The sequence below is a fragment of the Carex rostrata genome, chromosome 12 (assembly GCF_964058835.1).
Source record: "Carex rostrata chromosome 12, lpCarRost1.2, whole genome shotgun sequence".
Classification (NCBI taxonomy): domain Eukaryota; kingdom Viridiplantae; phylum Streptophyta; class Magnoliopsida; order Poales; family Cyperaceae; genus Carex; species Carex rostrata.
The window spans coordinates 293,280-437,458 of NC_135929.1; the positions used below are offsets into that span (position 1 = coordinate 293,280).

Genomic DNA, 144,179 nt, shown 5'->3' on the forward strand with positions numbered 1-144,179 from the left:
TAATATGGAGAATAAGATGAACGGTTCGGATCGACCGTTTGGATTTTGAAAATTCGAATATTGAGCCGTAGCATAGAGGCCACTATGCTATCCATAGCACCCCAGCCTAACTCTATATATATATATAGAGAGAGAGAGATGGGCTATGGTGCATTGCAATGCATGAACCCTTTTGTGCATTGCACTATAAATTATGGATTTAAAGTCCAAACGACCAATCCGAACCGTTCATCTTGTTCTTCATATTAATATGTGCTTGGGGACCAAATTTTACATTTTTTGGAATTTTTTTACTATTTATTAAGCAATTTTTAAAGTCGCTGATCTGATGGTCCAGAAAATTTTACTGTTTTTTTACTGTTCACAGCAAAACAGCAATTTTCAAAAATGCTTAATAAATAGTAAAAAAATTCCAAAAAATATAAAATTTTGTCTCCAAGCACATTTCAATATGGATTAAATATCTAACGGTTCGGATCGGTCGTTTGGACTTTAAATCCGTAATTATAGTGCAATGCATAAGGGGGGGTTCATGCATTGCAATGCACCATAGCCCATCTCTCTCTCTCTCTCTCTCTATATATATATATATATATATATAACTTATTATCAGAAATTAAAATTTTCATCCTATCCAAAGCATCGAATTTATATAGTATGTTTTTCTGTCATCACAATGCAGTGATGAAATTTAATCCGATGTATATGGTCACATTATATCAATGTTATCATAACTGAACCGGACGTTGATAGAAAAAGTTTCAGGTTAACGGTTCATTGTTCAGACCAATGGGTCAATTGGTTGGACCGTTGATTTTTTTAAATTTATATATTTATGAGATATGTTATCAAAATAAATATGTTTTTATCTAGTAAAAATCACACATATATATGAAATAATAACTATAAATTTACAGATAAGTTAAAATTTTATCTCCTAAAAATATATTGAAAAGTACTAATTTGATCAAGAAATGACAAAATATTTTTTTTTGGAGAGAAAATATAGCATCCCATTATTTTAAATTTTGTATGATGAATTTAGAATTTTACAGTACCAAATTTCATACATATGTAAATAATAAAATAATAACAATTATTGTTTCAAGATGTCTATATGAATATATATGAATAATTATGATGTATTATGTATATTATACTTGATTCACTTTTTTATAATATCTAAAAATAAGGGTCATTTACAAAAAATGTATGAGATAAAAAAAGTATAATTGATGTTGACATGTGACTGGAATTTACTCATTTACACCCATATAATACACTAGGATTTGTTACCTTCTCTCTCTTACTTTTTCTCGTTACGCGTGCAAAGGTACACCATGTTTATAATCGGGTTTATAACTGGGTTTTTTCTATGACTATTTCGCGGTTTTTGAAAAAAACCGGTTAATTAAGTTTGTTTTTTCGGTTCAATTGCAGAGGTGATATTTCATATCAACCGAACCGTCCAGTTGACCAGTTCCGGTTTTTTCCTGTCCAACCGACCGGTCCGGTCCGGTTCTGATAACACTGCTTCAAATAGAAGGAGAAAAAAGAATACAATTTTAACCTTAGAACATGATGAGATAGTTATTAGTGATCCTGGGGCATTAAAAAACCATGTCACTACCTTTTATAAGAATTTGTTAAGATCTCGAACTACTAGGCATATCTTTTTACAAGATAATTTATGGGCTACCAATGAACAATTAAGTGATTTGCAAAACTTTGAGCTAGAAAAGATGTTTTCTTTAGAAGAAATTAAGACTATTGTTTTTTCATGTAATGCCTCTAAGGCACCTGGACCTGATGGGTTTTCGTTTGCTTTCTATCAAGCTGGTTGGGATTTTATTAAATCTGATTTATATAAATTGTTTACTTCCTTTTATTTTCATGACTTAGACATTTCTAAATTGAACCTTGCATATGTGTGTCTGATCCCTAAAAAAGAGATAGCTCATTCTATTTCTAACTATAGACCAATAAGTCTTATTAATTGCAGTTTTAAACTTATTACTAAATTGTTGGCTGATAGGGTAGAAAAAGTTATGGATTTTTTAATTAGTGACACTCAAACTGCTTTCATAAAAGAACGTCATATTTTGGATAATGTGGTCTGCGCGATTGAGGTTTTACATCAAGTTAGGGTTTCAAAAACTAAAGGTATTTTATTCAAGCTGGATTTCGAAAAAGCTTATGATTTAATTAATTGGGAGTTTTTACAAGAAGTTTTAGGTGCTAGGGGGTTCGGTGAGAAATTTAAGAGGGGGATTTTTGATACCCTTGAAGGTAGTAGAACATGCATTAGTTTGAATGGTAGTTTGGGGACTTACTTTAAATGTAGAAGAGGGTTGAGACAGGGAGACCCATTGTCTCATTTCCTATTTGATATAGTAGCAGAAACACTTTATAAGATATTGCATAAGGCTAAGGAAGCAGGATTTCTTAAGGGCTTAGGGCATTTTGAAGGAGTTGGGGATTTGTTGAATTTACATTTCGCAGATGACACCCTTATTTTCTTAGAAGCAAATGATAAAATGAGAGAGGCTCTAAAGCTTTTATTGTCTGGTTTTGAAAATATGAAAGGTCTAAAAATTAATTTTCATAAGAGTGTCATGATTCCTTTGAATTTAGATGAAATAGAGATTACTAGACTTGCTTCTCGTTTTGGATGTATTGTGAGCCAACTTCCAATTACTTATTTAGGAGTTCCTATTCATTGGAAAACCACACCTATAGAGTGTTGGAATGTTTTAATTGAGAAAATTGAAAAAAAGGTTGCAAGGATGGAAAAGTAAATTGTTGTCTATTGGGGGACGAGTTACACTTTTGAACTCTGCTATTTTAGCAATTTCTTTATATTGGTTAGCTCTTTACAGGATGCTAGTTCAGATCAGGCATACGATAGATAAACTCAGACGTCGATTCTTGTGGTATGGAGGTAGTTCAGTTAGGAAAAAAATTTCTTTGGTTCTATGGAAAGTAGCTTGTGCAGATAAGTCTCAAGGGGGATTAGGGATTCTTAATCTTAAAACAATTAATTTTGCTTTATTAGCTAAATGGTGGTATCGATTTAATGACCCTAGCATTATAGGCAAGTGGGAAAGAAATCCTAAAAGCCAAATATGGGACACAAGGGGTTCATTATCAATTATCAGCTTTTTGGAGGGCTGTTGTCAAAATGAAACATATAGTTATGTTTTAGGAAAACTATTGGTAATGGAGCCGAGGTGTTATTTTGGACTGATAGATGGATGTGTGAGTGTCCTATAAGTGTTTTATTTCCTAATTTATTTTCAATTGCATCTGATATTGGTTTGACAGTAGCTTCAGTTTTAGGAAGTGGACAGATTAATCTATCATTTAGACGACAATTGACAGGGATGTATAGGGAAGAATGGGTCACTTTGATAAATGAATTGAAGGATGAATTACATTGGAGATTGAATGTTAATGGTAGATTTACAGTACATTATTTTTACACTTGACTTGAGTATGGTGGGTTGAAAAATAAAGAGTTTGATACTATTTGGAAAGCAAAAATTCCTTTTAAAATTAAGATATTTTTATGGTTAGTAAAACAAAAGAAAGTCTTAATGATGGTTAACTTGAGTTCAAGGGCAAGGAGACGTAGGTTGTCCTTTTTGTGGTGAACCAGAAACTGTCAATCATTTATTTTTACAATGTTCTTTTGCTACAATAATAGTTTGGAATTGGATTGTTGACTATAATAACTTTGATTTTAATATCAGCACTGTGGAGGAGCTTTGGTTTATTGATACTTTAATACCATTAAAAGATAGGCTATTAATAGAATTAGTACGAGGAGCCATTTTGTGGACTTTATGGTTGGCAAGAAATAAGTTATGTTTTCAGGGGGTTAGAGCTAAACCTCAAGTAATAGGAGCTCAAATTATTTCTCTTGTGAAATTTTGGGTGAATTCAAAAGATACTGGGTCTGTTCTTAAATTATCATTAGTACTTCCTACTGATGTGTTGCATATTTCTATTTTTTTTAATGATTTACTTCCACAGGAGGAGGCTATGGAAGGGATAGTGCAGGAGCAAAGGGTCCATCTGCTTATAGATGGATCCGACATAAGGGAGGACGGTGATATTTGATACAGGGGTGCAGCCATTTTATTTTGGTTTAGAGGCAGTTTATTGTATTAGTGCTTGATATTGGTTGGATGTTATTTTTGACTATTGGTTTGTTTTTTTGGATATATGCTTTGTTATGGTGTAGAGTTAGTTTACATACGTACTCGTGTAGTTGGTTGTTATAAGTCAGGACTGGTACCACTGGTACTAGTACTTGTCTAACAATGTATGATTTCGTTTTATGAAATCGATGGAGTACTCCACTTTTATCAAAAAAAAAAATATTGCATGAGTAGTTAATATTGTAAGATTCAAACTTGAAAGTCTTGGAAACCAGTCTTTGGTTTAGTGGCAAAGACAACGTATTCCATGTGAGAGATTATAGGTTCAAACTTCAGGTAGAGATCACTTGTGGAAGTCTTTGATTTAACTATTTTCTATGTCATATCCTTCAAAAGATCATGTCATCAAAGACATGATTGAGACTAATATAATTTATTAAAGTTTACTGTTGGAAATTTTTTTATATGGTTTGGATCCTTCACAAAAGGCTAAATGTTTGATTATAGATTAGCCGTTAGAATCTCACTCTGTGATTGTGGAGACATACGTCCATATTCCACTTCCATACATTATTTATTTTATGTTTCAGTCCCCCAAACCAATATTATTATATGTTTTAGCCTCATATTGCTCATCTCCGTCCGAGTAAATTTTAAAGTTCCAGCTTTTGTTCTGCAATTGTGCATTTCGATTATATATTTTCCACAATTTGGTAATAAGCTAAGTTAACTGCAGATTGGAGACATAATTAAATGTATAACTTATCCATGCTATTTTCTTGGATGCAATCTTAATGAATGTAAAGACATTCTCTTTTAATATACTTCCAAATGGTAAACCTTAGACAAACACTTTCTATGAATTAACTTTTACTTATTCAGAATGAAGTTGCTACAAAAATTAAGTCTTTAAATGCTCATTTTCTAACTGTTTAGTCTGAATTGATAGAATATACTTGTTTTTGTCAAGTTTGTCTAAAAGTTCAAATTTTTTCTATCAATTGTGCCCTGGAGTACCGATAGAAGAGATTTCCAACTTTCTTCTATCCATTTAAAATAACCCATAGAACTGAATTACCTTCTTCATTCAGTTCTAGAGTTGAAACCAAATAGAAGAGGCTCTGTGGGTTCTTCTATCGGTTTGATACTTAGAACCAATAGAAGAAGGACCACTTCCTATTTGTTGTTGTTTTGCGCCTCTTAATTCAATTTCCTATGTAATCAAATTATTTTTTCTCTTCTCCATCTTCTTCCATTGATTTCTTTCATCTCTTTGTTAGAGTTTCTTTGCCGATCTCTTTCCCTGTTACTCATACGCCTCTTTTATTCTATCTTCTCACAAAAAAGAAAATATAGCAATTGTCTAACACGTTCTAAAATTGTCGCTTTTCACAAAAAAATAAAATGTACCATGTGCATATTTACATTCTGTACTCAACTTGTCCAACCCTGTACCAGTATATTGGTGATCATAATTTATGTACCAGTCCATTTTTGTACCAGAGTCACCCCTAGAGAATTTCAGTGAGCTAAGTACCTTCAATTAGAGTGCTTTAGGGTTATAAATGCTCTAACACTACTGGAGTGCTCCCAACACCATCTATTGGAGTGTTGTATGAGAGTTGTAAATGCCATATTAACCTCCCATATAAAGATACTACTAGAGTACTCCAAACATCTTCAATTGGAGTTGTATTAGTGTTGTAAATACCTTATTATCTTGCCATCTAGAGACACAACAAGAGTGCTCTAAACACCTTCAAATAGAGTGTTGTATTAGAGTTATAAATGCCCTATTATCTTGCCATATAGAGACACTACAATAGTTCTCCAAACACCTTTAATTGGAGTGTTGTGTTAGGGTTGTAAATGCCCAATTATATTGCCATATAGTGACACTACTAGCGTGCTCCAAACACCTTTAACTGGAGTGTTGTATTAGGGTTGCAAATGCCCTATTATCATGCAATATGGCGACACTACTAGAGTGCTCCAAACACCTTCAATTGGAGTGTTGTATTAGTGTTGTAAATGCCATATTATCTTGCCATATAGGGACTCTACTAGCGTGCTCCAAACACCTTCAATTAGAGTTTTGTATTAGGGTTGTAAATGCCATATTATCTTGCCATATAGAGACACTACAAGGGCGCTCCAAACACCTTCAATTAGAATACTGTATTAGAGCTGTAAATGCCTTATCTTTTAATATGGAGACACTACTAGACTGCTCCAAACACCTTCAATTGGAGTGTTATATTAGTGTTGTAAATGCCCTATTATCTTGCCATTTAGGGGCTCTACTAGAGTGCTCCAAACACCTTCAATTAGAGTGTGGTATTAGGATTGTAAATGTCCTATTATTTTACCATGTAGAGATACCACTAGAGTGCTCCAAATACTTTCAATTGGAGTGTTGTATTAGGGTTGTAAATACCTCATTATCTTGTCATATAGAGACACTACAAGAGTGCTCCAAACGCCTTTAATTTGAGTATTGTATTAGAGTATTAAATGCCCTATTATCTTGCTATTTGGAGACACTATTAGAGTGCTCCAAACACCTTCAATTGGAGTTGTATGAGGGTTGCAAATGCCCTATTATCTTACCGTATAGGGACACTACTAGAGTGCTCCAAACACCATCAATTGGAATGTTGTATCAGGGTTGCAAATGCTCTATTATCTTGCCATATAGAGACACTACTAGAGTGCCCCCAAACACCTTTAATTGGAGTGTTGTATTAGGGTTGTAAATGTCCTATTATCTTGCCATATAGAGACACTAGAAGAGTGCTCAAAACACGTTCAATTGGAGTGTTGTATTAGGGTTGTAAATGACCTATTATCTTTTAATATGGGGACACTATAGTGCTTCAAAAACACCTTCAATTAGAGTGTTGTATTAGTGTTGTAAATGCCCTATTATCTTGCCATATAGAGACACTACTAGAGTGCTCCAAACACCATTAATTGGAATGTTGTATCAGGGTTGCAAATGCCAAATTTTCTTGTCATATAGAGACACAACTAGAGTGCCCCCAAACACATTCAATTGGAGTGTTGTATTAGGGTTGTAAATGTCCTATTATCTTGCCATGTAGAGACACTAGAACAGTGCTCCAAACATGTTCAATTGGAGTGTCATATTAGTATTCTAAATTCCTTATTATATATATAGATAGTTTACTATAATGTTCCAAACACTTACAATTAGAGTGTTGTATTAGGGTTGTAAATGCCCTATTATCTTACCATATAGGGACACTACTAGCGTGGTCCAAATATATTCAATTTGAGTGTTTTATTAACCTTCAATTGGAGTGTTGTATTAAAATTGTAAATGTCCTATTATCTTGCCTTACAAAGACACTACTAGAGTTGTCCAAACACCTTCAATTGGAGTGTTGTATTAGGGTTCTAATTGCCCTATTATCATGCCATCTAGAGACACTACTAAAGTGCTCCAAACACCTTGCCATATAGGGACTCTACTAGAATGCTTCAAACACCTTCAATTAGAGTTTTTTATTTGGGTTGTAAATGCCCTATTATCTTGCCATATACACACACTACAAGAGTGCTCAAAACACCTTTAATTAGGGTGTTGTATTAAGGTTGTAGATGCCCTATTATCGTGCCATATAAAGAGACTACTAGCGTGCTCCAAACACCTTCAATTCGAGTGTTGTATTAGGATTGTAAATGCCCTATTATCATGCAATCTTGAGACGCTACTGGAGTGCTCAAAGCATCTTCAATTGGAGTGTTTTATTAGGGTTGTAAATGCCCTAATATCTTGTCAAATAGAGACGCTACTAGAGCGCTGCAAACTCCTTCAATTGGAATATTATATTCGAGTTGTATTGCCCTATTGTCTTGCCATCTGGAGACACTACTAGAGTGCCCCAAACACCTTCAATTGGAGAGTTGTATTAGGGTTGTAAATGCCCTATTATCTTGCCATATAGAGACACTACTAGAGTTATCGAAACCCCTTGAATTTGAGTGTTGTATTGGGGTTTTAAATACCCTAATATCTTGCCATATATAGACACTACTAGGGTCCTCCAAACACTTTCAATTAGAGTGTTGTATGTGGGTTGTAAATGTCATATTATCTTGCCATATAAAGACACTACTAGGGTGCTCCAAACACCTTGAATTGGAGTGTTGTATTTGGGTTGCACATGCCCTATTTTCTTGCAATATAAAGGTACTAGAGTGCTCGAAACACCTTCAATTGGAGTGGTGTATTTCGCTTGTAAAGTCTTTATTATCTTGACATATAGAGACGCTACTACAGTGCTCCAAACACTTTCAATTGGTGTGTTGTATTTGGGTTGTGAATGCCCTATTATCTGGCAATATAGAGATACTACTAGAGTGCTCCGAACATTTTCAATTGGAGTGTTGTATTAGGGTTGTAAATGCCATATTATCTTGCCATATAGGGACACTACTAGAGTGCTCCAAATACCTTCAATTTGAACGTTGCACTAGAGTCGTAAATGCCCTATTATCTTGTCATCTGGAGACAGTGCTAGAATTCTCCAAACACCATCAATTGGAGTCTTGTATTTGGGTTGTAAATGTCATATTATTTTGCCAAATAGAGGAACTCCTAGAGTGCTCCAAACACCTTCAATTGGACTGTTGTATTAGGATTGTAAATGCCCTATTATCTTACCATATAGGGACTTTATGAGAGTGCTCCAAACACCTTCAATTTGAATGTTGTACTAGAATCGTAAATGCCATATTATCTTGCCATCTGGAGACAGTACTAGAATTCTCCAAACACCATCAATTGGAGTCTTGTATTTGGGTTGTAAATGTCCTATTATCTTGCCATATAGAGGAACTCCTAGAGTGCTCCAAACACCTTCAATTAGAGTGTTGTATTAGGGTTGTAAATGCCCTATTATTTTACCATATAGGGACTTTACGAGAGTGCTCCAAACACCTTCAATTAGAGTGTTGTATTAGGGTTGTAAATGCCCTATTATCTTGCCATATAGAGACACTACTAGAGTGCTCCAACCACCTTCAATTGGAATGGTGTATTAGGGTTATAAATACCCTTCAATCTCGCGTCTTTCGCTTCTCAACTCCGTCTCCAAGCTTAGCCGCCAAGTCTCTAACCCTAGAATGTCTCTCTCTCGTTCCCCCCTGCCCTCAGGTGTAAGAAATCACGTATATATGGTCCCTGGCCGACTTTCCTTCATTCAAAGCTCTTTCCAAACTTCTAGATTTCCTGCCAGATTTGTCTGACACGATCCGTATCAGAATTGACACGGACCGTACAGGATTTCCGAAAATTCCAGATTGTAGATCTTCTCGCAGGCTTTCCAAAAAGTCAAAGAACGCTGAAAACGGAGTTACGAGTCAAAAGTTATGACTGTTTTAAGTTCGGATGCTGAAATTTTAGCATTGTTCTGGTCTGAGGCTGATACGACCCGGACAAGATGTTGTAAGACCTGTGTCAGAACTTGTAAGACCCGTGTCAGAACTTCAGAAAGCATATTTTCTTCCCATTTTCGCCCGTTTTCTGCAAGATAAGAATAAAAGTGCAGCAGTACCATATTCTATAGATATTCAATGAATTACGACCGATTTAATGGTTCTAAACACAGGTTTTGGTACAAAATATGGGTCGGAAAGTAGATACGTTTGCGAGATATCAGTTCAATCGAACAATCTTTTAGGTCCAATTATCTTAACAACGGAGGGTGCACACGATAATGTCAAAGAGGGGGAACTTTCTTTTTTGCGTGGAAAAGTTGAAAGAAATTTTTTGTCATGCTCAACCCAATTTCCCCTCTAGTAATAAAAATTTAGTACCCTTGGTAGAAATTTTGCAAGTGGATAAGAGTCCTTCACATGGAAAGTCGGTGGCAACATCTGATACCGATAAGACACGAGAATCTCACAAGACGAACCAAGCCTGGTACTCGAAGGACATATACATCAATGCAATAAGAAATTACAAGAGAAGGAGAAAGAAGAAGAAGTTCGAGGCCAAATCCAAAAGAAGCAAGCAGCGGAGAAATCCCCTCCGTTCAATCCTCTACTAAATTTGAAACAGGAATCGAGCCGGGACCTAAAACCAAGCGCTTCTTGGGAGGCAACCCAGGGAAAATACTATGTTAAGACAATATTACAATCAAAATATATACTAATTACATAATGTAATACAAGCATTACAAATAAAACACACTTTTTAAACATGGTTACGTGTATTTAAACATATTATCTTTGTTATTAATTATGTAACATTTTTTTTGTGCAGTTAGTTCATGATTTATGTAGTCAATTCATAGTTATAAATAGATACAATGAATTATCTATCGGCGAAAAGGTCCATCAATTTCTTTTCTTTCAGTCGCTTTTTTTTTCAATACACTAATCAACCACTAGAATTTAGAACGTATAGTAATTCGCTGGTAGTTTTTGGTTTCACTCATTATCTATTGGATATTATTCTCATTTTATTTAGTAAGCATTTAAAAATAATTGAAAAAATTGTTGACTCGACCTGAAAATCGAATGACTCGGCCAAGTCAAACATTGTTCAACCGAGTTTTGCTGTAAAAATCGCATGGACTCAAGACTCGGGTGAAACTTGGACTGGACACGACTGATACCGAGTTGACTCGGAATCGGCCGAGTTTCCAAACCATGGCTGAAACCACTTAATCCATTTTTAAATATATCATAACAATGTCCAAATCCTTTCTTTATATATTTGATACGATTCTTAATTCGCTCCTTGTCAAACCTTTTTTCAGGAAATTTCTCCGACAACTCCCTAACAATATACTCATAAGTCTTGCTTGTAAATGTACTGCCTACTCGATTCCCAATCTCATTTTGGTGAACAAATGCATCAATAAGAATGTTGTCCATGATGTTGTTCCAAATAAAGTTTTCTTCCTTGCCAACTCCATTAGAGTTGAACAGATCCTCCCTTTTTCCCATTCCTTTACAAGTATAATAATTTAGTCATGCTCCATATATGATTACCATTTGAGAATCTAAAATTAAAATAAAGCACTAAGAATATATGGTATGTTATCATGTTAGTTCATCAAATTACCTCATAATTAATGAGATATTGCAAATTATTATTTTTGTGAAAGCATTGTTGCCATGATGCTCAACAATGCTCATGCCCATTAAGATATAATCTTTGGATTGAACTCGCTACAGTAAACAATTACTAACATTGCTAACTTAATAGATAGTAGTTTTCTTTATTTACCTTCTAATCAATGGAACCTGCACATTAAGATATAATGTATCTTTGGATTGAACTCGCTACAGTAAACAATTTCATCCCCAAAACGGGATCTTTCTTTCAATACAAGCATCGGGTTCAAATCTGTAAGTTTTAACGAATGAGACAGATAGAGAAAGAAAGATCCTTTAAGAATATAGCTCGGCAAGGATATGTCAATGAAGAATTTCAAGAATACAACGGGAGACAGTATTCTTTGGAGTGTGTTGCTTTATTTGGCGAGGCCGAAACAAGAAGATTTTTGAAGGAATTGAAACAGATCCAAAGTGGATTGCACATCACTCCATCAAAGAAGCGAATCTATGGAGGAAGTTACTGGGGGAGGGGGGGATGGATTAAACAGGGTTGCGGTGGGTGTGGTTTTGATGCATAATGCTGTACATGTGCCTTCTAAGGCATATTTGTAATGTTGTAACTCTTCTGATAGCTACTATCAGCTTTATCAAAAAAAAAAAAAAGATCCTTTAACCTCAAAAAGAGGAGACTGGATAAAGAAAATCTGTAATTTCTAACAAGAATCAAGTTCAAATCGTGGATAAAGCTTACCTAGAAAGTGCAGATCACACACACCTTTTGACCCCAGCAGTGTTGATCATTCCTTTACCTTCCCTCCGATATTATTTTCTAAAGCAGGTGAAATTTTGATTTTTTTTTTCCCTCCCCACCCCTCTACACCTGTCTGGAGCTGAGTCTGAAGGAAAAACTATTTGCATCCAATTTACTGGTTGTCTTTCATTCGAAAAATAGATTCTTTTCCCAGAAATGTCCATCCTTTTTATCCGAGAGAAATGAAAAAATAAATAATAAAAACACTTCATGTATTGTCCATTTAGTTTACAATAGGGTTTGTTAAAGAGATATCAACACACCAGAACAAGTTTTGATCTCCACAACAAATTGAGACGACACATAACCCATAACAATAATAGTATAATACTTCTTCTTCCTTACACCAACACTGCCTGCACACCGGTTCTCATTTCATCCCAACACACCTTCACACTTTCACATTCAACAATTTTAAGAAAAACTAACCATAAATTTTAATAGATTTGACCTTCTCCTTGGGCACAGTGACCGTCAACACTCCGTTATCCATGGCAGCCTTCATCTGGTCCATCTTTACATTCTCAGGAAGCCTGAACCTCCTCAAGAACTTCTCGTTGCTGTGCTCGACACGGTACCACGTGTCAGTCTTCTCCTCGTTTTCTCTGGTGTGCTCACCGCTGATTTGGAGTATGTTACTGTAACGCCACGCTATTTTAGGTATGATATTTAATAAAAACCTTATTTATAAAAAATTTCATGAACTAATTCTTTTGACAATCTTCTGAAATTAACTTCAATTGAAATTAATTTCAGAAGAACAACCGTTAGTGTTATAATCACAGATCACTCATAATTATTAGGATTTGAATGAAATTTAATACCTAAAAAGATAACTTCATGATCTCCAACTTTCATGTAGAAGTCTACCAAAAATTCCGAACATAGGATTCTCAATAAAATTGTAAAGTCAGTAAACATTTCTGTCCAGAAACTGCAGACCTTCATCGACCATTTTTATCTTTTCTCATCACTGGAAATTCCGATTAAGGTGAAACTAATTGCGTTAGAACCATAACAAAAAAATCTACAACTCTTATGTGGAAACTAATTCCATATTCCGAATCCATAATTCCAGTATTGTCAATCTGTGAAGATGCAAATTTAAAGCAGCAGAAACAGATTTATATTTTAGTTCAAATTGACAAAATTAAATTGACTATGGCCCATAAAGGCCCTTTTCAGCCCAACCCAAAAGTGGAAGGCAGCCCCAATCTCACATGTATATAAACCCCCCCTCAAACCCTCAAACCCTAGCCTCCCCTGCCCCCTCCCCTCTCCCCCAAATCAGATCCGGATTCCTTGGTGGATCCAAACCGTCCAGTCAGCTTCCGTGAAGAACCACCATCCGTACGTTCAGAATATGAACTAGACTTCAACACAGGAATTGTAGTGATCGAAGATACGGACGATTCAGCGCTAGATTCATCTCGATCCGAGCTTCCACCACCGAGATATGGCCAAAACCGTGGCTGCTGTTCATACTCGAACCAGAAAACCGAGCTGAACCAGTCAGCCGAGTTCCGCAGGGACCTGCACTCCATACGTCCGGAATCTCAAGGATCCTGCAAGACGGAAGTTGTAGTGCTCGCAGATTCGGATCCGTTAGCGCTGGCCTCACCCCGATCGGAGTTTCCAACACCGAGAACCATCCAAAACAGTCACTGCTGCGCGTATCTTTTCTAAACTGCAAACTCCAAGTAACAAAGTTTCGATTAAAAATCTGAATTTCTTTCTTATGGATAAATACATAATTATTAAGTTGTTATCTTTCTATAATAGGCTAAAAAGATTATAGATACTCATTATCCTCTTAATAAATATTAGTAGGTGTCGGATCCATGATACATTAAGAAAATAAAATATTGTGTATATTTCTTTGATAAAGGATTTTGGATTTCTAACTAAACAAGTTTCGGATTCTCATTTAGTTTATTTATTTCTAATTATATTTATATATATATATATATAATAAGTGAATCAAATAATATGTGACTTGATAGTACCATGATATCAAGGATTAAATAGTTAAAGTTTAGAAATTAGAATTAATAAACTAGGGTTATAATGATAAATAGAAAACTTAGAAAATAAGAACACGTGAACTCAAACCTTATTAATTAGAGGTATGTTCATTTCTTAGGTTCGATTCTTGAGGAACTAAGAGACGTAGATAACGGTCAAGAAATTTCTACGCAAACAGGTGCGGGCTTCCTAGACTTTATAAAACTATCTTACTTGCCTGTTGTCATTCAATTGTTTATTATTATGGCATTAGTTGGATTTATGCATGTTGTTTTCGAACATTCGTATGATATGAGTAGAATATAAATTGCATGAAAGGATATGATTCATACATTGATCATAGCATAAGTAGGATGTGTTGAGCATACATTGAACTGCGTAAGTAGGATGTGTTGAGCATAGCATGAATTGTATAAGTAGGATGTGTTGAGCATAGCATGAATTGTATAAGTAGGATGTGTTGAGCATAGCATGAATTGTGTGATTAAATGATTGCGTGTGAAATGAACGGATAATGAAAGTGAACAGGGGCCAATATGCTTGCATATTGGGATGTATACATTGGGTCTGGTATTCGACTGGACCCCTCGTTAACGTGGCGTTGGATGGATTTCCCGTCACGGGTCAAGACCTAGCGTAGGGTGGATTCCCCGTCTAGTGAGACAACCCCCCACTGTTGGTTGGATTTCCCAGTGGATTGGCGTTCCCGTCACAGGTCAAGACCTAGCGTAGGGTGGATTCCCCGTCTAGTGAGACAACCTCCCACTGTTGGTTGGATTTCCCAGTGGATTGGCGACCTCCCACTGTTGGTTGGATTTCCCAGTGGTTTGGCGGCCTTCCAATGTTGGATGGATTTCCCATTGGTTTGGCGGCCTTCCAATGTTGGATGGATTTCCCATTGGATAGGCAAGTTTGAATGTGAAAATATACGAAAGTAAAAGTAATGATAAATGATGCATTGCATTTAGAAAAGACATACGCATTATATTTCTTTTCATGTTTGTGGGAATAAAGTAAAAGTTTTATAAACTCTGGGCTGGAACTAAATCCCGCACTGAGAGAAAGTTCGATCTCTCACCCGTTCCATTTTATATGGGTTCCAGGTAATGAAGAGGAGGCCTACAGACAAGTTCGTGAGTAAAAGAAAGCGGAAGGATCCATGTTTATGATAAATGCCACTTAAATTTATCTTGTTTTCGTTTGTTTATTTTCCAGTAAATTGGTACACTTCAACATGCATGGTTGTTATCGTATTTGTAACCATGTATGTCGTGACCACCGTTGAACTATCTTAACTATTGTTGTAAGACTTTTATTTGTGAGATTGATGTGGCATTTATGAATTTTATTGATAATGTATGTGATGTGTATACGCCTTACGTATAAATACGTGGCGGGTTGTCTCGGGGTGTGACAGTTACCTTCCTCCACCTCCACCTCCACCTCTTCTTTCTTCATTCCTGGAAGATCGGCTGTGAAAACATGGGCTTTGGGGGTTTCTTTCCAGTCGATGCGAGCTGCAGCTAAGGTGGAGGTGTCAGACGGAAAGGAGAGGGAGGTAGAGGGGCGAGTGAAGGAGAAGAGGCTGTGGTTGAAAGGGGAGGCATCGAATGGGTCGCACAGGTCAGGGGAGAAGGGGTCGAAGGTGTTGCTCCTCCTGGTGAATCGGTGATTGACATCTCTGTGATCGCGTCTAATTTGAAATTCACAAGGAACACAGATACTTTCAATTGGGAAAGTGAGAGATGGTTTTGACTTCTGATTCCGAAATTTTTAAATTTACTATTTGTTCAAAAAAAAAAGTAAAGTAAAAAACTACATTTTGTGTACAATTATAAATCACTGCCGCATTTATAAAATGCAGACCTATTTAATGGAAACCACATCTAGAGAATACTGCTTTAAAATAGAGTTCGTATTCGCTAGATGCGGCTCTACTTTTTTTTTTTCAAAATCTAAGAGAATCTCATATTCGTGAATTGATTTTAATATATAATATATTCTTTATTTTATAATTATTTTTCACCGAATACTCTAGAAATTTATTCATTTATAGTTTTAAATTAATTTTTATTACAAAGAAGACTAATTATATATATATTATTTTATTTTATAGTTATTTTTCACCGAAGACCCTAGAAGTTTATTCGCCGATATCTCTAAATTTATTTTTACTACAAAGAAGTTCAATAACATATATATTATTTTATTTTATTTTATTTTTGGATTATTTTTCACCGAAGACTCTAAAAGTTTAATCGCCGATATCTCCAAATTTATTTTTATTACAAAGAAGTCTAATTAGATATATATTATTTTATTTTATTATTATTTTTCACCGAAAATTCTAAAAGTTTATTAGCCATCCCTAAATTAATTCTTATTACATAGTAGTCCAGTAACATATATATTATTTTATTTTTATGGTTATTTTTCACCAAAGACCCGAGATGCTTATTCGTCGACATCCCTAGAAATTTAATTTAGGACTATCAACGATTAAACTTCTAGGATATTCGGTGAAAAATAATTACAAAATAAAATAATATATATGTAATTAGACTTATTTCTAATAAAAAAAATTTAGGACTATCGGCGATTAAACTTTTAGGGTCTTTGGTGAAAAATAATCACAAAATAAAGTAAAATAATATATATGTTATTGGACTTCTTTGTAATAAAATTAAATTTAGGAATATCGGCGAATAAACTTTTAGGGTTTTCGGTGAAAAATAACCACAAAATAAAATAATATATATCTAATTAGACTTCTTTGTAATAAAAATTAATTTAGAGTTATCAGCGAATAAATTTTTAGAGTCTTCGGTGAAAAATAACCATAAAATAAAATAATATATTATATATGAGGAAGGTTCAAATGCCTCCATTTTTTGTGCCTCCACTATGCCTCCATTTTTTTAAACTTTAATAATTCAAAATTTAAAACTTAAAAATCAAAATAAAACCGTTGGATATGATCTACATCATTTTATCTATGCACATGTAAAAAATTATGACATTTTAATTTTATTTTAATTGTCATCAAGAACTTGTAAAAAATGCACTAAATTGTAATGTGATAATTTTTTATGAGCACATAGAGAAAATAACATAGATCACATCTAACGGTTTTATTTTGACTTTTAAGTTTTAAATCTTGAGTTATTAAAGTTTTAAAAAATGAAGACATGATGGAAGCACAAAAAATGGAGGCATTTGAACCCTCCTCATTATATATTATAATAAATTCGTATCTTAGTTTTTGGTTTTTGACTCTTCCTTCAACGTATCGGATTTGAGTAAGTTTTTTCACTATCTCAATTAATAAAATTTGACAAACGAAGTATACTATTTTATTGGACCAGTGAGATTTTTATAAAAGTGTGTGCCCATCAGATCGAGTGATTTCACAAACTACAAAACAAGTATTTCGGGCAGAGATTCTATCAGACTTTGAAAAAAAAAAAAAAAGCCACATCCAGTGGATGCGGACTCTATTATGGGGTTGTATCTTCTAGATGCGGTCTCCAATAAATGAATCCGCATTTCATGATGCAATTATAGTAACTTTATAATTGTACATAAATTGTGGTTTTTTTGTTTTTTTTAAGAAATGGTATTTTTAAAAATTTCGGCTTCTGATCTGAACCCGAACGAGTCTTATATGAGCTGTCAGCCTCTCGACTTTGAGTTGGTATTTTATAGCCGAATCGGATGCTGATTTTTTTATTAATAAAAATATGTCAAAAAAATAATAATTTCATGAAATACATGAAGAACGGGTTATTTTGTCCAGCTAATTGTACCATAACCACGCTCGCAAATTAATTAAAACGAAAAATTGAAGAGGATAGACACGAAAAACTGAACAGAATAAACCATCCGTTTTTTCTATAAACCGTGATTTCGTAGAATCGTACTCGATCCTTTTATGATATTTTGTATTTATTTTTCTATTAATAAAAAAATTTAAGAATAAAGACATGCTTTTGGTCCGGAAATAGAGAATGAGAAAAAACGTTACATTCTATATTTCTATGTTAGGCGTGTTGTGTGTGTTTGCGAGTGTCGTGTTTTTTTAGTGAATTTTGATACGGCACTCAACCACGATGTGTGCCTTTTAACACAATTTAACACGACATAATTAATATGATACGCCTAAGGATACGTCTGACACAAACATAGCTAAATATGTTTTTATACGAAATAGATTTATTTATAAGAAAATTTTGAAACTATAGCATACATTGGTTAAAAGAAATCATATTTAATAATATTTTCTTATTCGCATGATTTTTATTTAACCCTCACCATTTGTGCAGTCTCTTATTTACTTTTTATATATAATTAATCTCATGTTAACTCTAATTAAATTATTAAAAAAAACTTTAGTTTACCTCTAATTAAAAATTACAAAGTTAAAAACTTAAAATTATATATTTGATGCTGACATATTAATGTTAATAGTACAATTTTTACTAAAATTATTTTGAGATTTGATATATATCAGGTGAAAATATAGGATTCAGTACCCATGTTCAATTACATATTTGATGTTGAAATTTTCTTTACTATTTATGTTTTCTTTCTAAAGTAGTATTTTGACTTTGTAATTATTAATTATAGATAAAACTAAAGTATTTTAGTAATTTAATTAGAGTTATTGTGACAACCCGTGATTTTGAAAATAATACTGGATTTTTTTTACTTGGTGGACTTGTTTGCAATATTATAAAATTTGAACCGAAATTTGTAAAATATGTTTTAGAAAAAAATCGTGGCAGCATGCATGTTATTTTAAACCAACCACTCCGTTGAAGCATACATTTTACGGCCATTTTTATTAATACCTTCCAAAAAACAAAATTTTAAAAATAACCTCGCATCTCGTTTTTTTTTTTCAAATAACCCAACCGCCTGGGTCTGAGGCGGCCCAAAAATCAAACGGACCACCGGGTACACAGGCGGTCCATACACAAGCAGACCGCTCCTTCATGGGGCGGGCCACTATGTCATTTAAATGGGGCCCGTGAAACCCTTCTTCTCTGCTCCCACTCCACACCAAAAAACCAGAGGTGCTTCCACTCTGCACCAAAAAAGAAAAAAAGAAAAGAAGGTGCCGGTCTCCCTCCGCCCCCGCCCCCATCGCCGTTGCTCCGCCGGTGAGGCCATTGCCTCCGCCGCTGCTCCACTCCTCCCTCTCTTCTCTCCTCTCCCTCGCTCAGTGCCAGCACCACCACTGCCACTGCCCTGAGCACGGAGCACCGCCACCGCCACCGCCACTGCACCGAGCTTCTCTCTCGCTTCTCCCTCTCTTGAATGTAAGTTTATATTTTTTCGATTCAATTAGTTCAATCTCCATTCTATTATTAAGCACATTGGGTGTCCGATCCGCCAACGGCTACGATTGAGAGATGAAACTTCGAATTTGATTTCAGCTCTCCAATTACATAATTTGTCTTCTTTTGATTAAATGCATCTCTTTTATCTATAGAGTCTAAATTTAGTTAAAAACATACCATCATGAGTGATATCGCTCTTAAAAGTTATGAAGAAGTACAATCTTTGCTTTGCGTCTTATATATATATATTTTTTTTTTTTTGAAAAAAAAAATAGAAAAGAAAAAAAGCAAATTTGTACCAGTGGCTCTTCAATCTCTTTTAAAACACATAACAAACTATATTGAAAGATTATGATATATTTACTTTGATGAACATTGATCAGCCTATGCTCTACATGTCACACTAGGAGGTTTTAGAATTGCTATCCTGATTTGGACCCACTCTTTTCTAGCATAAAAAATGGACATTATACATTTTTCAATTGCTAAATTGGAGTTATATTGTAGGTTTGCATATGAATGGGGCTTTCTATTGATGTCTTTGTCACCGTAATAAACCGCAAGAGGTATCTATTGGTCCTTGCGGCCAATAATTTTTTTTTTTTTTTTTAACCCTTGCATATGAATTAATCCAGGTATTTGTGCCGATACACAAGGAGGTCCATTGGTGCTTGGCAGTGATAAATGTTAGGGATAGAAAACTACAGTATCTAGATTCTCTCGGTGGTACAGATACCACAGTTCTTAGAACATTGGTACACTCTCTTCCTCTCTTGTCCTCTCTCGTTATTTTTGCTACCATCTTATACATGATTTGGCTGTTGTGGGAAGCAGTGTGCCAGGCTATATTAAGCTGCTTTCTTATGCTTATTTGGCATGTATTGGTACAAGTAAATTCAAGCTGATTAAAGTTGAGTGTGATGTGCATTTCTCTTAACCCAGAATTATGATATATCTTGTTGGTTTGTGATTTGTTTCCAAATTTAGAATGTCCTTTTAATAATTTTGGGATGTCCATTTAATCTTTTTATACAGGCCAGATATTTTGCTGAAGAAGTAAAGGAGAAGAATGCCAAACAAATAGATACTTATTCATGGGATTTTGAAGATTGTCCTGATCTTCCTTTACAAGAGAATGGGTATTTCTCTCCCCATTGCTCTAATAATCAAATGCACTGTTGCTTATACTTTATTTTATAGAACATATACGTGGGCTGATGGCAGCATCTACTGGCAGACATTATGAGCTACTTGAGTTGATATGAACTTGTATTTGGTCTTTTGTATCTTTTTGCCTAGCTATCAAATTTTAATGATTAATATGAAATATCATCCAGGTGGGACTGTGGCATGTTCATGCTGAAGTACATAGATTTTCTAAGCCGGGATTTAAGTCTCTCCTTTTCTCAGGTTAGTGAGGACAGCTTTATTTTCCTCAATTAATTCATTTTAGTTGGGCTTGCGTATGATCATAACACCTTGAAGCAAGTAACAGCTATCAAGTTGATTTTTGTTTCTTAGGAGCACATGGTGTACTTCCGGAAGAGGACAGTGAAGGAGCTTCTGAATCTAAAAGCTGTTTAGAAAGAAACTATTTAGAACTTGCTTTCAAATTTTAAAGCTTGGATGTGCAATGGAAAATCTGGTTGTTGAACGACAAATTGAAAGATTTTAAGGTCATTTGGAAGAAGCCCTAAGAAACTTGGGAGGGGCTAGGAGGACGAAGACGCATTGGGGAAGACCCTTTCCAAATTTACAGATTTGGCTACCATATGTGGTCCTTTTTCCTTTCTGTTTTCTTAAATTGAGAATATATGGAAGTTAAGTTGTAGCATATCATTAGAAGGCACTATTACATGCCTTTGGGATGATGTTAGTGGGGGAGGCATTGGTGTATTCTGAAAATTTTGTTGTGCATAGTAAATGTTTGCCCTTGCATGTGCCTTTCCTGTGTGGTGCTTTGATTTTAGATATGTGCTTATAGTTGTTATACGTGGAATGGAGGGAGTGTCTTTTTAGTTAGTTTGGGAGTTATTTGTTGTACATGTTTTTATTTCTATTTATGTAATTGTAACTTAAATGCACCTGAATAATGCCATGAGCCGGATGGATCTATACTCAAGTTCTAGGACACACTTAATTAGTTGATTGGGAGTCCTTTTAGCACCAAATGCCTTTCCTTTTTATTTGCAAACATGCAGCAATAATATTATGAGAATCTATAATTGCCGTATGGTACAGATACTCAGGATACCTACTTTATGAGAATATACATTATATGAATTTAACTTCACCTAAAAAAGAATCCTACCCGGCAGAACTTGTGTATCAGTATTAGAGTGCATGATTACTGTTAACTGAATATTAGTTTCATCATAATATCTCAAAGACAGTAAATATCTTTTCAAAGCAAAATAAGCATATAAAAGAATACAAGAAATGTTGTATATATGACCCATCAAACACGCCCACCAGCATCCCTTAACAACGCTTTAAACAATAAAAACCCTAAAGCCGAAAAATAAGTTGCCAAGCAAGAATTAGAGCAGCACTAGTTAACCAATCTCTATCAACAATAGAGCACACGATCTAAGCCCAGAAAATCCAAATTCAAATCTTTGTCTAGGGCACTAATAGCATCATAAGCACCCAAATTAATCGAAAATGGCACAATCAAATAAGATGTTGCAAAATGCCACCCAAAGCCAAACCCTGCTTGCTGACATATTTTCACCTAATAAGGTTTGATGCTTTAAGTATCAAAAATACTTTGGACTTCCCAAAATTTTCAAAGTTAATGCTGTTTGGACATCCTAAATAATCTGATTCTGATATACCACCCAAATGAACTTTGTTTTACTTGGTTCATGGCGAACAACCACAAAGCTCCTCCACTGATCAATCTGCAAATCTAGAGTTACTTTGGGTGATTCAAATGCTATTAATTGATCCCTGCCAATTGTTCTCCTCCTAGATTGGTGCCGATGTAAAGAACTACCGGTGAGAAGGTTTTTAAAGAGATAGAATCTCTTGCTCCTTGAGGCGGTGTTGGAAACGAGCCAGGCGGGCTTGCAGACTGACAAGTCCGGCTGCTTTCCGCGACAGAAGGAAGCTTAGCTGAGTTACGTAGCTGTCTATCAGGCTTCCCGGTTGGTCTACTTCTGCCAATAAATTCATCTCCTACAGAAATTAAAAATTAGCTTAGCTGAGTCACGTAGCTGTCTTGATCTTGTATAAAACAAATGCTAAATTTTCTGCCTTTTGATGTCCATAATTACTTTAGAAATAGAACTAGATCAATGGTTTGCATTTCTTGTTTGGAATATAAATTTTAAATAATTAATGGAAAAAAGAGAGTTGTGGTCATGATGGGGCACCAAAAATATAGGCATTGGATCCCTTCCTCTTTAATATTATAAAGTTACTTAAATGTCGCTGTACAACAAATACTGTTGGCAGTCTCATCCCGGGCCAAGTGTTAAATGTCAGTTAATAGTATTTTTGTTACGATATATTTCAAAAGAAAAAGAATTCAGCAACAAAAATAAACATCAGACTTACCTCACGGACAATTTCCATAGTGTTTTCAATGTCTTTTCTGTGAGCAGCTATTAGAGCTTCCTCTTCCTGGAAAATATTAAATTACGATAACATAATATCAAATAATATCTTCAAATTTAAAGTTATACCCATGGCTATTGGGATTTGAGTTATTTCATTTTAACCGTTCAGAGATTTCATGTGCATGCAATTCTACATCAGCTGGTATAAACAATATCAACTTTAGCCGGCACACAATTTTGAAGCAGGGAAATTTACAGTGGGTGATTGATTGGTTATTATTCTCTTTCTTTTACCTCAAGTATTGCATTTATGTCCCCATCATCAGCTGGCACCTCCTTTTCCTGGAACTGCTTTTGCGTTATGTGGGACTGCTTGCCACCTACACCAGCACGTACCGACTCAGGGCCTGGGCCAGCCCCATTATCCCTCTTTGGAAGGTTACTCTGTCTGTCAAGTCTCTCTTCCCTATTATACCCTTTTCTTCTTGGAGGCGACACTTTGGGAACCTTTTCTTCCTCTGCATTGTCTCTCTCAATTGAGTTCTGCACAGGCTGTAATTTGCTCCTTGTCTCTACCCTTTCTCTCTCTACCAAGTTTTGTGCCTGCTGGGGTTTGCTGCTCCTGCTTTCAATAACCCTTTCTCTGTCTACCGTGCTCTGCACTTGCTGGGGCCTGCTGCCTCTTCCTTCAACAAAACGTTCTCTCTCAGCCATGCTAGATGTGCTAGCACCCTTCTCATCCCTTCTATCTCTCTCTTCTCTTCGCTCTCTAGTGGCAATTCCTGTATAGCTTGGTATCATGCTAAAAGAAGTTCTCTCAGGCTCTTGTGAAGAACTTGAGGGAAAATTTGGGAAACTTTCTGCATCTCTTTTAGGTATTTCAGGTGGCTTGAAATCCTGGATGGGGAGAGGAACTGGATCGAAAGGATCATCAGACAGCAGGCCTGTAGCAGTATCCTTGCCAGATGGTATTACTGATGCAGTACCTGAATCCTTCTTTGGATTTCCACTCTTAGAGAGACTCTTCACCCTATAATATAAGCTTAGTTGTTAAATAGAAATAAATGCACACAAACAAAGCAGGCAATGGAACTCGAGAAGCATGAAACTTTCATGGCTCCAATGAACATCAATTTTTATCATAAAATCACAACAAAAATATCACATTTACCTTGAGAAACAAAAAGCACATTATACAAAATCCTCCTTTCTCCTTAATTTTTCAAATATTCCCCTATCTCACCCACAAACCCAACCCCTTAATATATGAAGGGAGGAACAGATCTAGTGTTGACAAGGAAATAGGCCTCGTATTTCTCATTCTACAGGTCAGGAGGTTTGATTGGCAGACCAGTTGGGTCAAACCGACTAATCACTTCGATAAATGTGCCAACTCGATGTATTACCACCCCAGGCACAAACAATAATTCAGGAATTGAGAAATTTGAGAGAACAAATGATACCTGTCAGCGTATCTGAGGGTGTTAAGGGTGTGCTCACAAGAACCAGCATTGGGGGAGATGCAAGAAATCATGACAGTACGTGAGTTGCCCACGAACGAATCTCGAAGCACCTCTGTCAGTTTGCTTCCTCTAAATGGAATATGCAATTGGTCGTTGTCAAGGGCTCTGATGCACTCTTTCAGCGCTAATAGACTTTTGTTTATCTCAGCCCCCTCAATCCTATTATAAAAATATTGCATTTGCACATAATTAATCAAATTTTAGAAGAGATTGCATTTCTTGCGCATTTCATACTTAAAAGTCTACTTTATCATGCTTTCTTACTTCAAATGAAGATTCAATGGAACCCAATTAGTCAAAAAGATATTACACTTTAGGAGCTATTGGGAACATAAGAAGTTATCCTACCAGCTGTTCTCATTATATTCTGCTTTTTAAGAATCCTTGGTATTGGTTACAAAATAATACTAATGTACTAAGAAAATATTATCCAAATTTAAAAAGCAATATTTTAGATACTCCAACAGCCTCATGAATTGGTTAAGACAAGCACTTCTCCCTGATTCTCTTTCGAATTACTATCTTGCCTACAGGGATTTTGGAAAACTGTATTGAAATAAAATTTGAAGAACTTCAGGAGTTTATTGGAGCATGTGTGATATTCTCAATCCTCCATTTATCACATATAATATTGCTAAAGAATGAAAATGATGCAGCTCCAAAAATATTATTGGACATCAGGTTCACTCTTTACAACATGGAAGTGCTCTATATCCCACTTTCAAATTATAATAAATGCCCAACCACTACTCTCCTTCCTCAGTACTTGTTTGAACCTCTAGAGCAATCAAATTTATATGTACTGGACCAGCTGAGCTCCAAAAATTTACATGTTCTCTTTTGTAGGGGCATCTATCATATTTCGAGGTTTTAAACCACAGCTGAATTATATTTCCTAAAGATAAATTTGAACAAACCTAGTCTGACGATCATTATCTGTGGTGTCAGCCCCACGCTCACTCCCAGCAAGGTCAATGAAGCTAATTTTCCCGACAACCTTCCCATTTTTTGGATCGTTGGGATCTGTCATCTTTCTTGACCTCAGGTTGATCTCAGCCGTCGGATCACGGTGCTTCTTGATTGCCAATTGTAGTATAGCATGGGACCTCGAAGACTCCTCGTTTGCCCCTGTGGAACCCGTGCTCCTTGATGCATTCCCTTTTTCTATGTAATCCTTTACAATTTGCACATCAGAGACCTCAAACTCTTGTAGCCCCACAATACACACTTGTTGCCTTCCATCCTCCCTCATCAATAGTTTTCTTTAAGAAGGAAGGTGGACAATGTTAGAATTTCATAATAACATGTGATCTCTGCTTAAGGTATAATACAGTAGAAGGCATCAATTTTTGTTTGCTTTAATTAAAGACAGAAACAGAACTAGTCAGAAAGTACCAATAGAGATTGCCAAAGAAACAAAGAAGATGGAAGTTATAACACAGAAAATACCTTATTTTTGTAAAAAAAAAGCAGCACAAAAACGATGCACTGTTAGGCATATATAGGATAGATTTTTTGCTTACTATGTATGTTTAACAGGATAAGTAGAGACTGAACAAACCTTCTATCACAAAGGAGGTCAAAGAGCTTGCCACCGTAAATCTCAAAATAACTTAGCCAGAGCTTGAAATTTTGATTACGATAGTAAGGCTGGTGCAAAAGACGGACCATATCATGGGCCGCCCTAAGAGGTAGAGGTTGCATTGTGTATGTCTTACCACTACCTACAGAAATTATAAATTCATAATAAATTAATAAACAAAGAGCTCATAATATAGTATTAGGAAAACTACCAAGTATCAATTAAAGAAGGATTCTGCAGTATCTTTCTTCAAACTTGGTACCTGCGGCTATCACCTAGTCTACTGTTAAAGGTAAAGTGGGTCCACATTGGAGTCCAAAAATGACATAGGTTGGTAAAGGACACACCTGTTTGACCATAGGCAAAACAAGTAGCTTTTGTTCGCTCGAAAATGGTTGGTATAATGGGCTCCACTGTCTCACGATACACCTATAGCACAAGATTAATTCTATACAATGTTATAAACAAGATCATGAAATTGAAGGAGGACAGACAGTTAAGTGTGCATACAAAGTAAAAAAGCAAATATCAATACTTAAGGTGAAGAACATGAGTTTTCACACTATTGTATGCATAGAAATTATTTTATATAAAAATACAATATCAGATACCAAAGGTAGAGGTGCAAGTTTTATCTTATTTCTTTCTTTGCTAAAACTACTATTATAAAATTACATTTTCTTTTTTCTTTTTGGTAGGAAGGAATACAAAGATGCACATACATAAATTTGAAACAACGAATACATTTTCCAAAAAGCACATGATATAACCATGCCAAAAAAAAGAGATACTCACAGAAAAAGTAATTTTAGATTTATTTTCTAATATCATAATGCACAGAACTAAGGATATTATTTTTTCCCCATGTTCTTCTTTTTCCTTATCTTTCTTTTTTTTGGGAGGGGGTGTTGGGTGGTGGTGAATTACCTCATCATTGCTGACATCTTCATCAAGGACAGCATCAAAACAAAACTCGTGCTTCTCTACATATGCAGTCAAATCGACCTTTCCAGAGAAAAAGGAACACAATAAGTTAACAAAAGCATATCCATTCAAGTGTTGCAGTCTGAGTCCTCAGTGAAGCCTTACTAATCGAGGATCTTTTATATTTCTTATTTTAGGAATAGCACATTAAATAGGTCCACCAGCTTTCATGTTGCAAATTGCCCAAATGGAACCCAATATGAAAAGGCATGGGAACAATCAAAGTCAAAACTACTAAAAACCAGGTGTCATACTTGTTTTTAGCATCTATGATCATTGAAAGTAAAATGTAAGTCTACGACAAACCTTTAACTTAGGCTCATAAACAGTGAGATACGTATCATCACGCACATCTACAATGTCATCTTCCTTTCGAGATATCTCCTTCTTGTTCAGAGGCCTTTTTCTTACCTAGTCCAACAAAAGTTTCAAAAGAAGAATAGTAATTAAAAAAAAGTCTAATTAAATAAATAGAGAATACTTAAAAGTAAACAGAATTCAGAGGTTACAAAAAATTGATTTTGAATGTTATGCATATAGAAAAAAATATCACAATCCAACAAGACAAAACCCTAATCGTTCTGCTTTGGCGGCAATACATCTAGCTTGGTCCAAGTCTTGTCTATAATTTGCTTAATATAAAGTCATCTTGGTAAGTTAGCACGTTAAAATCCTCCAAGACTCCGGACTCAACTTCAACTACAAGGTTCACATTTAACCAATCTATGAGCTGGATGGTATGTGGTCAAGATTGCCAATCCTACGTGATATGTATTATCAGTATCAATAGGCATTGTCACCCACTAGTACTGGTCATGCCCATACCGATCTCCTTTTTTGAAATTTTTGGCGCCTCTGTAATTGTATTTCAACTTTTTGCTTATTCTTGTGATCTGTATTGTGTCTTGCTTGGGATGAGTAAAATGGTTAACTAGAACATAATAACATACAACGACTTTTATCTTTGCCACATTGCTAGTCTCCTTTAAGATCTCCTTTTCTCCAGTAGTCATAGATCCAGTGCCATCTCCAGTTCCCGGCAGACCACCAAACATGGTATCATCTTCATCATCCATCCCCTTAGGCATGACCGGTGATGGTTCGAACTGCTCCGGCATCACATGCTGCCATAAGAAAAGATTTATAACTATTTTTTTCAGGCTAATGTATAATTAGGTAGATATGATTAAAAGCTATATAAGATGACACCATAAACAGCTACTTGTTCACACTCTTGACCCCAAAAGATATGATTACACATGAAAACAACCACATTTTCTAACGTATTTCTGTGCTACAAACAGGTGTGCCAGGAAATGCTGTCAATACATCCTGCCGGTACCACCATTATTTCTTTCAGCCATTTTCTGAATCACAAAACTTGTCGGGAATTTTGAACACTTTGGTGGTGAATTCTACCGATATTATGTATGGTTCATATTATTGATAAAGAATTGCAATTTCAGGTGAATAAAAGTAACACTGCTTTTTGCTGGGTTTTTTTTTTTCAGTTTTGTTTTTGTTCTGATTCTGATATGTTTAAATTTTAGTTAAATTGCACAATTGCAGGTCGACAGAGGCCCACGGCAGACTAAATGGAGGTTGAAAGCATGCTTAACATCATTGTGAACTTCATTGCAAAACTTGACTGATTTGCATCATATTTGTCAGGTACACAACACCATCGGTGATTCAAAATTAAATCCATGAAAGTTTCTACATGTTAATATATCATGTGAATAAGTAGTGCTTATCTCCAATAATCTAGCCAAGAATACACAGTTTTAGTTTTTTTTTGCTTTTGAATGCTGTGCTCATAATAATATATACAGAAGTAAATTGATGCCAGTACAATTTAAATTTTAAATTGTATTTAGGAGTTCAATTGTTGAATGTTAGAGTTTAACTGGATACCTCAGAGAGAAGTTCAGTATCATCAACAGCATGCAGGTCTAGAAGCCCAGCGCCAAATTCACCTTTTAATTCGGGCGAATAAAAGCTATTGTTATCTACTGAAGAGCTGGTACCGCCAAAACTAGGGTTAGTAGTGGGTATGTACGGCTCAGATCCAGTACCAGTTCCTGTACCAACACCACCTGATTCTCCATTAAAGTTCAGACTCCGTAAGAGTGTGTAAAGCTTTTGCTTCTCTTCTATCGTTTGAGGCCCATATCCCTACAAAGAAAATCAACAGCATACATATTGATAAGTTATAAACAAATAAATATGGAACAGAGAGAATCACCACTGCAATGAATAAAATACTACCTAATACATAACCAACATAAAACATAATCTGCTAACTGCAATACAAACAGTTCACCTTTTTAAACATTTAAGGGACCTTCAATGCTAAGAAAAGGGGCAAGCAGATTGCAAAAACAAATAATTAAAACAGAATTATATAATGCTCTCCTCGAGGAGTAACTAACAGTGCTTCAACTTTTTACATGAACTGGAGGTATACTCCTCTGATGGCTATGCCGAATATTCCTTGGTTTGATCCAAAAAAATTTTAAATGAACTATATGATATATACTGTGCTAAATTTCACTGCAACCATTTTGGGGCTGTGAGAAAAATGTTTTTTTTTCCACAGGTGAGTGTTAAATCTTATTTTCTCCTATCACTTTATAGCAATCATATCTCAAACAATGCTTGGAAAAAAAAATTGGAATAATCAAATTCAATGAACATGCTACCATATAAAATAAAATTGCGTCAACAAAGAAGAGCATGTCATGCATTTTACCAACAACTTCAACATATCATATGGAATCAACAAAAAAAAAGAAAAGATTTAAACTCGGGGAAACTTGAATCTTTAGCAAAATGTGGGCCTTTGGTGCAGCAAATCTGGACACAGTTTAAATACACTAAAATATTCTCCCCTTGGATCAAATCTCTATCCAGCAAGGTGTTTTTTCAACAATTTTGCAGTGAAAGAGAGACCTGTAAGAGAAGACTAGGTAATACACCAGCACGTGGGTCCGACCCTGACCCGGGACCCACAGTGGCGGGACCACCACCAGCAAGAGGAGCGGCGAGGTGCTGAAGCCCGGCCGATTGCAACCACCGCGCCATCACGGCATCTCCACTCCCTTCTCCGGCGGAGGAGGCAGCGCCGCCCCCTCCGCCGTGTCTCTGGGATCTACGTTGGGGCGCCACCCGATTTGAATAAATCCGACCGCGTTTTCTTTCGGATCAAAGATTAGAAATTTGATTTAAAGGTAAGATAATTCAGATCTGTTCGAGAATCGGAGGCGAATAGATCTGGGTTGGAGAAGGAAATGGCAAGCCAACAGAAACCTTAATCATAAATGTTATATTCCAAAATTTTAAAACGTGATTTATTGCTAAACTGATCTTTACACTAAATAAAATTTTCTAACTAAATTAATGACGGATCAGAAATATCTGATTAATCTGAAACGAATCTAAAATTTTGAAATATAAACGACATATGATATTATGTATATTAAAAATATTATTATTATAGACCTAAAATAATTTTTATAACTACCCACGGAAATTCATTACCAGACGTAAGATTAGAAAAGAAGAATAAAAACAAAATAAAATGATATGATTCGTATAAATAAATAAAATATAAGAATTGAATAGATAAATATTTATATAAAGACATACATGATTAATATCGAATCATTCGAGATTATAGTTGAGATTAAACACGAGAAATATTTGAAAACATAATATTATAAAATTGATAAATTTCGATTTATTAAAAATTCTAGAAGTATGACTAAATGAATATTTATATACGTATATATATATATATATATATATATCCTAATCAATTCGAATTTATAAAACAAACTTGATATTTAAATGAGACTTAATGTTAATAAACAAATTTTATTTTTATACTATTTCCTTTGCTTCCCGTCGGAATGAATTCACACCATATGCAACCATATATGAATATTTGTTTCTTTTGAAAAATCTCAACCGTTCATTGTTCATCTTACACGAATCTTGAAGCAACCTCATGCCTTGATCCTTGGAATCATTTGAAAATGAGATTTAAACTCATTTGATAAAACTGTCGGGTCCGCCTGGGAGATTTTCTCCCCGTCTCCTTCTTCTCTGTTTCGCGCAAGAAGGGAGAAACCCTCCTTGTCTCTCTTCTCTCGCTGCAGCCCTAGCCCACTCTCCCTCTCCTTCCGCTGACAGCCCGACCCCACCTATGACTTTGATTCTCCTTCATGGAGAAGGCAGCGGCGAGAAATCCCTCCTATTTTGAGTTGGTTGTTGTGTCGTTTCGCTTGTCAGAGGCCTTGTACGGGCGACACTCCGTTCACCTGCTCTTGGTGACTTTCGTGCCTTGGCGTGCCTACCCTGTCAGAGGGCTTGGCCGTACCCCTCTATTGCTGCCTTGCTTGGGTATAAGTCCCTCTGTCTCTCTCTCGTGTGGTTTGCCTTTTCTCTTTCCCTCATGTGTTGAGATTTCTGCCTTGCTCCCCCTATTTCGCCTTTCCCTCTAATTTTCTTGAGAATCTGAAAACCCTAAAAATTTGAGGGTTTTCCATTGATTGATTTGAGTGGTTCTTGTTACTCGTGGTGTTGTTTTCCTGGTCTCTAGAGGTGCTGGATTCTCGTTAATTCATCGGACTTGCAAAGCCGTGACGTGAGACCAACTCTTAGAACTGGCTTTCTCGTAACTACCTCCTGCCCGATCGCTCTCTCCCGGTTAGTCTAGCACCTCTTAATTCCCTCTCTTGGTTGTGTGATTGAATTGCTAGTCGGCTCGGGTTGTTGATTTTCCCGGCCGACCCGTGGAATGATTGAGGCCGGTACACCCTTGAATTGTTGTTGTGACGTTGTGCTCCTATATCTATGTTGGTACCGGCCTTTTTATGGAAATTGAGAATTGTTGAATCGTGCCGCTTTGCGGTGAATTTTTGCCTCGTGTTGCCTTTTTCTGATCCGAATTGGGTGACCCATCTCTGTTTTCTGCTTCCTTGTTGTTGTCTCTGGTTTGCTTGACTGGTAGTGTACCAGTACCTGTTCTGGTACTGTCTCAGTGAAATCTCTGTTTTCTGCTTCCTTGTTGTGGGTTATGGTTTGCTTGATTGGTACCATGCCAGTACCTGTTCTGATACCTGCCTCGGGGTTGGCCTTGTTACTTGACTGTGATGATTTTTGTTATGGTTCTGTGTTGATACCAGTATTTGACCTGACAGGGACCTTAATGCAAAATAAATTTATTAGAGGTCTGAATTGTAATTATAAGGGCCTAAACGTAAATGTGAATTGTTTTTGAAATTGGAGGCCGGCCTCTATGTATGCATTTTAACAATTAGGCCTTTAAGATGAATTTGGCTCTTGATAACATGAAATTTAATTGATTATGCGTAGATTGAATAAGTGGGACCAATCATAAAATACAAGAGAAGTGAAAATAAAAAGGAATTGAAATTTCGGTTTTGACATGGGAAATAAAATTACGGGATTTGGTTTAAAAGCCAAAAATGCATAATTGTTGGATTAAAAGTGCGGCTTTAAAATTTAGGTTTTGATAAAGAATCAAATAAAATCGGACACTTAATTAAACCAAATTAAAACACCCAACACATTAAACTAAAATAAAAGTTTTATAAAAAGTTTTTAAAGTTAAAATAATTCTTTTAAACATTTTTCGAACTTGTACAAAAATTCGTTGCTAATTAATAAAGAACAATTAATTAGCAACGAAAAATATTCGTTATGGATTTAGATTTGAAACGGCTAAATTAAATGTAGAAATTAAATTAGTTATAAAAATAATGAACTGCGCGACTTAGGAATAAATTAATTAGAAACACGTAAACTAATTAAGGGTTCCGTTTTTAATTTTATAAAATGAATTATACATCTAAAATATAATATAGCCTAACTATATCAAAATGGATTATAAATTTCGCAATAATCATATAATTAATATATTTTATTAAATTATTTGCCTTAGGGATTTTAATTATAAATTAACTTTCGAAACCGAATTTCGACCCATTTAAAGTCAACTATAGTCCATTTAAAATAAATCGAGTAAGTAGGAAATTAAAATATATTAGTTAAGTAAAACACGTGAAATTTACCATAGCTCTCGAATAATTATTTAATTGCGAATAATTCAACATTTAAAATTCTACAAGTAATATATCTTCAAATTAAATTATTAAAAATATAAATTAATTTAGATCAAAGTGAATGATCAATATCTGACGAACATATAAAGAAATTAAGATTAATTCTAAGTTCGATGACATGAAATTAAATAATTAATATATGCCTAATCGGATCAGCCAGACTGACTAAACCGGTAATTTTATAAAGCCGAAATAATCAAGAATTTGACTTGCACATTAATTGGGATGAGGGTTAGAATAAAATTAGCGTAGATTTTAATTAGTTTAAATTACGTGATCACAGATCAGTCAACTTCGTACGAGTCCGACTCGTGGGCCGATCCGACTGACCCGCAGTTCAGAGCATACGCGGAGCACGCTGATTATTAGCGACAGAGACTCCAGCCCTACAGGTGTGGGATATCTGAATTATTTTCTTTCGTGGGCGTACTCTTACCAGTCGATCCATCTGACCTGACATTCGCACTTTATTTTAAGTAGTTGCATTAAAACTGTAGAGCATGTTTATCCTTTTCTGCACTATAGGTAGAATTGCATAAGCCCCGAAAAACCTGAATTTACTGTAATGTAGGAGTAGAGTAATTAAATAATATTATATTTATATTATTAGAATATTAGGATACTAGTTTGTCTTCTTCTCGTGGAGACAATATATTATTATTATGTTACGTGCATACGCATGCATTGGTGAGAGCTGAGCAGAGCCGAGTGACTTCGTTCCGTCTTGGTGTCACTTGGCATGGGACGGCCCGACAGCCACTGAGCTGAGGGTCACTTGATCCTTGGATGGCTTTAGGATTTATATTATATGTATGAACTTGATTATGTATCATTTTCGATCATTTTACTATTTGACGTGAGCAGTTCCGGACTCGAGTTCTGTGGCACGATACGATTCGGGATTTATTCCTTCCCTACATTAGGAGCTACTTTTCCTAGAACGGGATTTCAAGCCGGGTAGTGTTGGGTAGAATCTTGTACGGGGTTCCAGCACCGGTTTGGGTAGAATCCAAAACGGGATTCCAAGCCGGGTAGTGTTGGGTAGAATCTTGTGCGAGGTTCCAGCACCGGTTTGGGTAGAATCCATGTGTGGTGTCCTATTGGTCTGGCCGGACGGTAGAGTTCTCTCCTGCTCATGAGGGAAGAGATTAACTTTTTACGACCTGCATTGTATGATTTCTCCTATTGGATATGTTTGGGTGATGAATCGTTAGGCGAGATGACACATTGGAATTGATATAACCATCGGCTAGTGTGCTATTATCTTGTGGAGCAATGCTCGATGTCACTAGGCAACGTGTATCATTGCACTCTGATCACAGTCCTTGGATTATATCGTTTGGATCTTTTTGATCCTATTGGCACGGCACGGGGTGATTACCTTATCCATATTATTATTATTATTATTATTATTATTGTATTTGGGCACACAGTGCAAGGAGTACTGGATTCCGACTTGATTTATATCCGATATTTCACCTTGATTTTATTTTGGGTTTATTTCGCATGTTGGCATAATAGAATAATCGCATCATGGCATCATTCAAAAGTATTGTAAATTCTATTAGCTATTAATATAGGTTCACACATGTGCATATTTTAAATGTATTCATTTTATAAATAAAAGTGTTTTGACCGTAGAGGATCCCTGAGGGGATAATTCTGGGTCACATACTGGGCGATTCGTCGCTCACCCACAAGTTGTTTCGTGGGTTTTAGGTACAGGTTCTGGCGGTCCGCAGCAGGAGATGTCAGGAGCTGTTCCCGAGGGCCACACCACTTGACCTAGTTAGGATTATGCTTTTGATTAGGTTTACGAGTCCCGTATTTTGTGTGTTATATATACGGGCTCGATAGATCATGTATCCCCTTCTATAGATGGTGTGATTTGGATCCGAGATGGATCGAATTATATGTTATGTATGTGTATGTTTATTTATTTGCTATGTGACTGATGCTTGATATTTATATTATTTTGCTTTCGCTGCTGTTTGATTTATTATTGATGATTAGCCTTGCGTGCTTAATGATTAATTAAGCACGAGGCGAGGTTGATCACACCTTAATCCAGAATTCCTGGTTTGGGGTGTGACAATAAAAACACTAGCGTAGCGTGCGATCGATGAGAGAGAAAGACAATGGTAGCTATGTAGTCTATTCTCCTTCGTTCTCTGATTCGGGCTCTCTTTTGTTGGTGCGAGTGCGAGTGCGAGGAGAGAAGCGACTGCTCCTACAGATTACAGAGCACTGAGGTTAGTCCAGTACTAGTTTCACTGACCGGTGGATCCCCCGTCTTAGCTCTCTATAAAGTGGGCTCATGATTTAAGATTAATGTATTGGTAGAGATAATAAGAAAATTGGCTGAACTGGGGCTATTCATGTACTCCTTGGACCGTAACTTCGAGATGCACACTACTACTCCCTGAAATGTGGGTTCCTGTCGCGAGGTTTGTCCCGTCGGAGGCTCGAAGCGGGTGAGCACTGAACAGGCGCTTCCACCTTTCATTTGAACCCATCACCTCAAGATTCGTGCTAATTATTGTTGCACGAAATTTGCTTAATGATTTGCGTTGTAAGCACTGAACATCAATGAAGTCTCTGTTACAATCGCCGACATGTCCATACCACAATTAAAGAGGAAACCCTCGGCCTCGGGACCCTGCACCATTCACTCGGAACAGAAAATGAATCACAGAAATTGTAACAGAGAAACTCAACTTGGAAGCTAACTAGGCAACGCCGGATGTCAGTAGTCTACGGTTGGTCAGAATGAAACTCTCCCCTGAACTAATGGGTCGGGTAATACTACTGCGTTTAAGACGGGGCTATACGGATAGTTCGCAACTCGCTAAATTTTTTGTTCATTAAACAACTCGAGTTATGTAAAATTGGGTCGCATTCAGAGTGAATTTAGAATTTTAGTCAAAAATAGATACAAAATAGTATAAATTTCGTTAAAAATATTAAAAGTTATAATTAATAGTACTTTTACATATAAAAACAATAAATATAGTAATTATCTATCTAATTAAGTCAAATCGATGACACTAACTACCACTACAAGTCTGTATATTTTTAAAAAATTACATAATTATTTTATTATCAATATTATTAAACAAATCTTTCTATATAAGTAATCAAACAATCATTCAAATGTTGGTCTCCCATGTTATTTCTTGATTAGTTTTACATCACATTCATTGTTGAAAATATCCTTTTAACATTAATAGTAACCACCGGCAATATCAAAGAAAAGAAAGAGTTGAGAAAATCCGAGAAGGGAAAGAGTAGAGGAAGAGTCAGGGTTGGAAAAAGAATATGAGAAGAGTCAGGACGGGGGGCAGCTTGGACAAAATGAGGGATGGCGACACAAATTGTCTTTTTTTTTTTTCTCTTCTTTGTCAGCGGCAGTGCTACATGCAAATTGTAACAAATCATAGCGGAGTAGCATACCTCCTTTTCTTCTAGAGAATCAACGATTCTTTTGAGTGGAGCAGTGCACTGTATCGAGACTTTTTTTTTTCATGAATCAGTCTAGGCTAACTTTCTATTCCACGCGATTTTCTTCTGCTACACATTGAACTAAATCCAAGAGTAACCCTTATTTCTACTCAGGAATAGGCACAGGTATAAAATGCCACTCAATCTAATTTTTTTTTTTCAAATTCAAGGATAAATACTTGCCTACTCCTAACCCTCTTCAGATTTCCCAATGACCACATCCAATCCCAATTGAACCCAAGTCACCCATCCTGTTTCCAGATTGTTGAGTCTTAAAAAATTCAACTATGTATTGTTTATGGTTTCGGTACATCTATTTAACTTACTGAGTTACGAGTCAACTCGAGCTGAGAACGAGTTAAGTTTCAATCGTACCTTTCCAACTTAAATTAACTCGTACATTAACTTAATATAACCATACTCGCTAGAACTTGGTTCATTAGCCGGCTTACTAGGTCCAATTGGAATGATACAACGAGTTGAAGATTACAAATCCTCTGTGGTGATGGCGATCTTTTCTCTCTTCCCCAGCTCTGAAGAGAAAACTTAACTCCTCACCCACCAACGATACTACTCCATCAACCTGACCATTCTACTTGTTTTCTTTTCACAACTGTCTCTACCTGCACAACTACTTCTGTTACCACTAAGGAAGCATGATGCCGCCTTTTCCAATGACCACCCAACACGCAGACAGAGAGTGTACGTATCTTGATTGCAGGGATGACCTACACCAACAAATGGCCGAGGACCTTGGCTGGTCAGTCATGGTCACCGCCTTGGGAGATAACATAAATGGTGGGGGATCGCTGCATGCTATCGGGCACTTTCTGGGTGAACATTTTGGTGGAAGTTTCACCCATTACCCCTTCATCCGCAAAACAAAAAATGATTACATTTTCTACCTGTCTCATGGTACTGCACTTAGGGGTGTAAACGGACATCTGATTTCGTCTGAGTCCGAATCCGAATTCAATTCTTATATGCATCCGAGACTTTGTATCAAAAATTATAACGGGTATCTTAAGATTTTTAACTATCTGTATCCGACCGTTTACGTCCCTATACCACAATAAATGTACTCTATGCTCTTAAATTATATATACATGCCAATGATTTATTAAACTGCATATACATATATTCTTATAAACAATATAACATTATGACATAATTAATAACTAATATTTTAATAATATAACGAGGAGGGATCAAGTTACAACAATTTTTGAGTTACAACAAGTTACAACAACCATTTTCTACATTTTTAAAGTCCAAATCGTCGATCCAAACCGTTAGATGTGATCTCCACAATAAAATGCGCTTGGAGACCAAATTTTATATTTTTTGGAAATTTTTTACTATTTATTAAGATGGGTACAAAATTCAATGGTCTGAATTTGACTAGTTTTTGTACCCATCTTAATAAATAGTAAAAAAATTTCAAAAAATGTAAAATTTGGTCTCCAAGCACATTTTATTGTAGAGATCACATCTAACGGGTTGGATCGATGATTTGAACTTTGAAAATGTAGAAAATGGTTGTTGTAACTCAAAAATTGTTGTAACTTGATCCCTCCTCTAATATAATATATATTTTGTAACCAACAAATTTATTATAAAAATATTATATCTAATTTTTAAATAAAAAAATTATATTTAGATGTTATTCTTTACTAGAATGTACATTAGTAATATATTTTTAATTATCCAAATTATATTTGTATCCGTCTAATATCTGATTCGTATTATCCGTTTAATATCCAATCCGTATCCAAGACTATTCATGTCTGTATCTATATCCGAAAAATTATAACAGATAAGAATACGATTTGACCACTATCCGATCCTTATCCAACCGTTTACACCCCTAACTGGACTGTTCAAATAACTTGTTCTGATTCTATTGCAAAATGCTATAATTGTTGCTGACGGTAAGGAATATAATATTTCGATTGGTTGCTACCTGATGATTGGACTTAAAAAATTTATATCACATACACAAAAATTCTCAAATTACTACTGGTTTTCAAAAAGGCACCTCCATATTTCCATATTTTTTACATTCATCATATGGTATATGTCTATAATGTTTAACATTTTTTAAAATTATTGCTCATATTGAAAAACGAAAATTGAGAAACTTACAAGTTGTAGTACTGTCTTAGACCTTACAACTGAACACAAACTGGCAGCTACACCATGTATATTCATATGGTATATGTTTATAATGTTTTATATTATTGAAAAAAGAAAATTGAGAAACTTATAAGTTGTAGTACTGTCTTAGACCTTTACAAATGAACACAAACTGGCAGCTACACCATGTTAAGCATGCAAAATAACTCCAAAAGAGCTGAAAAAACAGCAAGTACTTTCATAAGACTACTTAACATTTGGATACTGTCCAGGATTACAACTTCCTACTACAAGTCTATAACCACCTCAGGTAAAGAAAGGATGACGAAGAGCCTCCTGGGCAGAAAGCCTATCTGATGGGTCATATCTGAGAAGCCCATTAAGAAGGTCAATGAGATCATCAGCAAAGTGGTCTACATTTTCCCTTACCAGATCCTGTCAAAAAGAAATAACACACCAATGTAAGATACTGACCGCATCAGAAAACCAATATCAAACTCAAAAAATTGAAATAGAAGTGCACCATACCTTAAGGTAAGGGACATTCAAAACAGCTTTCATGCTTTTCAGTGACCTGCAACCTTTGGGCCAGTTCAGCCTTCCTTTTCTCACAATGCAACTTTTGGGCCAGGTCAGCCTTCCTTTTCTCACAAGCTTCTCAGCGTGTCGACTGCAACAGGTAAAAAAGGCACATCAAACTGACTATCAGATCACTACTTAGAATGAGCCTAAAAGAGAGGTAAAGGTTCTTACTCTGCTCTTGTCAGCATGTGACTAGGCAAGGGTCCCAAGGCTTTCTCCATCATAGCCAAGTGTTCTAAATCTTCATCTGTTTCAAATAACACATCCCCCTGAAAAACAATACTACCATTTTCAGAAGTTGTTAACGAGTCATGTGTCTAACAGATTAAATAAGACTTTCTATTAGGACAATACCGAGCAAAGTTCAACTATGATGCACCCCACACTCCAAATATCACATGGGTAGCTCCAGCCATGCCCTGAGGGAACGACAAGAAACAACAAGTTAAAACATAATGAAAGCAGCACAACAACAATGAAGAAAACAATAGCCAGTAACAATAAGGATTACTTACCAAGAATAACCTCAGGCGCCCGATAATACCGTGTGGATACAACACAAGTATTTTGTGGGCTGTCAACTGTAGTGCCACCAAAATCAATAACCTTGATAGAACTCGACTTTGGCAGGCGCATGTAATAAGATCCTTCCTTTGGAGACTCTGATGTTACCTATAAGTGTACACTACAGGTTAAACACCTCATTTATAAAATACAAAGCAACTACATGCAACAACAAAGACAAATGTCACAATACTTTGTAGTCGGGGACTTTAATGTACTCCGGCGAAACAAGTAGTACATTCTCAAGTTTTAAATCAGTGTGAATGAGACGCAAATCATGCAAGACTGCAAGGAAGCAAATAGCATTAACTAATGAATAAAAGATAAAACATGATTATCACTTATAGCCTTTATATTATTTCAACTCCCAGGAAAAAATTTCTCTGTTAACTGCACATTATTAATAATAAAATATTGATAACAATGTGCAAATAGGTAGTAGTAATGTCTACACACATGCTACACTTTCCAGGAGTTGTCTGGCAAACTCACGGACTAGATTAATGGGGAACCCGCGGTAATTATTATCTCGAAGAAAATCGAACAAACTGGGCCCCAACTTCTCAAACATCTGTTAAACCATCCATGTTGAATTTGATTTGTCATTAAAACCAACCCAAGCTAATTTTTTTTTTTTTTTGAAAAAAGGCAATAGTCATAATTTATCACGAGCTTACAATACAGATATGATTACGGTACTCGAACCAGTTCCTTACTTGCACACAGCTGCAAAACACAGCATCTAATCCATGAAAAACAAACAGAAATATAATCAAAGATTGATAGGCATGCATGTACTGAGAGACATACCGGGATCTAGCTGTCTCACACTTGCCAAGCTGTTGAAGGATATCAATCTCAATCCTTGCATCATCCATATACTTTTTTATGCTGCGAATAATTTTGATAGCTACCATCTCTTTGCTTTCTCTGTCCCAACATTCTAGCACCTGACCAAAAGTACCTACCACACCCAAAAAAACATGCATCAAACAATTGATTGATTACCTGATTATTTCCCAGTAATTTTGACTGATAAGCCAGTCAAACTTACCTTCACCCATTTTTCTATGGATTTTGTCTGAAAAATATAGAGGAAACATAAGTTAGAAAGGGAGCAGACTGATGTTCACAGTAAGTAGGTAACATTAGACCCTCCAAATTTCAGATTTGAAACTACTGGAATACTATATCTTCCACAAATATTAAATGAAAAGTACATTAAGCCATTATTTTGCTACACGCAAGAATCACTGACAAGTAAATAAAAAACTGTGAGTAACAAATTTTTAAAAGTGTAATTACAGCGTGAGGTCAGGTTCTCGCCGACAGCAAAAACATAACGTCCATCTTTATCATCCTCTCTCAATGGAGGAGAGGAGAATCCAACTATTTCCTTGTCAGGCTTAAGTTCTGGCACAGCACCAGCTTCTTGGGCACAGCATAAACCCAATGGAGCCTACGCAGAACCATACAGTTTACTTCTTCTAGATCTTAAACAGTAGTTATTTTCACAAACAGAGTGGCAACTTTTAACCTTATTATTATTATTATGAGTTGGTTAATATTTATCAATTCGCATAAAACTTTGAGATTTCCCTCCAAAGAACTTTAATATATAGGATTGTTTACCTTCACCCAAATAAAGAACCTGACCCGCCTTAGACCTACTGGGACCCAACCATACATGGATCCAGTTTGGTACAAGATTTTACAGACCCAAACAATATAATTCAACAAAAGGGTTGAACATTGATTGCAATACCCATGAACAGATGCAACCTAGAATGGAACTAATATTACACGGGTCATATTTTGGACTCCAACACTATTTTGGTACGGATCTTGACATGGTAGTACCCAGACCTACCACCAGACCCGATGGCACCTCTAGTAACATCATCTGACCATAATTTGATTAGCTGGAGAATTCAATTCCATTAAAAAATATTAGTTGAGAAATAGAAAAGAGAACATCTAAAACAATAAAAGATGCGAGGAAAGTTGATCTACACAAGAAAGGAAGCTTCATCAATCCTGTTACTTAATGTATATTGTTTGACATAACATTTTTCCCTTTTCCTGAAATTCTTTGTTTAACACTCTAGAGTATCGTTACTATTGTTTAGAGCCACCGAGTACACCCACATATTTTTACAAAATAGTTTAGTTTGAACAGATCTAACAAACAATATTCAATTCTTAGATGTATCTCACAAATTTCCTTCCACCTATTACCTAAAGAAAATCAAGAAAATAAGCACCTTACTTATTCTAAGAAAAAACAAAACTTTAGCTGTAAAATTAGGTGTATACTACACCTGGTGGATAAATGACACATAAGATACAATCAGAAAGAAAATTTCGAAGATTATCTAAATAAAAAGTACAAGTACAACACTCACAAAACCCAAGATAAGTTGAAGAACCACACGATCTTGCATAAACAATCCGAGAAAGAAGAGAAAACGAATCATACCGTGAGATTCTCCGGCAAGACATCCCATACCCGTCTCTGACGCTTGCTCGGACGTTGATCGACGATGCCCTTGCCCTGAGGTGATTGCGCCAAGCACTCCATTGATGGTTCTATCAAAAGGCAGCGCTCGAAATGAGCAGAGAAGAGGAGAGGAGATAGAATTCTTGGGTGAGAGAAAAAAAAGGAAAGGAGCTGATCAACGCGAAGCGGTGCACCGTGCACGACACGAGGCCTCTATTTCCTTCTTCCCTTTTTGTTTTGTTTTTTGTTTTGTTTTTTGTTTCAAACTTTGAGTGTTTTTCTAAAAAAAGTCTCAACTGTTGAAATACGTTTTGCACGAATCTCGAAGCACAAATAATGCTGGTCCCCATACTGATACTAATCCCCGAATAGAGTCAATAGACACCGTACACGTTGGTCACGCAAAAGTTGAGATGAGATAGCTCAGAGGATAAACACTCCCATAGTGGATGAATTAGTCTGCAACTAGGACCGAGTTCGTTCTTTTAGTTTGCAATTCTTTTCATAAAAAAAAAATAAAAGTTCTCAATTCCAATTTCTGTATTGGACCTTATCGTATCGCAGATCAGAAAAGCTAAATTAAATCAGAATGAAGGACGGGGACGCAGACAAAGAAAAATGGATCTAATATGTTGAAAATGTGACGTGACATTCATCTGATATACATACATAATATCAAAAATGTTGAAAATGTGACGTCACGTTCGATATGTACAATATCAAAATTATTATCTGTCACGTGACTAGGACTGACAAAAAAGCTCGTAGCTTATGGCCCGTTTGGTATTCGACCGTAACTCGATCGGTAACAGCTCGTTCGTTAGTGGATCGAGTTAAAATTAGCTCGCTCGCTACATACTCGAGCCAGAATTAATGAGTTTGAGTTTGGCCTCGAGCCAGCTCGGTCGTTAACAAGCTATTTAATATACATAGTTTAATAGTTTAATCGGATCTATTCACTTCAGATTGGAGATATTATGGTCTATGAATGTTATAGCTAATGTTATGACAATTGCACTTTGGACTGTGTTTAAGTTGATTGGTAATTTTGTATGGAATATGTGTGAATTAATTATAAGCAATTAAGTTAATTTGTATGAATTTGTTTGATTTGGTATGCATGAATTATTATGTGAATATGTTTGCATGACTTTAGGATTTTGATATATTTGTATGTATGAATTTAGCTATAAAGTTAATTTATGGTAGTTGATTTGCTTAATTACAATTGAAATTAAGAGTATTCCTCAGTAATTAGTCATATAAATATTATTTTGTTTTAGCCATGATTGATAAGATGTGTTATGAAAATTTAAGATATAGCAGGAAAAAAAAAATACAAATTTATAAATCTGCCAAGCTAGTAATGAGCTAACTCGACTCGCTCGGACAAGTCATGAGTCGGTTTTGAGCAATAGTTTTAGCTCGGGACCTAAAATTCAAACTTGCTCGCTCAACTTGATACACCAACAAGCCGAGTATGAATGTGACCTAACTCGCTCTTTAACAGCTCGTTGCCACTCCTAGACGTGACCAAACATTATGAAAATAATAGAAAAATGATTGAAGATAATCATATCACGTGAATAATCATGTTACATTTAATTACGCCGTAAATCATATATAATTGGTCACGCTTAATTAATTGTTTTATATTCTAAGTTTGTTTATAGAAAATAAAAATAAAAAAATGATGCGGAAAATTAAGAAAATATTGTAAAATAAATTAAAATTGAAGAAATAATACTGGAAAAAAATTGATTATGTAACGTGTGACGTGATGTGTTATAATATGTCATTTTCGTTCGAGGAGAAAATACTTAGGGATGGATCCAGAATTTTTAAATTAGATTCAAACTCATTAGCTAGTTGAGTACTAGATAAAAAAATTCTTCTTATAATTTTCAATAATCTACATTCTAATTTTTAATATTGTGACTTCTATTTTTAATATCAATCGTAAATATTTTAATCTTTGAGAGGGGCAAAAGAATTTCCAAAAAAAGACAAAATTAGTCGGAACATGTATATCTCTATAAAATTTCAAAATCTAAGGAAGGAAGGTAGTTGTCCCCCTAACTGCACACGAGTCCCATCATATGACATAACATACCGAGACATTTTTGTAATGAAACTAACGACATCATTAATTTCTTTGCAATTTGGTCTAGTAAATTGATTTCAATGATAATCCACCTTCTATTCTTACTTATTATTGGCTAATTCTTTGTATTACCAGGTTAATTCATTTTGATGTGGCGTACGTGTGATAGAATTGAAGCAAGGAAGGAACATCTACGCTTCCAACAGTAAGGAACATAACAGCTAGCAGATTCAAGAAGCATTACATTACATTACATTACATTACATTAAGCCCAATGCCAGTGACAGTGACAGTGACAGTACTAGTCAACATTCTGTTACGTTTTCTGTGGCTTCTTTGATTTTATCCATCTTGACATTCTCAGACAGCCTGAACCGCCTCCTTGAGCATCCTCGATCTCAATAGATTTGGCCTCAGGCTTCTTTACCTCCTTCTTTGGCACAGTAACTACATGTCAGCACGCCGCTCTCCATGGCAGAACCTAATTGATTTCCATCCATCTTCGCATTCTCTAGCAACCTCAACCTCCTCATGAACTTCCCGCTGCAACGCTCTAGCTACTAGGTGCCACGTCTCAGTCTTCTCCTCGTTCTCACCAGTGCGCTCCCAGCTGATCATGATCTGGAGTACGTACGTTACCTTCCGCTTCAACCTTGATCTCTTCTTTCTTCATTCCTGGAAGATCTGCTTTGAGCACATGGGCTTCAGGAGTTTCCTTCCAGTCCATGCGAGCCATGGTGGAGGAGGAAGAGGGGTGGAGGAGGAAGAGGGTCAAGGAAGCTGCGGGTGAAAGGGAAGCCATGGAATGGGTCCCACAGGTCGAGAGAGAAGGGGTCTAAAACGCTGCTGCTCCTGGTGATGGACATTGCTGTGATATGTGATCGATCGTTAGTTATTTTATTAGATGGTGAGATGAAGAAATCGAGATCAGTGTAACATAAGTTTATAGGTTGATTTAATTTTTGTTTTTTTTTTGCTGAGACGAATGCTAAATTATATATCATGGTGAATTTATAGAGAGCGGAGAAGTATCAAGTAATGAGGCGCTGGCCCTACCTGCTTCTTTGATTTTTGGGCTTCATGACCCGTAATTTGCTCTTTTCGATTACAATAGGTCCAAATCCAAGTTCACAAATTAAGTAGAACTTAAAATCGTCAGGGTGTGTCAGTTAGGGTGTAAACGGTTGGATACAGATTGGATAGTGGTTTTATCATATCTGTATTCGTTATAATTTTTTAAATACGGATACGGATAGTCTCGGATATAAATACGGATTGGATATTAAATATTACGAATACGGATCGGATATCGAACGGATACAAATATTTTTCATAATTAACTTGTTGGTTACAAAATATCTATTATATTATTAAAATATTACTCACTAATTATATCATATTGTTATATTGTTCATCAAAATATATATCTAAATGCAATTTAATAAAGAGGAGGGTTCAAATGCCTTCATTTTTTGTGCCTCCACCATGCCTCCATTTTTAAAAACTTTAATAATTCAAAATTTAAAACTTAAAAGTCAAAATAAAACCATTGGATATGATCTACATCATTTTATCTATGAACGTGTAAAAAAATTATGACATTTCAATTTTATTTTGGTTGTCATCAAGAGCTTGTAAAAAACGTACTAATTTGGATGATTTCTAGACGTTGATTTTTGAACTCATTGATTCACATAAAAATAAAACTGAAATGTGATAATTTTTTATGAGCAATAGTGAAAATAAGATAGATCACATCTAATGATTTTATTTTGACTTTTAAGTTTAAAATTTTGAGTTATTAAAGTTTTAAAAAATGGAGGCAGGGTGGAGACATAAAAAATGGAGGCATTTGAACCCTTCTCTTTAATAAATTATTAGTATAATATGCAATTTAATAAATCAATTTAAAAAATATAATATATTTGTTGTGATTTAAAAGTATAAATGATCGGATACGGATAGTTAAAAGTCTTATCGTATCTTTATCCATTATAATTTTTCGAATACAAATACGAATACAGATAATTTCAATGTTATCAGAACCGGACCGGACATCGAAGCGTTAAAGCTTCGGTTTAATGGTTCAATGGTCGGACCGGTGGTTCAACCAGTTCAATTACTGGTTTTTTAATATATATATATATATATATATATATATATATATAGAGTTAGGCTGGGGTGCTATGGATAGCATAGTGGCCTCTATGCTACGGCTCAATATTCGAGTTTTCAAAATCCAAACGGTCGATCCGAACCGTTCATCTTATTCTCCATATTAATATCTGCTTGGAGACCAAATTTTATAATTTTCTGAATTTTTTTACTATTTATTAAGCCACTTTGAAAATCGCTAATCCAACGGTTTTACTGTTTTGTGCAGCCACCGTTGGATCAACAATTTTGTAAAATACTTAATAAATAGTAAAAAAATTCAGAAAAATATAAAATTTGGTCTCCAAGCACATATTAATATGGAGAATAAGATGAACGGTTCGGATCGACCGTTTGGATTTTGAAAATTCGAATATTGAGCCGTAGCATAGAGGCCACTATGCTATCCATAGCACCCCAGCCTAACTCTATATATATATAGAGAGAGAGAGAGATGGGCTATGGTGCATTGCAATGCATGAACCCTTTTGTGCATTGCACTATAAATTATGGATTTAAAGTCCAAACGACCAATCCGAACCGTTCATCTTGTTCTTCATATTAATATGTGCTTGGGAACCAAATTTTACATTTTTTGGAATTTTTTTACTATTTATTAAGCAATTTTTAAAGTCGCTGATCTGATGGTCCAGAAAATTTTACTGTTTTTTTACTGTTCACAGCAAAACAGCAATTTTCAAAAATGCTTAATAAATAGTAAAAAAATTCCAAAAAATATAAAATTTTGTCTCCAAGCACATTTCAATATGGATTAAATATCTAACGGTTCGGATCGGTCGTTTGGACTTTAAATCCGTAATTATAGTGCAATGCATAAGGGGGTTCATGCATTGCAATGCACCATAGCCCATCTCTCTCTCTCTCTCTCTCTCTCTATATATATATATATAACTTATTATCAGAAATTAAAATTTTCATCCTATCCAAAGCATCGAATTTATATAGTATGTTTTTCTGTCATCACAATGCAGTGATGAAATTTAATCCGATGTATATGGTCACATTATATCAATGTTATCATAACTGAACCGGACGTTGATAGAAAAAGTTTCAGGTTAACGGTTCATTGTTCAGACCAATGGGTCAATTGGTTGGACCGTTGATTTTTTTAAATTTATATATTTATGAGATATGTTATCAAAATAAATATGTTTTTATCTAGTAAAAATCACACATATATATGAAATAATAACTATAAATTTACAGATAAGTTAAAATTTTATCTCCTAAAAATATATTGAAAAGTACTAATTTGATCAAGAAATGACAAAATATTTTTTTTTGGAGAGAAAATATAGCATCCCATTATTTTAAATTTTGTATGATGAATTTAGAATTTTACAGTACCAAATTTCATACATATGTAAATAATAAAATAATAACAATTATTGTTTCAAGATGTCTATATGAATATATATGAATAATTGTGATGTATTATGTATATTATACTTGATTCACTTTTTTATAATATCTAAAAATAAGGGTCATTTACAAAAAATGTATGAGATAAAAAGTATAATTGATGTTGACATGTGACTGGAATTTACTCATTTACACCCATATAATACACTAGGATTTGTTACCTTCTCTCTCTTACTTTTTCTCGTTACGCGTGCAAAGGTACACCATGTTTATAATCGGGTTTATAACTGGGTTTTTTCTATGACTATTTCGCGGTTTTTGAAAAAACCCGATTAATTAAGTCTGTTTTTTCGGTTCAATTGCAGAGGTGATATTTCATATCAACCGAACCGTCCAGTTAACCGGTTCCGGTTTTTTCCGGTCCAACCGATCAGTCCGGTCCGGTTCTGATAACACTGCTTCAAATAGAAGGAGAAAAAAAATACAATTTTAACCTTAGAACATGATGAGATAGTTATTAGTGATCCTGGGGCATTAAAAAACCATGTCACTACCTTTTATAAGAATTTGTTAAGATCTCGAACTACTAGGCATATCTTTTTACAAGATAATTTATGGGCTACCAATGAACAATTAAGTGATTTGCAAAACTTTGAGCTAGAAAAGATGTTTTCTTTAGAATAAATTAAGACTATTGTTTTTTCATGTAATGCCTCTAAGGCACCCGGACCTGATGGGTTTTCGTTTGCTTTCTATCAAGCTGGTTGGGAGTTTATTAAATCTGATTTATATAAATTGTTTACTTCCTTTTATTTTCATGACTTAGACATTTCTAAATTGAACCTTGCATATGTGTGTCTGATCCCTAAAAAAGAGATAGCTCATTCTATTTCTAACTATAGACCAATAAGTCTTATTAATTGCAGTTTTAAACTTATTACTAAATTGTTGGCTGATAGGGTAGCAAAAGTTATGGATTTTTTAATTAGTGACACTCAAACTGCTTTCATAAAAGGACGTCATATTTTGGATAATGTGGTCTGCGCGATTGAGGTTTTACATCAAGTTAGGGTTTCAAAAACTAAAGGTATTTTATTCAAGCTGGATTTCGAAAAAGCTTATGATTTAATTAATTGGGAGTTTTTACAAGAAGTTTTAGGTGCTAGGGGGTTCGGTGAGAAATTTAAGAGGGGGATTTTTGATACCCTTGAAGGTAGTGAACATGCATTAGTTTGAATGGTAGTTTGGGGACTTACTTTAAATGTAGAAGAGGGTTGAGACAGGGAGACCCATTGTCTCATTTCCTATTTGATATAGTAGCAGAAACACTTTATAAGATATTGCATAAGGCTAAGGAAGCAGGATTTCTTAAGGGCTTAGGGCATTTTGAAGGAGTTGGGGATTTGTTGAATTTACATTTCGCAGATGACACCCTTATTTTCTTAGAAGCAAATGATAAAATGAGAGAGGCTCTAAAGCTTTTATTGTCTGGTTTTGAAAATATGAAAGGTCTAAAAATTAATTTTCATAAGAGTGTCATGATTCCTTTGAATTTAGATGAAATAGAGATTACTAGACTTGCTTCTCGTTTTGGATGTATTGTGAGCCAACTTCCAATTACTTATTTAGGAGTTCCTATTCATTGGAAAACCACACCTATAGAGTGTTGGAATGTTTTAATTGAGAAAATTGAAAAAAGAGGTTGCAAGGATGGAAAAGTAAATTGTTGTCTATTGGGGGACGAGTTACACTTTTGAACTCTGTTATTTTAGCAATTTCTTTATATTGGTTAGCTCTTTACAGGATGCTAGTTCAGATCAGGCATACGATAGATAAACTCAGACGTCGATTCTTGTGGTATGGAGGTAGTTCAGTTAGGAAAAAAATTTCTTTGGTTCTATGGAAAGTAGCTTGTGCAGATAAGTCTCAAGGGGGATTAGGGATTCTTAATCTTAAAACAATTAATTTTGCTTTATTAGCTAAATGGTGGTATCGATTTAATGACCCTAGCGTTATAGGCAAGTGGGAAAGAAATCCTAAAAGCCAAATATGGGACACAAGGGGTTCATTATCAATTATCAGCTTTTTGGAGGGCTGTTGTCAAAATGAAACATATAGTTATGTTTTAGGAAAACTATTGGTAATGGAGCCGAGGTGTTATTTTGGACTGATAGATGGATGTGTGAGTGTCCTATAAGTGTTTTATTTCCTAATTTATTTTTAATTGCATCTGATATTGGTTTGACAGTAGCTTCAGTTTTAGGAAGTGGACAGATTAATATATCATTTAGACGACAATTGACAGGGATGTATAGGGAAGAATGGGTCACTTTGATAAATGAATTGAAGGATGAATTACATTGGAGATTGAATGTTAATGGTAGATTTACAGTACATTCTTTTTACACTTGACTTGAGTATGGTGGGTTGAAAAATAAAGAGTTTGATACTATTTGGAAAGCAAAAATTCCTTTTAAAATTAAGATATTTTTATGGTTAGTAAAACAAAAGAAAGTCTTAATGATGGTTAACTTGAGTTCAAGGGCAAGGAGACGTAGGTTGTCCTTTTTGTGGTGAACCAGAAACTGTCAATCATTTATTTTTACAATGTTCTTTTGCTACAATAATAGTTTGGAATTGGATTGTTGACTATAATAACTTTGATTTTAATATCAGCACTGTGGAGGAGCTTTGGTTTATTGATACTTTAATACCATTAAAAGATAGGCTATTAATAGAATTAGTACGAGGAGCCATTTTGTGGACTTTATGGTTGGCAAGAAATAAGTTATGTTTTCAGGGGGTTAGAGCTAAACCTCAAGTAATAGGAGCTCAAATTATTTCTCTTGTGAAATTTTGGGTGAATTCAAAAGATACTGGGTCTGTTCTTAAATTATCGTTAGTACTTCCTACTGATGTGTTGCATATTTCTATTTTTTTTAATGATTTACTTCCACAGGAGGAGGCTATGGAAGGGATAGTGCAGGAGCAAAGGGTCCATCTGCTTACAGATGGATCCGACATAAGGGAGGACGGTGATATTTGATACAGGGGTGCAGCCATTTTATTTTGGTTTAGAGGCAGTTTATTGTATTAGTGCTTGATATTGGTTGGATGTTATTTTTGACTATTGGTTTGTTTTTTTGGATATATGCTTTGTTATGGTGTAGAGTTAGTTTACATACGTACTCGTGTAGTTGGTTGTTATAAGTCAGGACTGGTACCACTGGTACTAGTACTTGTCTAACAATGTATGATTTCGTTTTATGAAATCGATGGAGTACTCCACTTTTATCAAAAAAAAAATATTGCATGAGTAGTTAATATTGTAAGATTCAAACTTGAAAGTCTTGGAAACCAGTCTTTGGTTTAGTGGCAAAGACAACGTATTCCATGTGAGAGATTATAGGTTCAAACTTCAGGTAGAGATCACTTGTGGAAGTCTTTGATTTAACTATTTTCTATGTCATATCCTTCAAAAGATCATGTCATCAAAGACATGATTGAGACTAATATAATTTATTAAAGTTTACTGATGGAAATTTTTTTATATGGTTTGGATCCTTCACAAAAGGCTAAATGTTTGATTATAGATTAGCCGTTAGAATCTCACTCTGTGATTGTGGAGACATACGTCCATGTTCCACTTCCATACATTATTTATTTTATGTTTCAGTCCCCCAAACCAATATTATTATATGTTTTAGCCTCATATTGCTCATCTCCGTCCGAGTAAATTTTAAAGTTCCAGCTTTTGTTCTTCAATTGTGCATTTCGATTATATATTTTCCACAATTTGGTAATAAGCTAAGTTAACTGCAGATTGGAGGCATAATTAAATGTATAACTTATCCATGCTATTTTCTTGGATGCAATCTTAATGAATGTAAAGACATTCTCTTTTAATATACTTCCAAATGGTAAACCTTAGACAAACACTTTCTATGAATTAACTTTTACTTATTCAGAATGAAGTTGCTACAAAAATTAAGTCTTTAAATGCTCATTTTCTAACTGTTTAGTCTGAATTGATAGAATATACTTGTTTTTGTCAAGTTTGTCTAAAAGTCCAAATTTTGTCTATCAATTGTGCCCTGGAGTACCGATAGAAGAGATTTCCAACTTTCTTCTATCCATTTAAAATAACCCATAGAACTGAATTACCTTCTTCATTCAGTTCTAGAGTTGAAACCAAATAGAAGAGGCTCTGTGGGTTCTTCTATCGGTTTGATACTTAGAACCAATAGAAGAAGGACCACTTCCTATTTGTTGTTGTTTTGCGCCTCTTAATTCAATTTCCTATCTAATCAAATTATTTTTTCTCTTCTCCATCTTCTTCCATTGATTTCTTTCATCTCTTTGTTAGAGTTTCTTTGCCGATCTCTTTCCCTGTTACTCATACGCCTCTTTTATTCTATCTTCTCACAAAAAAAAAATATAGCAATTGTCTAACACGTTCTAAAATTGTCGCTTTTCACAAAAAAATAAAATGTACCTGTAGGGCGCAGAAAGTTGCACGGCGTCAGGTTAGCTAACGGTGCGGGATTTCACATGTGTGGGTGAGTGGTAATGCTCCCAGCCGGACTCAGTGTTCTGCCTCTTTGAATGTGAGCAGGTCACCGAACTCAGGGGAAGGCATTCACTCGGGATTTCTTCCTGCTTTCCTCCTGGTTCACCCCTTGTGACGACCTACGTTCATGATCAGTTGTCGGAGGTTTTATTATTTGCGATTGTGAGGACGTTTTACTCCCGACGGGCGCAAGCCCCCGCCGTTAATTACATCAGAAAGACCTTTCGAGTCAGACTGAATACCTCATGCATTCCGGGATGTATGCCTATTTGGGTTGAACTGAATAATGAGGCTAAAAGGGGCTCATGTATGATTTACTTTGGTCATGTGTTTGGTTCTCATTTAACTTGGGAGCATGTTTTATTTATTTGTCGTGATATATGTATGAAGACATGGATTTCATATGTAAGAACATTACTGAGAAATATCATTTATGTATTTTTGATATGAAAGGAGCATTTGGATGTCATTTATTTATGAAACATGTCAAGAGAGGGGCATTTTGGTCATTTCAGATTATGGCTGAGACCTGGATGTGTTCAAATATTATTTAAAATTATAGAGAATTGAATTTGGGTTCATTTGGGACTGATTTGAGTTGATTTGGACTTAGTATGAAGAAGTTATGGCCAAAAAGGACTTGAAAGGACCTATTTGTGAACTTTTTTATGTTTCAGGGACTTGTTTGTAAATTTCCAGGGACCCGAGGCTGTGAGTTGGGCTTTTGACAGGGTCTGGAATGCAATTTGGGCCTTTAAGGGCTTGTCTGAGAAGGTTTTATGCTGGCAGGGGTCTTTGTGTAAATTTACAGGGACTTCTCTGTATATTTTAACAAAACAGAGGGGTTTATATGCAAAAGGGGATCTTCTGGTCATATGTGGACTTTAAGATCAGTGCAGAGTTTTGAGATTTGGGCTTTTGGGCCTTTGAGATGTGCACAAGCCGCTGGATTGGGATCATTGGGCTTTAGGATTAGTGCAGTGATGATTTGATTAAATGGGCTTCAAGATTTGGGCTTTAGTATCAAGATTTGGACTTTTGGGCCTCAAGATGTGTACTGGGCCATTAATTAATGTGCAAGGCCTCAGATGCCATTCATCTGAGCTTTGAGATTCGGGTTAATCTTTAATTGATTTAAACATATGACATGTGGGGCCCAAATGTCAGGATCCGTTGGATTTGATTTGAATTAGGTCCAATAGATTGCAGAGATTGCTTTAGGATTCGTGTTTCTTGCTTTGAGGATCGTGCGAGAGGGTTTCCCGGCTAGGGTTCTTCCCCTATGAACTCCTTCCGGCCAATCTAGGCCACGGCAGTGCTGGCCACGGACAGGGTTGTGATCGTGAGACTCTCAGGAGTCTATTGGTGCCATTGTCGGCCGTCGGCGGCCATCGGAGGCGGCGGAACAGGCATCTACAGCACCTATCGGTACCGATTGGATTCTAGATCGATTTTTATCAATTTCTTTGGGTTTTCTTTCAATTGACTGGTCATTTGAAGTCGTGTGATGCTATAGGAGACATCAGGGATACCAATTTGAGGCTTAGAGAAGTTTTAGACATGTTTTGAGCTCCATGACTTCGGTTTCAGTACCGAATTGGTACCAATGAGTGGTACAGAAGGTTTAAAGCCGAATTGAGTATTCTTTAGAGTTTCTTACATGTTTTAGAAGGATTTGGATCATCACAGAAGCACTGATTTGTGCTAGATCAGGTTTTGGTCAAGAAGAGGATATATGAACATGATATTTCCAGATTTCCAGATCCAATTACTCTTGAATTTTGTAAAGAAGTCATAAATTTTATTTCATGAGTTCAAATATGAACATGTCAAGGATTTTTATTCCAAATTTGAGATTTTTCTGAGTCCATTTACTCAGTCAAATGGCTTGATCAAACTCAAGGGCATTGGAGGTAATTTTACCATTTAATTTACAGAATTTTCATTTTTAAAAGATGAACTTTGAGAGCTCATAACTTTCTGTAGAAAAGTCCAAATGGGACAAACTTTATATCAATTTTGTGTGTTTTGATGTGCTTTATCTGACTGTGAAGTCTGTTTTCCAATTTGGTTCCTCCATTGTTCTAAAATGGCTGATCTGTCAGCAGAGGTCATTTGTACACATTTCAATGAATTCTATTGTACCAGTGGCATTTCTATTGCTTTGTATTGCTGAGTATAGACTCAATGTGTTATAGAGGACTAATGTATGTCACTTTATATATGATTAAAGGTATGGTTTAGTTCAGAACAGGTTTTCAAGGGGCTTAAAGCCACTGTTTCTATACCAGTAACAAAAAAGAGAAGATCAAGGAGTTAAAAATCCTGAAATCATCATCTTAAACATATTTTTGAACATGCCTGTGCTTAGAAATATGCAGGGAAGTCCCTGATTTTGTTTAAAATCATGTTTTGGCACTTTTACACTTGTTTTAAAGGCATTATCATCAAAACTTCATGGATTTAAAGATGTAAATGACATGGAGCAACTCAGTTGCTGTCTTTTTACACTTTAAACCTCAGTTTTTCACTATTTGCAATCAGATCCTCAAAAATAATGAAATTAACCATTGAAAAGGCATAATTTCACTATTCCCTTGGATTTGACAGCAACATAGGCCTTTCTCAAGTGGACTTAGGGTTGAGAACTGCAAAGGATGCTTACTTGCTCACTTTAAACAGCCCTTGTGTGATTATCTTTTGATTTAAGTCACTTTTTTCCTTTTTTAATCACTTTTAATCAAAGAAATCAAGGGATTAGATGAGCAAGGATGCCAGCTGGCTCACTACACTCATCCTAGCCCTCAATTAATTTGCAAAAGTGATCCAAGGAGGCAGAGAAGAAAGAGATGAGGGAAAAATAGAAGAAAATGTATTAAAATGTGCTTTTTATGAAAGATTTGTACAAGAATGATAATTTTTGTATTTTAAATGCTTGTAAATATTATTTTGATGTTTTAAAGAGAGATTATCAGATCAGAAACAAAAAATAGAGCAAAGAGTAACAAGAAGAAGATCAAAATGGCAAAAAAAAAAAGCTTAATTCATGAAATTAATACATGAGATGGCCCCCTAGGGGCCTTACATTGAATCCAAGACTTAATTACCTATGAATTAAGCTTGCTAAGCACAGAGGAAGCCTATGGTGTGTGTGTGCACCACTGTGTGTGTGTAAAGTGTGTATTTGTGTATATCTAGAGCTTGATGTGTGTATCTTTCTCTAGCTGTCTCTTTCTTTCTGTCTGTGTGTTTTTTTGTGTCTCCCTCTAGGTGCCTTTTTATAGGCTAGGAGCTAGGGTTTTGTATTTCCCCAGCTGAGGTGGTCTCATCTTGACCAGAGGTGCTTGATCAAATGCCTCTGGCTGATTGGCTTCATTCCATGTGTGTTTTGTGTAGGGGATCACCCAATTGTGCTTTGACATGTCATTTAACTGTGTTGTATGATTTGTAGCCTTTGGATTGACCATTAGGGCATTGCATGGCATCATAGCCCTTGATTTCATGGCTTCTGGGGTGCAACTTGATTTGCATGACTCCCACTGCGCAGGAGGAATATTCCTCTATTTTGGAATGACCTCAGGTGTCCCAGGCACGTGTCCTGGGGACCAGAGTGAGCTGGGAGCAGCTGATAGGCTATGTTGTGCTGGACCCGAGCCATTTCATGGCTTAACATGGGCCCTTCTCGATTATTGAGCTTCCAAGCATATGGCATTGACAGATAGCATCGTATTGATCCCCTTATCATGTTCTAAGGTTCAATTTACCACCTGCATAACTAATTTGATGCTCTCAGCCATGGCTGGAACTGAGCTAGTGCTCCTTGCTCAATTCATCTCTCTGAGTTTATTAAACTTCAAATTGAGGGAATAGATAGCATCGCCTGAGCACATTGAGTATCCCTGTGAAATACCGAGGTTCAATTATGCTTTAAACTCAAGTTCCCAATTTTGTTCCTTTTCCTTTCTCGGCTAAAATCAAAGCTTGTGAGAGAGAGACATTGTTCAATTCTCGGGTACAGAGAGGAGATCACCAATATCTTTTGATTTGAGGTAAGAGTTATCGATAAACTCTTCTAACTTTCATGAATTTCGGCTTTGAAATTCATCCATGGCGCGAGAGAGAGGAGGAAGAAGAAGTCAGAGAAAGGGGCCCACATGTCGGCCTCACTGACTCGTGCCTTCTCTCTCTTTCGTTCTCTCTTTTATCCTGTATATGCTTGGTGCATTGTAGGCCGCACAAGGGGACAGTGTTATGGTTCACGGTGCTCCAAGAGCATGTGAATTGAAGGGGTCACGGGCGCTGAGTTTAAACTCAGCGCTTCCTTCCTTTGGGTTTGGCTAGACTGGGTGTACGGTGTACCAATGCACTGCCATCTCGGTGCACATAACTCGTTTCCCATGCTCTATGTCCATCCATCTCCAGAGATTAGCGAAATTTCATACCCAGAATGCTTAGGGTTATTGCTATGGGCACCCAGGCTGAGGTGGCACCAATCAGAGGCTGCCATGTCATCAGAAACTTTGAAAATTCATAACTCCTTCACCATTTGGAGTTAGAATCTGAACCTTATATCAAAATTCATGGTTTTAAATGTAGAATATTACCATGAATTTTAATATGTCATTTCCCTTTGCCTTGGGAAGGTTTTAAATCATTTGGCATCTTTCCAAGTGTTTAAATTATTACCAATATTTAATTGGCAATATTTTAGGGTACAACAGTACCATGTGCATATTTACATTCTGTACTCAACTTGTCCAACCCTGTACCAGTATATTGGTGATCATAATTTATGTACCAGTCCATTTTTGTACCAGAGTCACCCCTAGAGAATTTCAGTGAGCTAAGTACCTTCAATTAGAGTGCTTTAGGGTTATAAATGCTCTAACACTACTGGAGTGCTCCCAACACCATCTATTGGAGTGTTGTATGAGAGTTGTAAATGCCATATTAACCTCCCATATAAAGATACTACTAGAGTACTCCAAACATCTTCAATTGGAGTTGTATTAGTGTTGTAAATACCTTATTATCTTGCCATCTAGAGACACAACAAGAGTGCTCTAAACACCTTCAAATAGAGTGTTGTATTAGAGTTATAAATGCCCTATTATCTTGCCATATAGAGACACTACAATAGTTCTCCAAACACCTTTAATTGGAGTGTTGTGTTAGGGTTGTAAATGCCCAATTATATTGCCATATAGTGACACTACTAGCGTGCTCCAAACACCTTCAACTGGAGTGTTGTATTAGGGTTGCAAATGCCCTATTATCATGCAATCTGGCGACACTACTAGAGTGCTCCAAACACCTTCAATTGGAGTGTTGTATTAGTGTTGTAAATGCCCTATTATCTTGCCATATAGGGACTCTACTAGCGTGCTCCAAACACCTTCAATTAGAGTTTTGTATTAGGGTTGTAAATGCTATATTATCTTGCCATATAGAGACACTACAAGGGCGCTCCAAACACCTTCAATTAGAATACTGTATTAGAGCTGTAAATGCCTTATCTTTTAATATGGAGACACTACTAGACTGCTCCAAACACCTTCAATTGGAGTGTTATATTAGTGTTGTAAATGCCCTATTATCTTGCCATTTAGGGGCTCTACTAGAGTGCTCCAAACACCTTCAATTAGAGTGTGGTATTAGGATTGTAAATGTCCTATTATTTTACCATGTAGAGATATCACTAGAGTGCTCCAAATACTTTCAATTGGAGTGTTGTATTAGGGTTGTAAATACCTCATTATCTTGTCATATAGAGACACTACAAGAGTGCTCCAAACGCCTTTAATTTGAGTATTGTATTAGAGTATTAAATGCCCTATTATCTTGCTATTTGGAGACACTATTAGAGTGCTCCAAACACCTTCAATTGGAGTTGTATGAGGGTTGCAAATGCCCTATTATCTTACCGTATAGGGACACTACTAGAGTGCTCCAAACACCATCAATTGGAATGTTGTATCAGGGTTGCAAATGCTCTATTATCTTGCCATATAGAGACACTACTAGAGTGCCCCCAAACACCTTTAATTGGAGTGTTGTATTAGGGTTGTAAATGTCCTATTATCTTGCCATATAGAGACACTAGAAGAGTGCTCAAAACACGTTCAATTGGAGTGTTGTATTAGGGTTGTAAATGACCTATTATCTTTTAATATGGGGACACTATAGTGCTTCAAAAACACCTTCAATTAGAGTGTTGTATTAGTGTTGTAAATGCCCTATTATCTTGCCATATAGAGACACTACTAGAGTGCTCCAAACACCATTAATTGGAATGTTGTATCAGGGTTGCAAATGCCAAATTTTCTTGTCATATAGAGACACAACTAGAGTGCCCCCAAACACATTCAATTGGAGTGTTGTATTAGGGTTGTAAATGTCCTATTATCTTGCCATGTAGAGACACTAGAACAGTGCTCCAAACATGTTCAATTGGAGTGTCATATTAGTATTCTAAATTCCTTATTATATATATAGATAGTTTACTATAATGTTCCAAACACTTACAATTAGAGTGTTGTATTAGGGTTGTAAATGCCCTATTATCTTACCATATAGGGACACTACTAGCGTGGTCCAAATATATTCAATTTGAGTGTTTTATTAACCTTCAATTGGAGTGTTGTATTAAAATTGTAAATGTCCTATTATCTTGCCTTACAAAGACACTACTAGAGTTGTCCAAACACCTTCAATTGGAGTGTTGTATTAGGGTTCTAATTGCCCTATTATCATGCCATCTAGAGACACTACTAAAGTGCTCCAAACACCTTGCCATATAGGGACTCTACTAGAATGCTTCAAACACCTTCAATTAGAGTTTTTTATTTGGGTTGTAAATGCCCTATTATCTTGCCATATACACACACTACAAGAGTGCTCAAAACACCTTTAATTAGGGTGTTGTATTAAGGTTGTAGATGCCCTATTATCGTGCCATATAAAGAGACTACTAGCGTGCTCCAAACACCTTCAATTCGAGTGTTGTATTAGGATTGTAAATGCCCTATTATCATGCAATCTTGAGACGCTACTGGAGTGCTCAAAGCATCTTCAATTGGAGTGTTTTATTAGGGTTGTAAATGCCCTAATATCTTGTCAAATAGAGACGCTACTAGAGCGCTGCAAACTCCTTCAATTGGAATATTATATTCGAGTTGTATTGCCCTATTGTCTTGCCATCTGGAGACACTACTAGAGTGCCCCAAACACCTTCAATTGGAGAGTTGTATTAGGGTTGTAAATGCCCTATTATCTTGCCATATAGAGACACTACTAGAGTTATCGAAACCCCTTGAATTTGAGTGTTGTATTGGGGTTTTAAATACCCTAATATCTTGCCATATATAGACACTACTAGGGTCCTCCAAACACTTTCAATTAGAGTGTTGTATGTGGGTTGTAAATGTCATATTATCTTGCCATATAAAGACACTACTAGGGTGCTCCAAACACCTTAAATTGGAGTGTTGTATTTGGGTTGCACATGCCCTATTTTCTTGCCATATAAAGGTACTAGAGTGCTCGAAACACCTTCAATTGGAGTGGTGTATTTCGCTTGTAAAGTCTTTATTATCTTGACATATAGAGACGCTACTACAGTGCTCCAAACACTTTCAATTGGTGTGTTGTATTTGGGTTGTGAATGCCCTATTATCTGGCAATATAGAGACACTACTAGAGTGCTCCGAACATTTTCAATTGGAGTGTTGTATTAGGGTTGTAAATGCCATATTATCTTGCCATATAGGGACACTACTAGAGTGCTCCAAATACCTTCAATTTGAACGTTGCACTAGAGTCGTAAATGCCCTATTATCTTGTCATCTGGAGACAGTGCTAGAATTCTCCAAACACCATCAATTGGAGTCTTGTATTTGGGTTGTAAATGTCATATTATTTTGCCATATAGAGGAACTCCTAGAGTGCTCCAAACACCTTCAATTGGACTGTTGTATTAGGATTGTAAATGCCCTATTATCTTACCATATAGGGACTTTATGAGAGTGCTACAAACACCTTCAATTTGAATGTTGTACTAGAATCGTAAATGCCCTATTATCTTGCCATCTGGAGACAGTACTAGAATTCTCCAAACACCATCAATTGGAGTCTTGTATTTGGGTTGTAAATGTCCTATTATCTTGCCATATAGAGGAACTCCTAGAGTGCTCCAAACACCTTCAATTAGAGTGTTGTATTAGGGTTGTAAATGCCCTATTATTTTACCATATAGGGACTTTACGAGAGTGCTCCAAACACCTTCAATTAGAGTGTTGTATTAGGGTTGTAAATGCCTTGTTATCTTGCCATATAGAGACACTACTAGAGTGCTCCAACCACCTTCAATTGGAATGTTGTATTAGGGTTATAAATACCCTATTATCTTGCCAAATAGAGACACTACTAGAGTTCTCCAAACCCCATGAATTTGAGTGTTGTATTGGAGTTGTAAACACCTAATTATCTTGCCATCTGGAGACACTACTAGAGTACTCCAAACACCATCAATTGGAGTGTTGTATTTGTGTTGAAAATGTACTATTATCTTGCAATCTGGAGACACTACTAAAGTGCTCCATACACCTTCAATTTGAGTGTTGTTTTGGGGTCTTAAATGCATCTTGCCATATAGAGACACTCCTAGAGTTCTCCAAACACATTGAATTTTAGTGTTGTATTGGAGTTGTAAACACCCTATTGTCTTGCCATCTGGAGACACTACTAGAGTACTCCAAACACCTTCAATTCGAGTGTTGTATTACTATCTTGCAATCTTGAGACACTACTAAAGTGCTCCAAACACCTTCAATTTGAGTGTTGTATTGGGGTCTTAAATGCCCTATTATCTTGCAATATAGAGACACTACTAGAGTTCTCGAAACCCCTTGAATTTGAGTGTTGTATTGGAGTTGTAAACGCCCTATTATCTTGCCCTCGGGAGACACTACTAGGGTAATCAAAACACCTTCAAATGGAGTATTGTACTAGTGTTGAAAATGTACTATTATCTTGTAATATGGAGACACTAGTGCTCCAAACACCTACAATTTGAGTGTTGTAGTGGGGTCTTAAATGCCCTATTATCTTGCCATATAGGGACACTACTAGAGTGCTCCAAACAACTTCAATTAGAGTGTTGTATTAGAGTTATAAATGCCCTATTATCTTGCCAAATAGAGACACTACTCGGGTGCTCCAAACACCTTCAATTGGAGTGTTGTATTTTGGTTGTAAATACCCTATTATCTTGCCATATTGAGATACTATTATAGTGCTCCAAACACATTTAATTGGAGTATTGTATTTGGGTTGTACATGCCCTTTTATCTTGCCATATAAAGGCACTACTAGAGTGCTCCAAACACCTTCAATTGAAGTGTTGTTGTATTAGTGTTGTAAATGCCCTATTATCTTTTAATATGGAGACACTACTATAGTACTCCACGCACTCTCAATTGGAGTGTTCTATTAGTGTTGTAAATGCCCTATTATCTTGCCATATAGGGACTCTACTATAGTGCTCCAAACATCTTCAATTAGAGTGTTATATTAGGGTTGTAAATGTCATTTTATATTGCCATATATAGACACTATTAGAGTGCTCCAAAGACCTTCAATTGTAATGATGTATTAGGGTTGTAAATACCCTATTATCTTGCCATATAGAGACGCTACTAGAGTGCTCCAAATATCTTCAATTGGTGTGTTTTGTTATGGTTGTAAATGCCCTATTATCATGCCATATAGGGACACTACTAGGGTGCTCCAAACACCTTGAATTGGAGTGTTCTATTAGAGTTGTAAATGCCCTATTATCTTGCCATCTGGAGACACTACTAGAGTGCTCCAAACACCTTCAATTCGAGTGTTGTATTAGTGTTGAAAATGTACTATTATCTTGACATATAGAGACACTACTACAATGTCCCAAACACATTCAATTGGAGTGTTGTATTTGGGTTGTAAATGCCCTATTATCTTGCCATATAGAGACACTACTAGAGTTCTCCAAACCCATTGAATTTTAGTGTTGTATTGGAGTTGTAAATACCCTATTATCTTGGCATCTGGAGACACTACTAGATACTCCAAACACCTTCAATTGGACTGTTGTATTAGTGTTGAAAACGTACTATTATCTTGAAATCTGGAGACACTACTAAAGTGCTCCAAACACCTTCAATTTGAGTGTTGTATTGGGGTCTTAAATTCCCTATTATCTTGCCATATAGAGACACTACTAGAGTTCTCGAAACCCCTTGAATTTGAGTGTTGTATTGGAGTTGTAAACGCCCTATTATCTTGCCCTCGGGAGACACTACTAGAGTACTCAAAACACCTTCAAATGAAGTATTGTATTAGTGTTGAAAATCTACTATTATCTTGTAATCTGGAGACACTACTAAAGTGCTCCAAACACCTTCAATTTGAGTGTTGTATTGGGGGTCTTAAATGCCCTATTATCTTGCCATATAGGGACACTACTAGAGTGCTCCAAACAACTTCAATTAGAGTGTTGTATTAGGGTTGTAAATGTCCTATTATTTTGCCAAATAGAGACACTACTAGAGTTCTCCAAACCCCTTGAATTTGAGTGTTGTATTGGAGTTGTAAACACCCAATTTTCTTGCCATCTGGAGACACTAGTAGAGTACTCCAAAAACCATCAATTGGAGTGTTGTATTAGTGTTGAAAATGTACTATTATCTTGCAATCTGGAGACACTACTGAAGTGCTCCATACACCTTCAATTTGAGTGTTGTTTTGGGGTCTTAAATGCCATATTATCTTGCCATATAGAGACACTACTAGAGTTCTCCAAACCCATTGAATTTAGTGTTGTATTGGAGTTGTAAACACCCTATTATCTTGGTATCTGGAGACACTACTAGAGTACTCCAAACACCTTCAATTGGAGTGTTGTATTAGTGTTGAAAATGTACTATTATCTTGCAATCTGGATACACTACTAAAGAGCTCCAAACACCTTCAAATTGAGTGTTGTATTGGGGTTGTAAATGCCATATTAACTTGCCATATAAAGACACTACTAGAGTGCTCCAAACACCTTCAATTGGAGTGTTGTATTTGGGTTGTACATACCCTATTTTCTTGCCATATAGAGGTACTACTAGAGTGCTCGAAACACCTTCAATTAGAGTGTTGTATTTGGGTTGTACATACCCTATTTTCTTGCCATATAGAGGTACTACTAGAGTGCTCGAAACACCTTCAATTGGAGTGTTGTATTTGGGTTGTACATACCCAATTTTCTTGCCATATAGATGTACTATTAGAGTGCTCGAAACACATTCAATTGGAGTGGTGTATTTCGGTTGTAAAGTCTCTATTATCTTGACATATAGAGACACTACTACAGTGCTCCAAACACCATCAATTGGAGTGTTGTCTTAGGGTTGCAAATGCCCTAATCTTGTCATTTAGAGACACTACTAGAGTGCTCCAAACACCTTCAATTGGACTGTTGTATTAGGGTTGCAAATGCCCTATTATCTTGCCATATAGAGACACTACTAGAGTGCTCCAATCACCTTCAATTGTAGTGTCATATTAGTGTTGTAAATGTCTTATTATATTGCCATATATAGACACAGCTATAGTGCTCCAAACACCTCCAATTGGATTGTTGTATTAGAGTTGTAAATGCCCTATTATCTTCTCATCTTGAGAAACTACTAGAGTCCTCCAAACACCCTTAATTGGAGTGTTGTTCTAGGGTTGTAAATGCCCTGTTATCTTGCCACATGGAGATACTACTAGAGTGCTGCATACACCATGAAAACAAGTCTTGTATTTGGGTTGTAAATGTCCTATTATCGTGCCATATAGAGGAACTCCTAGAGTGCTCCAAACACCTTCAATTAGAGTGTTGTATTAGGGTTGTAAATGCCCTATTATCTTTACATATAGGGACTTTACAAGAATGCTCCAAAACCTTCAATTAGAGTGTTATACTAGGGTTGTAAATGCTCTATTATCTTGTCATATAGAGACACTACTAGAGTGCTCCAACCACCTTCAATTGGAATGTTGTATTAGAGTTATAAATACCTTATTATCTTGCCAAATAGAGACACTACTAGAGTTCTCCAAACCCCTAGAATTTGAGCGTTGTATTGGAGTTGTAAACACCCAATTATCTTGCCATCTGGAGACACTACTAGAGTACTCCAAACACAATCAATTGGAGTGTTGTATTAGTGTTGAAAATGTACTATTATCTTGGAATCTGGAGACACTACTAAAGTGCTTCATACACCTTCAATTTGAGTGTTGTTTTGGGGTCTTAAATGCCCTATTATCTTGCCATATAGAGACACTACTAGAGTTCTCCAAACCCATTGAATTTTAGTGTTGTATTGGAGTTGTAAATGCCCTATTATCTTGTCATCTGGAGACACTACTATAGTACTCAAAACACCTTCAAATGGAGTGTTGTATTAGTGTTGAAAATGTACTATTCTCTTGTAATCTGGAGACACTACTAGAGTGCTCCAAACACCTTCAATTTGAGTTTGTATTGGGGTCTTAAATGCCCTATTATCTTGCCATATAGAGACACTAGAGTGCTCCAAACACCATCAATTGGAGTGTTGTCTTAGGGTTGCAATTGCCCTAATCTTGCCATCTAGAGACACTACTAGAGTGCTCCAAACACCTTCAATTGGACTGTTGTATTAGGGTTGCAAATGCCCTATTATCTTGCCATATAGAGACACTACTAGAGTGCTCCAATCACCTTCAATTGTAGTGTCGTATTAGTGTTGTAAATGTCCTATTATATTGCCATATATAGACACAGCTATAGTGCTCCAAACACCTCCAATTGGATTGTTGTATTAGAGTTGTAAATGCACTATTATCTTCTCATCTTGAGAAACTACTAGAGTCCTCCAAACACCCTTAATTGGAGTGTTGTTCTAGGGTTGTAAATGCCCTGTTATCTTGCCATATGGAGATACTACTAGAGTGCTGCATACACCATCAAAACAAGTCTTGTATTTGGGTTGTAAATGTCCTATTATCGTGCCATATAGAGGAACTCCCAGAGTGCTCCAAACACCTTCAATTGGAGTGTTGTATTAGGGTTGTAAATGCCCTATTCTCTTAACATATAGGGACTTTACGAGAATGCTCCAAACACCTTCAATTAGAGTGTTGTACTAGGGTTGTAAATGCTCTATTATTTTGTCATATAGAGACACTACTAGAGTGCTCCAACCACCTTCAATTGGAATGTTGTATTTGGGTTATAAATACCATATTATCTTGTCAAATAGAGACACTACTAGAGTTCTCCAAACCCCTAGAATTTGAGTGTTGTATTGGAGTTGTAGATACCCAATTATCTTGCCATCTGGAGACACTACTAGGGTACTCCGAACACCATCAATTGGAGTATTGTATTAGTGTAGAAAACATACTATTATTTTGCAATCTGGAAACACTACTAAAGTGCTCCATACACCTTCAATTTGAGTGTTGTTTTGGAGTCTTAAATGCCCTATTATCTTGCCATCTGGAGACATATAGTACTCAAAACACCTTCAAATGGAGTGTTGTATTAGTGTTGAAAATGTACTATTATCTTGTAATCTGGAGACACCACTAGAGTGCTCCAAACACCTTCAATTTGAATGTTGTACTAGAGTCGTAAATGCCCTATTATCTAGCAATCTGGAGACAGTACTAGAATTCTCCAAACACCTTCAATTGGAGTCTTGTATTTGGGTTGTTATTATCTTGGCATATAGAGGAACTCCTAGAGTGCTCCAAACACCTTCAATTGGACTGTTGTATTAGGGTTGTAAAATCCATATTATCTTATAATATAGAGACTTCATGAGAGTGCTCCAAACACCTTCAATTAGAGTGTTGTATTAGGGTTGTAAATGCCCTATTATCTTGTAATCTTGAGACACTACTTAAGTGCTCCGAACACCTTCAATTTGAGTGTTGTATTGGGGTTTTAAATGCCCTAATATTTTGCCATATACACACACTACTAGGGTCCTCCAAACACATTCAATTAGAGTGTTGTATGTGAGTTTTAAATGCCATATTATTTTGCCATATAGAGACACTCCTAGAGTGCTTCAAACACCTTCAATTGGAGTGTTGTATTAGGGTTGTAAATACCCTATTATCTTGTAATATAGGAACTTCATGAGAGTGCTGCAAACACCTTCAATTAGAGTGTTGTATTAGGGTTGTAAATGCCCTATTATCTATCCATATAGAGACACTACTAGAGTGCTCCAAACACCTTTAATTCAAGTGTTGTATTAGTGTTGAAAATGTCCTATTATCTTGTAATCTGGAGACACTACTTAAGTGCTCCGAACACATTCAATTTGAGTGTTGTATTGGGGTTTTAAATACCCTAATATTTTGCCATATACATACACTACTAGGGTCCTCCAAACACCTTCAATTAGAGTGTTGGATGTGGATTGTAAATGTCATATTATCTTGTCAAATAGGGACACTACTAGAGTGCTCCAAACACCTTCAATTGGAGTGTTGTATTTGGGTTGTACACGCCCTATTTTCTTGCCATATAGAGGTACTACTAGAGTGCTCGAAACACTTTCAATTGGAGTGGTGTACTTCGGTTGTAAAGTCTCTTGACATATAGAGACACTACTACAGTGCTCCAAACACTTTCAATTGGAGTGTTGTATTTGGGTTGTAAATGTCCTATTATCTGGCCATATAGAGACACTACTAGAGTGCTCCGAACATCTTCAATTAGGGTGTTGTATTAGGGTTGTAAATGACCTATTATCTTGTCCTATAGGGACACTACTAGAGTGCTCCAAACACCTTCAATTTGAATGTTGTACTAGAGTCGTAAATGTCCTATTATCTTGTCTTCTGGAGACAGTACTAGAATTATCCAAACACCTTCAATTGGAGTCTTGTATTTGGGTTGTAATGTCCTATTATCTTGCCATATAGAGGAACTCCTAGAGTGCTCCAAACACCTTCAGTTGGACTGTTGTATTAAGGTTGTAAATGCCCTATTATCTTACCATATAGGGACTTTATGAGAGTGCTCCAAACACCTTCAATTTGAATGTTGTACTAGAGTCGTAAATGCCCTATTATCTTGCCATCTGGAGACAGTACTAGAATTCTTCAAACACCTTCAATTGGAGTCTTGTATTTGGGTTGTAAATGTCCTATTATCTTGCCATATAGAGGAACTCCTAGAGTGCTCCAAACACCTTCAATTAGAGTGTTGTATTAGGGTTGCAAATGCCCTATTATCTTACCATATAGGGACTTTACGAGAGTGCTCCAAACACCTTCAATTAGAGTGTTGTATTAGGGTTGTAAATGCCCTATTATCTTGCTATATAGAGACACTACTAGAGTGCTCCAACCACCTTCAATTGGAGTGTTGTATTATGGTTGGAACTGCCCTATTATCTTGCCATATAGAGACATTACTATAGTGCTCCAAACATCTTTAATTGGAGTGTTTTATTATGGTTGGAACTGCACTATTATCATGTAATCTGGAGACACTACTAGAGTGCTCCAAACACTTTCAATTGGAGTGTTGTATTAGGGTTGTAAATGCCCTATTATCTTGGGGAGAGGGGGGTGTCCGATGGGCATCGAACCAAGTCTTGTTCGATGAGCTGTTGGAACCGTCTGATTCAATATCAGATCCACGTTTTGATTAACGAAGCCATATTGGTTAATGGTACGGATTCATCTTTTCAAACCCGTTATTCCAATAAATCTCTTTCTTTCCTTCCCCAAATTAAATCTCTCTCTTTCAATTGCCGTCTCTCCGTCTCTCCCAATTTTCCTTTCCCCTCTCCGCCATAGAACAGAAGTTGAAGACATCAATATCGCCACCCTCGATCTCCACTACTCTAACCGCAATCGCAGACGCAACAGCATCCACACCGTCACTCCATCTCTCCGACTTTTCTTTCTGCCCCTCCGCTACAGAAGAGAAGGCAGTCAAAGCCTCTCCGCAAATCAAATTCCTGCCTAAAATCTATGCTAGGTTTTAATCTCTTTATTCATTGTTATTTTCTAATCGAAGACATCAATATCGCCACCCTCGATCTCCACTACTCTGACCACAACCGCAGACGCAACAGCATCCACACCGTCACTCCATCTCTCCGACTTTTCTTTCTGCCCCTCCGCTACAGAAGAGAAGGCAGTCAAAGCCTCTCCGCAAATCAAGTTCCTGCCTAAAATCTATGCTAGGTTCTAATCTCTTTATTCATTGTTATTTTCCAGTTTCTTGTTATCTCATATTTTAAAACTGGATCCAAAATTCATAGGTTAATTGAACCCCGTCTAAGATAAAATTGCAATATATGACTAAATTGCTGATGACACTCTTCTTGACTAGTTATGAGTTAGTCCTACATAAAATTAAGTCATAAGAATTATTTGTGTTAAATTTTATCTTGATTTGAACTTATCAAATAATGGGCTATTTGAAATAGGAGATAATTTTATCTTGATAGTATTTAATGGTTTATATGAGAAACAAAAATTCTCAATATTTACAATGGGCATTTAAGTGTGGTTATTTACAAGATTCAGTATTCTTATTTGAGAAATCTGCATTAATGTTAATATATTACCAAAAGGGTTCAAGAACATAAAGGGGAGACGATTTTACCATTTAGTTGTGCATTGGAAAAAATACTTGTTGATATGCCAAGGAACGAAACTGCCAAATACTGTCAGAAGAACAATATACAAAGGTGTTGTACTTATTTATTTGTGTTGTTCTATGGTTTTACCATATAACAAAGATTGTGAAGACCGAATTCACCACGATTTATTTGATATATTTATTTAGCCTTGATGAGGTATTATGCATGTTCTTGTTTTTAATGCTTACATAAATTTGTAATACATATAGGTACTAATGCATTTACATTTGCTTGTTGAATTAAAACTAGGTCAAATACTGGCAGATAAGGAGGCAAACAAAGCCACCTCGAGCGGCTAGTGCAATTCACTCTGATTTCGAAAGATGCTTTCTTGTAATTATTTGTTAATGTTGGCTGATAGTAGCTTTATGTCATTTGCTGGAAATTCAAGCCGATCTTCTCAGAGTTGGTGAAGGTTCTACAAGGGCAATAAGGAAAATTCAAGACTGATAATACCTTTTTAGTGCATTTTTGCTCATAGTAATGCTTCGATGATAAATATGTTGATTTATTAAGATGTTATTTAGTGAGGGATACTTTTCTCAAGGATAATTTTGGGGCTATTTCTTTATAATATGTAACAAGGTTTATCTATTTAATAAACTTTTGTAATGTTATAAAAGTGTGATTTGATCTATGTTAAAGTTTTGTTTAACATTTAGGGCATGTTCGGCAATGGGTGGAATAGCAACGGAATAGAGGAATTAGGAATTGAGAATTAATCACTCTTCCTCTCTATTCCAATTGTGTTCGGTAAACTTAACAAATGGAATAGTAACAGTAAATATTCATTAAATATAAGAATAGTAGGAAATGACTGTTGTACCCTTGTTGAGTTTTGTTAATGCACCAATGCACTGAATACTATTAATTGATTAGAACTCATATTCAGTAAAATATTGACGTAAACAGACCCACCTATCAGTGTGAAGAGCTCACAGAATGCTCCCTGGGGCTATGTACACAATAATGAATTTAAGCTAAAATCAAATTAGAGATGAAGTTTAGAAAGTCCAATGCAAGGTAAAAGGATATAAAGAGCAGTAAAATTTAAATAAAAAGTTAAAACTCTAGAATCATTTATATCAAAGAACAAATACAATTATTAAATTTTATTGATGATCACTCATCATACAAAAACAAGCCTAACAATTATAAGCTCGGATAGAAGAGCTTGCAAGATCACAACCAAAATACAACTTTAATCACATATCTTAAAATAAATAAGAAATTGGTTCCCTTAACACACCAAATACTCTTTTAATTGATCACTGTTCAACTAATATCTGATTTCATAACCCACAAAAAGTTGAATTCAATAAAATACTGAATATGAGCACAAAATGGATGAATAAAAAACAAGGATCATAAACAATTTAAAGTGAACAATAACACCATATTACTTTTTCATATAAAAACTCAAAATGCCCGCAACAACACGTTTTCTCTATTGTTTGTTACTAAACTGCCACGACTCAAAATACTTTCTATTGTTTGTTAACAAAAATCTAGTCTGACACCTAGATAAACTAACTTCATTACAAAATAGACATCAAATTACAATTCTTCACGTCCACTGGTGGTAGAAGTCACTAGAAGGTGGATGCGGGTTAGAGCTTAGAGTGCAAGGAGTAGCATAATCATCACTACTCACATTGGTATGTGTACTACTGTTCATGTTTCTTGAATTGGCAGCAGGTGAAACAGAAATAGGTGGAGTTTGAGAAGGGTATGGCATAAAAGTAGGATTAGAAGGCGGAGTTTGAGAAATATATGACATAAAAGTAGGATTAACAGTCAAAGGAGTATTAGACATACCATGTGGATATGGTATAAAAGTTTGATTAGGAGAAGGATATTGCAAAACAGATCCACCAATGTCTGGAATAAGTGGCAAGCCTGCACGATACGATGCAACGTGTAGTCTACATATCCCCTTAACATGCCATCTGCTTGATTAATGAAGCACCCTCTCACCCAATCATTTCCTAAAATAGCTAGCATGTCATAGTAGTCACTATTGAATGTGGGTAATGTGGAATCTAATACACCAGTTAATCTGTCAATGACCTCCTTTTGAACCCCTCTGTACTTCGGATTTTTCTGCAAATTGTCAGCCACCTTGTCAAGTGTTTCATTTCTTGATTGCTGTTGGTTAAGAAAAGTATGAGCAATTTCAATTTTCTTGTATTTTGCATTTTTCTTGCAATTTCATGAAGACTCGGCACGTGATGTATCACCTCTCTTACGCTTCTCTGCAACAGAGTTGGCATGCTCGTGTTCTGTTTCTACTGAAGGGACTGATATCAGACTTATGGGACTGTTGGTATGAGGTGTTTGATTGGCAATATCATCAGTATCAACTTGTGTAGGTTCATGCAATGATTCTCCCGTCTCTGAGCTATCTAAGTCTAGATTACGCATGATTGGAATGGTCAGATCTGTAGTTAATTGTGCATCGCACGTTGCTATGTTACTTCCACATAACTCTTCCATGGCTCTAAACCAAGGAAACTTCTTATGCCGATAAGGTTTGTACCTTTTCTCATCTTTCTGAAGGAAAAAAAGATCAGACCAATCGTTGTTACAAATATAAATTCTCATGATATGTAAATAAAGAAAGGCATGAACAATAATCATTATCAAAGCAGAAGAATTGTATACTGCCATAAAAATTTCTCTAAGTAGATGAACTTTATTAAAGAATTCTCTAACAAAAATTTCTTAGTAAATGAAAAGGAATGAACAATTGTTGTTATAAGTACACACCTTGATGTATTCTTCCCACGCTTCTGGAGTCACATCAGGAATACCGTCAGCCTCATTCCAACCATGTCCACTTCTACTAGCTAGGTCTTTGAAAAAAGAGAAGTCAGCTTTCAATGTCTTCCATCTATTTTTTAGAACTTGCGGATGACGATTGTTTTCAACACTTCTGTAGTTAAATTGGCTTCCAATGTAACTCCATTCTTCTGTAGTAGGGTTAGGGTTACCTTCGTTTCTGGTACTCCTTGCTTTTAACTTTTCACCTACTAGAATTATAAGTAGCTCGGTCTCTTGTCGAGAAAAAACTTTATCTCGCGGTGCTCGATACTTCTCAGTGTTCAGTTCAGATTGATTGTTTACACCCTTTCCACTTCCCTTCTTTCTACCCTTGTCACTCATCCTTTCACTTAATTCACACTAGCAGCATATAATCTGGTAAATTGAGAAAACAACAGCATATAATTTTTAGGTACTAACATGCATTGAGTTGAAATTTAGGTACTAACATGCATAACAATAGCTATTAATAGTTCAATCAAAACTGTTCTAGTGGACCAAGAAAATTACAATGACCAACTAACCAATTTTAAAATCCTTTCAGTAGTTCCAATTATATTTTCTTCAATGAATGACCAATCTAACATACTGATACACGGTAAAGAATGAAAAATTAGTCAGAACCAACATATATTTGGGGATTGATTAGGGACCAAGATGCATGCTACATTTCATATTTTTTTTTTTTGAGATATCCTAGTAGAAGCTACACCTTCCATTCTTACTGGCATAGTTCCTAGACAAAGACAATCACTAGGCTTTGCTTGCTTGGGGACAAAGACAGTCACTATCAAAGTTAAATTTTTTTGCCTACGGGCTATGGATGAAATGAATTTTGCCTATGTACTCTTACTGGCATGGTTCTTATTCATATGCCCCCAATTTATATAAAAAATAAAAAATAAAATAATGAGGCCCAAAATTGAAGAAAAAACTCAAATGGCAATAGCAAAATTAATCAAAATCAAGTAAAAGTAAATATAAAAAATTCCCAAATACTCTTCCAAAAGAAGATAACAAAGATGAAGAACGAAGATTCTTGTTGTTGTACTGAACTGAGGTATCATTATCTCGTTTAAAAGAGAAAATTGAGATGAGCACATTTCTAACCTTTGATTCGGTGTTCTCTCGAAGAATCGCCGGAGAACGGACTCACAATCAGCGGAGGAGAAATATCCTCTCTCCTCTGGAACCGTGCAGAGAAGAAGAAATGAGACAATAAAAAAATGGAGGTCCAATGCCACATCAGCGTAAATGGAATCAAGCAGGGGTAAAAAAGTCCCAATTAATTCCCTATTCCGACTCAAAAGTTAATTCCACCCCTCCCCTGGAATTAAAAAGTTGGGAAAAAGTTCTATTCCCTATTCTTTAATCCAACTAATTCCTAGTCTGTTCGGTAAGAATAGAGTCTTAATTCCACCCAATTCTTCTATTCTAGTCCAGCCGAACAGGCCCTTAGAGTATCTCACTTGCTGATTTGTGAAAGTTATGCTTACCTTGAATTAAACTATTTCTGAAATAATTTATTGTTTATGTAGTTATGTGTGCATGAAAAAATTCATTTAAATGCTTTACTGAATAGAAACACACAATCAACTATTTATGTAATTGTAAAGGAACATACAGATGATACAACTATTCCAATTGAAAAAAATTATTTCCTTGAAATTTTATATTTCCTCAATTGATGTTTCCGTGTGTTTTCATTGTACCAAGTTAGTATCAAAGATGCTACAAACAGTGTAGAGATGGTGTAGACAATACAGAGCTTCTTGAAATGTAAGAAGAAAATTGGTGAACAAGATTTCTCACTACATAAATGCAAAATATCACTACTGGTATGACAATCAAGATAAGAATATTACTGCATTTTAGAAAGATGTAAGATATAATTAAGTATTAGCATAAATAATATTGCTTTGACAATATAACATTCTTTTTCGTTATAATACCAGTATAGATGTGTTAGAACTTCTGTGGCATATGATAAATGTCATTTCATTCACCAAAAAAAAAAACTAAGGAAGCAACAAAGTAAAAATGCATTGTTGAGTTATATTGATACAACCTTTTGACATGACTAAAAGTATACAGCCAAATAATTGTTAAATGTAATACACATTTGCATACCATCAAAGAAAAACAAGAATACAACAAATAAATTATTCCATCATTCCTTAGCAGTACACACTCTGGTGTCATATAATCCACTGTGCCAGCAAGATCTGTAGTTTTCAAGCCTTGGTTATGATCAATGCGCCTTGCTAGTCTGAAATCACTCCACTTACTATTAAATGAAGAATCTAACATTATGTTTTCAAATCTCGGCTAGTATTGCCCCAACTGCCACATATCTGCTCAAAATAAAATTATACATAATAAGCATATTTAATTCACATGATACCGCTGAGTTAGGCTGGGGTGCTATGGATAGCATAGTGGCCCCCCGTGCTACGGCTCAATATTCAAGTTTTCAAAATCCAAACGGTCGATCTGAACCGTTCATCTTATTCTCCATATTAATATCTGCTTGGAGACCAAATTTTATAATTTTCTGAATTTTTTTACTATTTATTAAGCCACTTTGAAAATCGCTAATCCAACGGTTTTACTGTTTTGTGCAGCCACCGTTGGATCAACAATTTTGTAAAATACTTAATAGATAGTAAAAAAATTCAGAAAAATGTAAAATTTGGTCTCCAAGCAGATATTAATATGGAGAATAAGATGAACGGTTCGGATCGACCGTTTGGATTTTGAAAACTCGAATATTGAGCCGTAGCATAGAGGCCTCTATGCTATCCATAGCACCCAAGCCTTACTCGATACCACTAATCCACATGCTAATTTCAAATATTTAATTCTTCATGTACAAACAAAACAAGTGTGAGGTTGATAAAGAAATTGCCAATTGCTTGGGCATATGAAGTGGACTTTAGTATTATCCTGGCCCGTACTCCAGATAAACGGATTTCCCCCAGGATAATAAGGATGTTATCCAGGCAGAGCTTTTGGTAAATAATATTTTTTGAAACAAAACCTCTAATAATTACTTGTTTCCTTTTTTTAAGCTAACAAATAATATTAATTTTTAACTATGCTTTGCAGAAGCACTACCAGTTTGCACCGGATGTACCTTTGACTGATGCATGGAATACATTTAGAATGATGGCTGATGTATGGCTGCAAGATATGCTTAATAAATGCTTAAAAGTAGCAACCAAGTTGTCTGGAGAGTCAATGCTTGAGTGGAAGGAGCATGGGGCTGCTCCTTGCCTCTACGACGTGATGAGCGTAAATTAGGTATACTTTTACCTAGGGTTTTGTATCGATAACTTTACCAATTTCCATGCATTTAGTTTAGGTTAGTTTAATTTAGTTTAGAATTACATCAAGAATCAAGTTACTGCCGAAGTCTATTTTAATTACAGGAAATGGAGCAAATTATAGATTTTCTCGCAAGCTTTCTGAAAAGTGGTAGAACACTGAAGACAGAGCTACAGATAAGGAGTTATGCCCATTTGAAGTTTAGTTCACAGCCCAGACAGAGGCTCTGTGTGGGTGAAGATGCGGCCTAGCCAACTCGCACAGCTCACAGCGCAAAAATTCGTGCGGCCACCTCTAGCCGCACCACTGGCCACACAGTCCAAATCAAGAAATTCCAGGATTCGACATCTTTTCGTATTTTGGCCATATCTTGGTCATACGAACTCCATTTTAGGCAATTAAAAGCTTGCTGGAAAGAGGACAACGAGATCTATAATTATAGGAAGGTTATAAATCAGAATTTGTGATGCCCAAGTCACATGAACCCTTTTAGTAAGCCATCAGCTGGTGATATCTCCATATTATGTCTTAATTACGACCCTGATTTACACTAAAACCTGTGTCTTAAAGCCTATAAAAGTGGACTTTGTACTTGTATTTTGATAAAATGTGGTACTGCTATGCTTTGTTTGGTATTTTGCAGGAAAAGGGTGAAAAACTGGATCTGACAATTTTTCATACGGCCCGTATGACATTCCCTACGGGCCGTACAAGATCTGCCAACCACACAGAAGGTTTACACAACAGAGGCACAAAGTCTCCAAGACAAAGCACATGCATACGGCCCGTATGGGGTCCCCTACGGGCCGTAGGACGCTAATTCGAAAAATCCAGCTGGAATCTGAAATGAGCATAATTTAAGGAGGCCGAAAAGGAAGCCTCTTGGGACGTGATCTGGGGCATAAAAGGAGATATTCCACACCAAAAAAAGGGGGAGAGATCATTCCTCATGATGGGGGGATCAACCTAGGGTTTGGGAGCAAGGGCTTGGCTTGGAGAGCAAGTAGAGAGGAGGAAAACGAGAGTTTTGTGACGGATCTTCTTGCTTCTTCGAGTTTTGCCATGAGCTCCCTTATCATTATCTTTACTTGTTTAATTTTCTTTCTTTTCTTTTAGTTTCTAGGGCTTGAATTGATTAGTCATCCCGTTAGATGAATGCGCACATCTAAGTGTTAGGAGCCAAGTCTATGACATTTAATCCAACCGAATAAAGTATATGAAGTAGGGTGAAACCAAGGAGTATCCGAAGGTGAAACTTTCCTTGAGGCGAAAGTCCTTGGATACTTTTAGTAAACCGACAAGTAACTTAGATAAATTAGGCCAAAATGCGAAAGTTGAGATTTAACGCATCTAAGAGGGAAGTATTTGAGTCCGGTAATCGGGTACTAGGCCAAAATGTGAAAGTTGAGGTTAGGTATCTAGATCTGGTCGATAGAAACCCTAAACATTAGCACCAACGCAGAAAACAGTAGCTGCAGCATTAACTCGGGGTCCCCTACGGGCCGTACGGGAATTCGTATGGGCCGTATGCCTCGGGGCTGGACAGAAATGAAATCTGAACCCTGGAAACGCCTTTTTATTCTTATTAAACAAAACCCCAAAAAGATTTATTGTTTTGAATATTATTATTAATCTTTTTAAAACACCAAAATCACATTTGCAACTTCTAGAGTTTATTTAATTTAAGTAAAGTCCAGTTAAGTTTCAACCGTCCCTGTGGATCGATACCTGATAATACTACACGATTAGGATTGTACACTTGCAATCTGAGTCGAAAGTGTAATCAAGGTTAAAAGGTACAGCTTGCTGTACTGAAACTCTGTGCATACTTTTGTGTGAACAGCTGGTATCTATTTCCCTATCTCATGAGATCTTGATTGATTCATCTTCCATCATTGGTTGCTTCTTTACCACAATTTTACTCCATTAAACCCTAATCACCCTCTCCATCCATCTCATCTCTCAAGTGAATCAAAGGTGCGAAAGATTGAAGAACTTGGCGGATCTCGAGGAGCTTGCAAGGAAGAACTGAGGAATAACTTGGGAATTGATGTATTCTATTTCTCTTGTTATTTTCTTAATTTTACTTGTATGAATTCTTTGTTTTCTATCATGGATGTTATTGTTATTCCACCCATGAGAGGCTAATTTCTTCTGTAAGAGCTTAGGTTGTAGCATGAAATTGTGTTAGTCTATTTACTTGGATGCTCTCTTTATAATGATTGTTTTGGCTTGATGTTTGGTTTTATTTTATATATTTGTGAGTCATGCATGATTTGTATTTTGGTAATCGAACCTTGTTAGGGTAGTGACAGTACTTTAGCATTAAGGGTGTATGATAAAGAAGAAATATTTTCATTGTACACAAATAATCTTAGGGTTTAGATAAGGTTGACTGGATTCGGATCTATTCTCGAAATCATAGAACCAAATACGATACCAAGTAATAGTAGTAGATAATTCATGTTAAATAACCCAATTAGGTGGATGAGAACCTGAATTAAGAGGTACATTAGCAAGATGATCATGAATTGTGAAAGGTAGTTCTAGGAACTAGAAATAGACCAACCTAGTTGAAATTCCCATCAAGACATGACATGAATTTAGAGAACTCCAAAAGTAAATAGATTGACAAAGTGATTGTAGACCAAAAGCCCTTAGATCTCGTTATCTTGATTCATAAACACCTTTTTAATTTGCATTTAATTTAATTTCTTGTTACAAACCAACTGTTTTGGATATTGAACCCACATTTAGTTACTTGCAATAAACCCCTCTTTTTATTACTTGCAACTTATTTAGTTTTAATTTAGTTTTAGTAAAAATTACAATTGCCTTAGTCTTTGGATCGATACCTATATTACTGCAATGATAGATTGTGCGCTTGCAATTTAATTTACTTTGTCTTTTTAGGTTTATAAATTTAAAGCATTTGTGTAATAATTAGTTAAAAATAATTACCCCTAAATTTCACAACAATTTTTTGGCGTCGTTGCCGGGGACTAACAGTTAATTGTAGTTTTTATTTTTTCAAAATTAATTCTAAATTTTTCTTTTCTTTTATTTTCAATTTTTGTTATTTATTTCTCACAATTTTTTTTCTCTTGTGTGAGCTCACATCTTAAGGAAGGACAATGACACGATTCCACCTTTTTATTTTTTCAGTACTTTACTCTTTTAATTTTAGTTTACTGCATTCCAAAAATTATAAAAACCAAAAAAATAATTCAAAAAATAGAAAACAAAAAAGCAGCACCAACACAGAGCCACTGTGCGGCCAAAAGTGCAGCTTGCCTAGGGCGCACGAAATCACTTCAAACAAAAATCACATTTTCTAATTTTTTTTCCAATTTATGTAGAAAATTTTGTTTGTGCGGCCCACTATGCGGGCACCCCTAACCGCATGCTCACCCGCACAGGCCCCTCTGGCTCGTCTTTGCAGCTAACAGAGATGGTGCGACCCACCGTGCGGCCTACCCGCACCAACACATCTTCACAGCTGTTTTCTGCAGCAATCAAAAGTTTGTGGCTCCTTGTGCGGCCACCCCAACCCGCACAATGTTTTATTCTTTCACAAAAATTTTGGTTTGTGCGACCCAGTCTACCCGCATCTCCACTCGCACAAACTTTGAATCACGTCTGATTTCTGCAGTAATCGGAGGTTGTGCGGCCCCCTATGCGGCTTGCCTTGACCGCACCCTTACCCGCACCAACCCCCTGTCTCTACCCACCAATTTTCTGAGTTGTGCGGCCTGCCCTGACCGCACTAATGGCCGCACTAGCTTCTGTCTATCTCATTTACACTCTTATTTTTACTTTTTCTGAATTTTCGATCACACGTTGGTACCGTGCTACCTCTAGCTCTCTCTAACATCTCTTTCAAGCAACACTATGCCACTATGCCCTCTCCTCTCTTCACCATCATTGCTCAACCTCTCTTCTTTTTTGATTGGCAATTTCATAACGGACGTCTCCACGCCTCTACATCCGTTGTTCCAAGGGCTCACGTAATTTTATCACATGCAACCGACTATGAAACCTACCAATGGGACAACCTGGAATACCAAAATCATTCCTTTTCAAACACTTGCAATTTAAATTGGAGAGACCAACAAAATCTTCATGACCAATATTACGAAAACCAATATCAAAACCAAAGTCCATCTCAAATTGATTGGAGGGAGAAATGAGACAACAACGTGAGATGATTCGCATAGCGCGCGAAGGAGTATAGGCCAGTTGTAAATCCCTAATGGAGAGTAACACGAGAATATTTGAACATCTTACAACCATGTCATCCTTCCACCAACATGATGAGCTCCCAATCAAGCCAAGGGAGCATGATCATGCCATAGCCATGGGAGTCGAAATTGTGCATGAAGGGCATAGTTGGCAGGTCGAGCAAATCGAGAAAGAATCTCCGAAAAAGGAAGGTGAGTCTCAAAAAGGGCAAGAATCCGATGAATCTCCAAAGAAGGAAGGTAAATCTCTCATAAAGGAATGCGAATCTACAAAGAAGGAAATGTATATCCCACCTCAAAAAATGAAAAGGTATAACCCTTCTCATAGATTAGTTTTCTTTTCACAAGATCCGGTTAGACTAAATCTAAATGATCAAATTGATAATTTTGCAAACCAATTAAGGCAACCAGAAATTGAAAAAATGCCTCAAATGCCAAATTTGAAAAAAAAATTTAGATTTTTCAACTAACCAAAGTGAGATTGAAAATCAGACCTTAACTGAAAAAGATAGCGAAGATTTTTCATATGATTTACATCTTTTATTTACATTAGATGATTTTGAAAGCTTCTCATCACCCTTCTCAAATGGCAATCCAAAGATTGAAAAGCTAACATGTGATTTTGAAGCAAACGAAAGTCTCTTTCCCAATGAAATATTTGACCAACTTGAGTCTGATAATTTTGAGCCGACCAATACAAAATTAATTCTAGAAGATGGTTCAATACATTTTCCACTTGGTGTTTTGAACAATGTGGTTTTGAAAAATGAGCGAATTAAGATCCCCGCCGATTTTGTTGTAGTTGAAAATGAAAATAGTGTTCATGTTCACACAAAAGTATGCACAAAGTTTCAGTACAGCAAGCTGTACTTTTTAACCTTGAATACACCTTCGGTTCAGACTGCAAGCGCACAGTCCTATCGAGTAGTATATTGTCGGGTATCGATCACAGGGACGGTTCAAATCCAAACCGGACTTTACTTAAATTAATTAGGTACTAGAAGTTGGAAAAGTTGGTTTGGTTTGTAATTATGTTTCCTAAGTTCAATTGCAATAATAAAATGACAGAAAGTAAAGTTTGGTTTTAAATTAGAATAAAAAGGCGTTTCCAGGGTTTTAGACTTATCTCAGTTCTGCCTCTCAGTCCCTGATACGGGTCGTATCAGGTAATACGGGTCGTACAGCTTCCTGTCCGACCCGTACTGACTTCGAGTTAATGCACCAATTACTGTTTCCTTGTGTTGTTCCTTCGTGTAGGGTTCTACTGACCAAACCTAATGTTTCTAAACCTCAACTCCCGTATTTTGGTTCATAAAACTTGGTATGGAATTGCAATATTTACTCTCTTTGGATTCTAGACTTCGACTTTCGTGTTGGTCTGAATTACCTAGTTGGATGATTGGTATTCTAAAGGTATTCTCTTATATGTCGATAAGAGAAAATGTTCACCTTTCAGCTATTATTTGGTTTCACCTTTCAGATCACTAAACCTACCTCAGGTACTTAACTTTGGTTGAGAGATTTTAAAGGGGAGAATGCGTTTTAGATGTGATCATGCATCTAGTGACAAACCAATAAAAATCAACAACTTAATTTAAGCAATTGAAATCAAACACAAATTTCAACACAAGAATTCAATAATCTTTCATGCAAGACAGAACATTCGAATATATCTCAACCCTAGAAACAAAGAAAACTACTCAAACATAGTTCTAAAAACAGCAAAAGAAATAATAAAGTAAACAGCCATGACAAAACCCGAAGTACGAAGAAGATCCGTCGAAATCTCGCGTCTTTCGCTTCTCAACTCCGTCTCCAAGCTTAGCCGCCAAGTCTCTAACCCTAGAATGTCTCTCTCTCGTTCCCCCCTGCCCTCAGGTGTAAGAAATCACGTATATATGGTCCCTGGCCGACTTTCCTTCATTCAAAGCTCTTTCCAAACTTCTAGATTTCCTGCCAGATTTGTCTGACACGATCCGTATCAGAATTGACACGGACCGTACAGGATTTCCGAAAATTCCAGATTGTAGATCTTCTCGCAGGCTTTCCAAAAAGTCAAAGAACGCTGAAAACGGAGTTACGAGTCAAAAGTTATGACTGTTTTAAGTTCGGATGCTGAAATTTTAGCATTGTTCTGGTCTGAGGCTGATACGACCCGGACAAGATGTTGTAAGACCTGTGTCAGAACTTGTAAGACCCGTGTCAGAACTTCAGAAAGCATATTTTCTTCCCATTTTCGCCCGTTTTCTGCAAGATAAGAATAAAAGTGCAGCAGTACCATATTCTATAGATATTCAATGAATTACGACCGATTTAATGGTTCTAAACACAGGTTTTGGTACAAAATATGGGTCGGAAAGTAGATACGTTTGCGAGATATCAGTTCAATCGAACAATCTTTTAGGTCCAATTATCTTAACAACGGAGGGTGCACACGATAATGTCAAAGAGGGGGAACTTTCTTTTTTGCGTGGAAAAGTTGAAAGAAATTTTTTGTCATGCTCAACCCAATTTCCCCTCTAGTAATAAAAATTTAGTACCCTTGGTAGAAATTTTGCAAGTGGATAAGAGTCCTTCACATGGAAAGTTGGTGGCAACATCTGATACCGATAAGACACGAGAATCTCACAAGACGAACCAAGCCTGGTACTCGAAGGACATATACATCAATGCAATAAGAAATTACAAGAGAAGGAGAAAGAAGAAGAAGTTCGAGGCCAAATCCAAAAGAAGCAAGCAGCGGAGAAATCCCCTCCGTTCAATCCTCTACTAAATTTGAAACAGGAATCGAGCCGGGACCTAAAACCAAGCGCTTCTTGGGAGGCAACCCAGGGAAAATACTATGTTAAGACAATATTACAATCAAAATATATACTAATTACATAATGTAATACAAGCATTACAAATAAAACACACTTTTTAAACATGGTTACGTGTATTTAAACATATTATCTTTGTTATTAATTATGTAACATTTTTTTTGTGCAGTTAGTTCATGATTTATGTAGTCAATTCATAGTTATAAATAGATACAATGAATTATCTATCGGCGAAAAGGTCCATCAATTTCTTTTCTTTCAGTCGCTTTTTTTTTCAATACACTAATCAACCACTAGAATTTAGAACGTATAGTAATTCGCTGGTAGTTTTTGGTTTCACTCATTATCTATTGGATATTATTCTCATTTTATTTAGTAAGCATTTAAAAATAATTGAAAAAATTGTTGACTCGACCTGAAAATCGAATGACTCGGCCAAGTCAAACATTGTTCAACCGAGTTTTGCTGTAAAAATCGCATGGACTCAAGACTCGGGTGAAACTTGGACTGGACACGACTGATACCGAGTTGACTCGGAATCGGCCGAGTTTCCAAACCATGGCTGAAACCACTTAATCCATTTTTAAATATATCATAACAATGTCCAAATCCTTTCTTTATATATTTGATACGATTCTTAATTCGCTCCTTGTCAAACCTTTTTTCAGGAAATTTCTCCGACAACTCCCTAACAATATACTCATAAGTCTTGCTTGTAAATGTACTGCCTACTCGATTCCCAATCTCATTTTGGTGAACAAATGCATCAATAAGAATGTTGTCCATGATGTTGTTCCAAATAAAGTTTTCTTCCTTGCCAACTCCATTAGAGTTGAACAGATCCTCCCTTTTTCCCATTCCTTTACAAGTATAATAATTTAGTCATGCTCCATATATGATTACCATTTGAGAATCTAAAATTAAAATAAAGCACTAAGAATATATGGTATGTTATCATGTTAGTTCATCAAATTACCTCATAATTAATGAGATATTGCAAATTATTATTTTTGTGAAAGCATTGTTGCCATGATGCTCAACAATGCTCATGCCCATTAAGATATAATCTTTGGATTGAACTCGCTACAGTAAACAATTACTAACATTGCTAACTTAATAGATAGTAGTTTTCTTTATTTACCTTCTAATCAATGGAACCTGCACATTAAGATATAATGTATCTTTGGATTGAACTCGCTACAGTAAACAATTTCATCCCCAAAACGGGATCTTTCTTTCAATACAAGCATCGGGTTCAAATCTGTAAGTTTTAACGAATGAGACAGATAGAGAAAGAAAGATCCTTTAAGAATATAGCTCGGGAAGGATATGTCAATGAAGAATTTCAAGAATACAACGGGAGACAGTATTCTTTGGAGTGTGTTGCTTTATTTGGCGAGGCCGAAACAAGAAGATTTTTGAAGGAATTGAAACAGATCCAAAGTGGATTGCACATCACTCCATCAAAGAAGCGAATCTATGGAGGAAGTTACTGGGGGAGGGGGGGATGGATTAAACAGGGTTGCGGTGGGTGTGGTTTTGATGCATAATGCTGTACATGTGCCTTCTAAGGCATATTTGTAATGTTGTAACTCTTCTGATAGCTACTATCAGCTTTATCAAAAAAAAAAAAAAAGATCCTTTAACCTCAAAAAGAGGAGACTGGATAAAGAAAATCTGTAATTTCTAACAAGAATCAAGTTCAAATCGTGGATAAAGCTTACCTAGAAAGTGCAGATCACACACACCTTTTGACCCCAGCAGTGTTGATCATTCCTTTACCTTCCCTCCGATATTATTTTCTAAAGCAGGTGAAATTTTGATTTTTTTTTTCCCTCCCCACCCCTCTACACCTGTCTGGAGCTGAGTCTGAAGGAAAAACTATTTGCATCCAATTTACTGGTTGTCTTTCATTCGAAAAATAGATTCTTTTCCCAGAAATGTCCATCCTTTTTATCCGAGAGAAATGAAAAAATAAATAATAAAAACACTTCATGTATTGTCCATTTAGTTTACAATAGGGTTTGTTAAAGAGATATCAACACACCAGAACAAGTTTTGATCTCCACAACAAATTGAGACGACACATAACCCATAACAATAATAGTATAATACTTCTTCTTCCTTACACCAACACTGCCTGCACACCGGTTCTCATTTCATCCCAACACACCTTCACACTTTCACATTCAACAATTTTAAGAAAAACTAACCATAAATTTTAATAGATTTGACCTTCTCCTTGGGCACAGTGACCGTCAACACTCCGTTATCCATGGCAGCCTTCATCTGGTCCATCTTTACATTCTCAGGAAGCCTGAACCTCCTCAAGAACTTCTCGTTGCTGTGCTCGACACGGTACCACGTGTCAGTCTTCTCCTCGTTTTCTCTGGTGTGCTCACCGCTGATTTGGAGTATGTTACCTTCCTCCACCTCCACCTCCACCTCTTCTTTCTTCATTCCTGGAAGATCGGCTGTGAAAACATGGGCTTTGGGGGTTTCTTTCCAGTCGATGCGAGCTGCAGCTAAGGTGGAGGTGTCAGACGGAAAGGAGAGGGAGGTAGAGGGGCGAGTGAAGGAGAAGAGGCTGTGGTTGAAAGGGGAGGCATCGAATGGGTCGCACAGGTCAGGGGAGAAGGGGTCGAAGGTGTTGCTCCTCCTGGTGAATCGGTGATTGACATCTCTGTGATCGCGTCTAATTTGAAATTCACAAGGAACACAGATACTTTCAATTGGGAAAGTGAGAGATGGTTTTGACTTCTGATTCCGAAATTTTTAAATTTACTATTTGTTCAAAAAAAAAAGTAAAGTAAAAAACTACATTTTGTGTACAATTATAAATCACTGCCGCATTTATAAAATGCAGACCTATTTAATGGAAACCACATCTAGAGAATACTGCTTTAAAATAGAGTTCGTATTCGCTAGATGCGGCTCTACTTTTTTTTTTTCAAAATCTAAGAGAATCTCATATTCGTGAATTGATTTTAATATATAATATATTCTTTATTTTATAATTATTTTTCACCGAATACTCTAGAAATTTATTCATTTATAGTTTTAAATTAATTTTTATTACAAAGAAGACTAATTATATATATATTATTTTATTTTATAGTTATTTTTCACCGAAGACCCTAGAAGTTTATTCGCCGATATCTCTAAATTTATTTTTACTACAAAGAAGTTCAATAACATATATATTATTTTATTTTATTTTATTTTTGGATTATTTTTCACCGAAGACTCTAAAAGTTTAATCGCCGATATCTCCAAATTTGTTTTTATTACAAAGAAGTCTAATTAGATATATATTATTTTATTTTATTATTATTTTTCACCGAAAATTCTAAAAGTTTATTAGCCATCCCTAAATTAATTCTTATTACATAGTAGTCCAGTAACATATATATTATTTTATTTTTATGGTTATTTTTCACCAAAGACCCGAGATGCTTATTCGTCGACATCCCTAGAAATTTAATTTAGGACTATCAACGATTAAACTTCTAGGATATTCGGTGAAAAATAATTACAAAATAAAATAATATATATGTAATTAGACTTATTTCTAATAAAAAAAATTTAGGACTATCGGCGATTAAACTTTTAGGGTCTTTGGTGAAAAATAATCACAAAATAAAGTAAAATAATATATATGTTATTGGACTTCTTTGTAATAAAATTAAATTTAGGAATATCGGCGAATAAACTTTTAGGGTTTTCGGTGAAAAATAACCACAAAATAAAATAATATATATCTAATTAGACTTCTTTGTAATAAAAATTAATTTAGAGTTATCAGCGAATAAATTTTTAGAGTCTTCGGTGAAAAATAACCATAAAATAAAATAATATATTATATATGAGGAAGGTTCAAATGCCTCCATTTTTTGTGCCTCCACTATGCCTCCATTTTTTTAAACTTTAATAATTCAAAATTTAAAACTTAAAAATCAAAATAAAACCGTTGGATATGATCTACATCATTTTATCTATGCACATGTAAAAAATTATGACATTTTAATTTTATTTTAATTGTCATCAAGAACTTGTAAAAAATGCACTAAATTGTAATGTGATAATTTTTTATGAGCACATAGAGAAAATAACATAGATCACATCTAACGGTTTTATTTTGACTTTTAAGTTTTAAATCTTGAGTTATTAAAGTTTTAAAAAATGAAGACATGATGGAAGCACAAAAAATGGAGGCATTTGAACCCTCCTCATTATATATTATAATAAATTCGTATCTTAGTTTTTGGTTTTTGACTCTTCCTTCAACGTATCGGATTTGAGTAAGTTTTTTCACTATCTCAATTAATAAAATTTGACAAACGAAGTATACTATTTTATTGGACCAGTGAGATTTTTATAAAAGTGTGTGCCCATCAGATCGAGTGATTTCACAAACTACAAAACAAGTATTTCGGGCAGAGATTCTATCAGACTTTGAAAAAAAAAAAAAAAGCCACATCCAGTGGATGCGGACTCTATTATGGGGTTGTATCTTCTAGATGCGGTCTCCAATAAATGAATCCGCATTTCATGATGCAATTATAGTAACTTTATAATTGTACATAAATTGTGGTTTTTTTGTTTTTTTTAAGAAATGGTATTTTTAAAAATTTCGGCTTCTGATCTGAACCCGAACGAGTCTTATATGAGCTGTCAGCCTCTCGACTTTGAGTTGGTATTTTATAGCCGAATCGGATGCTGATTTTTTTATTAATAAAAATATGTCAAAAAAATAATAATTTCATGAAATACATGAAGAACGGGTTATTTTGTCCAGCTAATTGTACCATAACCACGCTCGCAAATTAATTAAAACGAAAAATTGAAGAGGATAGACACGAAAAACTGAACAGAATAAACCATCCGTTTTTTCTATAAACCGTGATTTCGTAGAATCGTACTCGATCCTTTTATGATATTTTGTATTTATTTTTCTATTAATAAAAAAATTTAAGAATAAAGACATGCTTTTGGTCCGGAAATAGAGAATGAGAAAAAACGTTACATTCTATATTTCTATGTTAGGCGTGTTGTGTGTGTTTGCGAGTGTCGTGTTTTTTTAGTGAATTTTGATACGGCACTCAACCACGATGTGTGCCTTTTAACACAATTTAACACGACATAATTAATATGATACGCCTAAGGATACGTCTGACACAAACATAGCTAAATATGTTTTTATACGAAATAGATTTATTTATAAGAAAATTTTGAAACTATAGCATACATTGGTTAAAAGAAATCATATTTAATAATATTTTCTTATTCGCATGATTTTTATTTAACCCTCACCATTTGTGCAGTCTCTTACTTACTTTTTATATATAATTAATCTCATGTTAACTCTAATTAAATTATTAAAAAAAACTTTAGTTTACCTCTAATTAAAAATTACAAAGTTAAAAACTTAAAATTATATATTTGATGCTGACATATTAATGTTAATAGTACAATTTTTACTAAAATTATTTTGAGATTTGATATATATCAGGTGAAAATATAGGATTCAGTACCCATGTTCAATTACATATTTGATGTTGAAATTTTCTTTACTATTTATGTTTTCTTTCTAAAGTAGTATTTTGACTTTGTAATTATTAATTATACATAAAACTAAAGTATTTTAGTAATTTAATTAGAGTTATTGTGACAACCCGTGATTTTGAAAATAATACTGGATTTTTTTTACTTGGTGGACTTGTTTGCAATATTATAAAATTTGAACCGAAATTTGTAAAATATGTTTTAGAAAAAAATCGTGGCAGCATGCATGTTATTTTAAACCAACCACTCCGTTGAAGCATACATTTTACGGCCATTTTTATTAATACCTTCCAAAAAAAACAAAATTTTAAAAATAACCTCGCATCTCGTTTTTTTTTTAAATAACCCAACCGCCTGGGCCTGAGGCGGCCCAAAAATCAAACGGACCGCCGGGTACACAGGCGGTCCATACACAAGCAGACCGCTCCTTCATGGGGCGGGCCGCTATGTCATTTAAATGGGGCCCGTGAAACCCTTCTTCTCTGCTCCCACTCCACACCAAAAAACCAGAGGTGCTTCCACTCTGCACCAAAAAAGAAAAAAAGAAAAGAAGGTGCCGGTCTCCCTCCGCCCCCGCCCCCATCGGCGTTGCTCCGCCGGTGAGGCCATTGCCTCCGCCGCTGCTCCACTCCTCCCTCTCTTCTCTCCTCTTCCTCACTCAGTGCCAGCACCACCACTGCCACTGCCCTGAGCACGGAGCACCGCCACCGCCACCGCCACTGCACCGAGCTTCTCTCTCGCTTCTCCCTCTCTTGAATGTAAGTTTATATTTTTTCGATTCAATTAGTTCAATCTCCATTCTATTATTAAGCACGTTGGGTGTTCGATCCGCCAACGGCTACGATTGAGAGATGAAACTTCGGATTTGATTTCAGCTCTCCAATTACATAATTTGTCTTCTTTTGATTAAATGCATCTCTTTTGTGTATAGAGTCTAAATTTAGTTAAAAACATACCCACCACATGTGTTGCCACACGATACGTTACAATTTAAAATGAAAAAATTCTGAAATTTAGCAATATATTTATTTATTTCCTTATTCCTTTATTTTCATATTTCTCATCTTCAATTGAGAAGACTCCACCTTCCATTTTCTTATTTATTGTTTCCTTACTTCTTCGTTTCTATACGAATCACAATGAAAATCATTTTTTTTTAATTTCCTTATTTTTCTTTCTTTGTTTCTATACATATTGGTGTGGACAATTTAAAATATATTTCCAATATATAATATATCAATGTGTGTGTGTATGTGTGTGTTCTAAATTGAAAACAAAGAAGAATATAAATTGGAACGTGTGTGTGAATATATATTTTTCTTATAATGTGTGTGTGTGTGTCCTATACATACAAACGATAATACTTTTTATTTATGTTTTTTGATATCATATTATATGTTGATATTGAATTGTTGTATGATATTTGATATTAGATTCGAATCGAGCTATTATTTGATATCATTGGTACTTAAAAATAAAGAATCATCACATCATCAAATTGTTATCAGAGATCACGATTAAAGTTAATTAAAAATACATAATCATATAAATTTTCTATTAACATGTGTTTTAATTTTTAGATAATTATTATTTTCATTGATATATTTGTTTCTTATAATATGTCCCTGTTGCAACGCACGGGTATGATACTAGTTTATAGTTAGGGTTTATTGGTGAATTAGTTGATTTGTGAATTGTTGAATTCAATTTTTTTTTTGAATTGGTCGAATTAGTTGAATTGCTCGAATTGGTTGAATTGCTTGAATTTGTTGAATTGCTCGAATTGGATGATTTATCGAATAGCTTAAATTGCGGATTATTAATAGCTATTTATTATGGTAAAATTGCTTGAATTGGTTGAGTATGATATGGTTTAATTTTAATGTTTATGGTTGTGAATTGCTTAAAAATTTAGGGTTTATTGTTCAATTTAGAGTTTAAGGTGATGAATTGTGAATTGGTTAAAAATTTAGGGTTTATTGTTCAATTTAGGGTTAGGGTTATGGTTCAATTGCTTGAATTGTTTAAAAATTTAGGGTTATGGTTTGTGGTTTGAAAAATATGCATTTTTTTTTTGCAAATTTTTTTTTTTGATGTTAAGGGTACGAAGAAAAGTTTTGGTGATGTTGGGGATATTTTGAAGTTGACGAAACACATTTATATATCAATACAAATTAATTTCAAGTAAAACAAATTATTTTGAAGTATATCAATATTTGTTTAAAAATTGCTTCTTCTTTTTTTGCAAGTAAATTGCATGTTTATCAATATTTTTTTAAAAATATGCATACTTTTGTTTTTTGCAAATTTTATTTGTTTGTCGATTTTCACAATAATTTTTATCTTAAAAAGTGAATTTCATACTATATAAAAGTTTATTGAATTTCATACTATAAAAGTTTATGTTCCTATTATTTAATTAAAAAGAATGTTGACTCGATAATACTAATAGAAAAAAAGAATCTGTCGATGCTGAAACATGAGCAAGTTAAACTTTTATTTTACGAAATTTGAGTGAATAAAATTTTAGTGATGGTTAATTTTACTTAGGCATGGTATAATAAAATTTTATGTAGCTTTATTATTATTATTATTATTATTATTATTATTATTATTATTTTCATGTGGTTATTGATTATTTTAGGGATTGTTAACTCTTATTACTAAATTAATATGTTATATTCTTAATATATTAAATATATACTATAGTTATTGTATAATTATTTAATGTATTAATATCATATAATTAGGAGTTTATTATAAATAATTAACCATTTTAGGGTTTCAATTGCTTGAATTTGCAGTTCAATTAGGGTTTGAATTTGGTTGAAAATATTTAGAAATTGTTTAAAATTTCGAATAAATTTTGATTTCTTAAATCGTGGTTGATTAATATATATTTTTTTGTAAATGTAGTATGCCTAGATGGTGGGGAGTACGAGCTGCACCTGCAACGGATCCGGCTGTAGTTGGTCCAGATGCCGTGGATCCGAGTGTAGCGGGCACGTCCTCGATAGATCGGACTGGAGAGGGCCTGTCGTCATATGAGGATATGACTGGTATGGGATTTGAGGATCCGATTGAAGCGGATTCGTCGTCTCAGGCCGGTTTTACAGATGGCGTTCATGATCCTGTCACATTTAGTCCTCTTCTATGGACCCATCATGTTAAGCACCGCGTCTCATTGGCATCTCTTGAGGTACGTAATTTTTATACTTAATATAAATAGTACTAAAAAAAATGACACGATTTGAGTCACAAATTGATAAAAAATACATGATGATGTTATGCTTACGGTGAGGCATCGCAGGTCTGAGATTTCGTTCGTTCCCCATAAAAAAATACAGCGATGCCTCTTGAACCTTGGATTGTATCAGCTTGCCACCATACCGCAGAGTAAGATCGATCAGTCTCTGATGCATGGTCTAGCGGAGAGATGGCGACCTAAGACCCATACATTTCATCTCTCGGTCGGGGAGATGACAGTCACCCTTGGTGATGTGAGCGCCTTATGAGGTTTACCCATCGATGGCGAGCCCATAGGTGGCATCTCAGACCTATGGGGGGATCGCTAAATAAACATCAAGATCCAAACTTCATAGGCACACAAATGAATACTTTATTTTTGAACTTGTCAACAAGTAATATTTAATCAAATCAATGTATCACCATCATGTCAGAAATAATGATAAATGCTTGTCAGACATAATGATAAATACTTTCCTGAACATCAATAAACATATAAATATTTATTTCTAAATATTTTAATTGCAACTTTTAGTAATACATCTATGACTTAAATAGATTAGATGAATATTTTATGTTATAGGGATAAATACTTAATAAGAAGAAAATGAATATTATATTCTTGAACTTGCCAACAAGTCATGTTTAATCAACTCAATGTATCATAATGTTAAAAATAATTATAAATACTTGAAAGACATAATGACAAGTCATGTTTAGCGGGGACATTATACTTGAATTCAAAAATTAGTTAAAACAGTTATTAGTGGGATGATTGACAAATGACAATTAAGAAAGTTAATCTTGAATAGAGATAGTGCGGGGAGACAAGAGTGAGGGGTACAATTATTCTTAAACAAGCATCATATTAATATTAATGTTAGAGATTGGCGCCGGTCGGGCCCACGCAGTCTAAAAATGGGGATGATCGATATCCCCGAATAAATCTGAAAACTGGAGTTGTACGACCTAGGGTTTCTTCCTTTGTCCGTACCAGCACCTCTCTCATTCTCTGTTCGTCTCTCATGGGGGCTCTAACCGACAACCGCAAGCGTCGAGCACTCGAGCAACGCCTCCTCTCCCCTCTCTCTCCCGACTCGCCGCCTCCTCCCTCCAAGAAATCCAGGTTAGTCGAACCACCTCCCTCGCATTATATCGCCATGGAACCACAACAGATACAGCACCGGGAAACACACCAGTCGGGTTTTGGTTTCCATCCCTCTTCGCGTCCTGTTGCGGCAGCACCTAGAGATAATCCTTCGTTTCGGCCTCGCTTCCCGCCACCTGCTCTCCGCCGCCCCATCCACGCCCCGCAGCGGATCCTCAAAGCATTTGGCCTGGGATCCCGCTCTGGATCCGATAAAAGCGGATTCGATAGACAAATCCCTTCCTTTAAGAAAGATACTTCAACGGAAGGTACTAGTGAGAAAGTCGAATCAAGAGGGTTGAAGAGAGATGCTTCCTTCTTGTCTACCCAAACGGGCCAGAATGATGAAGTTGTTGATTTGAGTGGAGAGGATTGCGACATCAATACAGGATCTCAGAATGCTTCTATTTCTGAAGGAACCGGAGAAATTGTTTCAGCAAGAGGGTTGGAGTTTAAGAAGCGGTTTTCCAAGTCTTCCAAGAAAGCTTCAGATTTGAAATCAGGGCTTCCAAATATTCCAAAAAAGTGTCTTCAATCTGAATTAGGGTTTTCCAATGTTTCCCAGGACATTTTAAACTCTGAATTTGAACTTTCTGAAACTCCGGAGAAGGTTTGGGGCTCTGAATTAGTGTCTTCTGTGATGACTTCTCCTGAAATAGAGAGGTCAACCCCCAGCTTGGAGCAGTATAAGAAACTCGTCAGTTCAGTTTCGTCGAGAAAAATTCCACTGTACAAGGGTTTGTACGATCAGTCAGCCAGAAGCCATGACTCAAGGCTGAGAGATTTGGAGTTTGAGGTCAAATTGGCAGAGACGAGTATTGCAAATTTCAAGTTGTTGGGAGAGATTCTTGACTCAAAACATGAGGTAATACTTCCATATCATTTAAATTTAATTCTTTTAGTAAGAAGTTTCCAGTCAACTACTAAATGGGAAATCATGGTTCACAAGATAATGTGGCAATTTAAAGTTGATTTTTTTATCAGTTAATTATTATTAAAACATTGAATTCTGTGAAAATAGTAACACAATCTGTTTTTGTTTTCAAACTTTTTGACATTAAATGTAAATTATAAATCACTGTAGGATTCAGCCGAGTTGTTTACACCTCTGACAGATGAAGAAGAGAATGAAGTCAAACGAGTATTAAATGGCAGAAACAGGCATTGATTTTTGCTTTTTATTCTTTTAACTATGTATACTGGTACATACCTGTTGCTGGTCATTATGTGATGCACTTTACTAGCTGTGTAAATTTGATCTTGCTATATGTCCTTTTTTGGAAGTGATGTTAAGCATAATGACACCATAGGCTTATCTGACACAAGACAACATAAATTCAGTCTAATGCCAGACTATTGTCGGTATCATGCTGATGCTCAGAATTTGTCCAGCCCAATACCAGTTCTATCTGCTTTCTGGTCCTTGATTGAATTTATTCTTTTAGAACTTTATTTAAGGTGCTTATAGAAAATGGACATGAGACTAAATGGTAAGGGTCTGTACATGACATAGCAATGTTCGAAAGGGTCGTATGCTTATTGTATAATTTTTGTTTCATCTTTTATAGCCGAGAGGTTTTAGTGGCACATGAGGCTTCAAACATAGAGATAACAAGGGAAAAAATGCAATGCTTGAGATATGGTGCTTGGTTAAATGACGAGGTCTCTCTCTCTCTCCTTGCTCAGGCTTGAGCAAGCTTGTCAAACCATTTTCTCTATGAATCTAGTACCCTGGTGCAAAGTGTCTTGTTTTAGCATGGTAGTGAACATTCTTTGAGGTATTTGTACCAGTAAACTAGCCCCATGTGCCTATCAGTTACTGTACCAATGAAACAAGCACATTTGTATTACATGTTGCTTGTAGGTTGGATACAAGTATTGCAAACTAGCATCATATGTGCTGGTTGATAGTCTGTTAGTCCAAGGTGGTATTTTTTATTAACTAAGCACTTGCATTTTTCTCTTTAAGGTGATAAACCTCTATCTGGAGTTGTTCAAGGAGAGAGAAAGAAGAGAGCCAGAGAAGTTTCTTAGATGCCATTTCTTCAACACATTTTTTTATAAAAAGGTAGCGGATAATTCTTAAACTTATTTCTTTTTAGTTAGCTTATTAAATGTCTTTGCTTCAGCACACTGTTCTAGAAAAATAGTTGCCTGGTAGATCGCAAGTTGTTGATTTCTAACTTGACTACTGTTATCAGTTTTTCAAAGGGCAATTTCATATTGCACAGCTGTAAAATATATTATCACAATTCACTCTCTTCACTATCTTTCTACATGTAATTGATTGGAAGAAATGGGAGAGGCACATCTGATACGAATTCTCTCCCATTTCTATGGGGTTTGGTCTAATTTAAGAAGAGATAATGTAACCTGTGTATTTATTGAAGAAATGGAAGACGAGGGTTATAAATGACCTTTCTGATTTTTTGGGTTGGATAACGTGTTGTAATTTTACATGGATGTATATTCAAAGACGATCAATTGAGTCATAAGTTTCCAAATTAACCAAATTCAATAGTAAGCCTGGATATTTTTGCATTAGTATCATTATTCTTCGGTGTACTTTTTTACCAAGCTACGTTTTGCTATCTCGTGCAAGTAAACAATAAATGATTTTTGCATCAGTCCTGTTTAATTTTATTTCATTTATGTTGCACTTTAGCTGGCTGGTGGAAGCAGTGGTTATGATTTTAAGGCTGTCAAGCGATGGACTACACAAAGGAAGTTAGGTTACGCTCTTATAGATTGTGATAAGGTGTTATGCTTTTTCTTTTATTTGTTTATATAGCGAATTTTATTTATCCCGATAAATCTCAAATTTGTTGTGTGCGTCCTCCTGATCATGCATACCATCATGAGTGATATCGCTCTTAAAAGTTATGAAGAAGTACAATCTTTGCTTTGCGTCTTATATATATATATTTTTTTTTTGAAAAAAAAAATAGAAAAGAAAAAAAGAAAATTTGTACCAGTGGCTCTTCAATCTCTTTTAAAACACATAATAAACTATATTGAAAGATTATGATATATTTACTTTGATGAACATTGATCAGCCTATGCTCTACATGTCACACTAGGAGGTTTTAGAATTGCTATCCTGATTTGGACCCACTCTTTTCTAGCATAAAAAATGGACATTATACATTTTTCAATTGCTAAATTGGAGTTATATTGTAGGTTTGCATATGAATGGGGCTTTCTATTGATGTCTTTGTCACCGTAATAAACCGCAAGAGGTATCTATTGGTCCTTGCGGCCAATAATTTAATTTTTTTTTTTTAACCCTTGCATATGAATTAATCCAGGTATTTGTGCCGATACACAAGGAGGTCCATTGGTGCTTGGCAGTGATAAATGTTAGGGATAGAAAACTACAGTATCTAGATTCTCTCGGTGGTACAGATACCACAGTTCTTAGAACATTGGTACACTCTCTTCCTCTCTTGTCCTCTCTCGTTATTTTTGCTACCATCTTATACATGATTTGGCTGTTGTGGGAAGCAGTGTGCCAGGCTATATTAAGCTGCTTTCTTTTTTGGGAAGCGTCATTTGTTTTTTCTTATGCTTATTTGGCATGTATTGGTACAAGTAAATTCAAGCTGATTAAAGTTGAGTGTGATGTGCATTTCTCTTAACCCAGAATTATGATATATCTTGTTGGTTTGTGATTTGTTTCCAAATTTAGAATGTCCTTTTAATAATTTTGGGATGTCCATTTAATCTTTTTATACAGGCCAGATATTTTGCTGAAGAAGTAAAGGAGAAGAATGCCAAACAAATAGATACTTATTCATGGGATTTTGAAGATTGTCCTGATCTTCCTTTACAAGAGAATGGGTATTTCTCTCCCCATTGCTCTAATAATCAAATGCACTGTTGCTTATACTCTATTTTATAGAACATATACGTGGGCTGATGGCAGCATCTACTGGCAGACATTATGAGCTACTTGAGTTGATATGAACTTGTATTTGGTCTTTTGTATCTTTTTGCCTAGCTATCAAATTTTAATGATTAATATGAAATATCATCCAGGTGGGACTGTGGCATGTTCATGCTGAAGTACATAGATTTTCTAAGCCGGGATTTAAGTCTCTCCTTTTCTCAGGTTAGTGAGGACAGCTTTATTTTCCTCAATTAATTCATTTTAGTTGGGCTTGCGTATGATCATAACACCTTGAAGCAAGTAACAGCTATCAAGTTGATTTTTGTTTCTTAGGAGCACATGGTGTACTTCCGGAAGAGGACAGTGAAGGAGCTTCTGAATCTAAAAGCTGTTTAGAAAGAAACTATTTAGAACTTGCTTTCAAATTTTAAAGCTTGGATGTGCAATGGAAAATCTGGTTGTTGAACGACAAATTGAAAGATTTTAAGGTCATTTGGAAGAAGCCCTAAGAAACTTGGGAGGGGCTAGGAGGACGAAGACGCATTGGGGAAGACACCTTTCCAAATTTACAGATTTGGCTACCATATGTGGTCCTTTTTCCTTTCTGTTTTCTTAAATTGAGAATATATGGAAGTTAAGTTGTAGCATATCATTAGAAGGCACTATTACATGCCTTTGGGATGATGTTAGTGGGGGAGGCATTGGTGTATTCTGAAAATTTTGTTGTGCATAGTAAATGTTTGCCCTTGCATGTGCCTTTCCTGTGTGGTGCTTTGATTTTAGATATGTGCTTATAGTTGTTATACGTGGAATGGAGGGAGTGTCTTTTTAGTTAGTTTGGGAGTTATTTGTTGTACATGTTTTTATTTCTATTTATGTAATTGTAACTTAAATGCACCTGAATAATGCCATGAGCCGGATGGATCTATACTCAAGTTCTAGGACACTTAATTAGTTGATTGGGAGTCCTTTTAGCACCAAATGCCTTTCCTTTTTATTTGCAAACATGCAGCAATAATATTATGAGAATCTATAATTGCCGATTGGTACAGATACTCAGGATACCTACTTTATGAGAATATACATTATATGAATTTAACTTCACCAAAAAAAGAATCCTACCCGGCAGAACTTGTGTATCAGTATTAGAGTGCATGATTACTGTTAACTGAATATTAGTTTCATCATAATATCTCAAAGACAGTAAATATCTTTTCAAAGCAAAATAAGCATATAAAAGAATACAAGAAATGTTGTATATATGACCCATCAAACACGCCCACCAGCATCCCTTAACAACGCTTTAAACAATAAAAACCCTAAAGCCGAAAAATAAGTTGCCAAGCAAGAATTAGAGCAGCACTAGTTAACCAATCTCTATCAACAATAGAGCACACGATCTAAGCCCAGAAAATCCAAATTCAAATCTCTGTCTAGGGCACTAATAGCATCATAAGCACCCAAATTAATCGAAAATGGCACAATCAAATAAGATGTTGCAAAATGCCACCCAAAGCCAAACCCTGCTTGCTGACACATTTTCACCTAATAAGGTTTGATGCTTTAAGTATCAAAAATACTTTGGACTTCCCAAAATTTTCAAAGTTAATGCTGTTTGGACATCCTAAATAATCTGATTCTGATATACCACCCAAATGAACTTTGTTTTACTTGGTTCATGGCGAACAACCACAAAGCTCCTCCACTGATCAATCTGCAAATCTAGAGTTACTTTGGGTGATTCAAATGCTATTAATTGATCCCTGCCAATTGTTCTCCTCCTAGATTGGTGCCGATGTAAAGAACTACCGGTGAGAAGGTTTTTTACGAGATAGAATCTCTTGCTCCTTGAGGCGGTGTTGGAAACGAGCTAGGCGGGCTTGCAGACTGACAAGTCCGGCTGCTTTCCGCGACAGAAGGAAGCTTAGCTGAGTTACGTAGCTGTCTATCAGGCTTCCCGGTTGGTCTACTTCTGCCAATAAATTCATCTCCTACAGAAATTAAAAATTAGCTTAGCTGAGTCACGTAGCTGTCTTGATCTTGTATAAAACAAATGCTAAATTTTCTGCCTTTTGATGTCCATAATTACTTTAGAAATAGAACTAGATCAATGGTTTGCATTTCTTGTTTGGAATATAAATTTTAAATAATTAATGGAAAAAAGAGAGTTGTGGTCATGATGGGGCACCAAAAATATAGGCATTGGATCCCTTCCTCTTTAATATTATAAAGTTACTTAAATGTCGCTGTACAACAAATACTGTTGGCAGTCTCATCCCGGGCCAAGTGTTAAATGTCAGTTAATAGTATTTTTGTTACGATATATTTCAAAAGAAAAAGAATTCAGCAACAAAAATAAACATCAGACTTACCTCACGGACAATTTCCATAGTGTTTTCAATGTCTTTTCTGTGAGCAGCTATTAGAGCTTCCTCTTCCTGGAAAATATTAAATTACGATAACATAATATCAAATAATATCTTCAAATTTAAAGTTATACCCATGGCTATTGGGATTTGAGTTATTTCATTTTAACCGTTCAGAGATTTCATGTGCATGCAATTCTACATCAGCTGGTATAAACAATATCAACTTTAGCCGGCACACAATTTTGAAGCAGGGAAATTTACAGTGGGTGATTGATTGGTTATTATTCTCTTTCTTTTACCTCAAGTATTGCATTTATGTCCCCATCATCAGCTGGCACCTCCTTTTCCTGGAACTGCTTTTGCGTTATGTGGGACTGCTTGCCACCTACACCAGCACGTACCGACTCAGGGCCTGGGCCAGCCCCATTATCCCTCTTTGGAAGGTTACTCTGTCTGTCAAGTCTCTCTTCCCTATTATACCCTTTTCTTCTTGGAGGCGACACTTTGGGAACCTTTTCTTCCTCTGCATTGTCTCTCTCAATTGAGTTCTGCACAGGCTGTAATTTGCTCCTTGTCTCTACCCTTTCTCTCTCTACCAAGTTTTGTGCCTGCTGGGGTTTGCTGCTCCTGCTTTCAATAACCCTTTCTCTGTCTACCGTGCTCTGCACTTGCTGGGGCCTGCTGCCTCTTCCTTCAACAAAACGTTCTCTCTCAGCCATGCTAGATGTGCTAGCACCCTTCTCATCCCTTCTATCCCTCTCTTCTCTTCGCTCTCTAGTGGCAATTCCTGTATAGCTTGGTATCATGCTAAAAGAAGTTCTCTCAGGCTCTTGTGAAGAACTTGAGGGAAAATTTGGGAAACTCTCTGCATCTCTTTTAGGTATTTCACGTGGCTTAAAATCCTGGATGGGGAGAGGAACTGGATCGAAAGGATCATCAGACAGCAGGCCTGTAGCAGTATCCTTGCCAGATGGTATTACTGATGCAGTACCTGAATCCTTCTTTGGATTTCCACTCTTAGAGAGACTCTTCACCCTATAATATAAACTTAGTTGTTAAATAGAAATAAATGCACACAAACAAAGCAGGCAATGGAACTCGAGAAGCATGAAACTTTCATGGCTCCAATGAACATCAATTTTTATCATAAAATCACAACAAAAATATCACATTTACCTTGAGAAACAAAAAGCACATTATACAAAATCCTCCTTTCTCCTTAATTTTTCAAATATTCCCCTATCTCACCCACAAACCCAACCCCTTAATATATGAAGGGAGGAACAGATCTAGTGTTGACAAGGAAATAGGCCTCGTATTTCTCATTCTACAGGTCAGGAGGTCTTGATTGGCAGACCAGTTGGGTCAAACCGACTAATCACTTCGATAAATGTGCCAGCTCGATGTATTACCACCCCAGGCAAACAATAATTCAGGAATTGATGAAATTTGAGAGAACAAATGATACCTGTCAGCGTATCTGAGGGTGTTAAGGGTGTGCTCACAAGAACCAGCATTGGGGGAGATGCAAGAAATCATGACAGTACGTGAGTTGCCCACGAACGAATCTCGAAGCACCTCTGTCAGTTTGCTTCCTCTAAATGGAATATGCAATTGGTCGTTGTCAAGGGCTCTGATGCACTCTTTCAGCGCTAATAGACTTTTGTTTATCTCAGCCCCCTCAATCCTATTATAAAAATATTGCATTTGCACATAATTAATCAAATTTTAGAAGAGATTGCATTTCTTGCGCATTTCATCTTTAAAAGTCTACTTTATCATGCTTTCTTACTTCAAATGAAGATTCAATGGAACCCAATTAGTCAAAAAGATATTACACTTTAGGAGCTATTGGGAACATAAGAAGTTATCCTACCAGCTGTTCTCATTATATTCTGCTTTTTAAGAATCCTTGGTATTGGTTACAAAATAATACTAATGTACTAAGAAAATATTATCCAAATTTAAAAAGCAATATTTTAGATACTCCAACAGCCTCATGAATTGGTTAAGACAAGCACTTCTCCCTGATTCTCTTTCGAATTACTATCTTGCCTACAGGGATTTTGGAAAACTGTATTGAAATAAAATTTGAAGAACTTCAGGAGTTTATTGGAGCATGTGTGATATTCTCAATCCTCCATTTATCACATATAATATTGCTAAAGAATGAAAATGATGCAGCTCCAAAAATATTATTGGACATCAGGTTCACTCTTTACAACATGGAAGTGCTCTATATCCCACTTTCAAATTATAATAAATGCCCAACCACTACTCTCCTTCCTCAGTACTTGTTTGAACCTCTAGAGCAATCAAATTTATATGTACTGGACCAGCTGAGCTCCAAAAATTTACATGTTCTCTTTTGTAGGGGCATCTATCATATTTCGAGGTTTTAAACCACAGCTGAATTATATTTCCTAAAGATAAATTTGAACAAACCTAGTCTGACGATCATTATCTGTGGTGTCAGCCCCACGCTCACTCCCAGCAAGGTCAATGAAGCTAATTTTCCCGACAACCTTCCCATTTTTTGGATCGTTGGGATCTGTCATCTTTCTTGACCTCAGGTTGATCTCAGCCGTCGGATCACGGTGCTTCTTGATTGCCAATTGTAGTATAGCATGGGACCTCGAAGACTCCTCGTTTGCCCCTGTGGAACCCGTGCTCCTTGATGCATTCCCTTTTTCTATGTAATCCTTTACAATTTGCACATCAGAGACCTCAAACTCTTGTAGCCCCACAATACACACTTGTTGCCTTCCATCCTCCCTCATCAATAGTTTTCTTTAAGAAGGAAGGTGGACAATGTTAGAATTTCATAATAACATGTGATCTCTGCTTAAGGTATAATACAGTAGAAGGCATCAATTTTTGTTTGCTTTAATTAAAGACAGAAACAGAACTAGTCAGAAAGTACCAATAGAGATTGCCAAAGAAACAAAGAAGATGGAAGTTATAACACAGAAAATACCTTATTTTTGTAAAAAAAAAGCAGCACAAAAACGATGCACTGTTAGGCATATATAGGATAGATTTTTTGCTTACTATGTATGTTTAACAGGATAAGTAGAGACTGAACAAACCTTCTATCACAAAGGAGGTCAAAGAGCTTGCCACCGTAAATCTCAAAATAACTTAGCCAGAGCTTGAAATTTTGATTACGATAGTAAGGCTGGTGCAAAAGACGGACCATATCATGGGCCGCCCTAAGAGGTAGAGGTTGCATTGTGTATGTCTTACCACTACCTACAGAAATTATAAATTCATAATAAATTAATAAACAAAGAGCTCATAATATAGTATTAGGAAAACTACCAAGTATCAATTAAAGAAGGATTCTGCAGTATCTTTCTTCAAACTTGGTACCTGCGGCTATCACCTAGTCTACTGTTAAAGGTAAAGTGGGTCCACATTGGAGTCCAAAAATGACATAGGTTGGTAAAGGACACACCTGTTTGACCATAGGCAAAACAAGTAGCTTTTGTTCGCTCGAAAATGGTTGGTATAATGGGCTCCACTGTCTCACGATACACCTATAGCACAAGATTAATTCTATACAATGTTATAAACAAGATCATGAAATTGAAGGAGGACAGACAGTTAAGTGTGCATACAAAGTAAAAAAGCAAATATCAATACTTAAGGTGAAGAACATGAGTTTTCACACTATTGTATGCATAGAAATTATTTTATATAAAAATACAATATCAGATACCAAAGGTAGAGGTGCAAGTTTTATCTTATTTCTTTCTTTGCTAAAACTACTATTATAAAATTACATTTTCTTTTTTCTTTTTGGTAGGAAGGAATACAAAGATGCACATACATAAATTTGAAACAACGAATACATTTTCCAAAAAGCACATGATATAACCATGCCAAAAAAAAGAGATACTCACAGAAAAAGTAATTTTAGATTTATTTTCTAATATCATAATGCACAGAACTAAGGATATTATTTTTTCCCCATGTTCTTCTTTTTCCTTATCTTTCTTTTTTTTGGGAGGGGGTGTTGGGTGGTGGTGAATTACCTCATCATTGCTGACATCTTCATCAAGGACAGCATCAAAACAAAACTCGTGCTTCTCTACATATGCAGTCAAATCGACCTTTCCAGAGAAAAAGGAACACAATAAGTTAACAAAAGCATATCCATTCAAGTGTTGCAGTCTGAGTCCTCAGTGAAGCCTTACTAATCGAGGATCTTTTATATTTCTTATTTTAGGAATAGCACATTAAATAGGTCCACCAGCTTTCATGTTGCAAATTGCCCAAATGGAACCCAATATGAAAAGGCATGGGAACAATCAAAGTCAAAACTACTAAAAACCAGGTGTCATACTTGTTTTTAGCATCTATGATCATTGAAAGTAAAATGTAAGTCTACGACAAACCTTTAACTTAGGCTCATAAACAGTGAGATACGTATCATCACGCACATCTACAATGTCATCTTCCTTTCGAGATATCTCCTTCTTGTTCAGAGGCCTTTTTCTTACCTAGTCCAACAAAAGTTTCAAAAGAAGAATAGTAATTAAAAAAAAGTCTAATTAAATAAATAGAGAATACTTAAAAGTAAACAGAATTCAGAGGTTACAAAAAATTGATTTTGAATGTTATGCATATAGAAAAAAATATCACAATCCAACAAGACAAAACCCTAATCGTTCTGCTTTGGCGGCAATACATCTAGCTTGGTCCAAGTCTTGTCTATAATTTGCTTAATATAAAGTCATCTTGGTAAGTTAGCACGTTAAAATCCTCCAAGACTCCGGACTCAACTTCAACTACAAGGTTCACATTTAACCAATCTATGAGCTGGATGGTATGTGGTCAAGATTGCCAATCCTACGTGATATGTATTATCAGTATCAATAGGCATTGTCACCCACTAGTACTGGTCATGCCCATACCGATCTCCTTTTTTGAAATTTTTGGCGCCTCTGTAATTGTATTTCAACTTTTTGCTTATTCTTGTGATCTGTATTGTGTCTTGCTTGGGATGAGTAAAATGGTTAACTAGAACATAATAACATACAACGACTTTTATCTTTGCCACATTACTAGTCTCCTTTAAGATCTCCTTTTCTCCAGTAGTCATAGATCCAGTGCCATCTCCAGTTCCCGGCAGACCACCAAACATGGTATCATCTTCATCATCCATCCCCTTAGGCATGACCGGTGATGGTTCGAACTGCTCCGGCATCACATGCTGCCATAAGAAAAGATTTATAACTATTTTTTTCAGGCTAATGTATAATTAGGTAGATATGATTAAAAGCTATATAAGATGACACCATAAACAGCTACTTGTTCACACTCTTGACCCCAAAAGATATGATTACACATGAAAACAACCACATTTTCTAACGTATTTCTGTGCTACAAACAGGTGTGCCAGGAAATGCTGTCAATACATCCTGCCGGTACCACCATTATTTCTTTCAGCCATTTTCTGAATCACAAAACTTGTCGGGAATTTTGAACACTTTGGTGGTGAATTCTACCGATATTATGTATGGTTCATATTATTGATAAAGAATTGCAATTTCAGGTGAATAAAAGTAACACTGCTTTTTGCTGGGTTTTTTTTTTTCAGTTTTGTTTTTGTTCTGATTCTGATATGTTTAAATTTTAGTTAAATTGCACAATTGCAGGTCGACAGAGGCCCACGGCAGACTAAATGGAGGTTGAAAGCATGCTTAACATCATTGTGAACTTCATTGCAAAACTTGACTGATTTGCATCATATTTGTCAGGTACACAACACCATCGGTGATTCAAAATTAAATCCATGAAAGTTTCTACATGTTAATATATCATGTGAATAAGTAGTGCTTATCTCCAATAATCTAGCCAAGAATACACAGTTTTAGTTTTTTTTTTGCTTTTGAATGCTGTGCTCATAATAATATATACAGAAGTAAATTGATGCCAGTACAATTTAAATTTTAAATTGTATTTAGGAGTTCAATTGTTGAATGTTAGAGTTTAACTGGATACCTCAGAGAGAAGTTCAGTATCATCAACAGCATGCAGGTCTAGAAGCCCAGCGCCAAATTCACCTTTTAATTCGGGCGAATAAAAGCTATTGTTATCTACTGAAGAGCTGGTACCGCCAAAACTAGGGTTAGTAGTGGGTATGTACGGCTCAGATGCAGTACCAGTTCCTGTACCAACACCACCTGATTCTCCATTAAAGTTCAGACTCCGTAAGAGTGTGTAAAGCTTTTGCTTCTCTTCTATCGTTTGAGGCCCATATCCCTACAAAGAAAATCAACAGCATACATATTGATAAGTTATAAACAAATAAATATGGAACAGAGAGAATCACCACTGCAATGAATAAAATACTACCTAATACATAACCAACATAAAACATAATCTGCTAACTGCAATACAAACAGTTCACCTTTTTAAACATTTAAGGGACCTTCAATGCTAAGAAAAGGGGCAAGCAGATTGCAAAAACAAATAATTAAAACAGAATTATATAATGCTCTCCTCGAGGAGTAACTAACAGTGCTTCAACTTTTTACATGAACTGGAGGTATACTCCTCTGATGGCTATGCCGAATATTCCTTGGTTTGATCCAAAAAAATTTTAAATGAACTATATGATATATACTGTGCTAAATTTCACTGCAACCATTTTGGGGCTGTGAGAAAAATGTTTTTTTTTTCCACAGGTGAGTGTTAAATCTTATTTTCTTCTATCACTTTATAGCAATCATATCTCAAACAATGCTTGGAAAAAAAAATTGGAATAATCAAATTCAATGAACATGCTACCATATAAAATAAAATTGCGTCAACAAAGAAGAGCATGTCATGCATTTTACCAACAACTTCAACATATCATATGGAATCAACAAAAAAAAAAGAAAAGATTTAAACTTGGGGAAACTTGAATCTTTAGCAAAATGTGGGCCTTTGGTGCAGCAAATCTGGACACAGTTTAAATACACTAAAATATTCTCCCCTTGGATCAAATCTCTATCTAGCAAGGTGTTTTTTCAACAATTTTGCAGTGAAAGAGAGACCTGTAAGAGAAGACTAGGTAATACACCAGCACGCGGGTCCGACCCTGACCCGGGACCCACAGTGGCGGGACCACCACCAGCAAGAGGAGCGGCGAGGTGCTGAAGCCCGGCCGATTGCAACCACCGCGCCATCACGGCATCTCCACTCCCTTCTCCGGCGGAGGAGGCAGCGCCGCCCCCTCCGCCGTGTCTCTGGGATCTACGTTGGGGCGCCACCCGATTTGAATAAATCCGACCGCGTTTTCTTTCGGATCAAAGATTAGAAATTTGATTTAAAGGTAAGATAATTCAGATCTGTTCGAGAATCGGAGGCGAATAGATCTGGGTTGGAGAAGGAAATGGCAAGCCAACAGAAACCTTAATCATAAAAACACTAGCGTAGCGTGCGATCGATGAGAGAGAAAGACAATGGTAGCTATGTAGTCTATTCTCCTTCGTTCTCTGATTCGGGCTCTCTTTTGTTGGTGCGAGTGCGAGTGCGAGTGCGAGGAGAGAAGCGACTGCTCCTACAGATTACAGAGCACTGAGGTTAGTCCAGTACTAGTTTCACTGACCGGTGGATCCCCCGTCTTAGCTCTCTATAAAGTGGGCTCATGATTTAAGATTAATGTATTGGTAGAGATAATAAGAAAATTGGCTGAACTGGGGCTATTCATGTACTCCTTGGACCGTAACTTCGAGATGCACACTACTACTCCCTGAAATGTGGGTTCCTGTCGCGAGGTTTGTCCCGTCGGAGGCTCGAAGCGGGTGAGCACTGAACAGGCGCTTCCACCTTTCATTTGAACCCGTCACCTCAAGATTCGTGCTAATTATTGTTGCACGAAATTTGCTTAATGATTTGCGTTGTAATCACTGAACATCAATGAAGTCTCTGTTACAATCGCCGACATGTCCGTACCACAATTAAAGAGGAAACCCTCGGCCTCGGGACCCTGCACCATTCACTCGGAACAGAAAATGAATCACAGAAATTGTAACAGAGAAACTCAACTTGGAAGCTAACTAGGCAACGCCGGATGTCAGTAGTCTACGGTTGGTCAGAATGAAACTCTCCCCTGAACTAACGGGTCGGGTAATACTACTGCGTTTAAGACGGGGCTATACGGATAGTTCGCAACTCGCTAAATTTTTTGTTCATTAAACAACTCGAGTTATGTAAAATTGGGTCGCATTCAAAGTGAATTTAGAATTTTAGTCAAAAATAGATACAAAATAGTATAAATTTCGTTAAAAATATTAAAAGTTATAATTAATAGTACTTTTACATATAAAAACAATAAATATAGTAATTATCTATCTAATTAAGTCAAATCGATGACACTAACTACCACTACAAGTCTTTATATTTTTAAAAAATTACATAATTATTTTAATATCAATATTATTAAACAAATTTTTCTATATAAGTAATCAAACAATCATTCAAATGTTGGTCTCCCATGTTATTTCTTGATTAGTTTTACATCACATTCATTGTTGAAAATATCCTTTTAACATTAATAGTAACCATCGGCAATATCAAAGAAAAGAAAGAGTTGAGAAAATCCGAGAAGGGAAAGAGTAGAGGAAGAGTCAGGGTTGGAAAAAGAATATGAGAAGAGTCGGGACGGGGGGCAGCTTGGACAAAATGAGGGATGGCGACACAAATTGTCTTTTTTTTTTTTTCTCTTCTTTGTCAGCGGCAGTGCTACATGCAAATTGTAACAAATCATAGCGGAGTAGCATACCTCATTTTCTTCTAGAGAATCAACGATTCTTTTGAGTGGAGCAGTGCACTGTATCGGGACTTTTTTTTTTCATGAATCAGTCTAGGCTAACTTTCTATTCCACGCGATTTTCTTCTGCTACACATTGAACTAAATCCAAGAGTAACCCTTATTTCTACTCAGGAATAGGCACAGGTATAAAATGCCACTCAATCTAATTTTTTTTTTCAAATTCAAGGATAAATACTTGCCTACTCCTAACCCTCTTCAGATTTCCCAATGACCACATCCAATCCTAATTGAACCCAAGTCACCCATCCTGTTTCCAGATTGTTGTAATAGTTAAGTCTTAAAAAATTCAACTATGTATTGTTTATGGTTTCGGTACATCTATTTAACTTACTGAGTTACGAGTCAACTCGAGCTGAGAACGAGTTAAGTTTCAATCGTACCTTTCCAACTTAAATTAACTCGTACATTAACTTAATATAACCATACTCGCTAGAACTTGGTTCATTAGCCGGCTTACTAGGTCCAATTGGAATGATACAACGAGTTGAAGATTACAAATCCTCTGTGGTGATGGCGATCTTTTCTCTCTTCCCCAGCTCTGAAGAGAAAACTTAACTCCTCACCCACCAACGATACTACTCCATCAACCTGACCATTCTACCTGTTTTCTTTTCACAACTGTCTCTACCTGCACAACTACTTCTGTTACCACTAAGGAAGCACGATGCCGCCTTTTCCAATGACCACCCAACACGCAGACAGAGGGTGTACGTATCTTGATTGCAGGGATGACCTACACCAACAAATGGCTGAGGACCTTGACTGGTCAGTCATGGTCACCGCCTTGGGAGATAACATAAATGGTGGGGGATCGCTGCATGCTATCGGGCACTTTCTGGGTGAACATTTTGGTGGAAGTTTCACCCATTACCCCTTCATCCGCAAAACCAAAAATGATTACATTTTCTACCTGTCTCATGGTACAAACAAGAGTGAAGTTGTACGTTTGGGCAATGAATGGGGGAGAACTGCTGAATGGGCCTTCCAAAGCTGGAGTGCACATGAAAAGGGAAGTTATGCACCAAAGCGCTTTCGTGTGAGGCTACAAATTCTCAATTTCCCATTAGATTTTTGGCATGTGAAATTCATTAGACAAGTCATGGCTGAGTTTGGGGAGGTAACAAACATTGAACTTGATAGTATCTTTGGCAAGGATAGGCGAGAGCTGAGATTGGGTATAAAATGCCTAGACCCAAGGCGTATCCCTTATAGCAAATCTATCCCGTACGACGACATTTGGAAAGACTGCACTATCCGAATTCTCTCATGGGAGTATTGTGATGGCCTACCGGAGGAAGCTCTGTTATCATTACATGAGCAGAGGCTATTGGGAGCCCCATGGAGAAATAATCCGGCCTAGCCACGAGTTTCACTCTTGGTAGCGCATGACAAGCTCCTGAACTACTTCGCTAGGGGAGGATATTACACCCCACCTGATTCACCGGCCTCCGATGGCCATGAGCTCAGGCTAGCAACCATGGCTAGAACCACATCCTTGCATGAAAGACAATATGGAAAGGATGCAGAAAATCCCATATCTGACAGGGGGGCTCACATCTGATAAAGGTGGGACAAGTAGCAATTTTGGAAACTTCGTTCACCATAGAGTGCATGGTCAAAGTGGGACACTTCACCATAATTCAGAGAGAGACAATTTGAGAGTATTACACCCCTGCCAAAAAGGAGCCGAAACAAATCACAGAGGCCTTTAATTATAGGGGACAAAACTTTGAAGTGAACGAGAAAGTTCCAAGCTCAGCACAAGGCTGCCACTTGTACAATCTTCCCTCTACAGTGCCATGCAAGTGTCAACTTTCAGCTGCGCATAAAGCCTATCTACACCAAGAAGGAAACCCTCATAACAACCCCTCTCTGACATCTGAACCCAGCTGCCAAGAACTTAATGGGCCAATTCACAATACCCACCAACCATGTCTCCAAGGCCCATCTTATAATACAACAAATCAGTGTAGCCCCATCCGAAATAAAATCACCCCTCCTCTATCACCATTACCAGGCCTCACAAAAAACATCTCTCCCAACCCAGCAACATTAACCACAATAACACAGAGGATGGATGATGAAGAATTCATCTCACAGTTCGCAAGTCTGAGCGCAGGATCGAGCTCAACTAAACCCATTGATATTCCTGAGGAGACGGTAACAACACGTGACTGGACAGTTTGTTCCTTAGTGCGAGTGGTGACCGATAAAATGGTTACAGAACAAGGCTTCTCAACACTCATGAAAAGAATCTGGGGGGTCCATATGAGCACCGAAATCACTGCCATTAATCGGAACATCTTTTTCGCTAAGTTCACAAGTGTTGCCGAGATGGAGAGGATAATGCACAAAGGGGTATGGAACTTCAGGGGGGATGCAGTAGTACTAGGAAGATTAAGAGGGCCGTCGGACCTAAAAAATCCAGCAGTATCATACATGGAAGTGTGGACACAGCTACACAAGATCCCCTTCCAAGCTATCTCAACTAAAGGCGTGCTCCTCCTGACAAAGGAAATAGGTAAACCACTCTCTACACCCACTGAGATATTTCAAGGAGGCAACACTTTCCACTGGGTCAAAATCCAGATACCAATTGACCAAGCCTTAAAAGATATTGTCCAAATGAATCACCCTGTTCTAGGCATATGCACCACCTACCCATCATATGAAAGGTTAAACCGTATATGTCTATACTGTGCCAAGTTGGGACATGATATGGAAAATTGCCCTGATAAAATTCGGATGGAACGACTGAAACTGGACCCCCGATACAGTAACAAGCCGGAAATGTAGGGTACCATTAGCCCGAGAATCGGTCAATGGATCTGCAACCTATCTTTCATGCCTGAATCAACCCTAGTGCAGCCTCCACCAGAAATTCCACAACAGCACCTCCAGCCCGAAAATAATAACACTGAACCCCCTGGTTTGCTCATGATTGGCGCACCACAGCCCAATCCAACACCATTTTTTCATCACCAAACAGATCTGTCAGCCCAAAATTTCGCAACCCAGTTACAGTCTGGATCTGGCGAAATCATGAGAAATGCCTACCCAAACACCAACAACAACCGCATAAGCCGTTCACCTAGCCTTAACAGGCCTTATGTCCACACCACCCCGTACCAACGCCCGCAAAGCATGGCCCAGTCGCACGGGCCGGATCTTAACCTGTTAGAAACAGAACATTGGCCTGAAATGGGTCAAGCACAAACAAGTTTTCAAAGAAACGCCAGTCACGGCGCCTCTTTGAACACTAGACACATGGAAACCAGTGATCATTCTGAGGATGAGTCACTGGATAGAGTCAGCAAAAAACGAACAGTGGAGGTGTCCAATGATGGACCTCCACTTGATAAATGAATACATTGTCTTGGAATTGCGGCGGCGCCGGAGGACCGCGGAAGCGTCGATTCCTAAATAAAATCCTCTGGGCAACGAAGGCTTCGATAACCTTCGTATCTGAAACCAAATGCTCTCTGAAAAAAATCCAAAAGAGTTCTACTGGACCTTTGCTTACCAAATCACTGTTGTGTAAGTTCGAGGGGCCGGTCGGGCGGTCTATGGTTGCTCTGGGGTGACCATGTTTCATTACATGTGGTGTCAAAGTCAAACTCTTTGATTCATGCAAAGATATCAGAAGCAGGTAAACCCACTTGGTCTCTAGTATGCGTATATGGAGACCCGTCACATAACAGGAATGAAGGAATTTGGGAGCGGATTTCAACAATTGTGAGAAAGAAAATTTTGGTTTGTGTAATCAGAGACTTCAATACCATTTCTGAAACAAGTGAAAAATGGGGAGGTAACCCGACAATGAATAAGAACAACAGACTCTTCGGAGACTTCTTATTCAAATCCGGGCTGGTAGATTTAGGTTTCAAAGGCCCAGCTTTCACGTGGACTAATAAGCAAAACGCTTCGTCTGCAATCTTTGAGAGGCTTGATCGTGCCGTAGCAACGACACAATGGAATCAAATCTTCACTCACGCTTACGTTAACCATCTGCCAAGGGTACATAGTGACCATGCAGCAATCCTACTTCGCACAAATCATAAACCGCTACCGAAACCAAAATTCAGGATCGAAAATTGGTGGTTGAATACCACCGGTTTCACAGAAGCATGGGAAGGCGGTTGGAAAGAGATGTTGGGACTGCCATGGCAAGACAGAATAGGCCAAATGACAAGACTTATGCATGATTGGGCAAGTGATCAGCAAACCCCCCAGAACCGAATGCATTGTATTGAAAACAGTCTTTACCAACAACAGATGCAACACCCTAGTATGCAAGACCCAACGATAGAAGAATGGCTACTAAGTGAATACCACCAAGCAGAGAGGGATCTAGAGGACTACTGGCGGCAACGCTCTCGAATACAGTGGCATAATGAAGGAGATAGAAATACCAATTTCTTTCATACAATTGCAACATCAAGAAGAAGAAGGAATATGATCACACAGGTGCATACCGATAACGGGACGGTAGCAACAGATGAAACAACAATTAGAAGGGAATTCGTACAATATTTCAAGAATATCTATTGCCCAACAACAACACAGACAGCAGCGCATCATGATGCTTTTTTCGAGCAGTTCAATGCAGCAGCAGTTCCAAAAATCCCTCTTGAATCCCATGGTGCACTAGAACAACCGCCAAGCATAGAAGAGGTGCGCCGAACACTCTTTCAGATGGGGTCGGATAAGGCCCCGGGCCCAGATGGTGTTCTAGCGAGATTGTTGCAGAATCACTGGCCTCTTTTCTCGGCTGATCTCACAGCAGCAATCAGAGAAGTTTTCATCACACACAGAGCACCGGTGAACTGGCTGCACAGTCAAATCGTTCTGATTCCGAAGGTAGATGCACCAAAAACTACCCGAGACTATAGGCCGATAACCGCCAATCGATTATAGCCTCACATGGCTACACTAATCTCAAACAACCAAACTGCTTTCATAAAAGGGAGGAACATCACAGACAACACGGTATTGGTTAGAGAAATCTTGCATTCATTTCAATCGAGGAACTACATCGAGAAGTCTTTCCTCCTAAAGGCTGACATTACAAAGGCCTTTGACACTGTTAAATGGTCCTTTGTCATGCAAGCAATGAAGATGGTCCAGTTCCCTTCTAGTTTGATGAAACTGATAGAATCATATTTAAGCCTGAGCCGAGTTACAATCTTAGTGAATGGGAGTGGCCAGGGCTTCATCACACCAACTAGAGGTCTGAGACAGGGGTGTCCTCTATCCCTCTATCTCTTCATTCTAGCAATGGAACTACTGACAAAATAGTTATCACTCAAACTACAAGCAAGGGACATAAAAAGGATAAAATTGGCGAAAAGTGACCCTCCAATCACGTATATTCTATATGCTGATGACCTCATGGTCATGGGACAAGCCAATGTGAATGAGGTTCGTGAGATTAAGAAGGTTTTTGAGGTTTTTGAGCAGCAGTCGGGTCTGGTAATTCATCCTGAGAAGTCTACAATATGGTACAGTAACTCATGTGATGAAGCAAGCAAGGAATTGGTAAGCCTAGAATTTAGTGCGCGTAATTGTATCAACGAAAGGAAGGCAAAATGATCTCACACACAACTTCCTGGTAGAGAAGATGTACTCGAGATTGGCCGGGTGGAAAATAGGTATGTTATCACTAGCGGGTAGAGTGGCTCTAATAAAATCCGTTTTGATATCCATACCTGTTTACTGCATGTCAGTGGCTGTGTTGCCAACAAAAACCATAAAGGAGATAAATGCAATTCTAAGAAGGTTTTTATGGGGAAAAACTGGAAATGAAAGATTCATATCCTTTATATCTTGGCAAAAAATATGTGAAAGCATAGAAAATGGTGGCCTCGGGATAAGGGATATGAAGACCTTCAATCAAGCTCTAATCCTTAAAATGGTTTGGCAGTTAGCATCTAACAGTGACAAATTGTGGGTACAAATTTTCAAGGCAAAATACTTCTCTAAAGCTGGTTTATGGGCAATAAAAAACAAACGGGATGCGAGCCCTCTTTGGAGGGAAATTCAAGATCTCAAGCACATTCTCAAGGATCAGCTTGGATGGCATGTGGGGCAAGGAACAAGAATCAAGGCACTCAATGAACCATGGTTCACTGGTTGTGAGCTACAGCACATAACCACGAATGCACAAAGGGACGCAATGGTTGCAGATATTTTTGACGAACAACAGGGCTGCTGGCGGGCAGAAATGATTGAAGGCTTGATGGGGAATCAGGCACATCAAAACATAATGGCCTCAGGCAGGAAACCAAATCCATGAAGGATTTCATGATGCGGCAAGGCAATAAATTCAAAAAATTTAACCTTCTTACAAGCATCTACGGATCTACTTTATTATACTAATTATATTAAAGCAATTCAAATGCATGCAAATGGATATCTACTCATTCATTAATCACAAATCTATTTACTAAAGGTGATTTGGATATACCTCTACCAAATGTCAATTTGGTAAATAGAGAGAAGTTGAATTCTCTTCTACATCTCTTGGATACATTCGTTTGTCGAAACGGCCTCCTAGTGTTTACCTTGAACTAAACAAGGATTAGAAAGACCTTGCTAGAGATCTTAATCTAATCTAAGCTTAGAACCTAGTTAATAACTCTTCTTGTTCTTCTAATAATTTCTCACTAGAGAAACCAATAATATGAGAGGAAGAGAGATGGCGGCTAGGAGGGAGAGGAAGAGAAGGAAATAAATTTTCAGAAAATTTCTTACTACCAATGCCTTCTCTACCTCTCCTTATATACAAATATACTAGGGTTTACATTATATAACCGTCCTAGTCTCCTTATTAAAAGAGCCAACCCTAGCCACTGCTACAGTGTGCGCTACAGTAACTGCTACAGTGCCAATCTCAACTCATATTCATTTTGGGTTTTAATAAACTTATGTTATAACAATGTTTTGCACATTATTAATTATGTATCATGTATATTATACTATATAATGTGCACCATATTATACCAAATAATATATATGCACACTTCTCATAAATTTATCTTTGTTCTAAGCAGTCATGATATTTATTTATCACATGTATATTATTTCATGTCATATGAAACAATATACATCATATAAATAAAATATCCTTCTTGTTTCTCGTTCAGTTGGTGTGACCTATATGGAGGATCTGTGTTATGTTGGCAATGGCATAAAACATTTTATTACCATAAACTATAAGCGGTATTCTAGCTATACATTATAGTTACCCAAATAACATAGATGTAAAATATCTTTTTTTTACAATACATGATCCTTTAAAGTAACGTTACGAATAACATTACTTGTGTCCATTCCTTGCCACATGATATTATGAATAATATACAAAGTCGGACTGTGTCATCTTTGTATTATATTTGTTTCTTGGTCTCTTAAGTAAATTATAAATATATAACTGCACTTCAGTTATATCGCATGCATTATAATTCTACTTTACCAAGGAGCCCATAAAATATCATCACTCATTATAAATGAGGGGCAATGATACTTTTGACATATAACTTTCTCCCGCACAAGTTATATACAAGGAACTAATATTTTTGTCACCACTTATGATAAACAGCTTTTAATACTAATTACATTATATACTTCTCATGTGAAAAAGAAATACATCTCATATCTTAGAATTCCAAGACACAATGAAAATATTAATGACACTAACATAACTCATATAATATTTTCATTCGTTAGGTCTGTTCAATATATGAAACCTTTCATATACTCATGTTATTAAACGATAAGCATTTATCAACATTTATAGAACTACAATGTACTTTAATTAACATGACAAACTTATCATGGTATATTAGTGTTCCATGCTAATAACCAAGTTTGTGAACATTTTAGAGATTTATGTTTGTCATCATATAGAGTTCTATGGTTCAAGACCAAGAGCATCTTCTTGAACACTTCTATAGATAAACATAAATTTCATGGAACAAAATGCATGTAGCATCCAATTTATAAACATAACATGTAAAAGTGATCAACATAAGATAACTTTTAGAACACATATCTAACAATCCAAACCCGTTAATTGGTGACAGGTTAATTTGGAAGGAAAATAAAAGTGGCAACTACACAACAAAGGAAGGATACACAATCCTGTTAAAGAAGAATATTATCCCAATCACTTTTTGTACATTCAAAGTGAAAGCATGGAAAAGAATTTGGGACACAAAAGGAATTATCCCCAGGGTTAAAACTTTTCTATGGAGGGCTGTGCATAATGGCTTGGCTATAGCAGGAGAAATGCACAGACGCATCAACTCGATCAATCCAATCTGTCCAAGATACGGGGTAGAAAATGAGTTTCTTACCCATGTTCTATTCCCCTGCTAGCTATCCAAGGTTACATGGTTTGCTTCCAAGTTGGCGATCCGAACAGATTATTTACCTCTTGATTTCACAATGGCATTCCTTGCGATCACAGAGTTTCTGAGAAATGAGGACATGGCATTCTTCTGTAACACCTTATGGTGCTTATGGAAAAGCCGTAATGAGGAAATATTTCAAGGAAAAGGGAGCACACCGCAAACCATTTTAACAAAAGCAAAACTGATGGAGCCACCAACAGGGACTGAGGTAAGAATGCAAAATGCGCCAACAACAGGGACTGAGGTAAGAATGCAAAATGCGTGTTCGCACAGAATATATGCTACAAAGTTTCAGTATAGCAAGCTATACCTTTTAAACCTTTGTTACACTCTGTCAAATCAGATAGCAAGTGTACTATCCTATCGATGAGTATGCTCAGGTATCGATCCACAGGGACGGAAGAAAATAACCGGACTTATCCTAAAATTACTTAAAATTCTAGAAGTGAGAGAAATTGGTTTGATTTAATCCTAACAATTCTACTGATTTATGACAAGTTTAAAAGACAATAAAAAGAATTAAAGTTGTTTTCAAATGATAAAAAGGCGTTTCCAGGGTTCAGATTTCATTTCTGTTCAGCCCCGAGGCATACGGCCCGTATGGGAATCCATACGGCCCGTAGGGGACCCCGAGTTAATGCTGCAGCTACTGTTTTCTGCGTTGATGCTAATGTTTAGGGTTTCTATTGACCAGATCTAGATACCTAACCTCAACTTTCGCATTTTGGCCTAGTACCCGATTACCGGACTCAAATACTTCCCTCTTAGATGCGTTAAACCTCAACTTTCGCATTTTGGCCTAATTTATCTAAGTTACTTGTTGGTTTACTAAAAGTATCCAAGGACTTTCGCCTCAAGGAAAGTTTCACCTTTCGGGTACTCCTTGGTTTCACCCTACTTCATATACTTTATTCGGTTGGATTAAATGTCATAGACTTGGCTCCTAACACTTAGATGTGCGCATTCATCTAACGGGATGACTAATCAATTCAAGCAAGCACAAATAAAGCAATCGAAATACTACACAACAAGATAAAAACAAAGCATTCAACACAAAATTCAAGTAGCATGCAAACAAAACCAAACTAGAAACTACATCTTAACCCTAGAAACAAAGTAAATTAGCTACTCATGTTCATAAGATAACACAAATAACAGAAAATAAAAGAGTTCATGACAAAACAGTGGAGAAATCCGAAGATCCGTTGCAAACTCGCGTTTTTCACCTCTCTTCTTCTTCTCCTCCTCTTGTCTTTTGCTCCAAGAAAGCTTGTCCAAGTTCCAGTTGTCAATCTCCCTTTTTTTGGTGAGGAAATATCTCATTTAATGCCCCAGATCGCGCCCCCAGGGGCTTCCTTTTCGGCCTCCTTAAATTATGCTCATTTCAGATTCCAGCTGGATTTTCCGAATTAGCGCCCTACGGGCCGTAGGGGACCCCGTACGGGCCGTATGGGACCCCATACAGGCCGTAGGGGACCCCGTACGGGCCGTATGCCTGTGCTTTGTCTTGGAGACTTTGTGCCTCTGTTGTGGAACCTTATGTGTAGTTGGGCAGATCCTGTACGGGCCGTACAAAATGTCATACGGGCCGTATGAAAAGTAGTCAGATCCAGTTTTTCGCCCTTTTTCCTGCAAAATACCAAACAAAGCATAGCAGTACCACATTTCATCGAAATATAAGTAAAAAGTCCACATTTATAGGCTTTAAAGCACAGGTTTCAGTGTAAATCAGGGCTGTAATTTAGATATAATATGGAGATGTCAAATTCCCCCAAGCTTGAACTTTGCTTGTCCTCAAGCAAAAATCCCAACATGGGTATAGGGTTGGTCTTTGGATTACCTAAATGAAAATAAATTCCTAAATGTGAAAATTTACATGAACTGCTCTTATCAAGAACCATGAGAATCTTTTTGGATACAATTTGGATTTTCCTTGATGAATTTTGATTCACCCCACTAATCGATTAATCAAACTTCATATTTTGAGATGCTTTAATATTTGCAAAAAACTAATTACTTGAATTGATCAATCTTTCATTCTTACATTGAAATTATGCCCTCGTTTGTGGTGATTTTTCCTTTTTCGCCCCCCCAAGCTTGAAACAAGCTTAGGTTAGAAAGTCGCGGATTTCATGTGTTGATAACTGCAAATATTTTTGAAACTTTTCGAGCTCAAAGGCATCCCGTCGGATTGTGCCAGTACTCTTTTTTTTTCTTTGGGAGACGAGCTCAAAGGCGCCCAGTAGGACTTATTGCCAGTACTCTTATTTTCTCCATCTTTTCATTTATTTCATTTGCATATATCATGAATACACACATCCAAGGTATTCTTTCATACCCATGGATATCCCAATCTTTCTATTATTTAAAATCCCCAATTCCCTATTTTATAAGGCACGGTTCAGTTTCAAAATGCTTTTTCAATACAATTCAAGTTTTCATTTTTTTCTCAAAGTCTCAAAACATCCCATCCTATGCAATTCTTTGATCAAACATGGAGTTATTTCTAATCTTTCAAAGTCATCCAAATCACTACCAAAATTTTTCAAACAAGTATTTAATTCTAACAATCACACAAATTTTTGAAAAATAAACATGAGTTTTATACTTTATGCATTTTCAGACAATGAAGTCCAATTATGCAAGACTCTATTTTTCATAACCTCGTAAAACATCTTGACAAATTTGCAAGTTCAAGCAATTAAGTTCAAAATCACAAATTCTAATCAAGGTCAAGTAAAAATCAAGGTTATAAATCCTAAAAAGTTTGAAAAATAAACATGACCTAAATGCAGATACAGTTTTCTTCTATTCCACCCCCCCAAGCTTGAATGAAGCATTGTCCTGAATGCTTGAATTCACACAAGAAAAATAAAATAGAAGAAAATATGAAAACTAACCAGACATGGAGTGAGGGAAGAGGCAGGGGCGCCTCACCGATTGGTGGGAGGTGGGTCGGGTGGTTTTTGGTGGAGCGCCATGTCGAATGTGTTGAAGGGATACACCATTCTTTCCTTTTTAACGTGCCAAGGGAGAGAAAGCATAGACCAGGTTGGTTGTGCACGGCTCGTATGCTGGTCTGCACGGTCCGTGTGCCTGTGATCATCCGCTGGTAAGGTCCTGTGCATGCATGTGGCTGGGTTTGTGCCCATCAGCTCCTTGATTAAGTTCCCGATCACAGTTTGCTGAGTTTTCAAATCCTCCAAGAGTCCAGTAGTGCGATTCGGGGGCGGATCTGAGCAAAGTGTCGTGTTGTCAAACACTTGCAAAAGAAAAATCCACCCCATATCTTTCAAGTCCTTGATTGAGCACCCGATCGCGCTTATGTGAGCTTTCAATTTCCCCAAGAGCGTGGCAGTCCGATCAGGGCTGAGATCTGCATTCAAGATCACAGGACAGGATTTATTTGGGTCTAGAAACTCATACCTGAAGTTAGCTGGGAGAGGTTTTAATTCGGGAGTGATCTGCTCTGTCTGGCTGGTTGTACGGTCCGTATGAATATTGTGCGGACCATATGCCTCAGCTCCAGCCTGAGCTTTTGGTTCCTTCTCAATCTCCAGCTTCTCTGTTTGAGATTCCTCTGGTGTACGGTCCGTATGATCTGGGTACGGTCCGTATGGCAATTCTTCCAGACAGATAGGCGTCATGTCTGCCGTGCAGATCGTCTCAAACTCGCTTGTTTCATCCTGCAACTCAGATAAATAATCAGAGTAATTTTTAACTGAGCTCCTGTATCCCTCACGGAGTTGTCCCTTAGCCAATCGATCCTCCACGTTGACTGCACAGCATGTTTCTGGTTCAACTAGCCTCTGAGGGAAAGGAACAGGTGGCTGGTAGGGTGGTAGTTTCTCGACCACCTTCTTTTTCTGTCTGTCAGCTTCATTTTGTACGGGCCGTACGGGATTGGTACGGACCGTATGGTCTGTCTTCTCATTCACAACTTCAATTGGATCAGGTTCTGACTGCTTGGGAATCTCAGGGGAGGTCGATACGGGCCGTATGGGATTCGTACGGACCGTATGGTCTGTTTCTGGCTCGACAGGTATGGCTGGTCCTTGGTACTGTGTCCCACTGGGCATGCCAGGTGGTTTCTTGGCCCCCATCCTTCTCTGATTCTCAGCCTCTTTTAAAAGGTCTAGCATAAGCAAAGTGTCCCCCTTCCTTCTCTGGTTCTCAGGCTCTCTCTGTATGGCCCGTGCTGGGTTGGTACGGCCCGCGTCGGAAGAATCTTCAACATTCACTACTAGCCGCGTTGGATCTGCGCGGTCATGGATCTCTTCAGATGGCTTTGGCACGACCTGTGTTGGGTCAGTACGGTCTGTGCAAGGTGGTGTGGAGTCAAATGAGGTTACTGGTTCTGCATGGTCAGGGTTTGGTACGACCCGTACAGATTTGGTACGGCCCGTACCGAGCATGGAGGGTCCTTCATAGTTGGTCCCACTCGGCAAGGTTATGGATTTTACCTCTCCTCTGGGGTTCATTTCTGGTTGACTGGGCAGTCTTCCAGGAGGTGGTTGTGCAGAGGCAGCTTGATGACCCATTTGTTCATTCCTTCTGTTCTGAGCAACTGAATCGGCCAGTTGGGCATTGAGAGCCTGCAATTGCTCGAAGATCATTTGGTTCATTTTTCCCTGCTCATGCATGAAATTACTCACCGCGGGATCAATGTACGGCTCGGGTGGATCGGATTGGAATGGGCGGTCGTTTGAAGTGTCGAATGGTGCATTGTTGTAGAAATTGCGATTGTAGTTGCCGAGATAGTTGACCTGTTCGGGTTCCTCATCCCATTCCGCCAGTGGGCAATACTCGTAAGAGTGCCTCCAATCCCCACACATGACACATGGCTGTGGTTGATGGTTTCTGACTGCCTTCACGCTCATTTTAGCTAAAGCCTCTTGCATGGCCTCCTCCAGCTTGGCAGCTTTAGCAAATAGAGTTGTGATCTGATCAACTTTGGATCGACCGCCTCCTCCAGCTCGAGAACTGTCGGAGCCAAACCACAGTTGGTTTGTCGCCATGTTATACATCAGATCCATGGCGTCTTGTTCTGGGTCTGTCTGGCCTCTGTTGTCGACTTGTACGGTCCGTATGAATCTTGTACGGGCCGTACGGAGAGGTGACAGATGTGGTGGTGCTGGAACGAATGTGTTGGAAGTTTGCCCCTTGCTTCTGAGATGGTAGTGGTTCTTGGGCAGTGACCCTTCCAATATGTTCCTGCAAAGATGGAAAAAGAAAAAAAAAATTAAAATTAAAATCTAGAATCAAGCAAAAATAAGAAAAAGTCTAGAATTTTCGTTGCCGTCCCCGGCAACGGCGCCAAAAACTTGTTCGCACAGAATATATGCTACAAAGTTTCAGTATAGCAAGCTATACCTTTTAAACCTTTGTTACACTCTGTCAAATCAGATAGCAAGTGTACTATCCTATCGATGAGTATGCTCAGGTATCGATCCACAGGGACGGAAGAAAATAACCGGACTTATCCTAAAATTACTTAAAATTCTAGAAGTGAGAGAAATTGGTTTGATTTAATCCTAACAATTCTACTGATTTATGACAAGTTTAAAAGACAATAAAAAGAATTAAAGTTGTTTTCAAATGATAAAAAGGCGTTTCCAGGGTTCAGATTTCATTTCTGTTCAGCCCCGAGGCATACGGCCCGTATGGGAATCCATACGGCCCGTAGGGGACCCCGAGTTAATGCTGCAGCTACTGTTTTCTGCGTTGATGCTAATGTTTAGGGTTTCTATCGACCAGATCTAGATACCTAACCTCAACTTTCGCATTTTGGCCTAGTACCCGATTACCGGACTCAAATACTTCCCTCTTAGATGCGTTAAACCTCAACTTTCGCATTTTGGCCTAATTTATCTAAGTTACTTGTTGGTTTACTAAAAGTATCCAAGGACTTTCGCCTCAAGGAAAGTTTCACCTTTCGGGTACTCCTTGGTTTCACCCTACTTCATATACTTTATTCGGTTGGATTAAATGTCATAGACTTGGCTCCTAACACTTAGATGTGCGCATTCATCTAACGGGATGACTAATCAATTCAAGCAAGCACAAATAAAGCAATCGAAATACTACACAACAAGATAAAAACAAAGCATTCAACACAAAATCCAAGTAGCATGCAAACAAAACCAAACTAGAAACTACATCTTAACCCTAGAAACAAAGTAAATTAGCTACTCATGTTCATAAGATAACACAAATAACAGAAAATAAAAGAGTTCATGACAAAACAGTGGAGAAATCCGAAGATCCGTTGCAAACTCGCGTTTTTCACCTCTCTTCTTCTTCTCCTCCTCTTGTCTTTTGCTCCAAGAAAGCTTGTCCAAGTTCCAGTTGTCAATCTCCCTTTTTTTGGTGAGGAAATATCTCATTTAATGCCCCAGATCGCGCCCCCAGGGGCTTCCTTTTCGGCCTCCTTAAATTATGCTCATTTCAGATTCCAGCTGGATTTTCCGAATTAGCGCCCTACGGGTCGTAGGGGACCCCGTACGGGCCGTATGGGACCCCATACAGGCCGTAGGGGACTCCGTACGGGCCGTATGCCTGTGCTTTGTCTTGGAGACTTTGTGCCTCTGTTGTGGAACCTTATGTGTAGTTGGGCAGATCCTGTACGGGCCGTACAAAATGTCATACGGGCCGTATGAAAAGTAGTCAGATCCAGTTTTTCGCCCTTTTTCCTGCAAAATACCAAACAAAGCATAGCAGTACCACATTTCATCGAAATATAAGTAAAAAGTCCACATTTATAGGCTTTAAAGCACAGGTTTCAGTGTAAATCAGGGCTGTAATTTAGATATAATATGGAGATGTCAATGCGCCAAGGAAGGCAGCTGTACCGGTTCTGGTACCAACTGGTACTGAAATTCTCCTTATAGATGCTTCCTGGGCAATGGGAGGCAAGGCAGGATGGGGGGCAACACTATATGATGAAGCAGGGGCTCTAAAAGAAGTGGGTTTTGACTTTATGATGATCTCGGACCCGTTTCATGCAGAAGCCAAAGCTTTGTTACAAGTGTTACTCCAAGGACAGATACTGGTAAGAAGAGGGGCAGGGAAATGGGTGGTTATTTTCTCTGACTGTAAAACCTTGGTAGACGCAGTCATAGATAGGGAAATTCAATCAATCCCATCCTGGGAGGCAGCACATACCGTGGTAAGATGCATTCGGATTTCGAAAGATCTGAAGGGAATGGTGACAATCAGACACATTACAAGGGCAGCACTAACAGGTCCCCATAAACTTGCAAATTGGGCACGAGTACATAGCCAAAGAGGTGCAGGACCAACTCTTCATACAATCACAGCTCAGCTGCAAATCCCTCACAATACTGATGTCAGATACTTCCAAGTACAGACTTAGCAAGAGGGATCCCATCATAACATACCATTCCAGATTTGTTATAATGGCTGAGAGAAAAGATCAAACAACACCTAGTCTCTCTTAGGATGTTATGAACTACTCTGTTAATTTAGGATTTCAATTTCAATTAGGCTTTGTTTCTATTTTCTGTTCTTTTTACCTAGTTGCAACTTATTTTCAGTAATTGTAATATTTACCCTTTCAATCAATATACCTACGGGTTTTTCCTCAAAAAAAAAAAAAAAAAAAAAAAATTAGCCGGCTTACTTTAAGACTATGTTGCATGGATACGGATACGGGTATCGTATCGGATACGATACGGATACGGCGATACGGTAATTTTCAAATATCTAGGATACGATACGTCTATTATATATATATTATTTTTTATTAATTTATATATTACATTTGATCTAATTATTTAAAGAACCACAAAAGTCTAATTAATAAGTGAATATATTACAAAAATCTAATTTGCTAAATGAAGCTATAATTTATAAGAATACGTTAAGTATTATAGTTACTCAAATATAACATGAAACAAACTTTGGTGGAGTGGTAAAGTGTTTTGCACAGGATGAGCCTTCCCAAGATTGAATCCCGCTACCCGCAGAGAAAAAACTCAATTTCCTCTGGGCGGTGTTTGCGCGGTGCACAGGGTCGAAGTCGCGGCTCACGGCTGCGGGGGCGCGGTTCACAGGTCTATGCGCTGGTGTTTGCGCGGTTCACGAGTACGGGCGCGGTTCATGGGCGCTGATGGCCGTATCCAGCTGTATTCAGCCGTATCCAGACGTGTCAACGGAGTATCGGAGACCGTATCGACTGAGTAAGGATACGCCACGTCAGCCGATACGCCAGCTGGCGTATCGGATACGTATCGTGGCCGTATCGGACGCGTATCGGTATCCGATATGTATCCGATACGAGTACAGCGCCTAACCTGAAGTATCAGAGTAACATAGCTTTAAGAGCTAAAAGGTTACCGGTTCAACTGGAGGGTCATTAGCGCTTTAAAGAATCTTTCTCATTTGCACGAATTGACGAAGCTTTGGCGAACTTCATCAAGGACTTTTGAAGCTAGCCAAGTAACTCAGGCATAGGCGGATAACAGTATAGTACTAACCTAAAAAATATATATAAAAATGTCTCTTTAGTATGATTTCTTAGAAAAATTGTACAAATATATTTATTTTTAAGTTAATTATAATACTACTGTTTAGTGTTTAGTGAACGTTATTAAGTCACATAGCCTAAACCTTTTAATTAGGCCATACAAAATGAACTCTAGATTTACTAGTTGAATCCAAGCACATCCAAATCCAATACAAAGTCTAAGAGGGATATTACCTAAATTAAACACTGACCAGTGGTTTACAGTTTACTTTATGTGGCTTAACATTTAATTTATGTGGCTCGACATTTAGCTCGTCAAAACTTCTTGAATACCGATTGATGATTTAAAATTGACATTTGTGTAAAAATTTATTTTGCATTCCTTGAGAATTTACTTTGGATAATTTAACACTCACTTTGTGTGGATTAATATTCGACCTGTACAAGCTACTTAAATTATAAACACCGAAATTTTTAATAATATCATTTTCGAAAAAATATAAACTAAAAAACTATCATCTTTGAAAATTTTAAAATTTGACACGCCCGCACCCTGTAGATGCGGACCTCTTTACTAGGGACTGAATCTAGGAAATGTAGATCATTAATGGAGTCTGCATCCCGTAGATGCGGCCCCATTTTTTTTCGAACTTTGAAGTTTGATTGAGTCAAAGGATACGAATTCATGATTTGTTTTTTGTGTTCCCAGAGGATACGAAAAAGATATTAAAAATTAAATTGATTATTTTATTTTATCATTATTATTTATCGAAGACCCTAGAAGTTTATTCGCCAATAACCTTAAATTAATTTTTATTACAAGGAATTTTTTTCACCGAAGACCCTAAATTTATTAAGCCGATATTATTAAATTTATTTTTATTTCAAAGAAGTCCAATAACATATTTATTGTTGTATTTTATTTTTTTTATTTTTTTCTCCGAAAATCCTAAAAGTTTATTCGGCGATTCTAAATTATTTTTTATTACAAAAAAGTCCAATTACATATATATTATTTTATTTATGGTTACTTTTCACTGAAGACTCTAGAGGTTTGTTCGCCAATATCCCTAAATTTATTTTTATTCTAAAGAAGTCCAATAACATATATATTATTGTAGTTTTTTATCATTTTATTCTGAAGTCCCTTAAACTTCTAGGAATATCGGCGAATAAACTTTTGGTGAAAAATAACCATAAAATAAAATTATATATATATATATATATATATCTAATTGGACTCTTTTGTAATAAAAATTAGTTTAGGGTTATCGTCGAATAAATTTTTAGAACATTTGGTGAATAATAACCATAAAAAAAAATAATCAATTTAATTTTGAGATTTGTATGCTCTGAGAACAAAAAAAAACAAAAAACAAATCATGAATTCGTATCCTTTGACTCAGTCAAACTTCAAATTTTGAAAAAACACAAAAAGGAGTCGCATCTAGGGGATGCGGACTCCATCAATTAATGGTGCGCATCCCCTAGATGATGTTCCAGTAAAAGAGTCCGCATCTACATAGTGTGGTCGTGTCAAATTTCGAATTTTTCAGAAAAAATGATTTTTTGGTTTATTATTTTTTGGATTATGGTATATTTAAAAATTTCGGTTATAAACATTGACGAGTGCCTTAAAATTCATCCTTTTTTTTTTTTTCTGTGTTTTGAGAGTAATTTTGTATGGCTTTACACTCTCACTTTGGCGCAGGTCAATTTCAACATGCCAGAAGTATGTTAGAGTTAATTGCACCTTAGCCGAAGGTTGCATGATCCCTGCTGCAGGGATCAATGACAATGAGAATTAGTTACTGGAGACGGACATATATACTGGTAAAATGACAGCAACCACAAATACTATTTAGTAAAATTAGCAGCCAAAATAACATCTGTTAAATTGATCATGACGCATTTTCAATAATAAACTATAACTATTATTTTTCACTTTTCAGGGTGGTGATTAATGGTTAATGCTATGCTTGATACAAAACAACCATCATTTTTTTTTTTTTTGTTTGTTGTTGTTGTAAATTGAGGTATCGCTGCTAGCTAATACAACATAACTCCAAACAATAAAAACATCATTATGAAATAAATAGAAAGCTCCATATTTATACTTAGAAATGTATCCTCTCTTTTTTATTTATCGCTTGGTTACGGGAAAAAAAAGATAGAAAATGGATGGAAGCGTCGCACCGACTATTTGGGATGTTTTTAGTTTGGTAATGCGGATTCTTCACAAGCACTGCTCAACTGTCTCAACAAACAAAACTTTGCTTTTAATGTAAAGAATATATGTATCATCTCAATAGATCTTCCGTGGATTGAAACAATACAGCCTTTTGTGTGGTGCTTTTTCCATCTTTGCTTTTAAAATTTCCATATTCTTACTGGAGGTAATTTGAGAACATTAACCCTCACATCACGCTTACAAAAAAAAAGTATACTTTATAGTACATATGAATTTGTAGATATTACCTACCAAGCAAACACAGTAAGAACAAATTTCAGATAAAATATTATCAAATTGTCACCAGATAAACTTTGAAGTGAATGTTCAGCCATCATAAAGACTGTCCAACTAAATCATACAGTAATGCGCATGCTAATGAAGGGTTTCTGATTAGAAAGTAATGCGGTTGAAAGTGGCTTGATTAGACTCAAGGGGCCCCAAAACAATTTTGGTAAATGGCAAGTGTGAGTTGTAAGGATCGTTTTAGTTTGTAATAATTACAAACAATGCAACAATAATTAGGTGTGATAGATATTCTTTTCTTATGATGATACTTATTTAGATTTATTATGAATGAAAACTGTTTTGAAAAAATTAGGAAATATTTATTTGGGATGACCAAGTATTGGAAGTTTGGAATACTCCTCGGCCATTTTTTTTAATACCCAAAAAAAAAAGAAATTTACAAAAATAACCACTGTTATGGTTTTTTTTCACATCTACCCAGACCGCCTGGCCTGTGGGCAGTCTAGATCTGTAGTGAACCGCTTGGGGCTGGGGCGGTTCACTAGGGACCTGACCACCCACTGCCCGGGCGGTCCACTATTCATGCTATTTGTCCCGTGAAGACCCCCCCCCGCCCTCTCCCTCTCTCTCTGCTTCGTTCTTGCGCCAGAAAAAAAACCTAGCCCTAGCCGCGCCCGCTCCAGCTCCGCCCTGTCCCGCGCTAGGTCGGGCCAGCACCGGCTCCACCCTGGGTCCGCCCTCTCCCTCGCTCTCTCTCTCCTTGCCACCTCGCCTCCCTCTCCCCAGCTCCGCCTTGTCCCGCGCCAGGCCCGGCCAGCAGCGGCTCCACCCCGGCTCCGCCCTCTCCTTGCCATCCCCCGCTGCCTTGCTTGAATGTGAGTTATATTTGTTTTTTTCGATTAAGATTTAGGATTAGGGTTTATTTGTTAAATGTGATTAAATTGTTGAATTGGTTGAATTCGGGTTTATTGATTTAATTATGGATTTATTTATCGAATTGCTTGAAATTGGTCGATTAAATTGCAATTGAATTGTGTAATTGTTGAATTACGGGTTTATTGGTTGAATTTGTTGAATTGCTTGAAATTGGTCGATTCGATTAGGGTTTAGGGTTAAATGCTATTAATTTGTTGAATTGTGTAATTGTTAAATTGCGGCATGTGTAATTGTTGAAATGCTATTAATTTGTTGAATTGTGTAATTGTTAAATGTGATTAAATTGTTGAATTGTGTAATTGTTAAATTCTTGAATTGCTTAAATGTGATATTTTTTCCGATTCAATTAGATTTAGGGATAGGTTTTTAGTTAGGCTATTAATTTGTTGAATTGCTTGAATTGAGGGTTTATTAGTTGAATTGCCGGGTTTTGCACTTGAATTGGTTTTAGAATTTCAATTGCTTGAAATAATTGCTGAATTGCGGGTTTAGGGTTTCAATTAGTTAAATTAAGGTTTGAATTTGGTTTGAATAAATTTCGATTGATTAATATATATATTTTTTGTAAATGTAGTATGACCAAATCTAGACGGTGGGGAGTACGACTTGCGCCTGGAGCGGGTCTAGATGCGGTGGATCTGGCTGGAGTGGGCCCGTCCTCGACCTATTCGACTGGAGTCGGCCTATCCTCAGTGGATCCGACTGGAGAGGTCCCGTAGTATGAGGATCCGATTGGAGAGGGTCCGTCGTCTAGGGCCGAGACTAGAGATAGTTCGCATGATCCTGACACATTTAGTCCTCTTTTATGGGCTCATCATGTTAAGCACCATGTCTCATTGGCATCTATTGAGGTACGTGGTTATTATACATAATGTAAATAGTACTAAAAAAAGGACACGATTTAAGTCTCACAAATTGATAATAAATACATGACAATATGATGCTGACGGTGAGGCACTACACATCTGAGATTCCGTACGTTGCCCATCCATTGATGGAGGAATGCATCATGAACCTTGGGTTATATCAGATTGCCACTATGCTGTAGAGTACGATCGATCAGTCTCTGATGCATGGTCTAGCGAAGAGATGGCGACCGGAGACCCATACATTTCATCTCTCGGTTGGGGAGATGACAGTCACCCTTGGTGATGTGAGTGCCTTATGGGGTTTACCCATCGATGGTGACCCCATAGGTGACATCTCAGACCATCCAGACCTGCAGAATATGATACCATAGTTGTTAGGTTATCATCCGAAGAATCTGCAGAAGAAGAAGAAGAAGAAGAAAAAGGGGGAGGAGGATGACATCAGATATTCTGGGTACTGTATTTCTCTGAAGGCACTCCGGGCTCATTTCTTCTAGCATCAGATATTCCCTAAGACTAATGACCGAGAGGAGGTCAAGATGTACCATTACACTCTTTAAAATGATTTATTAATTCATAAATAATCTCAATTATTTATATTGATTATCTTATATTGCAGATATATTAGTGTGTTTGTGCTGGATTTGTGTGGTGTTGCCATGTTCATGGATTCTAGCGGTGACGCGGTTCCAATTATATTTCTCTCACTACTAAGGGACATTGAGAGGCCATCGAGGTGGAACTGGGGTGGAGCTGTTCTCGCCCACTTATACAGATCCCTATGTCACTCTTGTCTGGTAAGTCTGTACTAATTTTGATATTAAATATATGTTGTTATTTAAGGTTGAATAAGTATCGAGTTCTTATTTATAGTTAAAATTTCAGGTAAATAATAGGCAGATTCAAGGACTGTTTCTTCTACTCCAGTATTGGTCGTGGTCACATCTGCCTGTAAATCGGCCAGTTATACCAGAGCCACCTTTCCTGTGGGCAGATCCTGACCCAGACAGATGCCCCGCATACGGTGCCATATGGGGTAGTCATCGCAATTATGAAGAAACTGACAAGGGGATTTCTTATGTTCGGGGTCAGCTCTAGATACTCCGAGATGCGAACATCAATTGGTTTCCATATCGTGCATGGTATAGTCACAACCTTCTGAGCCGGCGAACATTAGAGCAGAGGCGACTCAGGTATTATCGGGGACCGGTCGTTTGTTACTGGATAGTGGAGTACCACTATCCCGATCGAGTGTCTCGACAGTTTGGCTTGGATGCTTTCATCCCGGAGTACCCGCTGATGGGTGAGAGCGACACTGAGAGGTTTCACCAGTAAGTGTTACACTTAGGGGCACCTCTAATTGCTCAAAAACTGAAATTAAATTGCAATTGAAAGTAAAGAAATAAGTTTAGAGAAATTTGACACGTGGGGTGATAACGGAGTTCGGCAAAACAAAGGCCTACGTCTCCGGGGCTTCGCAACCTTGTGAGGTGCGCCTTCCTATTACCCAATACGAAAGGATTACAACTTGTGAACCGTTGAGCCCTTAGCAGTTAAATAGAGTAGGCTACCTATCATGGCTCGGTATTGAGTGATGTCCACCGATGTGCCATTCGGATCCGAGTCAAGATTTGCATTCGTAGCCATTGGAGTTTTGCTTGTATTGCTTTCGGTCATCCCAAATTTCTTGATCAACTCCTTCGCATACTTGGTTTGGCTCACAAAAGTGCCATCCATGAGTTGCTTGATTTGAAGTCCCAAGAAGAAATTCAATTCACCCATCATGCTCATCTCGAATTCACTACTCATAAGAGAAGAAAATTCCTCGGCAAGTGCCGCATTAGGTGAACCAAAAATTATATCATCTACATAAATTTGCACTACCAATAGTGATCCATCTCTCTTCTTGGTGAAAAGAGTTGTATCATTTTTGCCTCTAATGAATTCATTGTCAATTAGAAAGGAACTTAACCTGCCATACCATGCCCTAGGTGCTTGTTTGAGTCCATAGAGTGCTTTGGTGAGTCTATACACATGATTAGGAAATGTTGGATCAACAAAGCCTTGAGGTTGATTAACATACACCTCCTCATCTATGAATCCATTCAAGAATGCACTTTTAACATCCATTTGAAATAGTTTGAAATTTTTGTTTGAGGCATATGCTAAAAGCATTCTAATGGATTCAAGACGAGCTACGGGTGCAAAGGTTTCTTCAAAGTCAATACCCTCTTGTTGTTTGTACCCTTGAGCTACCAACCTAGCTTTGTTGCGAATTACATTTCCATCTTCATCCTTTTTATTTCTAAAGACCCATTTGGTTCCAATAATCATTCTATCATTTGGCTTAGGTACAAGTTCCCAAACTTTGTTCCTTTCAAATTGAGCAAGTTCATCTTGCATGGCACAAATCCAATTTGGGTCTACATTTGCATCTTTAAAATTTTTAGGTTCTATATGAGATACAAATGCACAATGACCAATCATTTGATTTAATTCGAATCTTGTTTTACCCCTTTCCCTAGGATCACCAATTACATTAGAAAGAGGATGAGAAGATACTTCCCTTAGGTCTTGAGGAATTTGATATTCAATTCGTGAAGGTTGTATCTCTTCGGTTTGCATTCCTTCAACTATTGGATCCATCTCATTATTGGTTGCATCTTCAATTATTTGATCCGTTTCAATAATGTTGGTTGTATCCATTTCGGGTTGAGTTTGCTCGGGTTGATTCTCAATTGTGTCGGTTCTTGTCTCAACTTCATCTTGATCAAGAATTGACACTTCAACACCTACAATCTCAATACCTTTCTCGACCTTGTGATTAGCATTTTCATCAAATTTAACATGCACGGATTCAATTACAATTCTTTGAGATGGAATGTAAATTCTATAGGCTTTACTTGAATTTGAATACCCTACAAACATTCCCTCAATTGATTTAGAATCAAATTTAGTTACTTTGGGAGATTCATCAAGAACAAAGCATTTTGAACCAAATACTCTAAAATGAGATATCTTAGGCTTGTACCCTTTCCATAGCTCATATGGTATTTTATTCAATATGGTCCTTATGCTTACGCGATTTACCACGTAGCATGCCGTATTTTCCGCCTTAGCCCACAAGTGTTTAGGTAAGGAGTATTCGTTTAGTATGGTTCGGGCAAGCTCAACTAAGGTTCGGTTCTTCCTCTCAACTACCCCATTTTGTTGAGGTGTGCGAGGAGCCGAATACTCATGTTTGTATCCCCTTTTAGAGCAAAGTTGATCAAATTTTGCATTTTCAAATTCCCCCCCATGGTCGCTTCTAATTCTAATGATTTTTGACCTCTTTTCATTTTCAACACGTTTGCAAAATTCAATGAAGTTGCTAATTGCATCATCCTTGTGTTGTAGGAATAAAACCCAAGTAAAGCGACTATAGTCATCTACAATTACATATGCGTATTTCTTTTTGGCCAAACTTGGTACACTAATTGGTCCAAATAAATCCATATGTAACAATTGCAAAGGTTGATCGGTTGAAACCATGTCTTTGGATCTAAAACTACTCTTGGTTTGTTTACCTTGAACACATGCATCACATAATCCTTCAAGTTCTAATTTATATGTTGGTAAACCACGCACAAGGTCTAGTTTGATCAATTTTTTAATGGTATCAATTGAAACATGACCTAACCTACGATGCCATAACCATGATCCACTAGATACGACACTTAGACAAGTTTCACCGGAATCAAAATGAGTAAAATACAAGTAATAAACATTTTTCTTTCGTTTACCCGAATAGATTAGAGCATCATCCGAAGATCTAACTATGTGACAAGCATTAGCATCAAATTTGGCATAGTATCCCGAATCACATAACTTACTTACACTAAGTAAGTTATAGTCTAATCCATCAACAAGATATACATTGGATATGGTCAAGTGTTGGTTACCAATTGAGCCTATACCAATAATAGAGTTCTTTATTTGATTGTTTCCAAAGGTAACCGTACCTCCATCATATGGTTCTAAGAATTTAAAATTAGATTTGTCACCGGTCATATGGTGTGAGCATCCACTATCAATGATCCAAGCACTTTCCTTTTGAGATGAAATCAAACACACCTACAAAGTATATATTAGTTATTATTGAGTTAGTAACTAACATATACCTTGTTTTTAATCTCCCCCTTTATGTTTCGCAATTACAAAATTTTAGGGGAGATTAAGTGTGAACCTAAGCTAGAATAGATTTAGGAACCCAAACAACACTATGTTTGTTGTTTACATTCCTAAATCCACATTCTAAGGAAGTGTGGCCAAGTTTACAACAATAGTTGCACATTGTAGTTGATTGCTTTAGTGTAGTAGAACCTTGTTTGAGAATGGATTGGTACTTCACTTCATACAAACTACTCTTATTACTATCATGTGACCTATTTGCAACTTTAGATGCAACACTCTTGATTTTGTTAGAATTAAATCTATTGTGATGTTGGGGAACATCTCTAGCTAAACCATTTCTTTGAGTTTGGTTTTGTAAAACACTGTTATTTTTGAATTCATAAAACCATCCATCGGGTCCTTTGAAATATGTTTTGTTTGACCCCTTTGGATTAAGAGTGTCCCTCTCACTATCTTTAGAGGCATTCTTGTTCTTGGAATTTCTTTTATTGTACTTGTACCTAAATGCATAGTTTGGTTGTTTAGCATTTGAGGCATGAGAAGACTTCAATTTTGATGACTCATTGTTCAAAGGAGTTAGACCATTTTTAGTAAAAAATTGATAATTTGAGTATTGTTCACAATTAAACTTTAGTTTGGTATTTGAAATACTTGAAGTTTGAGAATGTTCCCCTTTTTCTTTAGGGCCTTGCATGTGATTAGATTTAAGTGATGATTTACCCTTCTCAAATCCAAGACCAACTCTATCATTTTTATAATAGGATTGATCATTTATCAACTTGCTCACATAGTAGGGATCTAGACTAGTGACTTTTAATAATTCACTAGGAGATCTCAATGTCCGGATTTCGGTTTCCAAAGTTTGAACTTTAACTTTTAAAATGCCTATTTCACCTAAGTGTGATGCTTTTAATTTTTTATTTTCAAGTTCTAGCATGTCATTTTTAGCAATTAATTTTTGGATAATACCTTCCTTCTCAACCAAGGTTCTATTAGACTCATCAAGGAGTGATTTCAACCTAGATTCATTATCATCGTGCATTAGAATTTCATTATTGAAAGTGCTTGCATCATTGGTGTCTAACCGATTTATACTCAAGTCATTATTGGTCTCATTTGTGATGATACAATTTTCAATATCAATTTCACCACTATATTCTTCACCACCTTCATTTACAAATTCAAGTTCGGTCTCATAACCATCAAGACTAAGAGTTGAATGTACCTCACTAGCAAAGTTTGTTGAGGTGTTGATCCCTTCATCTCCCTCCTTGGCATTCCTTGATTTAACAAGCTCCATGAGAAAGTTGATGGTTGTTTCATCGGTGATGTTCTTGCTAGCTATAATTGAGTCTATATCAATTTTCGAGGGATCTTCATCTACACTTGCCATCAATGCAAGGTTGATCTCCTCTTCATTCTCCGATTCCGTGTCGGATTGTTCCGTCTCACTATCCGAGAACAAAGCTTGCATAGCTTTGGCCTTCTTATTCTTATACCCATCATACTTTTGTCTTGGTTTTTGATCTTGTTGTGTTTCGCCATCCGTATTCTTCAATTGTGGAAATAGCTTGAAACATGTTTGAATGGAATGCCCTTCTCTATGGCATGCGAAACACATTACCCTTTTGTTCTTCTCTTCTCATTCCTTGTTGTATTTTCTTTCAAAGTCAAGCATTCCTTGAAACATCTTGGATAAGAGAAGAGCATCCTTGGATGTTTCATGATCAATTTTGTTGATAAATTGATCATTTGAGAGACGGGTGTTTGAGGAGCTTGGAAAGTTACGGTTTTGTGCCGGAAAAGCTACGGTTTTGGATTTTGAGCTTTGCTTCAAATCACCGGATTGTCGAAGTTTTTCTTCAAAACTTCTAAAATGGGCATAGAGGTCATCCGGTGTGAATGTGTCGTGCGTGCCTTGGATTGCTTCTAGAGCACTCACCAATCCGGACCATCTATCCCTCATGAGCATCACTCTCAATAGCTTTCCTACAATTTTATTGTTAGAAAGTGGTTCTCCCAATTCGGTAAACTCATTTTGGATATGCATAAGTCTATTATACATATCCTCAATGCTTTCACCATCTTCAACCTTAAAGGTTTCAAATTTTGCTTCTAAACCGGTTATTTTGGTTCGTTTGATTTAGGTATTTCCTTCATACCGGTTTACAAGAGCATCCCACATTTCTTTTGCACTTGATGCACTCCCAAAGAGTGAGGCTACCGATTCACTAACCAAATTGAATATGGCATTGGTTGCTAGGTCATTGTCTTTCTTGGTTTGTTTGGAATCGACGGTCTCAATTTTGGCATCGGTTGAACCCTCGGTAGCTACACTTGTGTATGTTGGTGTATACCCGTTTTCAACAACATACCATACCTCAAGGATATTCAAGTAATTAATCATGGTTTTCTTCCAATGCATGAAGTTTTTGGTAGTAGTACCAAAAATTAGGGGTTCTTTCACGGATCTATAGGGTGTCATTTGTCAAGTTGATCTAATCTCCAATTAAGTGTGTCTTAATTCGAGTAACTTGCTCTGATACCACTTTGTTACACTTAGGGGCACCTCTAATTGCTCAAAAACTGAAATTAAATTGCAACTGAAAGTAAAGAAATAAGTTTAGAGAAATTTGACACGCGGGGTGATAACGGAGTTCGGCAAAACAAAGGCCTATGTCTCCGGGGCTTCGCAACCTTGTGAGGTGCGCCTTCCTATTACCCAATACGAAAGGATTACAACTTGTGAACCGTTGAGCCCTTACACACCAAGCGGGAAGTCAAACGGCCAACTCAAAGAGATGAGAACAAGGTCTCGATTGTCTAGGAACACAAGAGAAACACTCAATAGATCACTCTAACCTAATCTATAACAAGATTAGTGAAGTAGGTTTGAGGTTACTTGAGGGATTTTGAAGTTTTAAGCTCTCACAACAATGGAGTATGCTAAGCTCTCAGAAAATTGCTTTTAGAATAATTAGGGTCGGCTCAGATGATTTGAAAGTGATCCCTTTAGTCTATTTATAGTGGTAGCTCAAAAATGAGCTGTTTGACATAAAACGTTACCAACGTTTTATTCAAATGCGATTTAGGGTTTTAATTCTCTGACAGCTTAGTAAAACGTTACTTAACGTTTTATGAACGTTACAACGTTTTATGAACGTTACAACGTTTTATGAACGTTACAACGTTTTATGAACGTTACAACGTTTTATGAACGTTACAACGTTTTATGAACGTTACAACGTTTTATGAACGTTACAACGTTTTATGAACGTTACAACGTTTCTAGTTTGTACTGAACAGCTGTACTTCAGTTGTTCTGTATCTGTTAAACGTTACAACGTTTGTCAACCGTTATGACGTTTGTAAAACGTCACAACAGTTGTATAACGTTATAACGTTATAACTTGATTCTTCTTTTGATAATTTTGAAGCTTCTGATCATTATAAAACGTTACCAATGTTTTGAAAACGTTCATAACGTTTTATCTCAATTTAATCAACCTCATACATACTTTACCAAGTTTTTGATTTTACAATTAGTATTCTTGATAAAAGTCTTCGTGATTTCTTCAGTCCAAGCTTATTATATCGCAGTTCTTACTCTTCTTGGACCTATAAGTTCTCAAAATAGAAGAAATCGTAAAATTCAATAATTGTATGTTTTTGCAAATTAGTCAAATAGACGTAAAAGATTATTGTACGAACAACAGTAAGTACTATCTACTTAATTTTATTATCACTTTAATATTGTCAAGTTTCTTGCCTTTCTAATTAATTGTACTTGTATAATGTCGCACACTAAGTCGAAAGTCGATTGGAGCCAGTGTTTCAGCTTAGAGTACGACTGGGCTCGACATCCGGAGCAGCACTTATGGAGTCCGCCATCTCCTGAGTCATTGCCTACTGGTCCCAGGGATTTGAGATATGCCGTCTGGTACCAGAGATGGGGCATGTCATTAGTCTACCTTACGGGCCTTTATGGCGACATCCTTCGACGTAGACTGATGGATGACTCATCTAGGTTTTACATGCCTTGGGGTCCAATCAATGCTCACGTGGTAAATATAACTGAAACCTACTTTAATTAAAAATTGCAAATTTTAATTACACTTATTATTGTCATAATCATGAAAATATGTTGTGTGCAATTATTGACAGCTATGAGAGGAGTTGGACACAGCCTGGTGTGCATGGCGAGGGATGCTTGGCGAGCGATAGGATGCAATATGCTCCAGCACTCTGCATCAATTGTGGAGAGAGGCGGTTGGGACGGCCGCCTCGTTGGCATGCTGCACGATGCTGGGAGAACATCAATTGGTGGGAGATAAAGTCGACACCGCGAGATCTGAATTATTAGCGAGTCCCTGTCTACGACGATGAGATGCCGCCACCTCCTACAGGTGATTACAAGTTAATATTCAAAGTATGACATACACAATCATTTTATTTTCCTCGAATTCTTTGATCTAACTAAGTTAACTTTAAATTACGCAAATGATGACTCAGGTTGGGCGTTCCACAATTGGGTGTTGACTACCCAAGGATGAGATGCTTATAGAAATAAGCATGGAGTTCCAGTAGAGATTGGCCCGGTAAGTCGAGCTTTCTATTATTTATAGCACAGTTCTTTGTATGTAGCAAATCTAACATTATTTAAATTTAGGATGGAGCACCTCGTTGGCAAGCCGATCCTGATTTTAGCATGGATGAGATACCCCCAGGAGATACAGATGCGGGCGTGCTTAGCTCTCACAGACCACGATATGGAGTTACGATGGAGCATGACTACGAGGCTGGTGGGAGTGCATCTCAGATTGTAGATGGCTTTGCCTCTGCATTATTTGGAACACCGCTTCCTGCCACGTATCCACCAAGCTGGGAGCAAGATCCGTGGGAGATGCGTACACAGCCGGCCGATGCAGAATCAGTTGGTCCATTTGATCCATGGGCTGCCGGTGCAGATATGCATGCCAGAGAGGGTCCGGGAGAGTTTGGCCAGACTTTTGATGGATAGTGTCACACCCCGCGGCCACGGGTCGTAACAGTCCCCCGCCGTAAGCATACAACGCCGTGTATGCTTACAAGGCAATTAACAATTCAAACAAAACAACAAGTAATATAAAGCAAGTTTCTAATATATAATCAGAGTACACAGTCTGGACAGAAATTAATACATCAAAAGTATCTCATCCGGATACCAACCATGAGGCCTACCCTAAATCTATACAACAAAACATATCTAGGGTCATGTATTGGTAAGCTACTAAGGCCTACTAAGGGTCATCTATACAACAAAAGTATCGCATCTGTTATAGGATACCTCACAAAGTAAGGTCTACCCCCCACCCCACCCCTTTGTGTGTCAATCCGTGTAGCCAATTCTATTTCATACCAGTTGGGATTTACAGCAGTCTTTTTGTATACTAATTGCTTAAGTTCATGAAATGTGGTACTTTCATTAACCTGGAAACCAAATGCGACATCTTTCGTGTAATACACGCCGTCTGCACCTTTAATAACATTGCCGCCCGTATACAGTGCAACTAACATTTTTCCTTCACAACCTACATTTAAAAAGTAATTAAATAAGGATTACAGGATAATCGATTGATTGTAACTAGCAATTAAACCTAATTACGACAGTAATTTGATATGATACGAAGCAATAAGTTGATTTTTTTAATTAAAAAAATAAGTTTTTAGTAAGAATAAGTTTTTAGTAAGGATTAGTTGACTTTTTCAGTTCTTATTTTTTAAATTTTAAAGAAAAAATTGAGGAATCACACAATCAAATTTTTATTTAACCCTAACTAATTCGATTTGAATGCTTTGTTTTCTTTTTTCTTTAATGGATAAAAACAAAATCAAAATTTTCTACTTTATTAATTCAATCAAGTTTTTAGTAAGAAAATGATATAATCATATGTAATATTTTTTTTTAATCAAAGTTCTCAATTTTTAATTTTTAATATTAAAATTTAAATACTACTGATACAGTGAAACCCTAATTCTGAATTTCGCATTCAATCGCTAAATAATTACCTCAATCTCGAATTCAATCGCGAATTCTAATCCATAATTCAATCACATTTAACTATAAACTCTAATCCCGAATTCAATTACAAATTCAATCAAATCGAATCAAAAACTTATCCGAAGAGGCTGGAGGAGTCGCCGCGAGGAGGCGGGGGAGTGGCAGCGAGATAAAGGCCGGAGGAGAGGCATAACAGTGAAGGAGCAGAGGCAGCCTAGGGTTTTCTTTTTTCTCTTTTTTTGGTTTTCTGGCGGAGGCAGTAAACAGAGGCTTCACAATAATTGAAGGAAGAGAGAGAGAGAGAGTGTTCACGGGACAAATAATTGGCGGAGGCCAGGCGGTCTGAGTAGGCTTGAAAAAAACCCAGAACGGTGGTTATTTTTGTAATTTTTTTTTTTTGGGTATTAAAAAAAATGGCCGAATACTCAATCGATTAAAAAAGAGTAAAGAATGCTGGCAAGAATTCACTTGCTCATACAAGTTTTATGAGTTAACTAATAAATCCCGCTTTAAATTAAGCAAACTTGAACTGATAAAATTAGGCAAAGTCCTCGGAATAATTTTTTATCTAAGAAATTTGAATTTGAGCATCAAGTATAGTTCTTTAAAATCCTTGTATTGGTTAATGTTGTTCTTTATAAAATGGCCCCCAAACTCATCCACAAAATGAAAAGAGCAATTATTTAAAAAAAATCACGAAATTAACAAAGAAATATACGCATACATCCTATTTATACGCAGACATTCCTCTACTCATAGATCCTATCATATGCTCTATAATAAAAACTAAAAAAGGGGGGAATTGCCAAAACTTTTAGCCTTGTATATTTGAGCCGCAAGATAATTTACTGAACCGAATCAATCAGCCGTGTGACGATTCCAACAGCCACTGTGTTCCCATTTGCACGCAAGAACACCCTCCCCAAAGCCTTACATTTGGAGAACTCTTGCACACAGACTGCTCCATCTAGAACCACCTAATAAAGAAAAAGAAAACAAGCAAACTAATGATTTTAGGCAAATCTCAAATTATAATATTACTGTATTATTCAGGTGGTATTAAAAAATTTCACACATACTTCCTCTTATTACATAATACTTCATCCAGATTCACTAAAGGCCCACATGGTATAATGTGATGTATGTACCCTATTTCTTGGTGTGACCCAAATGAGAAAGTTTAATAGTAGGCCTACGAGGTGATATGAGACTTACCTCTACGACTGCACTCTGTTTGGCTTTGAGAAAACGTGGTGAAGATTTATATGCTTTTCCTGTCTTCTGATCTAGAAGAGAGACTATCTTTGCTATTCTTGCCGCCTCCTTAGCATGATGTATATGGAACTCCACCTACAGAAATGAAAACCTTTTACCAAAATGTCACTTTTATGCAAATCTCCCTAATGAATTGGGTCACTAGTGGGGTCAGCTATCAAGAAAAACAATTGAGGGAGGTCAATTGACACCAATATCTACAAACTCGGCCACTTTTCTTTTTCTCTCAGATCCTCTTTTTGTAACCTAAAATTAGCAAAAACCTGTCTTTCCTTATTTTGTTTAGATGGTGCAAAACACAAATATTTCTTTAGCACAGACCTGGGAACCAATTAAGATGGGGACAGCTACATCCAAGACCAGTATTTTCAATTCCAAGCGGGCTGCCGTAGGAACAGGGAAATCTGGGTGGCAGATGACCCCACCAGGCATGAGTTTACTCGAATCAACGCCATGTAATATAACAGCAACATTGTCTCCTGCTCTAGCGACACTACACACATTTGAATCTTGCTCAATTGACCGCACTGTGGCAGGTTGACATCCTGGCATAACTACAACCTGAAGAAAGGAAGCAAACAGAGAAGGAATAAATCAACAAATGCAAGACAAAAATTAATTTAAAAACCCAAAAGCACATTTAGATAAACAGGACATTACTGGTCCACCCGGGCAAGCCAATGTTATGGTTCAGTATATACCTGTACTGGTAATGACTGCTGCTAGTAATGGTATCTGTAGAGAAAATGTTGATGTAATAACAGAACAGGGTAGAGTAAAAGTAAAACCCAGGGTTTCCAATTGTGCAATGAAATCTCATGGATACAATAGCGTCAAGAATAGCAACATGCTATACAACATTTTCATTAAATTGCACCTTTGAACCAGCTCTTATAGCTCCAGTTTCTAGCTTTCCACATGCTGCCACCTGTCCCATTAATTGTGTTCTGATGACATCACAAATTGGCATTATCAGAGGCTTCGAGACATCTCTTGAAGGAGGTTGGAGAGAGTCTATAGCTTCCAGTAGACATTTTCCTTGATACCTGAAAGTGAAATTTATTTATTTTATTGTCAAGCAGCAAGGACTGACCAGCAGTCAACAGAGCATCTGTTAGTTAGATTATAGAAAGCAGGGTTTCACAGGTACCTCCTAAATGTATCAAAAACTACCATGTATGCAACACCTAACGTTAAAAAAAAAATAAACAAAAATAAAAATACTCCTGCTTAACATAGGAAAAAAAGCATGTTTTTTTTGTTCTCGATTTCTTTGAAGTTCGAGAAGGTGCACAATAGGACTAAACAGCCCGTTCATTAGCTAATTTAGATAAATTTTGATGAAACAAGAAAAGCAGATGTATCAGGTATTCTCATCTACCATGACGCCCAGGCCCACAGTACTTGAAGAAAGTTCTCAAGCACACCCACAAATTTTCCTCTAAAGAAAATAATAAATTATATAAAATGTCAGCACTTACCAGCTAGTCAAACGAGCATCAGTAGCAGGTACTATCAAGTTTTCATTTTCCATAGCACTAAGTGGGACCCATGCGACGGAGGAATCCCTGAAGCCACAAGATCGGAGGAAGACACCAAGCTGGGCCTTGATGAAGTCATATCTCTGCTTGGAGTACCCAACAACATCCATTTTGTTGATCGCAATGATGAGTTGGTCAACGCCGAAGCTCCTAACAAGCTGTGCATGCTCTTTGGTCTGCCCCACGCCGGCAACTCCCGGTACCTGACCATCCATGCCAGCTTCAAAAGAACCTACCAAGAAAAAGAAAAATAAAATAAAAGAAAAGAACCAAAAGTTATAACAATTTATCAAGGCTGCCATACCAACCGATTTGTATGGCGATTGGAACCCAACATCATCATTGGAATTCGGTTCTAGGCTACAATATCACGAAAAAAAAAATACAGATTCTAGATAGCCAATTTAGCCAAATAGAACAAATAGAAAAAACAAGTTTTTGATAATAGTAGATATTCAATTAAGTCCCAACATAAAAGAATCCATGAAAACCCACAAAAAGTATAAAATTGCAACTGATGTTGTCCTGTACCAACTGGCACATACTTAAACTAAATTGCTTGGCACAGCAGGAACAGCATCAAGATTCCATAGAGCAACCCTTAATCTAATACATTACAAAAGAAGAAATAACAAGATTAGGTTCTAGGCATTAGAAATGTGTTGCTGGAATTGGTTATTAGTAACTAAGACTCGGCATCTAAGATTCTGTCCACAGGGATGTATCAGCCAATGACCTGATGCAAGAATGAGAACCTTACCTATACACGCATCAACCACAAGAATTGCCGCATCAGCCTGTGTTGCACCAGATATCATATTCGGGACAAAATCTTTATGGCCAGGTGAATCAAGTACAACAACACGGTACTTGCTCGACTCAAAATAGGCAACTGCCACAGTCATGGTAACACCTCTCTCTCTCTCTTCGGCACTCTCATCCATTGCCCAAGCATATGCAAACGACCCTTTTCCCTGCCATGGGCAAAGAATAATACATTCCAAGTTTTTATTAATTTTAGAAAGGAGTACTTTATGTACAGGTTTCTTTAATTTCTGGTAAATTTGCAGCCAAATGTAGTTGAAAAAGGTATATAGTATTGCAACAAAGGATTATCAAGTCAATCCAACCCACATAAAATTTTGTATTCCTTTTGTTTAGAAGTTCCAAATTTGCTGTTCTTTTGGATATTAAATCACTGGAGTTAAAAACAAGTCTAACAGAGTTCACACAACACATGAAAATAAATGTATAATAGTTCACAGCTACCAACCTTTTCTTTAGCCTCTTTCTCATTTTTATGCATCTCTCTCTTTGAAATCTTTCCCAACAGATGAAGCAGTCTCCCAGACAAAGTCGATTTGCCAGAATCAACATGACCAACCTAAAAAATGTTCTTCAAAATTTTTAAATCATTCAAACACAGTGTTTTAAAGCAAATATCAACATAAAAGCCTGTTCATTTCTACACTGTCTTGTAACCTAACTGGCATTGTATTGTTTGTTTACATGGCCAAAACACTAAGTCTTAAAGTAAACCACCAGCCTACCCATAACCCATCTAATTGCAAATGAAGATTAAAATGTAGAGCTAACCACAATGGCACAACTATATGATTTCCGGGTATAGCTTAATCCTGCATGGGCTAGCAGTGGACCAGTAGAAAATATAAACAGATGATAAGAACATCAGAACTTACTATTGCAAGGTTTAGCTGCCTTAAAGCTTCGTTATCCTGGTCAAGTTGTATCCACTTGTCAGGCTTATATTGTCCATCTGAAATAGGTGTTGAGGCACTGGGCCGGTCCCTGTCCAAATTTATCTGGCATAGACTGGAAGCTATGACTTCTGATGAATCCTTTGTAGTCGCCAAGGTGTCACTCAGATTCTCCTGCAGCTTATGATTACTGGAAAGTGTATCAGATGGTTGTGACAATTTCTTTTCTTGTGGGAGAATGGCAATTGTTTCAACTTTTTGTGCTGTCGACGTGGAGTGCAATGTGTTGCCTATCAGGAAAAAAGTATGGTCAAATCGAAGTACAATTACATTATTACAACATTTTCTAGAAAGGAAAAAAAATAAAGAGTCCCCGGTATATGTAAGAAGCTAATTGCTAAGTACAGCTCAGAGAATTTATCCCATGCTTTTTTAATGCTTCAATACAGTGCAAAAGAAAAATGGTATGTTTCAGTTTGTAAATAATCTCAAATATTCTATAGAAGTGAAATTCCAACAA

General features: G+C 36.7%; 10 protein-coding genes, 3 long non-coding RNA genes and 1 pseudogene across 19 annotated transcripts in view; 7 read left to right on the forward strand and 7 right to left on the reverse strand.

Moving 5' to 3' along the window:
• Window positions 1–12,419: 12,419 nt before the first annotated feature.
• On the reverse strand, window positions 12,420–16,562 carry LOC144562962 (18.1 kDa class I heat shock protein-like). Its single transcript, XM_078312331.1, has 3 exons — window positions 16,533–16,562; window positions 15,516–15,852; window positions 12,420–12,720 (listed from the first exon to the last, which is right to left on the reverse strand). The coding sequence occupies exons 1-3, from the start codon at window positions 16,560–16,562 to the stop codon at window positions 12,494–12,496; spliced, it is 594 nt and encodes a 197-aa protein (XP_078168457.1). The 3' UTR covers window positions 12,420–12,493.
• On the forward strand, window positions 13,339–15,416 carry LOC144563120 (uncharacterized). Its single transcript, XR_013514266.1, has 3 exons — window positions 13,339–13,769; window positions 14,213–14,272; window positions 15,198–15,416. It is a non-coding gene; the product is annotated as an uncharacterized LOC144563120 (long non-coding RNA).
• A 3,127-nt stretch (window positions 16,563–19,689) lies between the features above and the next one.
• LOC144563018 (uncharacterized) lies at window positions 19,690–21,567 on the forward strand. Its single transcript, XR_013514236.1, has 4 exons — window positions 19,690–20,191; window positions 20,472–20,575; window positions 20,774–20,846; window positions 20,958–21,567. It is a non-coding gene; the product is annotated as an uncharacterized LOC144563018 (long non-coding RNA).
• Window positions 21,568–21,790: 223 nt separating this feature from the next.
• Window positions 21,791–30,444, reverse strand: LOC144563460 (kinesin-like protein KIN-13A). The gene is made up of 12 exons (XM_078312939.1): window positions 30,041–30,444; window positions 29,003–29,263; window positions 28,039–28,212; window positions 27,395–27,499; window positions 27,032–27,109; window positions 26,452–26,533; window positions 26,084–26,246; window positions 25,440–25,784; window positions 24,463–24,681; window positions 23,294–24,029; window positions 22,998–23,063; window positions 21,791–22,616 (listed from the first exon to the last, which is right to left on the reverse strand). The coding sequence occupies exons 1-12, from the start codon at window positions 30,170–30,172 to the stop codon at window positions 22,449–22,451; spliced, it is 2,529 nt and encodes an 842-aa protein (XP_078169065.1). The 5' UTR covers window positions 30,173–30,444; the 3' UTR covers window positions 21,791–22,448.
• LOC144563459 (kinesin-like protein KIN-13A) lies at window positions 21,791–106,446 on the reverse strand. 2 transcript variants are annotated; one of them, XR_013514363.1, is made up of 13 exons: window positions 105,946–106,446; window positions 104,906–105,166; window positions 103,941–104,114; window positions 103,297–103,401; window positions 102,934–103,011; window positions 102,354–102,435; window positions 101,986–102,148; window positions 101,342–101,686; window positions 100,365–100,583; window positions 99,196–99,931; window positions 98,900–98,965; window positions 97,891–98,518; window positions 21,791–22,002 (listed from the first exon to the last, which is right to left on the reverse strand). XR_013514363.1 is itself a non-coding variant. In XM_078312938.1 (12 exons), exons 1-12 carry the CDS (start codon window positions 106,075–106,077, stop codon window positions 98,333–98,335), a joined length of 2,547 nt encoding a protein of 848 aa, XP_078169064.1. In that variant the 5' UTR covers window positions 106,078–106,446; the 3' UTR covers window positions 97,693–98,332. The 2 variants fall into 2 exon arrangements, 1 of the variants encoding a protein (XP_078169064.1); XM_078312938.1 differs by lacking the exon at window positions 21,791–22,002 and having other exon boundaries at window positions 97,693–98,518.
• On the forward strand, window positions 31,381–35,199 carry LOC144563464 (uncharacterized). Its single transcript, XR_013514364.1, has 3 exons — window positions 31,381–31,798; window positions 33,521–33,629; window positions 34,957–35,199. It is a non-coding gene; the product is annotated as an uncharacterized LOC144563464 (long non-coding RNA).
• LOC144563503 (serine/threonine-protein kinase AFC2-like) lies at window positions 39,019–42,649 on the reverse strand. The gene is made up of 13 exons (XM_078312991.1): window positions 42,500–42,649; window positions 41,326–41,479; window positions 41,075–41,101; window positions 40,831–40,984; window positions 40,698–40,746; window positions 40,477–40,591; window positions 40,214–40,305; window positions 39,972–40,128; window positions 39,811–39,875; window positions 39,628–39,725; window positions 39,495–39,544; window positions 39,403–39,455; window positions 39,019–39,309 (listed from the first exon to the last, which is right to left on the reverse strand). The coding sequence occupies exons 1-13, from the start codon at window positions 42,599–42,601 to the stop codon at window positions 39,181–39,183; spliced, it is 1,245 nt and encodes a 414-aa protein (XP_078169117.1). The 5' UTR covers window positions 42,602–42,649; the 3' UTR covers window positions 39,019–39,180.
• LOC144563463 (18.1 kDa class I heat shock protein pseudogene) lies at window positions 44,775–45,490 on the reverse strand (annotated as a pseudogene).
• Window positions 84,792–86,150, reverse strand: LOC144562963 (18.1 kDa class I heat shock protein-like). The gene is made up of 2 exons (XM_078312332.1): window positions 86,121–86,150; window positions 84,792–85,440 (listed from the first exon to the last, which is right to left on the reverse strand). Exons 1-2 carry the CDS (start codon window positions 86,148–86,150, stop codon window positions 84,889–84,891), a joined length of 582 nt encoding a protein of 193 aa, XP_078168458.1. The 3' UTR covers window positions 84,792–84,888.
• On the forward strand, window positions 92,459–97,278 carry LOC144563462 (ubiquitin-like-specific protease ESD4). Its single transcript, XM_078312940.1, has 9 exons — window positions 92,459–93,503; window positions 93,723–93,799; window positions 94,207–94,300; window positions 94,608–94,706; window positions 95,304–95,396; window positions 95,947–96,066; window positions 96,375–96,478; window positions 96,677–96,749; window positions 96,861–97,278. The coding sequence occupies exons 1-9, from the start codon at window positions 92,517–92,519 to the stop codon at window positions 96,921–96,923; spliced, it is 1,710 nt and encodes a 569-aa protein (XP_078169066.1). The 5' UTR covers window positions 92,459–92,516; the 3' UTR covers window positions 96,924–97,278.
• Window positions 106,447–110,060: 3,614 nt separating the features above from the next.
• On the forward strand, window positions 110,061–110,522 carry LOC144562964 (uncharacterized). Its single transcript, XM_078312333.1, has one exon. It carries the CDS (start codon window positions 110,061–110,063, stop codon window positions 110,520–110,522), a length of 462 nt encoding a protein of 153 aa, XP_078168459.1.
• A 1,023-nt stretch (window positions 110,523–111,545) lies between these two features.
• LOC144562967 (uncharacterized) lies at window positions 111,546–112,643 on the forward strand. Its single transcript, XM_078312335.1, has one exon. The coding sequence runs from the start codon at window positions 111,546–111,548 to the stop codon at window positions 112,641–112,643; it is 1,098 nt and encodes a 365-aa protein (XP_078168461.1).
• Window positions 112,644–112,649: 6 nt separating this feature from the next.
• Window positions 112,650–114,021, forward strand: LOC144562969 (uncharacterized). Its single transcript, XM_078312336.1, has 3 exons — window positions 112,650–112,956; window positions 113,044–113,286; window positions 113,453–114,021. The coding sequence occupies exons 1-3, from the start codon at window positions 112,650–112,652 to the stop codon at window positions 114,019–114,021; spliced, it is 1,119 nt and encodes a 372-aa protein (XP_078168462.1).
• A 25,744-nt stretch (window positions 114,022–139,765) lies between these two features.
• LOC144562663 (uncharacterized) overlaps window positions 139,766–144,179 on the reverse strand; it is a 9,298-nt gene continuing 4,884 nt past the window's right edge. For all 6 annotated transcript variants that reach the window (XM_078311885.1, XM_078311883.1, XM_078311886.1 and 3 more), the window contains 8 exons: window positions 143,642–143,949; window positions 143,215–143,325; window positions 142,702–142,915; window positions 141,882–142,173; window positions 141,278–141,446; window positions 140,722–140,961; window positions 140,341–140,475; window positions 139,766–140,102 (listed from right to left, as the gene is read on the reverse strand). In XM_078311885.1, the coding sequence (XP_078168011.1) occupies window positions 139,971–140,102; window positions 140,341–140,475; window positions 140,722–140,961; window positions 141,278–141,446; window positions 141,882–142,173; window positions 142,702–142,915; window positions 143,215–143,325; window positions 143,642–143,949 (1,601 nt within the window). In that variant the 3' untranslated portion in view covers window positions 139,766–139,970. The remainder of the gene's footprint in view (window positions 140,103–140,340; window positions 140,476–140,721; window positions 140,962–141,277; window positions 141,447–141,881; window positions 142,174–142,701; window positions 142,916–143,214; window positions 143,326–143,641; window positions 143,950–144,179) is intronic.

Bases quoted from the DNA above. Each gene is read 5' to 3' on its own strand.
- LOC144563459 (XM_078312938.1), bottom strand. From the start codon at position 106,077: ATGGCGCGGTGGTTGCAATCGGCCGGGCTTCAGCACCTCGCCGCTCCT. The intron at 105,167-105,945 runs GTCTCTCTTTCA...TTTTCTTTGTAG, and splicing joins TACCTAGTCTTCTCTTACAG to GGATATGGGCCTCAAACGAT. The intron at 98,966-99,195 runs GTAAAAGAAAGA...AATATTTTCCAG, and splicing joins ACATAAATGCAATACTTGAG to GAAGAGGAAGCTCTAATAGC.
- LOC144562962 (XM_078312331.1), bottom strand. From the start codon at position 16,562: ATGTCGACGAATAAGCATCTCGGGTCTTTG. The intron at 15,853-16,532 runs GTGAAAAATAAC...TTTCGGAATCAG, and splicing joins ATAAGCATCTCGGGTCTTTG to AAGTCAAAACCATCTCTCAC. The intron at 12,721-15,515 runs GTAACTGTCACA...TACCTAAAATAG, and splicing joins GGAGGTGGAGGTGGAGGAAG to CGTGGCGTTACAGTAACATA.
- LOC144562967 (XM_078312335.1), top strand. From the start codon at position 111,546: ATGAATAAGAACAACAGACTCTTCGGAGACTTCTTATTCAAATCCGGG.
- LOC144562969 (XM_078312336.1), top strand. From the start codon at position 112,650: ATGGCTACACTAATCTCAAACAACCAAACTGCTTTCATAAAAGGGAGG. The intron at 112,957-113,043 runs GTCTGAGACAGG...TCAAACTACAAG, and splicing joins CTTCATCACACCAACTAGAG to CAAGGGACATAAAAAGGATA. The intron at 113,287-113,452 runs GTAATTGTATCA...ACTGCATGTCAG, and splicing joins AAGCCTAGAATTTAGTGCGC to TGGCTGTGTTGCCAACAAAA.
- LOC144563462 (XM_078312940.1), top strand. From the start codon at position 92,517: ATGGGGGCTCTAACCGACAACCGCAAGCGTCGAGCACTCGAGCAACGC. The intron at 94,301-94,607 runs GTCTCTCTCTCT...TTTCTCTTTAAG, and splicing joins GTGCTTGGTTAAATGACGAG to GTGATAAACCTCTATCTGGA. The intron at 96,067-96,374 runs GTACACTCTCTT...CTTTTTATACAG, and splicing joins CCACAGTTCTTAGAACATTG to GCCAGATATTTTGCTGAAGA.
- LOC144562963 (XM_078312332.1), bottom strand. From the start codon at position 86,150: ATGTCGACGAATAAGCATCTCGGGTCTTTG. The intron at 85,441-86,120 runs GTGAAAAATAAC...TTTCGGAATCAG, and splicing joins ATAAGCATCTCGGGTCTTTG to AAGTCAAAACCATCTCTCAC.
- LOC144563460 (XM_078312939.1), bottom strand. From the start codon at position 30,172: ATGGCGCGGTGGTTGCAATCGGCCGGGCTTCAGCACCTCGCCGCTCCT. The intron at 29,264-30,040 runs GTCTCTCTTTCA...TTTTCTTTGTAG, and splicing joins TACCTAGTCTTCTCTTACAG to GGATATGGGCCTCAAACGAT. The intron at 22,617-22,997 runs GTAAGTCTGATG...TAATTTCTGTAG, and splicing joins CTATGGAAATTGTCCGTGAG to GAGATGAATTTATTGGCAGA.
- LOC144563503 (XM_078312991.1), bottom strand. From the start codon at position 42,601: ATGGAGTGCTTGGCGCAATCACCTCAGGGCAAGGGCATCGTCGATCAA. The intron at 39,726-39,810 runs GTATTGTCCTAA...ATTGTTTTTCAG, and splicing joins TCATAGTTGAACTTTGCTCG to GGGGATGTGTTATTTGAAAC. The intron at 39,545-39,627 runs GTAAGAACCTTT...TACCTGTTGCAG, and splicing joins CACATGCTGACAAGAGCAGA to TCGACACGCTGAGAAGCTTG.
- LOC144562964 (XM_078312333.1), top strand. From the start codon at position 110,061: ATGGAGAGGATAATGCACAAAGGGGTATGGAACTTCAGGGGGGATGCA.